This window comes from Salvelinus namaycush, chromosome 34, assembly GCF_016432855.1.
Source record: "Salvelinus namaycush isolate Seneca chromosome 34, SaNama_1.0, whole genome shotgun sequence".
NCBI lineage: Eukaryota > Metazoa > Chordata > Actinopteri > Salmoniformes > Salmonidae > Salvelinus > Salvelinus namaycush.
In genome coordinates, this window is record NC_052340.1 from 12098179 (window position 1) to 12241603 (window position 143425).

A 143425-nucleotide genomic window follows, 5' to 3' on the forward strand; every position below is an offset into this window, starting at 1 on the left:
TGGCAGCAACACATGACAACACAGCATGGTAGCAACACAACATGACAACATGGTAGCAACACAACATGGCAGCAGCAACACATGGTAGCGGCACAAAGCAGGGTACAAACATTATTGGGCACAGACAACAGCACAAAGGGCAAGAAGGTAGAGACAACAATACATCACACAAAGCAGCCACAACTGTCAGTAAGAGTGTCCATGATTGAGTCTTTGAATGAAGAGATTGAGATAAAACTGTCCAGTTTGAGTGTTTGTTGCAGCTCGTTCCAGTCGCTAGCTGCAGCTCGTTCCAGTCGCTAGCTGCAGCGAACTGAAAAGGTGAGCGACCCAGGGATATGTGTGCTTTGGGGACCTTTAACAGAATGTGACTGGCGGAACGGGTGTTGTATGTGGAGGATGAGGGCTGCAGTAGATATAGGGGGGAGTGAAGCCTAACAGGGTTTAATAAATCTTGCGACGGGTATACAGAGATGACCAGTTTACAGAGGATTATAGAGTGCAGTGATGTGTCCTATAAGGAGCATTGGTGGCAAATCTGATGGCCGAATGGTAAAGAACATCTAGCCCCTCGAGAGCACCCTCGCCTGCCTATCTATAAATTATATCTCCGTAATCTAGCATGGGTAGGATGGTCATCTGAATCAGGGTTAGTTTGGCAGCTGGGGTGAAAAGAGGAGCGATTACGATAGAGGAAACCAAGTCTAGATTTAACTTTAGCCTGCAGCTTTGATATGTACTGAGAGAAGGACAATGAAAGAGGAGTGATTACGATAGAGGAAACCAAGTCCAGATTTAACTTTAGCCTGCAGCTTTGATATGTGCTGAGAGAAGGACAGTACACCGTCTAGCCATACTCCCAAGAACTTGTATGAGGTGACTACCTCAAGCTCTAAACCCTCAGAGGTAGTAATAACACCTGTGGGAAGAGGGGCATTCTTCTTACCAAACCACATGACCTTTGTTTTGGAGGTGTTCAGAACAAGGTTAAAGGTAGAGAAAGCTTGTTGGACAAGAAGAAAGCTTTGTTGTAGAGCATTTAACACAAAATCTGGGGCGGGGCCAGCTGAGTATAAGACTGTATCATCTGCATACAAATGGATGAGAGAGCTTCCTACTGCCCGAGCTATGTTGTTGATGTAAATTGAAAAGAGCGTGGGGCCTAGGATCGAGCCTTGGGGTACAGCCTTGGTGACAGGCACTCTTTGAGAGAGGTAGTTAGCAAACCAGACCAGACCCCTCAGAGACACCAATATTCCTTAGCCGGCCCATAAGAATGGAATGGTCTTTCGTATTAAAAGCTTTGGCCAAGTCAATAAAAATAGCATTTCTTAGAATCAAGTGCAATGGTGACATCATTGAGGACCTTTAATAGCAGTAATGTAAAGAATGCCTTTGTGTAAAGTAAGCAATTAAAAGCTCTGTTTCTTTGTTTTAGCAAAGTCAAATAAACTGAACTGAAAGCATGAAACCACATCAACCAAACCACCTCATACCACTTAGACTCTGATCCCCTTAGTATCAACTGGAACAAAGCTTTATCAGTGTCAGAAGTCACTGAACCTTTTACACACACAATGGGCATGACGGATGCTTAAATGTGCAGACCCATAAACCGTAGCATCACACAATAACCTATATCCATATCATAGCACCAAGTAGCCTCTTATCTCCAATGCATTATTCATCCTGCGCTATGCTATGTAACACTACTTTCAAATAGTTCCCTAGGGCAATCCCTGACTTCTCGTCTCGCTCAGAGACGGCCTGGATGATCAGAGAGGAGTTATGGGCTCGAGGGAACTTGTATCTACAGAGTTAGTGTCTCTGCTGTCTGTGCTGTCCCTGTGGAGTTGTATCTCTAACCTTGCTCTCATTACAGTTCACACTCAGCTCTCAGGGCCGCACATCAGAAGAATTCAGATGGTGGGTTTTTAAGTGGTGTGTGTGTGTGTGTGTGTGTGTGTGTGTGTGTGTGTGTGTGTGTGTGTGTGTGTGTGTGTGTGTGTGTGTGTGTGTGTGTGTGTGTGTGTGTGTGTGTGTGTGTGTGTGTGTGTGTGTGTGTGTGTGTGTGTGTGTGTGGGTGGATCTGCAAAACTAGATGGCGTGCAGTTTCATTCCCTTTCACAAATTAAACCGTGAAGTGTTCTTATGGAGACTGTTCAATTATAGTGGAGTCTACAGTATTTTGCTATTTTTTTCAACAAGCTACAGTAGGCCATTTTGAGTGGCAGACAGCTGTGGAGTTAATTAAGTCATTTCATTGAGTTGAACGGTAGACTGGCTCAGCATCGTGCAGTCATTAGCATGCCTCACTGTGGTAATTACAGCTGTCAGCTCCAATCTTGATAGTAGCGTGGTTCAGCAAAACACCAAGCCGAGGTAACGGCGCTAGTATACAGAACTGTGGGACTGAGCGCTCCGTATGAGATACCGACACATCTTATTTGTACTGAATTGAAACATTTAACTGCACAAGACAATTGTAGGACTAGGTGTGTGTGCGTGTCTGCTATGGCCAATTTTCGCGTCATTAATTTAATTTCTATTTTAATTCTTTTAATTGACTGAATTGAAAACAAAATAAACCCCAACTCTGCTATGGACGACAAAACCAACTGGATAAGAGTTGGTTCTATTTAGTCAACTGTCAGAGTAACAGCAGACATGCTGAGAGGGACTTTGGAGACGCAGCCAACCAGATAATTGCTCATTGTTTAGGCCTTTTAAAGATGAAGCTATCCTCGGCAGCGTCATCACCTGTGGGTTAACGCTAACTATTATTTAACCTAAACGGGCTACAATTTGCAGTAAAAGGGGCGATAGACACGTTGAAAATACAGTCTAAACCAATTTGTCACGCCCTGACCTTAGTTATCTATGTTTTCTTTATTATTTTGGTTAGGTCAGGGTGTGACGAGGGTGGGTATGCTTGTTTTGTATTGTCTAGGGTTTTTGTATGTCTAGGGGTGTTGGTAAGTCTAGGCATATGTTTGTCTATGGTGGCCTGAATTGGTTCCCAATCAGAGGCAGCTGTTTATCGTTGTCTCTGATTGGGGATCATATTTAGGTTGCCATTTTCCCTTTTGGTCTTGTGGGTTCTTATTCTATGTTTAGTTGCCTGTCTGCACTAGCCATATCAGCTTCACGGTTCTGTTTGTTCTTTGTTCATTCTTTAAATAAAGAAGAATGTACGCTTATCACGCTCCGCCTTGGTCTCCTCCCTACGACGGCCGTGACACAATTAAAGAAGAAAAAAAAGCATTAACAGTTGGTACTGGATCAAAATCTGAAGAGCGTCTCCTGGTATCCTTGGCAACACACGTTGCAGTGACTATCTCCACATATCAACATCATGTGCTATTTATGCGTCAGCAGCACACACTGAGAAACAAGCAGACTTAATGTTTGTGTGTACTGTATCATGTACAGTGTGAATCCTATCCCCTCTATGTGGCGAGTCAGTACTCTGGGTCCTCAAACAGAAGTTAAGTGGATGCACATGACTGAACTATTATTGCGGCTCACGCGCTATCAATCTTTCAGGTGAGGTGAGAGCCGTCTGTTGGTCCGGCGCTGCCCCAGTGGATCCTGGCAGGTGAGAGCCGTCTGTTGGTCCGGCGCTGCCCCAGTGGATCCTGGGAGAAGAGACGAGGAGAGACGAAGGGGATGTTTGTTTTTCTTCCATGTACCGAGCCGTCTGCACATCTGTCAGACCTGTTTTTCTCCTATACCTGCAACGTATGTGGAAATGTAGATGAGAGAGAAGCCATTGGGAGAATGGGATTGTGGAATAAATGGATTGGAATGAGACAGGGGAGATGTTGCCACACTTTTACATTCTTACTTAGGCTATTCTATCACTCTCTTTCAGTTACTACAATTCTCAATTCTCCATGTTGCCTGTATTCCCCAGTCATACTTTATAAAATCATTCACTCAACACACCACCTGCAGTCCTGCACCCCTCAAATGATTAACCGATCCACCAATTTCCAGGTCCTAAAATGAATCTAGAAGGACTGACCTGCTCTCAGACAGTGAATAATAGCTTACCCTACTGTCATTCTCCAAGTTATTATGGCTGTGGTCTAGTTAGCCGACATTGACAGGAAAGGGTAGAGAAGAAACAGATTCACACAATGTCTAGTGCTATTGCCAAACAACAACTGTGATGATGGAGTATAAATCTTAATTTATTATGGAAAGCCCTAAACGACATAACTTGGCGTCAAATTACAGTAGCTTCTTGAATGCAAAGGTTGTACAGCGTATAATTTAGTGAAATCACCTATGTTGCGCTTCATTATTTTTTTCGGGTACTTTCCTTTTTGTGAGACTTCTTCGAGCGCCCCCCTGCGTTTTGAGAAATATCTACAAGGTAAATAGAACGCAAAAGCGCTACGTTTGTCCCAAACCACTGCCAGTAGTACGTTAACAACATGGCTGCTCCCTTGATGGTAAGTTTATCCTCTGCTTCTCACGTCGCTAACGCTAATAAATACCAATTAAAACCGGTATTTTGCATTAGTGTAGCCTATATTTTTAAGTTGAAGGTAATCTCTGGGTTCAGCGTCCAGAATATAACGTTACACGCAAAAAAGGTGGAGGGATCACATAACGGTGAGTATCTCGATAGTGACGTCTCAGTGCAATATTTTCTATAGTAATATTTTTGTGACAGGAAATATTCTGCAACACCTACATGATAAAATACATACATAAGTACAATGAGCATACATATTTTAGCAGAATTACAAATAGCAGGTTAAATAAAGCAAGGACAACCACCACCAAGCGCTCTGGCTCAACACATGGCACATAGCTATGACTCCAGGTAAATTGTCTTCTCACCTCTGCCTGCTTAAATTTAGTTTTGTAGAGTAAAAGACAAATCAGTGGTGGACCTTTTAAAAAGGTGCTACCTATCACATTTTTCTAGATTATCAATAAAACAGATGTGATATACTTTTGGGGATCAAGTGATATGTTTGGTACTCGTGGGGGGCAAGAACAGTGTGGGCCGTTGATCGCTGAAAAGTAACGAACTAATCAAATCAACAGTGATTTGTTGGAGTGCAAAAGTCTACACATACATGGGGGCCCTCCAAGAACAGAACTGATGAACTGGTCTACGAAGTCAAAATCCAAACTATGCAACATCACACATGGACAAGAGTGGAGGTGCAAACTAAAGCACTCCTTTCACAACTCTTGAGTTTATAGTTACCGCATATTAGCATGGCTAGTAGATTTCCTCTCCTTTGCATTTTCCTCTCTCCTTTCTCACTGTCCATGTTCTGTGTATCTGTCTTGTCAGTTGATGCGGCGAAGCTGTAGGCAGGTGACCCTCTTGGCCGCCGCATCGCGTTACTGGAGCTCTATCCCTGTGGCTCCGCCCTCACTACAGTCCAGGCTCCTCCTCTTCCTCAGCCAGCGTTTCCATGACATTGAGACTATCCTCAGCTGGAGCTCCTGGTTCAAGAACCGAGGTCTACGACAGAAGAATTTGTATGTGTAACAGGAAAACACACCGATTATTCTAGCTACATGCATTTCTATCAGAGCGCCACGGTCTGAAATGAACGTGTAGGTTATCATCAGGTCCCAAATCAGTCCCTCCCCCTTGGCCCTTACTCTTTAATGCAATAAGGCGTTGGTAAGCAAAATGGTAGACGCTCCAACACTGCTTATGCTATCCAGACCCTTTTAGATCTTCATGCAATGAAGGGTTATAGGCTAAGGCGAATGTGTAGGGAGTGAATTGGAACCGGCTGTCCCAACTCCATAAACATTGTTCTCAGCCCAACCCCTGTCTCTTTCCCCTCACAGTTTCTATGGTTACACCCAGCAAAACTATGGGGACAACATTGCAGCTGCTTATTGCATCCTTAGCCTGAAGGGAGGATTCAGGTAACTGTTACGCCATCTTGGGCTGCCCATAACCGCCTGTGCATGCCCCCTTTTTGACGTGTTGGTGAATATTGATGCGCTTTCAGTGTTTTTTTTTTGTCATGCATTTGGATGTTTTTTTTGTTGTATTTGCTGATCACTGTGTCATTCACTTGTTAGTGATGACTAGCCTTTTGACCCTCCAGGTTTGCAGGGCAGTCAGAGTGGTTCCGATCAGACAGAAGAGGGAAGTTCAATTGGGACTTCATGAACCACCGGGACACCTCCATAGAGGAAGTGGATGTCAGCAACACACTCATTAACTACACGGGCCTGGAAAACCTGGGTACATACCACTTTATTCATGTCCGGGGGGTGGGGATTTGTATTCATGTCACATTGCAGGATCAATAAGCAAGTTACCCTTCCTAAATATTAATGGATAACTTAGCATTGTGGTTGATATGTATTTTTATGTATGTACTCTGCCAGTGGTTTTCAACCTGTTTTCCGCAGGGGTTTTTTTAAATTATTTTTTCAACAATCAATAACAGTTGGCACTATTAATGGTATTATATGCAATTTTACATTATTTTTCACAATGCATATTGTTTATACAAATAATAATAGGCCTTTAATCTGTTAGTCACTGATCAAATGTACTCTAAATTTGACTGCCGGGATTTTGTTAAAAAGTTTTGCGACTCTGCGGATGGTGTTCCTCAAACTTTCGGCAGTGATTTGGTGGTCTCCGAAACGGAAAAGGTTGGGAATCACTGCTCAAGGCTGTAAAATGTAACTCCTTTTTCTCTTCTCTTTCTCAGTGAAACAGAGGGGGTTGCGTACTCTCTCTGTGAGTGGCTGCGCTGAGGTGGATGACTGGTTCCTGTCCCGCCTCCATATCTTCCAGGACACCCTGGAGGAGCTGGACATTTCGAACTGTCCCCGAATCTCTGTGGGGGGCCTGGCCGCACTGCAGAAGCTGAGGTACACTGACCAACACGGAAGGAAATGACAAAGACCGAGGCGTTATATCAATTAGTACGTGAGGAACCGAGAAAAGACTATCTCCTTGCTTCGTCCTTAAAATGTATTGGAGGGGAAAAATCCAATGTCCCTCCTTTTGGACCTTCTCCTCTAATGCGTTTTGAGAAGAAGGTGAGGAGAGAGGACACAAGGAATCATGGGGAAATTAATTGAGAAAGAGACAGCATCACTAAAATGTCCATGCATTTCCTCATGGCACTTGCCTTAGATATATTTGCATATGTGTGTATATATAGGGGTCAATGGACTCCATAACTTCACAAATTGATACAAACATCCCTTCTCTTCCTCTTGTGTGTCAGGGGTCTGCGACGGCTGAACGTGTCCTCCCTCCCCAAGCTCCAGAACCCTGGGCTGGTCGCCATCCTGCTGGAGGAGATGCTTCCTCATTGCCATGTTACTGCTGTCGGGTACGACCACAGCCTGATCTACAGCCAAACACAGACAGACGGCTAGACGCCCAGACACAGATAAAGGCCCAGGCTGACGCTGGACGTCAAAATCTGACTAGAGAAGTGGAGAGACACAATCAAAGTTGGGCATGGTGACAAATGCTCTTATTCGCTCTCTTTTTGTTTCTTTAACTAACAGTCACACAGACAGACAGGCAGGGAGGGATGCCCATTTAGTGTGTGATGTAGAGCCTCACTGATTTAAAAAATGATAAATTATCAGACAAGTGCTTTACTTACTTGTAGAGCAACATTGTCGTCCTTAAGCTATCAAAATTATCAGTCTAAAAAATGTTCCTTCAAAATATGTATATATGATGATGGTATGGATTATTATTATTATGCGTTGTATTGGTGATTTAAATAAAATATTTGTAAAGTATGCCTCCTGTTGTACATCTGGATCAATACAGACATTTATGAAGCAGACACAGAAAACCAAATAGACAAGTCATGGTTAGCGTTTTAAAACTGGTGTGAATCTTATTAACTGTGAGGGATGTAAATCCCATAATCCTTTGTGAGATTGAGGAGAGGAGACCTTAAAGCTGCCGTTGAATAGAAGGAATAACGATTCAAGAGGAAAACGGAGAGAATAACATATTTTGTAGACTGAAGAAATGATGTATTAACTACCTTATACTGTTGCAATCATACTGTTCAAAACATTGCTGCCATGACCTCATGCTTAAACTACTTCTGCAGGTACATAACACTATATTGAGTCATAATAATCTACACAGATTATTTTGTTCTTTGCTGCTATCACCACTCAAGATTTACCTCTTTCTACATCAGAAACACCCTGAGCCCTTCTTTGCCCTGGCCAGGGAGGATCAAGCCTATTTTCTGGCTTTTTCTTAACTTCATTTCCTGAATTGTGCAGTTGGTGCCTGTGTATTTTTAGGTATCTCTAACAGCGGTGTTGTTGTATGTTAAGCCCACAGCATGTCACTACTTCATCAAGTTGCTGAAGGTCAAGGGACTACTCAAATGCTGCTACTCACAGGTTCGGGATTCTTTCATATCCTTTATTCTGTGTCTGAGTTAGTCACCCACAGCCTGTATTGAATTGTTACCGGGGTCATCCATTTCGGTTTGTGCAGAATATTCACACCCTGGAACGTGTAGCAGCAGGATTGGAGGGAGAGGACCTGATTGAACCTTCTACACCTCACTGTCAGATTTATGTGCCGGAAAGAGTAGGACTTGGACTGGATGAAAGGTTAGTGTATGTGGTACGGTAATATCTAACTGTGATGGTTTAACAAAACGCTGTTATACCACCTAGGCAGACACTCATTTACATGGATATGCTAATTAAATTGTCATTTAGAAGGAATATGGGTGCTATTAAAATAATTGTTGAATTATGCTATTTTACCTCTGACCTGCAGAGAAAATCTTCTCTGATGACATCCCCAAATGTGACAAGTGCAGTAATCTGGTTAAAGGGAAAGGGGATACCTAGTCAGTTGTACAACTGAATGCATTCAACTGAAATGGGTCTTCCGCATTTAACCCAACCCCTCTGAATCAGAGAGGTGCGGGGGGCTGCCATAATCGACATCCACGTCTTCGGTGTCCGGGGAACATTGGGTTAACTGCCTTGCTCGGGAGCAGAACGACATATTTTTACCTTGTCAGCTCAAGGATTCGATCCAGCAACCTTTCGGTTACTGGGCCAACCGCTAGGCTACCTGCCGCCCCAAACCAGGTGAGTGCCTGCCTTATCATTTCTTTTCACTTCTTATCCATCCTTACTTGAATATGCTCTCTCCATTTTTCAGTTCCTCATAGTTCAAAGTTCTTACGGACCTGTTTATTAAACGTTCTTTGTAAAATACTTGATTTCTCCTTGTTCTCCATTTTCAGATATTGTTTTCTTTGGTGAGAATCTACCAAAGAGGTTCTTCACCTCAATGGCCATGGTGAGTGTGGTTTGGGTGGTGACCTGATAGACTGCATTGAGTTTGTGTGTCTTTGTCTTTTCCATGTATGTGCAGATTTGTGTGTGTACAACCATAATAAAGTGATGAGCCATAATGAAAGGCACAGTACTCAGTACTGATTTCCTGTTTCTTTTCCTCCAGGACTTTCCTCGCTGTGATTTGCTGATTATAATGGGTACCTCCCTGCAGGTTCAGCTCTATGCTGCTCTTGTTGGCAGGTGAGTCTTTCAGGAGACTCTTTTCACAGGATCATGATTATAATGTTATCTGATACACTACTATTGGTATAGTATTGCATTTCAACATGTGTCCTCTTCATCCATGGATTCTAGCATCAACGAGCTCATAAATGGTGTGTGATGGAATATGTGTTTGCACTGTTTCAAACAGCTGCCCCAGACTGCTCATTAACCTGGAGCAAGCAGGCAGTGTGAGTCCTCTGGCCTGTCCCTGTTTGTCTGGATTTGCGTGAGACTTTCCTTCCTCTATCCACCTCTGTATTTTAACTTGTATATCTTTCTGTCTGTGTCTCCCTGTAGGCAGATCCTGTATTAGGGATGATAGGCATTGTCGGAGGGATGGACTTTGACTCAGAGAAAGCATACAGGTGAGAAGCTATCGCTTTCAATTGAACTATGATGATAATGGTTAAGATGGTGTTGGAAGTGTTGCTGATGAATATTCATTAGTTATGATTTGTCAAAACCAAGGAGGAACAGGCCAATCAGAGCTCTGTGGCTGCTGGGAAGGCTAAGGTAGAATAACCAATGAGAGACCGGCCGGCTCCAACCCATCACTAGGCTTCAGTCTGGAAGCAGATTTGCATACAGTAACCAGGACTGTGCTCTACTGTCTGGTTTTGGAGTTTCTCATTTAGTTTGCACTCTACTAACTTCTCTCTCCTCTCCAACCTCTGTTTGATGTAAACCCACCTCCTGACTCCTACTGTGTGTATTGGTCTGTCTTTTGACAGTTCCCACAGATGGAGTTTATAGCAATACACACTAAAACAAGCATACTTTTCCTTCTGAGTGAGAGACCTACAGACACTGAGCTGTCAGCATGCCAACTAGCTCTGTTGAGTCAGTTGATTCATTTAGACGGAAGTGACAAAGTATAGAAGACATGGCAGGGTAACAAAGATGATGAATATCTGATTCATCCACTGATGCAGTGACACAACTACTGTAAATAGAATGAAAAAATATATAATATAGCATTTTATGATCAATTACTATTTACAATCAATTATAATTATGCATTTGTTTTTCATGGCATTGCTTTCTGTTCTTATTGTTTATATCAATTGTTTTAATATAATTATTAAGCGTACCTGTGGCATTTGGTTTCTCTACTTCCTGTGGATGTTGGCGTTGGACGTTTCTATTTCAGCACGAATGATGCAGCAGAAAGTTACCACAGTGGTGTGATATGATGTCGCAGTAAGTCTCTGGTGTTGACCAAATGCAACTCCATGCTTTCTAGAAGATTGTGTGTGATACAACGAGTAAAAACACAAAATAACGTGGCAAGGTCTCCCACTGAAGTTGGTATTTTTCATGCACACACACTACATTAAGCATTGAGCTCATACACAGCTGGTACAACTGATGTTGATTGGTACAACTGATGTTGTCTGTGTTGGGTGCATGGGTTGTTTAATTCTATGTTGAATGTATTGTAACTGTGAGTTGAACAGAAAATACTATTGCACATTTACAGTCCACTTAGAATCCCACCTTTATTGTCATGCAGCTTTTAACTGAATCCATTTTGTCTGTGTTTCCAGCTCTATAAAGTGCAACATTCAGATGTGTCTCTGGGTAAAAGAGAGCGAGATGAGCATTATTCAGGTCTTGAGAGTAAAGGCTAAGCAGACTCATTTCTTTATGTTAGATGTGTTAGCAAGGTTAACCACATGAAGGGGGTGGGAGATGAAGGAGGAGGAGAGAATGAGAAAAAGAAAAATAGAGAACTTGTGGGCAAGTGGAAGTGCAACATCAAATGTCAAGGTGTGTGGTAGAGGCAGGTGATGCATCGACACAAAATATACTTCTGACGGAACAGAGAAAGACTGTTGCCGAGGTACGAAATCTGCAGTAGACAAATGTTTTACCCTGTTATTTTTCACCGATAAGACAAATTGTAGAGCAACATAGTTAGAATGTCAGAGGACAGGTCTGTAGGCACAAGGTTACAACATGAAGAGATCTGTGGAGTTTGTTAGGCTGGCAACATGAAGAGATCTGTGGAGTTTGTTAGGCTGGCAACATGAAGAGATCTGTGGAGTTTGTTAGGCTGGCAACATGAAGAGATCTGTGGAGTTTGTTAGGCTGACGTGGAGATACATAAAGTCACAGCTACTTTGACAAGCAGCCCTAGGGGCCGTTAGCAGTAAGTAACCCTTTTTAATACATCTATCATCTCAAATCAGCCGTAAAGGTTAGTTCACCAACTTTTGGGTAAACTATCCCTTCAAATGTTAGTTGAGGAAGGATATAAACACTATTTTATTCCAGAATAACTTTTTCAAATAGTTTAATGTTCTTTGTTTCATATATTTCATGTTGATATATTGGATTTCATCTTCATCCATATGCAGTTGGCATACACTAAACATTTTGCACAACTATGTTTCTGTGGTGTCCTCTCTAGTCTGGGATGATGAGGGTGTTCGGTAGATCAGGATAAGAAGAATGACTCACAGGTGAGGATCTTTTCTCCACACCATGGATCGTTATTAGAGACCCACTGAGGTTATAGATCTATTTTATATGAGCTCTCTGGTGGTTTCCAGGACACAGATTAAGCATCGTCCTGGACTAACAGGCATTTAAAATTTAACATGCTTTTTAGTCTGGGACTAGACTTAATATGTGTCCGGGAAATCGCCCCTGTATGCTGTAACAGCATATTATGAAGCCTCAAACTACCCTTTTTGTCAATATCTCTAGAGGTGTGAGTGGCACGGTGAGGACAGAGAATGAGGTTACTGATAGAGTTTCGAGGAGGCCCCTGACTCTGCTGGACAGGTTGCGACTGTCAGGACACCTGGGCCACTGTGATAGAGACGAGGCCCATGCTGCCCTCTGGGGCCGGCCTGCTAGGGTGAGTTCCCCCCCGACTAACCTCTGTCTTTACACAGATCACTGTGCCCATCAGTCACTGTCTGTCCCAAATGACACCCTATTACCTTTTATAGTGCATTACTTTTCACCAGGGCCCATAGGCTCTACTACCCATAGGGCTCTGGTCAAAAGTAGTGCACTATGTAGGGAAAAGGGTGTCATTTAGGACAGACCCACTGTGTAGTTCCATGACACTATCTACTGTCTGACCTCATTGTTGACCTCTCTGTATCCAGGCCCTTAGGCCTAGCCTCCAGGTCACCTTGGTACATTAGGTTAGCATTTGGACAGGCTGCGATTTTACAGATGATTTTGGAAGCAGACACTTACAGTATGTCGAGTTACTCTTGTAGTTCCCTTTTCTTTGCATGAAAGGAAATGAATGCAGAAGTGCTGCAGAAGTGCTGGAGAGATACAGATGGACTGAAAGAAAGAGGAGCGGACTGAGTAGTGGCGTAGAAGTTGATCGATGCGGAACATATATTTGGTTTGCTAAAGAACCCCAGCTATCTTAAGGGCCGTGTTTTAACAAGATCAGCCACTGAGACAAGTGAGTACGGTGAGACAATGGTGATCCAGTATCTGGATACAGCATCCTATTACGCTGTAAGAGCTACTGTATGTCAGGGTTTAGGTTGAATTGGTGGTATAAGCACTTTATATTTCAAAAAAGTATTTAGAACCCTTGACTTTTTCTAAATGTTGTTGTGTTACAGCCTGCATTTAAAATGTATTCAATTGAGATTTGTTTTTGTAGGCTGGCCTACACACAATATCCCATAATGTCAAAGTGGAATTGTTTTTCGACATTTTTACAAATGTATTAAAAATGAAACCCTGAAATGTCTTAAGTCAATAGGCATTCAACCACTTTGTTATGGCAAGCCTAAATAAGTTCAGGAGTAAATACTTGCTTAACAAGCCACATAATAAGTTGCATGAACTCACTCTGTGTGCAATAATAGTGTTTAACATGATTTTTGAATGACTGCTTCATCTCTGTACCACACATGTACAATTATCTGTAAGATCCCTCAGTCGAGCAGTGAATTTCAAACACAGAAGGTTTTCCAATGCCTCGCAAAGAAGGGCACCTAGCTAAGCACAGGCAAAATCCTATAGGAAAACCTGGTTCAGTCTGCTTTCCACCAGGCACTGGGAGATTAATTTACCTTTCAGCAGGGCAATTGCCTAAAACACAAGGCCAAATATACACTGGAGTTGCTTACCAAAAAGACAGTAATTGTTCCTGAGTGGTCGAGTTACAGTTTTGACTTAATAAGTCTACTTGAAAATCTATGGCAAGACCTGAACGTGGTTGTCTAGCAATGATCAACAACCAATTTGACAAAGCTTGAACAATTTTGAAAAGAATAATGGGCAAATGTTGCACAATTCAAGTGTGGAAAGCTCTTAGAGACTTACCCAGAAAGACTAACAGTTGTAATAGCTGCCAAAGGTGCTTTTACAAAGTATTGACTCAGGGGTGTGAATACTAATGTAAATTAGATACTTCTATATTTAATTTTCAGTAAAGTTGCAAAATAATTTTTGGACATTTTCACTTTGTCATTATGGCGTATTGTGTGTAGATGGGTGAAGGAAGAAAAACATGTAATCCATTTTGAATTCAGGCTGTAACACAACAGAATGTGGAATAAGTCAAGGGTAGAAATACTTTCTGAAGGCACTGCAAATGATGAAGTGAACAAAGGGGAGTTAAATTCTCTTCCCCAAATTTAGTTGACGATATGCATCGATATTTAGAGAACTTGATATTTAAAATAGCTTGCCTTGCATCAAACTGCTGCTTCCTATAGTTTGTTCTTGACACAAAGTGAACATACCAATGTGTCACTCACTATCACAGTCAGGCATCTGAACACAATGTTCATTAAACCCACTTCTGTAGCCCTATTGCGCGCTCACTTACAGTACCAGTCAAAAGTTTGTACAGACCTACTCATTCAAGTTGTATTTTTATTTTTTACTATTTTCTACATTGTAGAATAATAGTGAAGACATCAAAACTATGAAATAACACATATGGAATCATGTAGTAACCAAAAAGTGTTAAACAAATCAAAGTATATCTTATATTTGAGATTCTTCAAAGTAGCTACCCATTCTCTCAACCAGCTTCATGAAGGCAAGAACAGCTCAAATAAGCAAAGAGCAAAGACAGTCTCACTCTCAAAAAATGTCTTATTTTTTTCAATTCTGTCTGTCTCTCTCTTTCGCTTCTCTCACTCCATATCTCTCTCATGTTGCCAGTGTGTCTGTTCATCCCTCTGTGGCTCTACAGTTTAACAGATCAGCTACAGTCTAGCAGTCTGTCCCAGCTGGGTCCAAGTCTGAATTCACCCTTGTCGTCTCTCCTCTTTCTCACCCACGCTCTCTTCCACTTATCATCTTCCTTTCACTCCTCCTGCACAACTATATCCTTGTCATCCATCCTAGTCACTTCATATCAAACGTTTCGTCCTCTATCTGCTCCTCTTCTTACTCTCCCTCCCTCTACCTGCTCCTACTCTTCTTGACGGCTACCATCTCATCTTCTCTCATTCTGTTTGATCTCCTTCCTCCCTTTCTTTTTGTGTATCTGTTTGTGTGTAGACTCCTGGCTGTGTCCCACCTCTGACCTCCAGCCTGATCACTTGACTCAGAGGGCTCCTGGTACTGCCATGTGCACCATACAGGTAATATTCATAGCTGTATTCATAGCTTCATAACATGTCTATAAAAGTTGGGATCTACACTATATGGTCAAAAGTATGTGGACACCTGCTTGTCGAACATCTCATTCCAAAATCATGGGCTTTAAAATGGAGTTGGTCCCCCCTTTGCTGCAATAACAGCTTCCATTCTTCTGGGAAGGCTTTCCACTAGATATTGGAACATTGCTGCGGGGACTTGCTTCCATTCAGCCACAAGAGCATTAGTGAGGTCGGCACTGATGTTGGGCGATTAGGCCTGGCTTGCAGTTGCCATTCCAATTAATCCTACAGGTGTTCAATGGGGTTGAGGTCAGGGCTCTGTGCAGGCAAGTCAAGTTATTCCACACCGATTTCGACAAACCAGTTCTGTATGGACTTCGCTTTGTTCAGAGTCATTGTCATGCTTGAACAGGAAAGGGCCTTCCCCAAACTGTTGCCTCAAAGTTGGAAGCACAGAATTGTCTAGAATGTCATTGTATGCTGTAGCGTTAAGATTTCCCTTCACTGGAACTAAGGGGCCTAGACCGAACCATGAAAAACAGCCCCAGACCATTATTCTTCCTACACCAAACTTTACAGTTGGCATTATGCATTCGGGCAGGTAGCGTTCTCCTGGTATCCGCCAAACCCAGATTAGTTCGTCAGACTGCCAGATGGTGAAGCGTGATTCATCACTCCAGAGAACGCGTTTCCAGTGCTCCAGAGTCCAACGGCAGCAATCTTTACACCACTCCAGCCGACACTTGGCATTGCGCATGGGGATCTTAGGCGCATGGGGATCCATGGCTGCTCGGCCATGGAAAACCATTTCATGAAGCTCCTGACGAACATTTCTTGTGCTGAAGATGCTTCCAGAGACAGTTTAGAACTGAGTAGTAAGCTTGCAACCGAGGACAGACCATTTTTACGCTCTTCAGCACTCGGCGGTCTCGTTCTGTGAGCTTGTGTGGTCTACCACTTCACGGCTGAGCCGTTGTTGCTCCTAGACATTTCCACTTCACAATAACAGCACTTACAGTTGACCGGGGCAGTTCCAGCAGGTCAGAAATTTTACGAACTGAATTGTTGGAAAGGTGGCATCCTAAGACGGTACCACGTTTTTTAAAATGTATTTTATTTAACCTTTATTTAATTAGGCAAGTCAGTTAAGAACAAATTCGTATTTACAATGATGGCCTAGGAACAGTGGGTTAACTGCCTTGTTCAGGGGCAGAACAACAGATTTTTTACCTTGTCAGCTCGCTGATTCAATCTAGCAACCTTTCGGTTACTGGCCCAATGCTTTAACCACTAGGCTACCTGCTGTTGAAAGTCACTGAGCTCTTCAGTAAGGCCATTCTACTGCCAATGTTTGTCTTTGGAGATTGCATGGCTATGTGCTCGATTTTATACACCTGTCAGCAACGGGTGTGGCTGAAATAGCCGAAACCACTAATTTGAAGGAGTGTCCACATACTTTTGTATATATAGTGTATTCACTGTGTTGCATTCTGCTTTAACATGACATGTCGTTTGAGACCCATTCCACCGGATGTGTTGCCAAGGTTTGACATGTGGTTCACATTGAGAAGCAGAAGTCTGCTCTGGGTGTTCCTGTTGCTTTGTAACAATATCCCAGTCAATTGTCCCTCTCAGCATTATAGATGAGTAGAGGTGTACCTCAGTTCAGACTGACTTCACTCTTCATTCGAAGAGTTGTATCTTACATTTGAATACTGTATGTCCTTTTTCAAATCTATATAGGTTTTAAAGGCCCAGTGCAGTCAAAAGTATGTTTTTCTTGTGTTTTGATATCATACTGTACAACAGCTGAAGAAGCTATCACTGTAAAAGTGTGAAGAAATTATATCAGTAGCTAGGTTTCCATCCAATTAGTAAATATTCTAGAATCAGCATTAAAGAAAATATGTGCATTTTCCCACCAGTGGTTTGTTTCCACCAAACGGACTTGTTGTGAATAGAAATCATGATGAGTTTTCATGTACAGAATAAGTTCAATGTGCTTCCATCTAATTTTCAACTCTACCTACAGTTTTGTCACAAAAACTGTTGTGTTAAATAGCAAGTGTGCCTACTTTGGCCTTGGCCCGTGCGCAATATCCAGCAGCTCACAGACACTGTGCTAGTCTACGTGATGAGATTATTATGGATAAGAGCGAGGATATTTTTATTCTTCAAATGGCAGTAAAGCATCAATCATCATGTCACCAGAATAAGACCCTCAATATTTATTGTGAAGGAGCATCAAGCTCATCACCATTCACTTTCACCACCCTGTGAAATTCATCATAACTTATTTTATCTGTAGCCAGAGTCATAGTGGGAGGACCACATACCGTATCATCGCGTGTCTCCAATACGAGAGACACGCGGTTATACTTCAATACGACGGTTATTATATCAATATTTGCACATAAAGGTGTTTTCACCGCCATTTCTCGCATAAATAATTTTATAGACACAAATAAATTGTGCGATGTCGAAAGAAGAAATTATCTCTGCATTTTAAAAGTTGTACCGAAACTTCCTGTCTCCATCACAGCTGTCGTGATTTTTTTTATACGGTATTACTTTACTCACATAAAAACTGTGGAAGGAAACGTGGTTAATGTTATTTCCTGATAGTTGCTGGCTGAAAGGATGCATGGGTGGAGTTTTGGCTTGCCTGGTGACATCACCAGGCGGTATAAGGTGTAATAGACCAATGACAAAGAGAGTTCTAAACCTTAGGCCCGTCCTCCGCTTTGGTGCCCTTCCCCTTCCACTCAGACCTCTCCCGGACAGTCCTAGTAAAATTCTTGATTAAGAAAGATTATTTTGCTAAAAAGCTATTTTGGTTTATTTTTGACCACTACAGTAAGGTATTTATTTCTTACCCAGAAATTATTTGATGTTGAGATAAAAACAACCTTTAATACTGAAACCATTATATTGTATCAAATCATTCTCCAATGATAATTTAACATTTTCGGGAAGATCCTCATGTGCCTCATGCCTTTTAAATACACAGTCAAGCTCCCTCTCAAGTGTGTCTTCTGTTCAATAGCTGACAGCAGCCAATGGTGCTCTGTCCATCATCAACCCACTCTATCTCCATGAGCATGGCGATGACTGGCTGACGCATCAACCAACCAGCCCACAGCGAGTTAATCTGCCATCCAATTATAGGCGTGAGAGACGACTGAGTACGAGACCTTGGTCAGGGGCGGATCTTCTTACTAAGAGAGCTATCTCATTGGAGCAGGAGCCCTGCAGCTCTAGTCCTGATAATCCAGGTAAAGTGATTTTGCTGGTAAAGGCCCAGTGTGGTCAAAAACATGATTTCTTTAGTTTTATAATTAGTTCCTCACTATGAGGTTGGAATAATACTGTGAAATTGTGAAAATTATGATAATGTCCTTTTAGTGTAAGAGCTGAAATTATTTGATATATAAAAAATATATTTTAAACAACTGCATTGGACCATAAAGGTGTTTTATTATCCATGTCCATCCTGTCTGTGGGAAAATGTCACCGCATTAATCATGCTTCTCTCTGTAGCTAATGAGACATCCTAGAACTCACTAGCCATTATGCCAAAACCAAAATCAACCAACGACTAACTGATACAGTGCATTCGGAAAGTATTCAGACCCCTTGACTTTTTCCACATTTTGTTACGTTACAGCCTTGTTCTAAAATGTATTAAATTGTTTTTATTCCCTCATCAATCTACACACAATACCCCATAATGACAAAGCAAAAACATATTTTCTTTTTAAAGAAATAAAACTGATATCACATTTACATAAGTATTCAGACCCTTTACTCAGAACTTTGTTGAAGCACCTTTGGCAGCGATTACAGCCTCGAGTCTTCTTGGGTATGATGCTACAAGCTTGACACTTGTATTTGGGGAGTTTTTCCCATTGTTCTCTGCAGATCCTCTCAAGCTCTGTCAAGTTGGATGGGGAATGTCACTGCACAGCAATTTTCACGTCTCTCCAGAGATGTTCGATCGGGTTCAAGTCTGGACTCTGGCTGGGCCACTCAAGGACATTCAGAGACTTGTCCCAAAGCCACTCCTGCATTGTCTTGGCTGTGTGCATAGGGTCGTTGTCCTGTTGGAAAGTGAACCTTCACCCCAGTCTGAGGTCCTGAGTGCTCTGGAGTAGGTTTTCATCAAGGATCTCTCTGTACTTTGCTCTGTTCATCTTTGCCTCAAACCTGACTAGTCTCCCAGTCTCTACCGCTGACAAATATCCCCACAGCATGATGCTACCACCACCATGCTTCACTGAAGGGATGGTGCCCTACAGTGACGGTTGGCATTCAGGCCAAAGAGCTCAATCTTGGTTTCATCAGACCAGAGAATCTTGTTTCTCATGGTCTGAGAGTTCTTTAGGTGCCTTTTAGCAAACTCCAAGCGGCTGTCATGTGCCTTTTACTGAGGAATAGCTTCCATCTGGCCACTCTACCATAAAGGCCTAATTGATGGAGTGCTGCAGAGATGGTTGTCTTTCTGGAAGGTTCTCCTATCTCCACAGAGGAACTCTGGAGCTCTGTCAGAGTGACCATCGGGTTGTTGGTCACCTCCCTGACCAAGGTCGGCCAGCTCTAGGAAGAGTCTTGGTGGTTCCAAACGTCTTCCATTTAAGTATGATGGAGGCCACTGCGTTCTTGGGAACCTTCAATGCTGCAGAATTTCTTTGGGTACCCTTCCCCAGATCTGTGCCTCGACACAATCCTGTCTCGGAGCTCTACGAACAAGTCCTTTGCTCTAACATGCACTGTCAACTGTGGGATCTTATATGGACAGGTGTGTGCCTTTCCAAATCATGTCCAATCAATTTAATTTTCCACAGGTAGACTCCAATCAAGTTGTAGAAACATCTCAAGGATGATCAATGGAAACAGGATGCACTTGAGCTCAATTTCAAATATCATAGCAAAGGGTGTGAATACTTATGTAAATATATTTTTTTATATTCATATACATTTGCAAAAATGTCTAAAACCCTGTTTTCGCTTTGTCATTTTGGGGTATTGTGTGTAGATTGAGGAAAAATACATATTTTATCAATTTTAGAATAAGGCTAACTTAACAAAATGTGGAAAAATTAAGGGGTCTGAATATTTTCCGAATGCACTGTATGTTTAGTCTTGTCTACAGGGTCTCCTGTAGTCCAGACTGCCCCGTCTCCCCCCACCCCTACAGGGGGGGTGGTTCTGAGGAGGCCCAGTAGGGATGCTTCCATTGAGTCACTCCACAGAACAGGGAGCCAGGACCGCACTAACACCCTCAGGACCCCCTCAGACCCCAAGCCCCTGCTCAGCCCTGCCCCTCAGTCACCTCAGAGGGTGTCCTGGATTGAGGACAATGTATGGCTCTCCCAACCACCACCCCCCTCCCTCCTCCTCCCTCCCTCCCTGGAGCTAGACTCGCTGTCAATCAACAGCGCCGAGGAGGAGCCGGAGTCGGTCACCAGTCGCTCCCACTCCCCCCACCCCTCGCATCGGTTGACCGACAAGGTGATGCACCGCCTCTCGGCTGTGGGCCTCGCCATTGGTGGGCTGGGGCGTTCACAGAAGAGGCTGACCAAGCGGGTGCAGGAGCTCAGCAAGCGGAGGGACGGAGTGTTTGCTGGGGCAGTGCTGGGATTCGTTGAGATGACCCTAGGGGCTGGGTTTATCCCTGACATGACAGGTGCGGACCTGCTTCAGGAGGTGCGTACGGCTCTCACTGCCCTGAGAGAGACACTGCTGGACTGTCCTGAGATACACATCCTCATAGACAGTATGGCCGACACAACAGACTGGGAGCTGGGTGAGTCCATGCATTAACAAATGAGTGTTAGAAAACATAATATCACTACTATTATACAACAAAAACTGCTTTAGTTCACTATCCACCACAAAGCCAAGACGGACGAATACTCAACTACATAATATTCCAGAATTGGTTTCTAACAGCTCAGTCTCTCCTTATCATCCATTTTCTCCTTCTCTCTGTCCTCTATCTACATTAGATGCCATACTGGAGCTCTCCCTACACAAGGTGGCCCTAAAGCCCGTGAACGCCCACCTGTACACCTGCCTCCAGAGCTGTCGGCACCACGACGGTAGCCTGCGGAAGCTGAGGGAGAACCAGCGGCTCCTGGAGGGCCGGGGGGTGGAGGAGCTGGAAGGGACGCCTGGGGCGGGGGTCCCTGACCCTGTCACCCTGGAGAAGATCCAGCAGAGGTGGTCAGCCATGCACCAGTCCTACTCCCCCAGCAGGAAGGTCCATATCCTGCTCAAGGTCTGCAAGACCATCTACCACAGCATGACGGCCAATGCCAACCCAGGTGGGTGGTGCAGGGTAGACCTCCTCAGCCTCGGTATGTGGAGTAAATGGGGTTGGTTAGGGTTAGTGTATGTTTCTCTCTTTCTTTAGGTATGGTGAAATTCACCATACACTCTATTAAGGATAATGTTTGGAGTTCTTTGACCTTTGACTCCGTCCTCCCCTCTGTCTCAGGTGTGGTGTATGGGGCTGATGACTTCCTGCCCTGTCTGACCTGGGTGCTTCTGCGTGGTGATGTGGTCACTCTGCAGCTGGACACTGACTACATGATGGAGCTACTGGACCCCACACAGCTGCAGGGAGAGGGTACAAATTATACAAACATATCACGCAGACCCACAGAAACATGTACAGCACCTGTGAAAAGTTTGGACACACCTATTCATTCAAGGGTTTTTCTTTATTTTAACTATTTTCTACATTGTAGAATAATAGTGAAGACATCAAAACTATGGAATAAATAACACATATGGAATCATGTAGTAACCAAAAAAGTGTTAAACAAATCAAAATATATTTTAGATTTTATATTCTTCAAAGTAGCTACCCTTTGCCTTGATGACAGCTTTGCACACGCTTGGCATTCTCTCAACCAGCTTCACCTGGAATGCTTTTCCAAACGTCTTGAAGGAGTTCCCACATATGCTGAGCACTTGTTGGCAGCTTTTCCTTCCGTCTGCGGTCCAACTCATCCAAAACCATCTCAATTGGGTTGAGGTCGGGTGATTGCGTAGGCCAGGTCATCTGATGCAGCACTCCATCACTCTCCTTCTTGGTCAAATAGCCCTTACACAGCCTGGAGGTGTGTTGGACCATTGTCCTGTTGAAAAACAAATGATTGTCCCACTAAGTGTAAACCAGATGGGAAGGCGTAACGCTGCAGAATGCTGTGTTAGCCATGCTGGTTAAGTGTGCCTTGAATTCTAAATAAATCACAGACAGTGTCACCAGCAATGCACCATCACACCTCCTCCTTCATGCTTCACGGTGGGAACTACGCATGCAGAGATCATCAGTTCACCGACTCTGCATCTCACAAAGACACAGCGTTTAGAACCAAAAATCTCACATTTGGACTCATCAGACCTAAGGACAGATTTCTACCGGTCTAATGTCCATTGCTCGTGTTTCTTGGCCCAAGCCAGTCTCTTCTTATTGGTGTCCTTTAGTAGTGGTTCCTTTGCAGCAATTCGACCATGACGGCCTGTTTCACGCAGTCACTTCTGAGCAGTTGATGTTGAGTTGTGTCTGTTACTTGAACTCTGTGAAGTATTTAATTGGGGTGCAATTTCTGAGGCTGGTAACTCTAATGAACTTGTCTTCTGCAGCAGAGGTAACTCTGGGTCTTCCTTTCCTGTGGCGGTCCTCATGAGAGGCAGTTTCATCATAGCGCTTGAGGGTTTTTGCGACTGCACTTGAAGAAACTTTGAAACTTCTTGACATTTTCCGGATTGACTGACCTTCATGTTTTAAAGTAATGACGGACTGTCATTTCTCTTAGCTTACTTGAGCTGTTCTGGACATAATATGGTCATCGTCTTTTACCAAATAGGGCCGTCTTCTGTATACCACCCCTACCTTACAACCCCTACAACACAACTGATTGGCTCAAGCGCATTAAGAAGGTAATAAATTCCACAAATTAACTTTTAACAAGGCACACCTGTTAATTGAAATGCATTCCAGGTGACAACCTCATGAAGCTGGTTGAGAGAATGCCAAGAGTATGCAAAGCTGTCATCAAAGCAAAGGGTGTCTACTTTGAAGAATCTCAATTATGAGATTTTATCACTTTTTTGTTTACTACATGTTTCCATATGTGTTATTTCATAGTTTTGATGTCTTCACTATTATTCTATAATGTAGAAAATAGTAAAAAATAAAGAAAAGCCCTTGAATGACTAGGTGTGTCCAAACTTTTGACTGATACTGTATATGTACACGGACACTCACTGGAAATGAGCCCACCTTATACAGTAGTAACCCTCTTTCGATCTCTGTTTCCCTCTATCTACCTCTGTGTCTGTCTCTCTATTCTGCAGGAGGTTACTACTTGACGTCCCTGTACGCCTCTCTCTTCTACATCAGCAGCTTCCGCCCTCGTCTCGCCACGCGCCAGCTTACCACCGAGGCCCAGCCTCGTCTCACCACGCGCCAGCTTACCACCGAGGCCCAACAATCCCTGAGCCAATGGCATCGCAGGCGCACCGTGCACTGCAACCAATCACGACGCAGCACGAAGCGGAGGACCCTCCGGGGACCTGGGCATGGCGAGAAGGGCAAGGAAAACTCCAGTGACGCAGAGCCGGAAACTGGCACAGTTTAACTGATGACCCACCGGCGCCCTCTAGTGTTGTGGCAAAGGCACTGCACATAATCTCAGAGGTTGTGGTAGCGGTGAGGGAGGAGGAGGGCAGCAGAGTGGAGGGTCAAGGACCCCCAGCTGCACAACTCCAGGCCTCACCTCGGAAGGGGAGACAGGACTCAGGTTAGTCTCCGCAGCGTCCATGAGGACCACAGATGCTAACCTCCACAGCGTGGCCTTCGCTCCAGATCAAAACTCCAAACCTACAACCTAATTTTGACCAAAATTAACCAGATAGATTACTGCTGCCAAGTTTTCCTGTTTCCAAGCTATACAGAGGGTGCTCTAGCAAACAAACAGCAGAGACCTGAGGACACCATCCATCCTGGAACTGAGTGAGTAGTGTTTGGTCTGATGCTATTTTGAAAGCCAAGAATAAAAATAAAGTACATTACAATGATATATTTTAATTTATGGAGACTGAATGCTGAGTTAAGGCTGCCAGGCTTGCTAGGACAGACCAGATAAAACTTCAATTAGCACTGAGGTGTGAAGTGAAAGGTGTTGAAGCCTTTGGGACCAACATGTGGCAGGAGTATTTGAAGCCCCATCCTGCTGTTCAAAGATCATCCACTGGGATTTTCTACAAGAAATCTGCCTCCAGAAATAAAAGTTTCTCCCAAGTGGTTGCGACATCTACTCCCGTTGCCTGCTGCACTGCTGCTTGGATTCCACCTGGCGATCTGTTCACCGTCTGCCCTGGTCTGTCTCCCCCTGACTGGTAGAGGTACCCCCACCACACTCCCCCCTCTCTCCTGAGCTTTTGCTCGCCTCCAGCACTCACGCATTATTGGGGTGAGTGACTCTGAACTTACAATGGCTAGCCCCAAGTCGATATATATTTTATTATTTTCTTGTGCATTTTGCTATTTTGCTTTTTGACTCATGACTCCTGCATACTTTGTTGACTACAAACTTTCTTTACCCAACCGTGGGACAGACTATGTTTGTTCCCACACTCGGGACTCTGACTCTCTATTGGTTACACAGACTTTTGGCCTCCCATCCTATTCTAGCCACCTCTCGCCAGCTTTGTGTTCATGTTACCTGAAATTGCTGTACAATATGATCTTGTTGCCATCTGATGCACATTCAGATGTCATAAATCAGCACTGCCGAGCTCTCCCTGTCCTCTGCCGTGCCTTGATTGTATTACTGTTGATGATATCTGGAAATGTGCATGTACACCCTGGCCCATCTACTGTTGCTAGCCCCAATTCTGACTTGTGCTCTGATATCTGCTTCACTGATTTCTGCTCTCGTAAAAACCTGGGTTTTCTGCACTTTAACACTAGAACCTTATTACCTAAAATGGATCAATTGAAAGTGTGGGTTCACAGCTCCAATCCAGATGTGTTGGTCATTACTGAGACGGGGTTAAGGAAGCGTGTTTTGAATACTGATGTTAACCTTTCTGGTTATAAGCTTTTTCGGCAAGACAGATCTTCCAAAGGTGGGGGAGTGGCAATATTTACCGAGAATCACATTCAGTGCTCGGTTGTCTCCACCAAGTCTGTCCCCAAACAATTTGATTTGCTGGTTTTAAGCATTAAACTTTCAAATAGCTCTTAGTTGACTGTTGCTGTGTGCTATCGTCCTCCATCAGCACCGGCCTGTACCCTACCTGCCCTAAGCTCTCTCCTAGCCCTTTACACTAATTTGTCCTGCTTGGTGACCTAAACGTGGACATGCTTAAACCACCTGCCCAAGGACTCCCTAAATCCTTCTCAGATAATTACCAATCCCACAAGGTATGATTCCAAACACCCAGAAAAGGCTACTCTCCTCGATGTTATCTTCACAAATAATCCTGATAGGTATCAGTCTGGTGTTTTCTGTAAAGACCTTAGTGATCACTGTTTTACAGCCTGTGTTCGCATTGGCTGCTCAGTGAAACGACTTGTTCTGATTTGTCATAGACGCTTGCTAAAAAACTTTAATGAGCAAGCCTTCCTTCTTCATGAACTGGCCTCTGTAAAATGGTATAGAATCAGCTCTGTCGAAGATGCTTGGACCTTCTTTTTTGATATTTCAGTGGTATTGTTAACAAACACGCCCCCGTAAAGAAAATGAGAATTAAAAACAGGTTCAGCCCCTGGTTCGGCCGTGATCTGGCAGAGTTACTCCACCTCAAGAATTGGCATTTGGCACACGCGTACTCAGGCTGACTGGCTGTCGTTCAGGAAAATGACAAATAAGTGCACTCGGGCTATCCGGAAGGCCAAAGTTAGTTACTTTAAGGAGCAGTTCTCTCTCTGTGGGTCTAACCCCAAGAAGTTCTGGAAAACTGTTAAAGACCTGGAGAATAAACCCTCCTCCTCACAGCTGCCCATGTCCCTTAATGTTGATGATGTGGTTGTTACTGACAAGAAGCACATGGCTGAGCTCTTTAATCACCACTTTATTAAGTCAGGATTCCTATTTGACTCAGTCATGCCTCCTTGCCCGTCCAACATTTCCTCATCTCCCACCCCTTCTAATGCGACTATCCCAGATGCTTCCCCCTCTTTTTCCCCTGCCCCGCTACAAAGTTTCTCCCTGCAGGCAGTCGCTGAGTCCGAGGTGCTAAAAGGAGCTCCTTAAACTTGACCCCCCAAAAACATCTGGGTCAGACAGTTTAGACACTTTCTACTTTAAGGTTGCTGCCCATATCATCGCCAAGCCTATCTCCAACCTTTTTAACCTGTCTCTCCTTTCTGGGGAGGTTCCCATTGCTTGGAAGGCAGCCACGGTTCATCCTTTATTTAAAGGGGAGATCAAGCTGATCCTAACTGATCCAAAAGTGTCGGAAAAACTTGTCAATAGTCAACTGACTGGCTTTCTTGATGTCCATAGTATTCTCTCAGGTGTGCAATCTGGTTTCCGCTCAGGTTATGGATGTGTCACTGCAACCTTAAAGGTCCTCAATGATGTCACCATTGCCCTTGTTTCTAAGCAATATTGTGCTGCTATTTTTATTATCTTGGCCAAAGCTTTTGAGACGGTAGACCATTCCATTCTTGTAGGCCGGCTAAGGAGTATTGGTGTCTCTGAGGGGTCTTTGGCCTGGTTTGCTAACTACCTCTCTCAAAGAGTGCAGTGTATAAAGTCAGAAAATCTGCTGTCTCAGCCACTGCCTGTCACCAAGGGAGTACCCCAAGGCTCGATCCTAGGTCACACACTCTTATCAATTTACATCAACAACATAGCTCAGGCAGTAGGAAGCTCTCTCATCCATTTATATGCAGATGATACAGTTTTATACTCAGCTGGCCCCTCCCCGGATTTTGTGTTAAATGCTCTACAACAAAGCTTTCTTCTTGTCCAACAAACTTTCTCTTCTGAACAGCTCCAAAACAAAGGTCATGTGGTTTGGTAAGAAGAATGCCCCTCTTCCCACAGGTGTTATTACTACCTCTGAGGGTTTAGAGCTTGAGGTAGTCACCTCATACAAGTTCTTGGGAGTATGGCTAGACGGTGTACTGTCCTTCTCTCAGCACATATCAAAGCTGCAGGCTAAAGTTAAATCTAGACTTGGCTTCCTCTATCGTAATCGGTCCTCTTTCACCTCAGCTGCCAAACTAACCCTGATTCAGATGACCATCCTAACCATGCTAGATTATGGAGACATAATTTATAGATCGGCAGGTAAGGGTGCTCTCGAGCGGCTAGATGTTCTTTACCATTCAGCCATCAGATTTGCCACCAATGCTCCTTATAGGACACATGCACTCTATACTCTTCTGTAAACTGGTCATCTATGTATACCATCGCAAGACCCACTGGTTGATGCTTATTTATAAAACCCTCTTAGGCCTCACTCCCCACTATCTGAGATATCTACTGCAGCCCTCATCCTCTACATACAACACCCGTTCTGCCAGTCACATTCTGTTAAAGGTCCCCAAAGCGCACACATCCCAGGGTCGCTCGTCTTTTCAGTTCGCTGCCGCTAGTGACTGGAACGAGCTGCAACAAACACTCAAACTGGACAGTTTTATCTCAATCTCGTCATTCAAAGACTCCATCATGGAAACTCTTACTGACAGTTGTGGCTGCTTTGTGTGATGTATTGTTGTCTCTACCTTCTTGCTCTTTGTGCTGTTGTCTGTGCCCAATAATGTTTGTACCATGTTTTGTGCTGCTACCATGTTCTTGTTATGTTGCTACCATGCTGTGTTGTCATGTGTTGCTGCCATGCTATGTTGTCTTAGGTCTCTCTTTATGTAGTGTTGTGTTGTCTCGCTTGTTGTGATGTGTATTTTGTCCTATATTTATATTGTATTTATTTGTTTTATTTTTAATCCCAGGCCCCTGTCCCCGCAGGAGGCCTTTTGGTAGGTCGTCATTGTAAATAAGAATTTGTTTTTAACTGACTTGCCTAGTTAAATAAAGGTTAAGAATTGGGGCAAAGCATGGAGGCTTTCAGCAGGCTGGAAATGTATTTTCAACACTGTTGATGTATTTTCCATGTTGACCACTAAGTTGCAGTACCACACCACTTTTGTCCGTTTCCTCTGGGTTGCAATAGTCAAGCATAACAGTAGAGCTTATTAGTGCATAAGGAGTTTGAGAAAGGGAGAGAAATGTGTTGAGATGCCTGAATTAACAGCTATCAGGAAATAACTGTTGATCAGATTGTATTATGTTATGTGTAATATGTACTGTTTTAAACTTAATTTTGTCATTATTTTAATCAACATTATTTTTCATGCTTTAGGATGGTGAAATGTGAAATTATGTTGGCATACTGTAAAAACACCATTCTAGACATCTGCACATTAGAATACTTTGATGCTAAAGAGTGAACAGTGGAGCAGACAGGTCCTTATTACCATACACAGACACATACTGTAATATATACAAGCCCATGTATTACCATACACAGACACATGGTACCTCTACCACACAGGCACATACTGTAATATATACAAGCCCATGTATTACCATACACAGACACATGGTACCTCTACCACACAGGCACATACTGTAATATATACAAGCCCATGTATTACCATACACAGACACATGGTACCTCTACCACATAGACACACATACTGTAATATATACAAGCCCATGTATTACCATACACAGACACATGGTACCTCTACCATACACAGACACATGGTACCTCTACCATACACAGACACATGGTACCTCTACCATACACAGACACATGGTACCTCTACCATACACAGACACATGGTACCTCTACCATACACAGACACATGGTACCTCTACCTCTACCATACACAGCCACATGGTACCTCTACCATACACAGACACATGGTACCTCTACCATACACAGACACATGGTACCTCTACCATACACAGACACATGGTACCTCTACCATACACAGACACATGGTACCTCTACCATACACAGACACATGGTACCTCTACCATACACAGACACATGGTACCTCTACCTCTACCATACACAGACACATGGTACCTCTACCATACACAGACACATGGTACCTCTACCACATAGACACATGGTACCTCTACCACATAGACACATGGTACCTCTATCATACACAGACACATGGTACCTCTACCACACAGACACATGGTACCTCTACCACATAGACACAGACGACACAAACAAGCCCCCGCGCCCACACACACAAACACGGGCATACTGTAATATATACATGCACATGCAATTACTTATACAGAATGCCTCGTATGCAAATGAACGCACACACACACGTGCCCTCCCATACATTCATACATATGAAACCGCCACATTCAGAATTTTAAATGAGCAACCTAATCAAATTTGCCTAATGAGACATCTGGCATTCTGCCTGCTTTTCGATCTTTTAACCAGGTCTAAGAAACATCTGGGCCCTTCATCAGCCCAGTCAAACCTGATGAGAGACTGATGGAGGAACAGTGGCTGAGACTTTACCTACTACACACACATACATACATGATCACGTGATATATTATGCATACATGGGACTATATTACACATTCAGTCCAGCCGTGAATTTGATATATGGCGGGGACGAGCACACAGATGGCAGACGCCTGAGGCTTTTAAAATTAGGACTTCGCTAGCTAGCTGCAGCTAAACATAGAGGCCGTCCTGATGCAGAGTGAGAGAAAGAGAGAGGGGAGAGGGAGAGAGAAAAAGATGGTCACACAAAGATACCCACTCGCACACATACTCACACACACAAAGTACGTACACATCCAAGCACAAGGCAACACCAGAACAATAGACAGTCACACACACATTCTGGAAAAACATGAATATTCACACTAAACAGTATATCACAAACACTTGTTCCTCACACTAAATGTATACCAGTGTGCCTGGTGTGTGTTCTCCCCTCCCCCTTGATTGACAGGCATCTAACAAGCAGCTGTTCTAATGGGCCTGGCAGCCTCTCCTAATAGTGATAAATAGATGAGAGACATTTGTGAATCAGGACCAAACACTTTCAATCAATTATTCACGACATTACTCCAGTTTATGCATCATCAGGCTGCTACACATCCTGGCTGTTCCCAGGCTAGAAACTGTATTTGAACTCTGTGGTAAACGACAGTAGGAGCTACCAACTCTTGTTTTCCCCTCTCTGGCTGACAGATAAAATGGTTCCTTTCTACATCGTCCTGCATGATTTTTAATGAAGGCTTGTGAAAGCGAGCAGAGCATCGACGTTGGATCCTGACCTGTCTGCTCTGACTATGGTCGTTCCATTTGGGACAGCACGTCACCGAGCTGTTCTGTCTGTCTCTGTCTCTCTGGCCTCCACTCTTATTTTGTTTGTCCCTTTTGTCCTATTCTGCTCTTTCACTCGTTGTCACAAACCGCTTCCCCCTGTTGAGGCTTTGTAGTCGGACACTTTTCCTCTAGCTTTCTCTCACTCTTTCTTTCTTTCTCTCCCTCTCCTCCCCCCTGTGTGCAGCTCTCTCCCCCTTGTCTGAACTCTGACAGGTGTGTAATTGAATGATTAATGACCACCAGAGGCCCTCCTCCGCACACACACACACACAAACACACTTGCGCGCACACACATTCAGCATTCCGCATTCCGCTTAAAAACAAACCACACACACAGACATCTAAACAAAATTGAGATTTTTCCTCTTTTCGTGCACCTTTTCATTCATTCAGACCTATTAGCTATAGCATTGATACATATACAGTATGCATATTTTTATTAAAACACACTCAAATACAGAGTTGCTCATATAGGAAGCAATATTGTTTAGCCATTGTATTTCTGTAACACAAATAATCTGTAACACATGTCTGCCAAAATCCTGCTGGGATTCATTATATTTGTACAATGTTCTCACAAATATTGAATACATCTGGTTTACATTAAGGTTAAGTTACTGTTATATTTACAATATAAATATATATTTTTTAAAGCTGTATTCCCCCAAAATGTGTGTTTATAATATTTTCTCCTGCTCTAGCCTTCCAGTTCCTCCAGTTTTGGGTTATTTCATTATTAAGATAGACTTAGTTGCCATAATGACTTCACACTATATGCTTCCCTCACTGAGCTCTGTGGCTGTGCACACTGTTCTCTCTCCCTTCTCTTTCCCAGTATTGGCACATTTATGCAATGCAATTTCCACTAGCTAATGGATTTTGTGTTTGTGTGAGGCTACGGACTCTAGCTATCAAAAGCAATCATAAAGTGAAAACAGTATGAATAGCATCTCACTCCTGCTGTCTGTCTGTTTGTTGTTGGCTCTGAGATCTCCTTCAGACTATCATACAGTCACTTATGTTCTCTATGGGACTATGGTGTTTAAATAATAATTGTAAGTGCTTTTCCAGCTCCAAAGTCACTTGACCTAGTCAAGATAATAAGCAAGAGGAACACGTTCATAAATGAACTCATACATATGTTCAGGAAGCTCGATGTAAACAATGGACCTGCAGTGCAACAAATTATGAACCAACTGTGTGTGTCCACGGATTGGGGACAAAATTTATAGCTGGGACATGACTAGCATGGTATGGGTTACACACAAAAAAAGAGAGAGTGACAAGATGGACAAGGCATATGAGTGTGTGGACAGGAAAATATGTGGTGGGACTTGGAGTCAGCCCTGAGGGTCATAAAGCCAGGCCATTTCCTGTTGACCCTTGTATGAACTCTGACCCCTGCTGCAGGCTGCATCTATCACAGGACAGGGGTGAGGTGGGGATTGAATTGATGGCCGGGTGGAGGAGGAGGGTTTAGGCGAGGCCAAATGCTGTTTGAATTGTGTTTGACATTTAATGAGTAATCACTTTGGCTTGGATTTGAACCTTGTTGCACATGGCCCTGCAGATGGGAGGAGGTATAAAGTGAATGAGGAAGGAATGTGGAAAGACAGAGTGAAAATGAGGAGTAAAAAATTAACAAAGAGCTAAACTAAGGGAGAGAGGTCAGGGAAGATGCTAGGCTAGAAAAATAAGAAAAGAAGGGGGTACAAAACTGCAGCATACATCAATTGAAAATGAGTCAATTAGCATATAGTAACGACATGTGATTGAACCAGGAAGAAAATATTAATATTTTCAAGATGACCTAATACTGATTTGTGTATTTCATCACCGTGTTGACACTTTTTACATCTGACAGCGAATAATTGGAGGGCAAACTCAAAGAAAAAGTCATTCACACACTTTTACAAAAGAAAGGTTTTAATACTATAAGCAAAATCATAACTGTAACATCGTTATCATCAATTATTGTCATCAACATTTGGAAATAAATTATTTTATCAGAGACCCATAAGGGACTGAGGAAGATGCAGCATGTGTAAAGTCCTTTGGTTGTCCTCCTCAAACACAACGGCAGACAACATGGACTGTGAAATGGTATGACAGGATCGTGTGTGTGTTCACTGTTTGGCTTATGATGTGGATCCCACAGTAAACCCTATTATTCATGTCTGACAGGATTTTAAGGAGGTAAGTGATCAACTCATTCCAACGTATTTAAACAAACCAAGGTACGTCCATGAACAAATTGAGAGAGACAAATTGAGCTCATTCATAGTGTACAAGAATCATGCAGAGTGATGCCCTGGAAGATCACTGTTCACAGGACTTTTGTCAGGTCCCACCTCTCTGACACATATAAATACAAAAATAGATCTAAAAAAAGTCAAATGAAATACGGTGGGTGTGTGTGACAGTTGTCGGTGTGGGAAGACTGGGTGTGGCCTGGGGCGTGGAGGAGAGAGGTTAGAGTGTATCGCTGGCGTTCTGTCCAATCACAACGCTTCAAGCCTGGGCTGTGTGAGGTCATAAGAGTTATGGAGGTTAAGGTGACCCAGGCAGATCGGGAGCTGTGTGTCTGACCTGTGTCCTTCCGTCTTTCCGTTTGGTTGGCCAGTAGGCCAGGTGGGAGAGAGAGGCAAGTTGGCTGGTCAGTGGTCCGTGTGGGGTGTTCCTCTATGCTCCTAGAGGGGGCGCTATCTTGGGAGTCAGACAGCTCACTGTCACCACAGAGTATGTAGAGAGGGAATGGGCTGAGGACGCTCGCCTCTTCCACTCTGAAGTGGGTTTGGCTCACACTCAAGGGCTCAGTGTGGTGTGTGTCTTTGTCTACGTCTGAGATGGAATATAAGTATGTTATTGATGGTATAAGAGGGGCCAGCGGTGGTATGTTAAGGGAAGTGTATGCATGTTGCAGACAATGGCTTGAGTGGGTTGAGTGACTGTGGAAGTTAGTGTCTTACGGCGGGAATGTAAACATTTGGACTGCGCCATGCTGTCGTAGTTAGCGTGTGGCGGGTGTGTGAGCCCCCATCTCCCCCAGGATGGCCCCTCTCTCCCCTCTCCTTCACACCCTTCCTTCTCAGTTAGTGGGCGTGTATGTCCAGGCCCTGGCCTATGAGGGGATCTGCGGGGTGGGGGTGGGGCGGCGGGTGCAGCAGCATGGCGGGGTGGGGGCCGGGGTAGGGGTGCAGGGACGGGCCGGCGTGGGGGTAGCCAGACTGGGACAGCAGGGCCCCGGGGTACTCTCCGGGAAGAGACGGCATCCCCTGAAGACCTGTGGAGGGGGAGAGAGTGAGAGAGAGAGACAGAGCGAGAGAGAGAGAGAGGAATTTATATTAGGAGGTACTGTACAACAACATACCACCGAACGTGTCCACCAAATGATTGGTAAAAACACTAGGGTCATGTTCAGTCTGGCACACCATAGCAAAACCTTTTCAAATGAAAAAGAGCATTTCTTATTGGAGTTCTGGTAGTGCCTCCCTGCTTCAGTCCGTTTTCTTCTCTTTGTTGCCTAATGAACATGACCCAGTCGTCCTTATCTCTGTCTCTTACCTGCTGCCCTGAGACCCAGGTGGGCTTGGCCGTCCAGTCCGTAGCCCCCCAGTGCTGCTCCCTCTGGGCTGTAAGGACCACCTTGACCTGGTCAACCAAACACACACCCACATTATTCACCTAACCTGAATGTCCATATCGATCAGCTACACACATATGCATTCAAAATACACACCTATAGCATCAATACAACCTAGGAATTTATAGATACGTCAGTAACAATACATTAGAGGAGGGAATACAGTGGTAATTATTACCTGAGCGATTTGACTGGTCAATCATGGGCTGTACTATTCTCCGTCTTGCATTGATAAACCTGGAGAGGAAGGAGGGGATATGAAAAAGAGAGAGAATAGGAGCAGAGAACACAAAGAGGAGGAGAATTGAATGGAAGGAGAGTCAGTTAATGGAGAAAAGGGCTAACTCTGGGAATATTAACCTTTCACTTTTACAACCACTTAACCCCTTCATGGTTCACCGTCAATCCACATTAGAACAGAGGGAGTATGGATCTCTGGGTGATAATGGATTGATCAGTATTGATGGGGTCAGCGGAGGTCATGCTAAGGTCCGGGCGACAAGGGACACAGTACAGTAGTAAAACACAGAGCTGATCATTGGTTATTGATCAAGGGGGTACTGACCAGTTGTTGACCTGCAGAATGGTCAGGCCTGTGTCCTGTGCCAGCTGCTTCTTCTGCTCCTCTGAGGGGTATGGGTGCTGGGAAGGGACATTCAGAAAAAGGGCGTTATGTATTTGCCAAACTGGTTGAGATTCAGCAAGAGCATGTCTAGCCTTTGCTTTTGGCATAGATTATCATTGCATAAAATCATCAAATGTATAATGTTGGCTCACACATACACCACACATACACCACACATACACCACACACACACCACACATACACCAGACACAAATGGCTCCACAAGTATCTATGTAGAATTAAAAACCCAAAGCATGTCAATAAGGGAGTTCTTCAACCATTAGATGAATACTAATGACTGACATTACATCTGAATTAATCTCTCTCTCTCTCTCACTCTCACTCACTCACACTCACACAGAGTCATAATTAATGAGAATGACTTCAGAGTTTTTCCAATATAACTGCTAATTATCAGAATGACTTCAATTCACCATAAATTGTTCTCTCTCTGTTCAGAACTATTCAATATTGAACCTCTTATTCACGCATTATCTCTGTCATTTCATTCCATTTTCAACTTATTTTTTTGCATTATGTGAACGATATCCCCTTCCTCCTCTCCCTCGTTCCTCTCCTCTCAGCTCCCCTCTGCTTTTCTCTGCTTCTATCTGTCATTCTTCTCTCACTATTCTTTCTACTGTCTCTCTTTTCTCACCGATAAATGCTGGAAGAGCCATGCCCTCATGATGTTGGTTGCCAGTTTGGGGAAAATGCCCCTCTTCTTGTTGTTCCTTCTGTCTCGGTCCGTATCGTCCTCCTCTCCCGTACTGGGGGAGGCCACGCCCCCATCCAAACCATCCCCTGCCAGAGGACAATAGAGATATGGCATTAGCACAGTACGTGTGTGTGTGTGTGTGTGTGTGTGTGTGTGTGTGTGTGTGTGTGTGTGTGTGTGTGTGTGTGTGTGTGTGTGTGTGTGTGTGTGTGTGTGTGTGTGTGTGTGTGTGTGTGTATGTGCGTGCGTGCGTGCGTGCGTGCGTGCGTGCGTGCGTGCGTGCGTGCGTGCGTGCGTGCGTGCGTTAACATGTGCAATTGATGTCAGGTTTATTTGTGTATGTCGATTATGTTGTTAGCATGAGTGTTTGAAAAGACAAGTGTGTGTTTGTGCAGGCGTGTGTATGAGTTAGTGTGTTAGAGGTACCCGTATCGCTGCAGTTGTCTGTGCTGTGTGAAGGCAGGCCACACGACATGCCAGGGGTCCCTAGCGGAGTGGACGCACAGTCATCTGGATCCCGCAACCACGACTGATTCTACAGAGAGCGCGGGAAGGACAGAGAGAGAAACATATTGAGATGAACAGGAACATGAAGACGGTCCGCACTCAGTATTTGTAGTCAAAGAAAGCAACATTTATTCCCTCTTTAGGGACAGGTGTTTTGCCTGACAGGGCTTCATCAGTGTCTTTTTCAGAGACATATTGAGAGAGAGATATAGTGTGAAATCTGCTAGCCAATCGTCATTCAAGTGTCACCTACCTGCTCTGACAGACTAGTGCAGGAGCCAGTGAAATCCTCCACGTCAGACTTGGACCCGCCCTCCCTGTCATCCAGAATCAGGTCTGTGGGCATCTTGCCTTTCAGGCAGGTGATGTAGCGATTGCAGAAGTTATCACACAGGTCATGAACCTGGAGAATAGAAGACGAGGAAGAGGGAGAAGAGGTGGTGTCAGGAAATAGTATAGTACTGTGTGGTTTAGGTGTGTGACGGCTGATCATATCTGGTTTGCCTGCAGTCAGCAGTCACTAGTCTGAATCATAAAGGGTAAGAGGGGAGAGAAACAGAAAGAGAGACAGAGACAGAGACAGAGAGCGAGAGAGACATGTTTTAGATGAGTGAAGAAGCACACCTTTTCCAGCTCCAACAGGTGGAAACGTAGTACCTGGATGGCCTGGATCATCTGAGGAGAAGAACAGATTGGTAGCTATGAACACAAGCTATTCCATATTGTAGCCTATAATATTACTATGACTGAAAAACATGCGTATGAGTTATCCTTAATCGATTTCTAAATTACTGTGTGCCGCTACATGTACGCTATAAACATTTGGTTATTTTTCTGTTAAAGTATGCACGTGTTATTTTCATACCAGGTTGTCCAGTTCAGGATTTGTAGAAAAAATGGGCTTCTCTGAGCGAATCTGAATTACAAAAGGAAAGAAAGATGGATAATGGTTGGAGCTCGGAGCTTACGATTTTCCCTGTACCCTGTAATTACACCTGCAACCCTGTACATGTGACTATTAAACTTCTAATCTAAAAACTAATCTAATCATGAATCCTTGTCACTATGATACATCCCACATACAGTACACAGCTGTTCTCTGATTGGCTCGTAGAGATGTAACTCACCTGTTTGGCGAAGGCTGCAATGTCATCGTTGAAGGAGTCTGAGGAGCATACATCACTGTGATTGGTCAGGCCTTGGAGGTGGGGAGGGACTGAGTGGGATGTGACGTCCCGTGGTGAGCAGGTGGCCAGCTCACACTTCTCAAACACCAGGGCCAGCAATGGAAACAGGGGATGACTGTGCACACAGAACACACACAGAGTTAACATGGGCACACACACACACGCTCTCTCTCGCTGTCCTCACACACATGCATGTACACAATACACACACACACACATCCCAGCAAATGTATATAGGCACAGAGCACACTGACAGTAAATATACATGCATACTGTTAGAATGAAAAAGAAATCTAACAAACACACACACACAAACTGCAGTGAAATAGTTATTTTCTGCTCACCCATAGATCTGGTCCCTGTGGTGTTTGAGGGAATCTGGGACAGTGTGGCCATAGTGAGGGGGGTGCAGTGACCTCATGGCCTCTCCATACCCCCCCACGGGCATGCCCTCTGACCCTGAGTAGTGCACCAGGTCTTCATACTGAGGAACAAGGGGGAGAGACATAACATATTGAACATGTGCGTTGGGGTGTATTTTAATCATCTGCATTTAGTTGTGGAGAGAAGTGGAGAAAGTGTGTGTGTGTGTGTGTGTGTGTGTGTGTGTGTGTGTGTGTGTGTGTGTGTGTGTGTGTGTGTGTGTGTGTGTGTGTGTGTGTGTGTGTGTGTGTGTGTGCGCGCGCAAGAGCAAGAATGAAAGAAAGAGAGAGAGAGAGAAATTAGGAGATGAGGCCCCCTGTGAATATGGAAGCAGATCACTTCGAAGCTGTAGCTAATTTTCTGACTAGAGGCTTCTTGCTGAGCAGTTTTTCAGAGGGAAAAGAGACATCCACACTGGGACAATTGACATGAGATAAACAAACACACACAGATTCATACATAAACATGAGCCTATGCTCTCTATCTCTCACACACTCTGTCAGTCTCATATCTCTCTCTCAACCTCACAGAGCTGATGTGTGTTAAACTGCAGCTGACTTCAGTCTCCAAGGCTTTTCTCCTGTCATCAAAAGCCAGCGGTTTTCTCCTGGATTAAAGTATGGCCAATCATAGTCCCATATGGCTGCGTGATCACAGCGTGCACCTGCTCTGCGGTTTTGTCGGGCCACCTTTTGTTTCATGGATACTCGCTATTAACACAATCACCAATATCAGATTCCGCGCCTTTCTTTACACGAGCTCTCCGATTACAGTGCGACTGTAGCCGCTGTGCGTCAACGGATCAAAGCATTGAAATCAACATGACGAATTCTTCAAATTGTCCCAAAAGGCATGAGGCTGAGCTTCAAATGTGAGAAACACTTACAATGTTCATACGATTAGAATTAACTGCAATCCTCATATTTATCATGATAGCTCAAAGAGAGAGCTTCGTTTTCTATACGTATATATAGGCATAAGCGATATCATTTAATTTTCTCGGCAACTAAATTGAACATGTTTTTTTTTACCACATAGGCTATTACATATATTAGAAATATATTAACGCTGACAATTAACCACAGACCAGTGGATGGATACATAGCATGCGCATCCTTCATATTTTGTTATTGCAGTTGTTTTACTTAATAAATCAGATAGAAGAAACTATTCAAAGTCCTGTTTGAACTTGCAATGTGCAACATATTCAATACATACAAATCACTTTCCACCAGATTGCCTGTTGGCAAAAACAAAGTTTGCAAACATTCGCCTTTAGCCTGTATTTCCAAAGCCATTCAACAGTTTCATTATTCTCAAGTTGAAAATATGTTTTTGTCCAACATTTTCTCAGACAAATGCAATATATTTTATTCGAGTAGCCTATGTTCAAAATAAAAAGCAACAATGGGTAGGCCTACGTAAATGTACATTTGTATCCTACGTTGTCCCAAAATCCCGCTTATTCCAATGAAAAGTGATAGAGTTTGTGACAATAGTTTTCTATTTAGTATACATGTATGCCTAATACACGTAGGTAGTCTATGCAAAAACAGAAAGCTCTACAGGTTTCCAAACGGATCTATTTTCTTTCGGTTGAAGGTAGCCTAAAAGCAATATGCTCGAATGACAGGCAAGTGCCACCAATTGTAAACAGTGGGATAAACTGTATATTTTACAGGACATGGGACAACATATATAATTTATCAAATTCACTTCCCTTTGGTGCATATAACCAGAATTAGGCTAATTATGGATAATTGACTGATACACTTTCTTGACCTGGTTTCAGTGAACTAAAGTTGCCTATGTCTGAATTGTAATCAAATCTGACAAATAAAGTACCTGTTTTGTTAACTTTAATTAGGGTAAATTACGAAATTCTTAACAGGATTAGAATAATATAACGAAAATCAAATGTAAAATGTCAATGAAAAGCGACTGCGTAATTGTCATCTGTAGGCCTAATTACAGTAAACGGAAAAATCCTATCCTGAAAAGCTACTTTGATAAGCACGACCCGAAGCTGTTGACACCAAGGCTATATGACATATCAAAATGTCTTTCCTCACTCAACTGCAAGCCGAACGTGTTATTACAGCACAGATAAGAAATGGCCTAAATTTCATCTGACCTATTACCTTTTTTCCGTTTTAATTAAACATCAAGACAGATACAGAAAAGAGCAACAGTTCATTGCATGGGAGTTTGACAAGTTACTCTAAAATGTGGTAGATATTCAGCAGGTTATTGGTGTGTGTGTGTGTGTGATACAATGTCATGAGTAGCCTACTATGGCAATTATCTTTAGGAATAGGAAAGAGTAGCACAGTGCACATAGCAACGGGATCCGCGAGCCGCCGACACACTATAGCAAAAGAGTTGACCTACTTAACGACTTGGTCTGCCTCACCTGTCTCTCTTTTTCCTCGACCTACTCACCACACCTCATACTGTATATGGACATATCATGTCTTTCCATTTTCACAACCACTTTTATTAGTCCAATAATCGACTATTAATTCCAGCAGGGAACACACAATCTCAGTTTTAAATAGACTGTATTTCAAATATTACACTATACATATTGAAACCCAGATAAACGTTTATGGTTATCAAGAGAGAGTTTTTACACCCTATATAAGAGCTATATAGTCCATAAGACTCCTGAACATCTAATCAAATGGCCACCCAGACTATTTGCATTGCTCCCCTCTTTTACACCGCTGCTACTCTGTTGTTATCATCTATACATAGTCACATTAATAACTCTACCTACATGTACATATTACCTTAACTAACCCGTGCCCCGCACATTGACACTGTACCGGTACCCCCTGTGTATAGTCTCGTTATTGTTATTTAACTGCTGCTCTTTAATTGTTACTTTTATTTCTTATTCTTACTCGTATTTTTTTTAACGGCATTGTTGGTTAGGGGCTCGTAAGTATGCATTTCACTGTAAGGGGAAATGTACCTGTTGTATTCGGCGCATGTGCCTCATACAATTTGATTTGATTTGATGATTTGTTTATAGTGCTAAAGCCCTTGTAAAACAATGAAAATAGTATAATTCTGACAGTTGTTCACTTATACGTGACCCTATATTGAAATATAAAGAAAAGTTAACAGCTAATTTATAAGCAAGATAATATATGAAATGTGTAGGACACTATGTAGACTATATGAAATGTATAGGACACTATGTAGACTATATGAAATGTATAGGACACTAGGTAGACTATATGAAATGTATAGGACACTATGTAGACTCTATGAAATGTATAGGACACTATGTAGACTATATGAAATGTATAGGACACTAGGTAGACTATATGAAATGTATAGGACACTAGGTAGACTATATGAAATGTATAGGACACTATGTAGACTATATGAAATGTATAGGACACTATGTAGACTATATATAATGTATAGGACACTATGTAGACTATGTGAAATGTATAGGACACTAGGTAGACTATATGAAATGTATAGGACACTATGTAGACTATATGAAATGTATAGGACACTATGTAGACTATATGAAATGTATAGGACACTATGTAGACTATATGAAATGTATAGGACACTATGTAGACTATATGAAATGTATAGGACACTATGTAGACTATATGAAATGTATAGGCTATTTCCACATTTCAAACTAGGCTACTTGACATTATATCAACACGACCCTAATTATTTAGGTCAGGTCAGTCTATTTAGGAATATTTAGAGCATGCACAATTATGTCAATAAGGTTATTCCTTAATAACTTGATGTGAACTCCTTGACATATTGCTGCTGCCTTCATTGGCCCTGTATAGCTGGGAGCTGTGGCCTACGCGAGGGAGGACAGGGAGAGAGGCTAGACAGGCAGCGAGGGGCGCTACGTCAACGCGTAAGGACCGAGCAAAGAGGCACAATTCTACATAATAACCAAACTAGCAAGATTATTAACTGGAGAGAATGATACAGACTACCGTGATACTACAAATGATGAGTGAGTGTAAAGGATGCAGTAGAATAGAGTAAACAGCCATCCTACCCTCTTATCCATGCGACACGGAAGCCAATCCTACTCCGGGAAGGATGAGACCAGACCCGCTGTCCAGCGCAGGCGTCCTGCCTCCTGTATCCAGATGATCTGATGAAAATAATGCGCTCTTTAATAAACTAATAGAGGTGGAATTATAACAGTTGAAGCATCAAACACTTAAATCTCATCATTATTTACAAGGGGGTTGGTTAGAAAAAATGAACTGCTGATCCGGAGTGTAGACCATAATTAGGCTACACCAATAGCCTAGGCTACTATGGGCTACAATAGGCTACATATATTTCCGAAGTAAATCGAATCGTTACTTTTATTGCAAGCAAGCAGCTTAATGATCCAAACTTAGAGGTCCACGACCATAAAAGCGATGTGTATTTAATATATATCACTAATAAGAATACATCAACCATTAGGCTGTTACATGCAGGCATCATACAATACACTATTTTAGAAAAATATGATTCCATAAAATATCCCACCGAAACCTAGATTTGACGTATAGGCTATAGTCACTCTCAGGCTGTGCTCGAGATATCCTGCATGGGCTTCGGTTTCGAGAGCGTTGTGGTAGGTCCGCACGTTATATTTTTGGGTCCGGCTCGCAGATGCTTGGCGAGGAGAAATAGCGTCCTTTTTGGCCGTTCTCGCTGTCCATGGACTGTCGCGGCAGGCTGGAAAATGTCACAGCGACTTGAGGGATGTTGCTTTAAACATTGAGAGAGGCAGAGACTATGTGGGGAGAGATGGTGGTCGGGAGTTGTTTGGGGGGTCAAAACACGACGGGGTCTCTCACCCCCACCTTCTTTTCACACACACTCGCGCATTACAAACGCAGGATCCCCTCGTTTATTCCAATGGCACGCACTACACTCACGTAGCATGCATTAGCACAGTTTATTCGCTCCCGTTCACGGTTGCTGAGCCATGACAAGATAATGTCTGATAACTCGAAGATTTGAAGTCGAACACAGCTTTTTCTTCATATTCCATAATCTGCAGGATAGTGCGCGCATTTATTAATGAGCACCATACAACCGTTATTGGTATTGGAAAAAATGTTAATATTGTTTCCAACACTTGCCTCAAGCATCTGGGTATCCCAACTCTCAGTAACTGCATTTGTTGTTTTTAGTAGCATGTCAAATTAAGTAAAATTCACATAAAATGCTGATGATTCTTTCTGATAGGCTATTGACATGTTGGTTATTGGCCGCACAATTCAGAATTCAGATACATTTCTGTATAGCCACGTTCATTCAACAACCCTGGAACAACCCACCACAGTGCATTTTGGTAACATATACAGTAAGTAATTATAGAAGAGGCTATTAAATGTCTCATACATTGGTTCTACGCAAGATATCATATAGTTTTACGCATGATAACATTATTTTAGGATGGCAAATCAGGTCATAAATAATTTTCAATAGGGAAGGCCTATGACAATACATTTATTGGCTACATTTATTGGCTGATAATGACTATAATAGTGTTTTTTTGTTGACTTAATGTAATAAAACCTTTCTTATATGTGTTATTGTTTTTACCATCGAGGACCACTTTTGGAAACAAGCGTTTTAATTAATACTTTCAAGTGATATCCTCTGGGTCCACATTGTACATGTTGTTGTATATGTCTGTTACCCAAAATAAATTCAATTAAATTCTCCATTAAACTGCCCAAATGTCCCCACTTTGCTTGTAACAGCTGGCCATTTTATTGATCTGAAGACGTGTAAAAACCAGGCTACCTTTCGTCTCATTCTAACTGGAGGGAAAACTTTCACAGCTCCGTGGACCTCGTCTTGTGTTGTAAATTACTCTTAAGTAACATAATAATTATTCAAAACGGTTCTCTTTCCCCTCTCACGCGGCGAGGAACCAACAGGAGGCCGAACTTCAATCGGCAGCGCGGTTGCGGCCACATGGGCCGGGGAAAGTCTTCACCGCGGGCGGCGTCGGGCGTGATTTGGTGTGCAACCAGCGAGCGCCGTAACATCAACGAACCTGTGGCCTTTAACACGGCGGGAGGTTAATTCCTATGACGATGATCATAGCCTTTAGACCCCTCTAACATCGAATCCATAGCAGCAATGAAAAATGTGAACGGACAGGAAAATAGACGGTCTAATAGGATATTTCTAATTGATTAACAGGGATACATCCAGTTGCAGTCCTATTCTGATTGTTTAATGTTTGGCTTTTTTCTTTATTTTTTCTTTATGACCTTATCTTTGTCGGTCCAACGTCCAAGCCATTATTGTGCAAGATCCAAACATCTTGATGAGGTTGCTGGTGTTGTAGGGATGCACCACTATCCTTCGGGAAGCACACCCTTGTGCGTCAATGAAGTCCATGTCATCCCAGTTCTGACACCAATGCAGTGACTTTAGAGGTAAAGCCTCGGGACTTAAATGGGGAATCTGCAGTTGAAACAACAACAAAGCGACCACCCTGCCACTGATTTGGTCTACAGCTGAGAAATGGGGCTAAAGAAATGTAGCCACTCTTAATTTCATAGACATAGCTATGGATGCCCATCCATGAGAACTAATGATAGTTTTAGCCATGTTTTGAGGCATACAGTGTTTGTTTACAATTATATTGTTTACAAACAATGGAGTAAAAAATATATAGATATTTGGGGTTCTGTTGTGGTGCAACCGTTGAACTCAGGCCATGAGGCATGTATAAGATATTCTTCAATAGTCAATGGTAGCCTATATATAATTCATTTAAAAATCAAAAAATGGATGTAGCAATTGCAGATTGCCCATTTATACCCTCAACCTAGCATCTCTTAAACCTTGTTCACACTGGCAGTTTGAAGTGACTCAAATCCTATTTTTTTGCATATCTGATTAAATCTGTTATTTTTCCTGCAGTCTGAACAGCCGAAAAGAACATGGATTCTGATATTTCAATACACATAACAAACCACCTTCGTAGGTAGTTTGTAATCAGATACAAATCTGATTCCTGGCCATGTGACTTGTGTCTGAACAGTCAAATCTGATATATTTGCCCTCAAGAGGTTTTTAGACTGTTATCTTGCATATTTTGTTGCTTGCTAGCTACTCTGTTGACCGTTTTGACAAGAACACGTGGTAGCGAACTACCTTGTTAATCGTTTACAAACAAATGAGTTAATGCACTAGAAAGTTAAACAGCTACCTAGCTAGCTAGTTGACTGCTGTGGCTAGCCAAAAACGACTCATTTTGAAAGTTGTATCGTCTTATCCTTTGAGGCTTTAAAAGGTGTTCTTACACTATGATTTTGAACATGCAAAGCAACTGGGAAACGTCCATGGACAGGCATTGTTGTCACCTTAACTTGCTACATAACTTCTGAGTGATAGGAAGCACGAGCACCACCACCAATCAGCCGACACCACTGCGCATACAACCGTCGTTACTATGACAACCAGCGTAGCCATGTCAGCAAATGACTGCTATCTGAACACACACACATCCGATTTGATCACTTGTAACTTGCTGTTTGGACAGTCAGTAGTTCAAAACGGATTTGAAAAACAAAACTGATTTGAGTGTCAAGGCCTGCAGTGTGAACAAAGCTTAAGTCCAACCAACTTATACAATTCAGGCAAGAGGTCAGAATCTTTTGACAAGGATGCTGGTGTACTAAGGACGTCACACTATATACACAATATTTTCAGTGTATGGAGAGGATGTTAGAAGGAATAGTTCTGAGAAGCCTATATGGCAAGGCTGCTGCAGTTGTTTGTCAGGCCCTGTCAGGGTTGGACGGCTGCTGCTGTGCATGTGTGTGTGTGGGGGGGTCAATGTCAAGGTGCTCGTGATTCAAAGCAATGCTTACTGCAGGCATTGCCCAAGGCTAAAGAGCAGAGAGAGGCTGAGCAGGAAACAACAACAGGAGATAATGAAAAAGGTGGACGTGTTTAACTATACGTGTGGGGAGCTAGGGTTAGGTTTAGGGTTAATAGGATTTTGAATGGGACTGAATTGTGTGTCCCCACAAGGTCTGTTATACAAGACTGCGTGTGCATGTGTGTGTGTGTGTGTGTGTGTGTGTGTGTGTGTGTGTGTGTGTGTGTGTGTGTGTGTGTGTGTGTGTGTGTACCGGTTTGCATGTCAATGTGCATCCGTTTGTCTATTTTTGTGATTTGAGAATTGTTTCTTAATCAAATATCGACATGCTCAACATGATCGAATGTCTTTTTAGGGACATTGTGCAAACTCTCCGCCCCTACTGGACCTGTACATCAGCCAGCCCATAGAGAGATATCCTCGTCCACAATCTACTGTGGTGTATTCACTAGGAACCAAACGGAAGCAAACAGGGAGGGACTAACCTGAACTTGTCCAATAAGAAACTCTTGTTTTCGTTGCAAAACCTTTTCTGTTACAAAACATTTCGCTAAAGTCTACTGCAATGTGCACTAATGAATACACTCCTACTGTATCCAAAGGCAGAAACACTCAGCATCTCCTCATTATCAACACTAGGCCTATCTCTAGCTGGACTCTCTCCCTCTACGTTCATGGCAATACAAAACTTCTGTGGTCCATATAGTCATGATTTATACTGCGTAGCCTTCACTTTGAGTGTTTATATAGATATTATCATTGCTTCTAGATCACGTAGATAGCACAGGTGCACATATATACATTAGGAAATATCAGATGTATAGTGATCTAGTCGTTAGTGAACATGACAACATAGACCAGGGATGTGCAACTGGCGGTGGCCCCCCTTTTGTAGGCCCGCAGATTTAGAAGAAATGACTGTTGAGTCAGAATAGTAGAATACACAAGGTGCAATATCGAAATTTGGTTGTGCATCAGCAGTTTTTAAGTAAGTTAGTCTAGCCAGCTATCTTAACTTGTAGTAATCATGGTTGAATTACCGACCGGGGACGCCACCATTGATTTTGTTAGTCACTCTCACTCAGATATCATACTTAAAACGCCAAACCTTTCTCTCCACCCTATGGCAAAATGTGTAGAATTGCAGGAAATTTGTTATAAAAAAGCTAAATCTTCTCTCCGCCCCCTTTTAAAGCAGCAAACTTGCTTTAAAACTGCAAAATGTTCTCTACTTCCAAGTGAAAAATGTGTAGAATTGCTGCAAACTTGCTTTAAAACTGCTACATTTTATCAACTTCCCATGGCAAAATGTGCAGGAATGAACTCTAAAACTTCAAAATGTCTTGTCTGCTGTCAAGAGGGGTGCCGCTAAAATGTTTGCTTAGGGCCCCTAAAACACTAGGGCCGACTCTGACTGCATGTGTGGGTCTGGATGTGCATATTTTTTTTATGTTTTAATTTTTATTTCACCTTTATTTAACCAGGTAGGCCAGTTGACAACATGTCCTCATTTACAACTACGACCTGGCCAAGATAAAGCAAAGCAGTGCGACACAAACAACACAGAGTTACACATGGGATAAACAAATGTACAGTCAATAGCACAATAGAAAAATCAATATAAAGTGTGTGCAAATGTAGTAAGATCATGGAGGTAAGGTAATAAATAGGCCATAGTGGCGAAATAATGACAATTTAGCAATTAAACACTGGAGTGATAGATGTGCAGAAGATGAATGTGCAAGTAGAGATACTGGGGTGCAAAGGAGCAACAAAATAAAAAACAATATGGGGATGAGGTAGTTGGGTAGGCTATTTACAGATGGGCTGTGTACAGGGGCAATGATAAGCTGCTCTGACAGCTGATGCTTGAAGTTAGTGAGGGAAATATAAGACTCCAGCTTCAGCGATGTTTGCAATTCGTTCCAGTCATTGGCAGCAGAGAACTGGAAGGAAAGGCGGCCAAAGGAGGAATTTGCTTTGGGGGTGACCAGTGAAACATACCTGCTGGAGCACGTGCTACGGGTGGGTGCTACTATGGAGACCAGTGAGATGAGATAAGGTAGGGCTTTACCTAGCAAAGACTTATAGATGACCTGGAGCCAGTGGGTTTGGCAACGAATATGAAGCGAGGGCCAGCCAACGAGAATATACAGGTCACAGTGGTGGGTAGTATATGGGGCTTTGGTGACAAAACGGATGGCACTGTGATAGACTACATCCAGTTTGCTGAGTAGAGTGTTGGAGACTATTTTGTAAATGACATCACCGAAGTCAAGGATCGGCAGGAGAGTCCGTTTTACGAGGGTATGTTTGGCAGCATGAGTGCAGGATGCTTTGTTGCGAAATAGGAAGCAGGTTCTTGATTTAATTTTGGATTGGAGATGCTTAATGTGAGTCTGGAAGGAGAGTTTACAGTCTAACCAGACACCTAGGTATTTGTAGTTGTCCACATATGCTAAGTCAGAGCCGTCCAGAGTAGTGATGCTAGACGGGTGGGCAGGTGTGGGCAGCGATCGGTTGAAGAGCATGCATTTAGTTTAACTTGCATTTAAGAGCAGTTTGCAGACCCAGTATGCAGACCCACGAGCCACTGTGGCTCTTCATGATGAGATCAGCTTTTTGGGGGGGCTCCCAGCCCCATCAAAGTTGCCTGTGGAAGAGAGAGCCAATGGGATAAACACTACCGGTTGCCCTTGGTTTGGTAACCTTGGCCACCCAGGCTAGTTGACACGGATGACTCCGCCATAAAGGGAATATGGTTGCCTTGACCCTGGGTTACCCACGGTCCAGAGGGAACATCTGAATGGGGTGACCCGCCAGTCAAGGAGCGGCACTCTCCAAAGGGGAGAAGGGGGTAAGAGAGGGGTAAAAGCACGGAGGGGAGGGGCAGAGTGCTTTTTTATGAGCATGTGCCTCTCCGGTTTCTGGGTTGTCTGGCCGCAAGGACATAAATTCTCTCTCTCTCTCTCTCTCTCTCTCTCTCTCTCTCTCTCTATTTTCATCACCATGTTCTTACAGTACAGTATTGTCTGTGAACTTATTCTCTCTCAGCCTGTCTGCATTTCTGTCTCCACCTGGTTTGACACTGTACTTCATTCACTACACTTAACCCCTCTCTCTCCCACTCAAGCCCTACTCCCCTCCTCTACATCCCTCCATCATTTCATGTTTCTCTTCGTTTTGGAGAAGTCATCACTGCCTTTCGCCATTATCTCATTTTCTCCCCCTGTTTCTCTCCCTAGTTCCCTCTCGCTCTCTCCCTCCCTCCTCCACTCTCCTTATAGATGGAGATTAAGTCTGGGCTGGAGCCCCATCCGTTTCCATGACTGTTTGTTATTAAGGAGATGGATGGAGGCTTGCAGTGCCAGCTCGACGCAGCCGCAATTACAGCAGGTCCAGTGATAGATGGAGGGAGAGCGAGCGAGAGGGAGCGAGGAGATGGAGAGAGGGAGATAGAGAGAAGGACATCTATCACGCCCTTTAATCTACCTGTCACTGCTCAGGGAAGGCTGGGGAAGGAGGCTGGGCCTTGGGTGAGGTGGGTGGAGGGGGAGTGAGGATGGAAGAGATGAGGACTGGCCAATACAGCGCCTTGACTATTGGTTAAAGGTTTCATACCCTTCTTTTGCTCTGTCCTTCCCCCAAACAATTACATGAAAAGACGCCCTCCAGTACTGCAGTAATTAAATGTCCTCATTAACTAATTGATTGTCTTGAGGTTATTGAATTTCGTATTGAATTCCGAGTGTTTGTGTGTGTCTGGCTGCTAAAACAGTGTTGCATCAGATACTGTATGTTGTTATGTGGATGTGTGCTGTTGTCAAAAAATAATTTGTTGAAATGTCCAGGTCAGGAGACGAAGCGTTGAGAACGTCATTTGTTTGGTATGAAGGGAAACATTTTTGCATCGAGATAATTTAATGCACTTTGGAAGTACTGTGCATCTACATGTTTCAAATACCCAGTACACACATGTGCAAAACACACACAAACACACTCACATCACGCCATCACACATTGTGCTATGGCCCGTGGCCTGCACACACCAACACACACACCTGTTGGTATTATCAAAGAAGCGACCACCTTAAGAGAAGTGAACGATAACCCTGCATATATTATGTGTAATTTGACTCGTTTTCCCCCTCAATGTTAGAGAAATATTATGAAAGCTAATCCAAGCCTCTCCTCTCTCTCCCCTCCTCCACATTCTCATCTGTCCAGGATAGTGAGGTATGGGATGGAGGGATTAATTCTCTTACATTGGCCATGGGAATGATAGATGGACAGATGTGGGGAGAAGAAAGAGAGGGGCAAAGGAAAGAAGGGAAGTCAAGAGGTCCATAAATCTGACGGGAACCTGGTCTGCGTCACACATTAAGATCTCCCAGAGCCATGATAACCCAGGCTAGAAATGTAAGTAATGTCAAGAGATGCAATCTGATCTTAACAATAATATCTGAATGGATCTTTGGCGATAGGTCATGATGCAAAGGAAACATTTATTTATTTTGATCAAAGCTCAGGTTTGAGGACGGAGGCCATAGCAGAACCAGCAGGTAGATCATACTGTTTACAGTTGCGCTTAGCCCCGTTACAAGAGTGACTGTTGGTTCCATTGATAGTGGGACACCTCTCTCCTTCCTCCCAAAGTGTGCACTTGTTCACATTCCTTCACTGATTTGAAAGAAAATGACTGGTATATAGAAATATGGTGAAAACTCCCTCTAACCCATGCCTCGACCAATCCGACGCCTTCTAGATTTGTGAGAAGTAGTGAACGTGTGTACACTTCAGGAGATATTATCAGGAAACAGCCATTGTGTAGTTCTACGGGGCAGCGGAGAGGAGACTGGAGGTTCAGTAACAACACAGTCAAGAGAACAGGAACAAAACTGTACACAAAGCAGTCAATTAGAGAGGGCTCTCCCCATTGGCCCTCCTGTGCATTAGGGAGCCCATCGGAAAAGAAGGGAGTGTGTTTGTGTGTATACATTTGTATATATGTGTGTGTGTGTGTGTGTGTGGAGGGGGGGGGGGCTGTCTATCTGTGTTTGTTTGAGAATGTTTTCACAACTGTCAGCATGGAAACAGACCATGGTTTGTTTACTTCTAACAACAGACAAGCTGAACATGGAATCATTGATCAGTTCTTCCTCAAGTGACAGATTCATTTTTCAAGTACCGCACTAGAGAATGCAGTGGAATGCAAACTAGCAAACTAGTAAACGTCCCTTTACGGCTACATACATGGATGTTCCTTTATGCAGCACCAAATGTATGTGAGTTAATGTGTGTGCTGTGTCCCTTTGTTTGTGTCAAAATGCGTGCATGCATGCGTGTGCATGCGTGTGCATGTGCGCGCTCTTATAGGTGGTTGAGCGTGCACTTGTCTATGCACTTGTGTGTATATTATTGTGTGCTTTTTCAATCATCATCTTGAATCAACTGTAAGCGCAGATGTGCTGTGACCTGACTAAGATCAGATAAAGTGCCCCCCCTCCTACCCTCCTCCCCCCAGCTCCATTTGTCACGGGCCAGCTGTCGGGCTGCTGTGATTGGTTGTTGTGGGAGACAGATAGCCGATAGGCTCTGATTAATAGTAGTGGCTCTGGAACTTACTCATTGATCAAGAGAACAGGCGAGGGGGAGGGAGAGGACAGGAGAGGAGGGAGGGAATGAGAGAGGGAGAGAGAGAAAAAGCATTCCCTGTCGCTCTGTCAGTGCTTGCTGATTGCGTTTGTGTGTGTATGTCGGTGTGCATAATAAATACATAACAGATATGGGGTTTGTTGGTCAGAAGGCCTAAAAGCACAGTGTTATCAAATTTGGTGTAGGCCTATACTAGTATAGATGTATAGAATGTGATATAGTAATGTTATTATGTACGAGTATCTCAGAAGGTTATTCTCTCTCTCTCTCTCTTTACATTGCCAAAGCAAATGGAATAGACAATAAACCAAAGGGAAATAAACAAGGGAAACATTAGTAAAAATGACTCACTAAAGTTTTAAAATAATATATTTCAAATGTTATATTATTGGCTATGTACAGTCTCGTAACAATGTGCAAGTAGTTGAAGTATGAACAGATAAATAAACAGATAGGTTGTATTTACAATGTGCTCCTGATTGTCCTTTTCTTGTCCTTTACTGCACAGGGCAGTATTTCACCTAACAGATATGGGAGTTTATCAATGTTTGATTTGTTTTCAAATTCTTTGTGGGTCTCTGATCTGTGGGAAATACGTGATCATCTCTCTCTCTGGTCCAGTGTTGGAGAACATGTGTGCCTTTCATTCAAATAAGAATATATGCATGCCAAATAGTCCTTGTGTGTACTCACTGTGTGTACTCACTCCAGTTCCAACCCGTGAAGTAGTTAAGACCTTATCATTCCACACAACTATAATTCAAACATCCACCAGAGAGACAAGCACAACGGAAATGGTGTGCATGTGTGTGAGTGAATCAAAGCCACACTGTATGTGTTCACATTGAGAGGGTCCATGTGGGTGGGTACTTTGTGCATGGAAGTATAGTACATTTGAGAGTGTGTGTGTGTGTTATTATGTGTGTGTGTCCCCGTAAACTAGAAAATAAACTGTAGTGTATAAACAAATATAGGAGTTGTGTGCATGGGTGCGTGTGTGTTTGAGCTCTCGCTGTAGGGTGGTCAGTGGTGGGAGGTCGTGACCTGGTCGAATCCGGGGGGGTGGAGATCATCAATCAGCGAGGGGCAGGCCTGAGCAGCAGGACCATCACCACCCCTCCACCCCACATGGAAACAGATGGCCTTGGGACAACTGGCTCTTGCTCACCTCTCTCGTAACACACACACACACACACACACACACCTCAATGATGCAGACAAAAAATGACACATACATACACACACACTCTTTTGGATGCACACATGACAGGATCCACACACTTACAGATCAGATACCCACACACTCACAGTGCAAAATAATTAATCACACACAAAGACACACATGGTGCTAAATATCTCAACATATACAGACACATATATTGTTTATGTCAATGTATTCATGAAGACCACACAAACATGCATGTAAACAAACTCAAACACAATAGTGTTTTTATTTGCTGGATATTTGCCATTGACTGGGTATATGTGTATAGCATTAGCGCCCCCTGCTGAGAGTAAAGATTAAAACAATTAAAAAAGGGATATTTTACTCAAAAACTATCTTTGAGTATTTAGCCATTTGAATATAATTTATAATCACCACAGTTTTTGCTCTGTACTGAAAGTGCTCCATCTCGACAACTCGACTGCTGACATGCACATTTTTCTGGGATTGTAGTAACTGGACTAACGAACAAAATGCTAACAACTGTTTTTGGGTTGAAATGAATTTCAAATTTTTTATTATTTGACCATGCTGGTCATTTATGAACATTTGAACATCTTGGCCATGTTCTGTTATAATCTCCACCCGGCACAGCCAGAAGAGGACTGGCCACCCCTCATAGCCTGGTTCCTCTCTAGGTTTCTTCCTAGGTTTTGGCCTTTCTAGGGAGTTTTTCCTAGCCAACGTGCTTCTACACCTGCATTGCTTGCTGTTTGGGGTTTTAGGCTGGGTTTCTGTACAGCACTTCAAGATATTAGCTGATGTACGAAGGGCTATATAAAATAAACTTGATTTGATTTGAAATGAATTTTAGTCAAAGACAAAATCCCACAATCCACAGAAAATAGACACCAGATTATCAGCAAACATTTACTGATGATCATTTTCAAGCTCACAGTATTAAACAAAATTAACTCCTAGGTGGTAAGGGTAGGCAAGAACACATCTACCACGCTGATCCTCAACACGTTCACCCACGACTGCGTGGCCAAGTACGACTCCAACACCATCATTAAGTTTGCTGACGACACAACAGTGGTAGGCCTGATCACCGACAACGATGAGACAGCCTATAGGGAGGTCAGAGACCTGGCAGTGTGGTGCCAGGACAACAACCTCTCCCTAAATGTGAGCAAGACAAAGGAGTTGATCGTGGACTACAGGCCGTCATTTGTTCTTAACTGACTTGCCTAGTTAAATAAAGGTTCAATTTAAACCATTTACATTTAAAAATATAACTATTTGATCTGCACTTTTGAAATGTACAGCGACAGAATTCAGAACATGTGTTCTCCTTGTACACAGTGTTCTCCTTGTACACCAAGTCAGAACCATAGGATAAATAAAGGGGGCATATAAGCAGACATGGAAGCGCTTACAATATTCTATGCTTACATTTCTCAAAAACAGGTTATAGGCTACATGTGCACCACCAAGTCAGAACAGTATGTCAAATTAAGAGGTGAAAATAGACCAAATGATTAGGGTGAGGCACATGGGCTACTAACAGCTTACTACACAACATACACTTAGTATTACTTTCTTAGCTACAGTATACATATCTCCCTGGTATACTACATCATTTATGCAGCAGCATACAAGACATGTTTGAACTCATCTTGTTGTGCTGTGCTCACTTGAACAGAAAGGTGGCGCTGCGATCCTTCGCGGGCAAATTTTGTCATCAAACTTTGTCATCAGTTTGGCATTCTCTGGATTTATGGTGCTTTCAAGACACCTGGGAACTCAGGAAAAAAAGGTTAAATCATGATGATGTCAGGTCTACCCTTAGACTTGGCAGTGACGCAGTGTCCTCAGGAGTGACAGAACACTGAGTCAATCACAGCGCAACGCTCCGTATTTTCTTCTGGCTTGCCACACCACCACAGAAAGCACTGAGCTAGGCTGAAACACCTGCATTTTGGAGCTGCCTTACTCAAGAAAACAAAAAAGTGACCATGTTTGTGTGCTGCTTTATTAACTCAATCATTTATATATATTTTTTATATTGTTAGCAAACTGATATATAACACGTATTAATGCCAAAATAACATGCAAAACAGGCAAGTCCAAAAAAATACAAATACAAATTATTATTATAATTTTTTTGCTAAAAATGTGGGGCTCAAAACACGTGGGGCTCAAAACACGTGGGGCTCAAAACACGTGGGGCTCAAAACACGTGGGGCTCAAAACACGTGGGGCTCTGCCCCACCTGCCCTGAAACTTATATACTGGAGTAAATTCAAGCACACTATAAAAACTTAAGAAAAACACTAAAAACGTTAGAAAAACCACCAGAAGAACGCCACCTTAGAGGACCTGACCCAATGGTCATGTGATCATCATGGGAATAAACATGAGGAGATGGGCTCAGGAAACAGCACCATGTGATTCACTGCCCAAAGTTTGACACACACAAACAAGCACATGCACACACATAAAGTGATTTGCTGTAGGGGCCATAGTTGTGGTTATAGTAATGGTACGGAAATGTGCAATATGAGCACGGAGCTACAGGAAGAGGAGGAGGGGTCACCGCAGTACAACCAGGTCAGATCAGTTTGATTGGCTGAGTGATCAGATGACCTGTCGTTGGGTGCATCAGTCCATAAGCTTCCTGGCAGCTTCCTTCAGCCACTTGGCAACCTTCCTCTCAATGGCCTGACAACCAGAGAGAAAAGACAAATCAGGATGAGGGGAAGAGAAGTTTTAAAATAATATAGACTATGGGGCAGTTTCCTCCACACAGATTAAGATTAGTCCTCGACTCAAAAGCTATTGACCATTGACCATGCTTTTTTGTTTTTGGGAAACCGGCCCAAAGTGTTCAATTGAGACATACTGTACAGTTCTGAAGCATACATTTTCTTCATGTGCCGCCAAAGCTCACAGTCAGTGTCTCTCTCAGTTATATCAATTTAGTGTTGTCTAGCCTGCCGTGTGCGGTACCTTGCGGGCCTGCTTCAGGGCGGGGCGGTCTGCGACGCCATCGGGGTTCATGTCGGCACAGTGGGCGGTGCCCTCGATGAGGATGGTCATGTCTTCGTCCTCCTTGTCCAAGTCCTCTTCCAGGACGCTGAGCTCGTGCCAGGGGTCAATGTCACCTGACAGAGGTCACAGACCAGAGGGACAGGTCATATACTGACTGTCACACAGAGGAGGCTGGTGGGAGGAGCTATAGGAGGGTGGGCTCATTGTGGTTTCCATACGCTTGATGTTTTTGATACCGTTCCATTGATGCCATTCCAGCCATTACATTGAGCCCGTCCTCCTATAGCTCCTCCCACTAACCCCGTCTGCTGTCACACAATCACTCACATAGACACAGCACATTGATTCACTGCCAGTGGGTTTAAATTACACTATGATGTAATGAGAGGTAATGGTTTAAACCTCTATCTATCTATCTAGTGGTTGGGCAAGTAACTGAAAGGTCGCTGGTTCAAATCCCAGATCCGGCAAGGTGGAAAAATCTTCTGTTCTGCCCTTGAACAACAACTGCTCCCCGGGCACCGATGACGTCGATGAAGGCAGCCCCCTGCACCTCTCTGATTCAGAGGGGTTGGGTTTAAAAGCTGAAGACACATTTCAGCTGAATTCATTCAGTTGTGCAGCTGACTAGATATCCCTTATCTACTGTATCTATCTGTGAAGTCTCTGCTCACCGTTGACATAGAGCACCCTGTCGGTGTCGGGGTGGTCTCCTCCATAGTACTTGTTGGTGAAGGCGATGTGTCCGGGCAGACTGTGCTGGGGGATGTTGAACACCTCAGGACACAGGTCAGTCTGAGCCTGTAGGGTCAGCATGCGGGAGAAGGGACAGCTGGCGTCCTCACACGTCTGGACTGTTACAACAAAACAATGATGATGTAAGCCATAGAAATACAATGAATTCCTATTGAATTATGATGTGTAGTTCTATTTCTGTAATGTAAGATACAGCTGAGTGGCTATGGGCATATAGTAATACTGATCATATAATGAGTGATATTGTACCAAAGAGTGGGCGCTTTGTACAGCTAGTGTTAATGCATTGGGCTTATGAATGTGCTGCTTAGGGGGAAATGAACTCTGGACCTGTTTTTTTTCACCCTCCAGTGCTGTGAGCACTCAACTCCCTGACTGAAGCAACTACCTTGGTTATACTAGGGGACTTGAGCTTGGTAAATGTAGCGGGGTTCAAAATTATTGACATCCTTGATAAAGATGAGCAATGAATTATTCAAATACTGAGCTATATTGTATGCTCCAAAAAAATTGGGAAATTATATTATTTTATTTTACACTAAAAGTATTTGGTCCCATATCAAATCATATTTGATTGGTCACATACACATGGTTAGCAGATGTTAATGCGAGTGTAGCGAAATGCTTCTACAGTAATGTGGATGCTCCCAATAACAGGGGAGGTTAGCATGTCTTGGGGGTATGATCTTTGACCCTCTGTATCTTTCTCAATCATCATTATTCACAATTCATTCAGAATTATACCTAATCATGGTAGCATCCACATTACTGTAGATGTGTTTAGAAACATTCTTATTATCTATGCTTATTTATAATAACGTGACTCCAAAATGACACAATATATTATTTACCAGTCATTTCTATAGGGTCGAAATAATCTGAAACACAACCAGAACGAACTGAAAATACATCCAACAAGTTTGTAGAGTCACAAGCTTGCTGTAGGCACTGCGTGCTAGGGATATGAGACCAAATACTAAACTTTTGACTACTTTATTTATAAGAATTTTTAGGGGTGTGGATAATTTGGACCCCTACCTTTTAGAGGTTTAAATCTATTTTTCTGAGCAATTGTTTTAGTATAAAATAATATAATTTCCCATTTTTTTTGCATACAATATACTGTAGCTCAGTATTTGAATTATTTATTTTATACGGTCATTATTGTTCATCTTTATCAAAAGGCATGAATAATTTCAGACCTCACTATTTCTCCTCTAGGACTGACAGTGTTGTGTGGTGGAGCGTTACTCACAGAAGCCGAACTCGGTGCAGGTCTGGTAGTACCACTGTCTCTCTCCATTGTAGGCAGAGTCCAGATTGGTGTCACTCAAGTCCTTGATGGTCTGCTTGTGGGACGCATCCAGACAGGGCTCCTCGCCAGTGGCACGGTCTATCTAATAAACGCACACACACACACACACATAAATATGCATGCACACAAACACAGTAAGTGTTCTGACTGTTCTGCATCAGTCAAGGCAAGGGGATGCACAACTGTAGCTCAATACAGCCCTCTGCTGGTTAATCAAAGAATTGTCACTGTGGGGCTGTGTGTGTCTGTGGAGCTGTGTGTGTGGGGCTGTGTGTGTGTGCGTGTGCGTGTGTGTGTATGTGGGGCCATGTGTGTGTGGGGGGGAAAGGTGGATACCTAGTCAGGTACAACTGAATGTGTGTGTGTGTGTGTGTGTGTGTGTGTGTGAGGCCGTGTGTGTGTGTGTATGTGTGTGCATACATTTGTGTGTGTGTTTGAATATGTACAATACACCTAATACCTGCACCAGTTTGATCAGCCGGTCGTAGGCCTCAGTCTCCGAATCGAAGGTCTCTGTCTCATTGGTCATGATGTCACAGAGCTCCTCAATAGTCAGGATGCCCCCCTCCTCGTTGTATGCCACGGTTCCCATGACGATGTCAGCCAGGCTCTGCATCAGCTCGATCTGGTCCTCCAGATCCTCAGGGGTCTCACAGCACCCAAAGTCCTTCCCAACCTCAGTGGCGTTCCCCGCAAACAGGGCGGCCTCCACGGCAGCAAAGGCCTCTGAGATGTCCCCCACACACTGAAGGAGAGAGCGAGAAAGGGGGGGGGGGGGCAGCGGAGAGAGAGAGACAGTAACAAGGAGACAGAGAGAGTCAAATCACACAGTAGGAGACTCATACAGTCAGACACTCCAACACATGATTTCAAGCGCCCACATCTACTGTAAATGTTCTCAAACCTTATCTGAACCTCCAACGTCCTCATCCGTAAGACTAAGACCCACCACCTAGAAGAGAGCAACACCACGGGTTGTTTCCACCGTTGTCTGTACAGCTGAACATCACATCTACCGTGCTATTAACACTATAAACAGTGCAACAGTTACTAGTATGTCTACTACTACTACTATTACTACTTGTACTAATACTACAAGTAGTACTAATGATGAGATCTTTACTTTGTTGAAGGCGGAGAAGTCCAGTTTGGCTTTGACAGGAGCGGAGGAGGCCACAGCACCATAGACCAGGTGGGGGAACTGAAAGAGCAGGAACAGAGAACATTATTTAGTATTATTACCATGGAATACAGTAGACCAGCATACAGTAACACTGCTGTCCAGTCCTAAGTATAAATAAAGACCTTTCCCCTGAGCCAGGCAGACAAGGCCCCAGCATAGGAACCTCCGAAGCTGATCCAGGTATTTTTGTCGGAGAGGTCAAAGCGATCGCTGATGTATTGATGGAATTCTGCGATGTCAGCGAGACTGGAAACCAAGAGATGGCAGAGAAAATGAAATTGAATCTCTGCCCAATTCAAGCACACACAAATGCGCTCAGCATTTACATTTGGTTGAGTTGTCAAGTTAGTTACTAATGTGAATTCAACATGAAATCCCAAAAAATGTCATTGAGTTTAGGTTCAAAGGTGGGTGAAAAAAATGATAAATTCCCTCACATTGATGACTTTTTGCAAATCCAATCAGTTTTCCACATTGATTCAACGTCAACACATTGACTCCCTCCTCCCACCAGTACTCACGCCTGCTGGCTGGACAGGTCTCCCAGATTCTCAGTCTCCAGGCCGTCTTTGTTGATGCTCTCGCCGTAGAAACGATGCTCCAGGGCCACAAGCAGGGCCCCGTGCTCCTCAGCCATGTCCACATGGTGGCCTACAGATACACACAAAGCAGGAGCAAAGAGGAGAAATAGGGGGAGGTTAAGAGTTGGTAGAGGTATCAACAAGACAAAAACCAAAGAACAGGCACTGACTTGTAACTAAATACAAGTATCATATTCATAACACCTATGTAAGTCTAACATATCGTGTCAATGCATTTCCATTTTCTTTTCATATTACTTAAGAACGTGACGGGGAAGCTTAGTGTTTACCTGCCAGCACATCGAACTCAGAGATGGGGCCCTCCCCTCCGATGAACAGGAACACTGGGCCATGAGGACGCTCCCAATAGGCTTCATTCACTAAAAACCTCTGAGAGAGAGAGAGGGTGAGAGAAAGGGAGAGGAAGCGAGAGAATAAGAGAACAAAACAAACTGCAAATGCTTTCAACAAGTTTGTAATCACAAGCTGTAGTCATTGCATGCTAGGAATGAAACCAAATACTAAACTTTTGAATACTCTAATACACACAAGTGAATTTGTCCTAATACTTTTGATTCCCTAAAATGGGGGGGGGGCTGCTATGTACAAAAAGTGCTGTCACCCTATGGATGAAAATACCCTCAAATTAAAGCTGACAGTCTGCACGTTGACCTCAGTCTTTGTATCATTTAAAATCCAAAGTGCTGGAGAACAGAGCCAAAACAACAAAAAATGTGTCACTGTCCAAATACTTCTGGACCTCACTGTAGGTGCATGTTTCGGTGGTGGGTCACCTGAGGAAAGGTTTCATCGTTTTGACTGTCGAAGTGGTCCAGGGGTTGGTGAATTTTCCCGTCTCTCACTTCGCATATGGGTTTATGCCCGTTGACTGCGCTCATCAGCACATTCTTCTTCGCTTTTTCATACTGAATTTTACGCACGCGCTCCTTAATCTTCCTCAGAACTCGTCCTATGAAATATAAAATGTGATATGACATAGCAAAAGACCAGTGGTGGAAAAAGTACCCAATTGTCATACTTGAGTCAAGTTTAGATACCTTAATAGAAAGTTACTCAAGTAAAAGTCACCCAGTAAAATACTACTTGAGTAAAAGTTAAGTATTTGGTTTTAAATATACTTAAGTATCAAAAGTACATTTAATTGGTAAAATATACTTAAATATAAAAAGTAAAAGTATAAATAATTTCAAATTTCTTATATTAAGCAAATCGGACGGCACCATGTTCTTGTTTTTAAAATGTACGGAATGCCAGGGGCAGACTCCAACATTGAGACATTATTTTCAAAAGATGCATTTGTGTTTAGTGAGTCCGTCAGAGCATAGGCAGTACTGATTACCACGTGTTCTCTTGATAAGCGCGTGAATTTCACACTTTTCTTGTTCTGCTAAGCATTCAAAATATAAGGAGTACTTTGGGTTGTCAGGGAAAATGTACGGAGTAAAAAGTAATTTTTTTTTTTTTAGGAATGTAGTGAAGTAAAAGGCAAAGTTGTCAAAAATATAAATAGTAAAGTACAGATACCCCCCAAAACTACTTAAGTAGTACTTTAAAGCATTTTAACTTAAGTACGTTACACCACTGCAAAAGACGAGAGGGACAGAGAAGGACGGGCAAAGATAGAGATAATACGATTAGATCAATCTTTGTAGTTGCGCGTAAAGACGCATATGGAGCTACATTACGCGCGTAGTTGTTGGTCAAACCACGAGAGCCTCCTGAGACTTGAAAATCAGAATGTGCACATATTCCACTCCATAACAATTACTACAATTATCTTTCACATTTCGTTCTACAAAAATTGGTATCCAAACGTGTCACAGACCTTTTTAGGATTGGATACAATTTTGTATGAATTCCGATGGCTTCAGCACATCGCTTTTGCTCATAAGGTATAACCCTCTGTCACACTCTTATCGGTCTAATTCATATTCGACAGCCAATCCCATGTTAATTTTATTTTCATGGGTTTTATTATAATTCAAACATACTTAAAGTAATAATAAACCATGTAGTCAGGAACAGAATCAACTTTTCCAGATATAGAAGCGGCTCAATTTCTAAGTAGCCAATTTCACATTTTGCATAATTATCTAATTATAGCCTATACATTAGCCAATTTCGTTTCTCTGAACACGACAATTTTATGGATTCACCTCAATATTTAAAACTATAGGCCTATGCATTCAAATTATATTTGACCAAAGTGCATATTATATTAGCCCATAGAGATACAAGGATGCACTATCATGCTAGGTTTAGGACCTCATACTGAAGCGTAAAGAGACCACAACTGATGTATAAAACAATCTTAAAATTATCAACTTTTGTTTCAATACAAGCATCATGAAACCTCTAACACAATTTCATTTAACTTGGTGAAAAACAGTTGTTTTTTAAACCCAGCTTGCTTACCACTTGTTCCATGTGGTTTGTTAATGAAATGACCTCTTCCTAAATATTTGTTCAAATTATTAATTTTGTGTATGGTTTCCTAGAAACAAGGGTTCCTCAACCTACCCCTCTGCCATCTCATGAATTTGATCATTTAAGTCTTAAAAAAAAAAAATGCTCAGGTCAGTATGGATCGTTAACGTACCAGAATAGACGGAGTTGACAAGGAGAAGGAGGATGATACAACGGCTGGGAGACAGAAGCATCTTCAGGCCTCCAACTACGACCTCTGACCGACTGATATAGGTCTACACTATGGTCAGATCACCTTGCCGTCTCAATGCAATGGAGAATCTCTGCTTTTAAGGCTCGACCAAAGTTTTTAGTCCACCCCAGGGCTCCCCTGATGCCCACTGTGCGTATTTATAGTCAACAAGTTGGCAATTGAGCGTAATGAAGACGCGGGAAGTGAGTCTGGGCAATAGGCATATCTCCTCCAACGGTGGCAGTGGTCCAAACTGGAACGCGACGCTATGAGCATTGGCTTGGTGAAAGATTCTTAAGTTTCATATTTAGGTATTGAATTGTATGCCCAAAGCCTAAAACTCAGCACAAACACTTAACATGTAGAAACAGGGCACTTTAGCTCAGTTCATTTTTATGATGCAATCATTTATGTACATTTACAACAGTGTGAGGGTGGTTGGTTGAGTACCAAACCTGAATCCTGCATGCAGAGCCAGCAATAACACATCTTTACAGGAATACCTAGGATAGGATAAAGTAATCCTTCTAACCCCCCCCTCCCCCTTAAAAGAGTTAGATGCACTATTGTAAAGTGGTTGTTCCACTGGATATCATAAGGTGAATGCACCAATTTGTAAGTCGCTCTGGATAAGAGCGTCTGCTAAATGACTTAAATGTAAATGTTAAATGTTTACAGACAGCTCTGGGTGATTTATACTGTAATGAAACAGCAGGGAGCAAGTCTCGAACCCTCGACCTCCTAGCCCGAGGTCCGGCGCGCTATCGACTGTGCCGCAAAAGCATGCTCGAGCAGCAGAGTCGATTTCCGCGCTTATAAACCCAGGGTCGTTACACTACTCCCTCCTTTCAAAGAGCGCGTCCTTGCGACTTTACGTCTTACAGGAACGCGCTCACCGGCCAAGCACACGCACTGTCGTGGATGCGAGGTCCGATCCCACTTCTGACACCAGTGTAATGAAACAGCAGGGAGCAAGTCTCGAACCCTCGACCTCCTAGCCCGAGGTCCGGCGCGCTATCGACTGTGCCGCAAAAGCATGCTCGAGCGGCAGAGTCGATTTCCGCGCTTATAAACCCAGGGTCGTTACAATACAAACAAAAAGGCACCAACACACAAACATATGCAGGCAGGAGGTCATTTTTATATTTGTTTAAATTGATCGTTGAGAATTTTGTTAATGGCGCCCTTTATCTAACTACCCAGAGTCGGATGAACTTCGTGGATACCATTTGCATGTCTCTCTGCTCAGTATGAAGGAAGTTACGAGGTATCTACGCGAGCCAACGCTAACTAGCTTAGCGCAAAGACTGGAAATCTAGCGCTAACGCCCCAAACTACATCTAACTTACATTATACTGGACGCAGAGACATAACAATTGTATACATTAGTTCATTTGACCTTGCCTGAAGACCGAAGGAGAGAGATACTGAACTCTCAGTCTCAGTGAGTAATACATTCAAACCTTTTTTATTTTTACATGTCAGATTTTGGACTTCCAATGATATCTACTTTATAAAATGTGCCCCCTAGTAGGATACAGTTACCCACCCACCTTATCAGAAAACTACACTTGTTTAAGAGGCCCATGGGTATCTTTCTTGGGTTTGTGTTTTTGATAGCCTATGTTGTTGCCACACTGATGTGTGTGGTGTTGTGAGCATCCTTGTAGTATTGAGCCTCACCATGTAGTTCAGGCCCTCTGCCACACTGTGGTCTCTGGAGTAGATCAGGTTGACCTTGGTTCCCTGGACAGCCACAGGGCTGCAGCCTGCTATCTCCCCTGCCATCTCCAGAGCTCCAGCCATCAACGCCTCCTTGTCCGGAAATACACGGCTACACAGGGAAAGAGTGTATGAATACACAAAATCAACACGCATACGCAACAAATACACACGCACACTGTATCCATACCTGACTAATCCACTTTCCTTGGCCTCATCGGCGTACATCTTCCTCGCTGTCAGAGCCAATTCATTCACCAGAATGGAGAAGCAGGAATATTATACAATACTTGGCAGCACTCATTGTTCCTGGGTGTATGTATGCAAGCTAAGGGACTACCACACAGCATTGTGTTGTAATGAAAGCATATCAAATGCTTGCTCTTACCTGTGGCTCCCAATGACTTTAGGTAGGTGCTGCAGAGTGCCAACGTCAGCTGCTAGGCCTATATCCACTTCCTGTAAGAGAGGCAGACCTTTCACATCACTCAGAGATACAATGCAGAATGCACAAGTACATTTTTCTCATCATTCTGCCTATCCTTTACTATGAGAGTCCCCCTGGTGGTTGCTACAGAAAACACATATGAAAACAGCTACCAGTTTGGGCCATTGTAGACGGTACGATTTTGCAGTCCCAGACAAACTGTCCAGGTCGTGGGCAAATTCTTAGGTCGTAAACGATTGTTGAACATCTTGGCTCGTTCGGTGTGACAGGGTCTAGGTCTGCCGATTTAAGTACCACTACGTGCGGTCCAGTGGAGGCTGCTGAGGGGAGGACTGCTCAAAATAATGGCTGAAATGGAGTGAATGGAATGGTATCAAACACACAAAAACATGTTTGATAGTATTCCGTTCACCTCATTCCGGCCATTATGAGCCGTCCTCCCCTCAGTAGCCTCCACTGGTGAAGTCCGACAAAGTTCTGGCAGTGTCAGATTTGTTTTGCCTTTATCATGTAGTGTGGCTGATGTCGATCGTGGTGACTGACCAATAGGAACACTGTCTGAGTGTGCACCCAATAATACGATAGTGAATAGTCAGATGAATATAATAGTTTGATCTAAACGTTTACATGCTGTGCAAGAAGAGCGATTTCCCTAATAATCTGGTTTACATGACATTTGAAATCCGGCTACCTGATGAGATTTTGATAAATGCATTCTACCAGTGACAGTGTTATTTTGGGGAAGCGTATTTAATTCAGAGTTCGGACATATAAAGTCTGCATGTGAAAACTATTTCTAAGACACCTACTTTTCCGCACATAAGCATAGTTAGGCTTGCGCTGTAGGCACATGTGCAGATGAAATACACAGCTGCAGTTTATGTCGGCTGACATAGCCTCGCAAGCCAATCGCAGAATGAAGACAGAACTGAAGCAAATTGTTCAATCTGGCCAGGTTGATATAAAGACTTTAATTTGGTTACATCTCAGTCTGACGTTATAATCGTAAAAGGCTGAATCCGACATACAGTCTGCAAAGGCCTTTAGATGTCCCCTGGACCTTGGTCCTCATGGAGTTGATCATTGGGGATATTTAAGCCCATTTACCTTCACCTGAAACCAGGCATCCTGAGTGCAGAGACGGATATCACAGGCTGTGATCAGATCCACTCCTAACGGAACACACGTTATCACATGACAAGCCTTTACAGTTTTATTGCAGAACACCTTCACGGGAGAAGAGAATCACATTTGGAAAGAATTAATAATATATGAAGGCTTTTGCAAGACTTCACTGTCACAAGCAAATCAATAATACACCACCAAAGCTCACCTCCTCCAACACAAGCGCCCTGCACTGCCACAACCACAGGCTTTGGACACTACAAGAAGAAATGGGATGGTGGAAAAGAGAGAGAATGCATTTGCCTACTTGTCCGCTATCAATCCCTAACATAACGTGCAGGAGTAAGTATTTCACAAGTTCATATAGACCGTTTCAATGACAGTTTCCTGGTACTTGGCGATGATGCGTCGCATGTTCCAGGAAGTCCTGGCCATGTCGTCCCCCTCAGGCTGTAAGACTTCACTGGCCATGTCCATGAAGTCAACGCCTACACACAGTCATAATCCGAAATATTTTTTTTTTTACTGGTATACTGTTATGTTTGGTATATTGCTGTTACATCCTATTGATAAGCATCACCCAGTTCAACATGAGACAATTGTAAGCCTTTGGGAAACATCTTACCAGCTGTGAAAACTTTTCCAGCACCTGAGACGACAACCACCTGGCAATCCGGGTCCCCAGCTATCTGTGTAAAGCACTCCACCATTTCTCTGAGAGAAAATGGGGGTGTACGGTGGAAGAGAAAACACATTTAAGACATATATGATTCAAATAAATTCATGAACACCGTGCTGTAGTGCTGGACTACACAAAAGTACAACTAGAAAAACAGGAACGCTCCAGCTGTGTTCAAGTAGTGATGTTTGGGCCAGGTGTTACCTCCAGAAGGCTTTATTCATGGCATTGCGTTTCTCTGGTCGGTGCAGCTCTACGTGAGTGACAGCTGTGGTAGGTTGACTGACAGACAGGGTGGTAAAAGGAGGAGTGGGGCCTCCAGGAGAAGAAAAGGCCCTTACAGCACTGAGACCAGGTAGCCACAGACTCCTGTCTGATGATCAGCACCCAAATGAGAGGTAGGGAACAGGGTTGATAGAAAATTAAATACAAAGAAAAATTCATTGAATTAGAGCAACATAGTTCCAGTAATAGTTATTTGCACTGTTATGATCTAAGACCTGCTTAACCACCTTGCTATCCAGAATAGTGTTGCATAGTATTCAACTTCCACCTACTTAGCCAAGACGCTAACCAAACAGTTTACATTAGCTGGAGTTTAGTATTAGCTAGCAATTTAGCCAACAGTGTTGACATCTAAGTAATAATCTATAGCCAAATTAGCTACCTACAGTAGCTAGCTAGCGAATCAGGTCCCGGTTTCCAATAAGTATGTTGCCAATGACTTTTCCTAATGTCAGGTGCCTAGCCTTGCTAATTGAATGGATGCGACCTGTGCACAAAACATACATTTAGCTGAAGTTAGCAACGTTTTAGAGCCGACAAAAACCCATGCATCTTAATTAAACACTCAATCCTGTACTTACTTTTCATGAGCGCTGATCAGATAATTCATGGTATTGCCATTTGACTAAATCAACTCGAGTAAGGAAACAAATGAAAGGCGCAGTCGGTCTAACGTGATTTGCCAGTTGTAGTACGGCAGCTAACTGGCTGTCAAGTAAAAAAAGTATTGTTTTTCAAAGCTAGCCTAATGCAAAAATATACAGAAAAGCAGACAATAGTGTGCATTATTACTGTGAACAAAGAACTCATGCTGTAAATGCAACAATCTTAATATCGGTTCCATTAATCTAGCTGGCGTAACACTTGAGTTACGGGATGGAGGAAGGCTAAAAAGGGTTCAATGGGGCAGGATAGATTCGCGGTTCTATTCAATTATGAGCGAAATAATTTAACTGAACAAATACAGGATAACATTAAAATTCTTACAATAGTTGTTAATAGTATAGTTGAATAACCAAATTGTTAACTGGCAACCTGGAATAAAGTTCCTTTATTGAGGGCTCTCAAAAGATACATTACTTGAAATTGATTTTTATTTCTTCCAACAAAATAAAACTATCCTTCCTCCAAAATGCAGACTTGTAGAGGCATGGTACTGAGCAGAAAGAGATTTTTTTTTAAACACATGGAGTAATAAAAGCAAAACAATACTTATACAAAAGCTTTTCCGTATTTCATCCATCCGGAATAAAAACAATTCTCTACTTTACCAGTTCACACAACTCACTTATGAGCTCAATATCAAATAAGGACAAACCGATATGACTGCGGACAAACTCATTAACTGCCTAAAACAGACATGGTCAAAATAGGGTTGAAGACTGTAGGGACGATGGTTTGATGTGGAACATTGTCCATGATTGTGGTGGCTGTTTAGGTTGCATGCTGAGCGGTAGAAAAGCACAGCTTGAGGGTGTATGGGTACGGGCCAGCTGAAGAGACGAAGACAGAAGGTATTAGAAAACAGCAATCACCACCCTACACCATTTGAATAAACAGTGAAATTACTTTTTATACATAGGCCTAGTGCTTAAACACTTACTTGCGTTCTTCATCTGGTAGTGGTTTATCATGGACAAGGCCTCCATGGCGTCGTTGATCGACTCCCACTCCAACAGCCCCGAAGAGCTGCGCTCACCTGGACCTGCACCTAAATAAGACAGCCCAACTCAGTTTAGCACCACTGTCATGCATACCAAATAGTATGTGGTTTCAAAATGACATCTAAAATGTACACTTACTCTTTCCCGAGAAAAGTTTGATGTTTGCAGGGGTTTTGACGCCAACATCTTCACAGATCTGAAAAGAACAAGACAGCGGTCAATTGATGATTTGTTTAGTAGGCACATTGGGTCTTTATTTCACTGCTCCCTACATAAAATGGTTCACCAGCATGCTTTGGGACTCACCTGAGTGAAAATCTCTACGGACGAGTCTGGCTGGGCGTTGAAGAAGTGCAGGACGCTGCTGGGGTGCTGAATGCGGTTCTTGGCAGCCTGTTCTGGGGAGGTGAAGCGGTTGTTGCGGGAGCCGTGGAAGTCCTTAAAGCTGGTGCTGCCGTCCTCCAGCTCGTAAGACTGACCGGGCATGATGGCCTGCTGCTTAGACACACTGTAAAGGGAAAAGAGCATTAGACTGAACTTGTATAAGCCTCACAGAACAGTCACTTATTATGGCAAGAGGCAGCGAATAAGATTAAGCACGAACTTTACATGACAAGGCACTGAATGAACAGGCATTTCAGATATACATCTTACCAGACGTTGAGCTTCTGTCCAAACAGAAAATTGTTGTTGAGGTGAGTGATGGCTCGGTCCACAGCGTAACAGTCTCCCATCTCCACCATGGCTGCTCCTGGCTTACTCTTCATAAACTTCACCTGAGGTAGGGGACCAGATATATGGAGTCACTCAATACCAGCAGGCTCTTGTTGAAATAACTGCAATGGCTTGCCTCCTTTCCTTCCACACTTACCCGCTCCACGTTGCCGTAGAGACAGAAAACGTTGAACACCTTGTCTGCATTCATCTTGGCAGACTCCAGACCGTAGACCATGACTACAGGGGAGTCTGCGTGGGCACTGTACTCGCCGGGGGGTGGAGGGGGAGGGCCGTAGCCAGGTCCCCCGCCGTAGCTGTGTGCCCCCCCTCGTCCCCTCATGGGAGGACCCATGCGACGGCCCTCGCTGTAGTGTGGGGGCGGTGGGGGGCCATAGCCGCTTTCGTCGTATCCATGGTAACCGCCAGCTGGGAACATAAGGGACCACAGACTCAAACCGGAAACACGGCTTGATAGGGACAAAGGGTAGACATTCCAAAGAAGTGGTCAACTTCACCATGACGAAAACATTTGGTTTTGATGAAAGGTTGGCACATTCCATTATCAGGTGAGCTAAGAAAATGTACCACACCACTTCGCTGCCACTGTGGGGTACCCATTTTTAGTCATACATTTTTACCCGCCACCTGCAGGTGAATTTAGTGTGAGGAGAGCACTACAAAGGGCCAGCACGTGTGCGTCCTCCCTGGGCCTAAAGCCTTACCGTACTCTGGAGGGTGGTCTCCCAGCAGAGCCGGCGCTCTCACACGCTTGTTGGGGTTGGCACTCCCATCTTCTGAGGTGATGAAGGCAGGAGGCAGAGGAAGGAAAAAGAGGGGAAGAAGAGCAATAGATCATTTGGAAAGAAACAGGACAACGCAGCGCAGTAGTGGATGTTCACAAGACCTCCACATCTAGAGAAAGCACACGAACCGTAACTACTGAACAAAAACACATCTCCATAGTATATCTACTGCTTCAGTCATGGCATTTTGATGCCAAAGGTTGGATAAGTTTCTATGACAAAATGAATGTTAAATTAACAAACTGTTATTACTACAGCTAAGAATGAATTAACAAATGCTAACAAGTAAACAATCCTGAATGCTAGATAAATCCTCCATTTTAAATGTTTTAGCATATGGTATAAGGGAGAACGAGGTGGGTGAGAATGAATCCAACAGAAGTCTGCAAACACACCTCCAGCATTGCTCCCATTGCCATCAGCTTCTGCATCTGTACAGGTACACATCTCATACACATTAAATTCAGGCCAGATTGAACACATTCACCCACACATGGATAGTTGATAAAAATTCAGAAAAGCATCACTGGTGCACTTGAAAAATTGGACCATTTCAACATTCTACAATTTAAACTATTTTAATACATTCAGTCCAGTACCTCCATACCATAACTAGGATATACAAATAAGAAAACGTCACATTTCAATTCTATCTACAAGTCTCAAAAAATTAAAATACTACATATAGCCCCTTAGTGGAGAACCACCCAAACACCAGCTTTATTCAGACAAGTCATTCAACAGAGGACAAAATGCCCACAGGGAAAGCACTACAAGTCCCCTCCAAGGGGAAATATGGTGTCACTGAGAACGGGGGAGTGGAACACCATATAAAGACAGAAAAATAACAAAAATACCTTCAAGGACGACAATATCACAATATATTTTTGAAGACACCCCGAGTGTAAGAAATGGAACATGTGTTGTGTAACAAACTGGGGATCAGTTTACTTACAGCATGGATATATTGGGGGACAAAGACTGAGGCTGGAGACACTGGCTGTTATTTGGCAGTGGGTCCATTACTTCTTTCCGTGTTCATTTCATCCTTTCACTCCACTCCCCTTTGGATGAACATTTCCACCATAGTCGCATTTCTGCCCCTTTTTTGTGGCAATTTCCATTGTGGTTGGTGGTCCACTCTCCAAGTGTCTTATCGAACACACGCCAATGGCAAGCCGCAAAGCAGCCATTTGGCACATTTCAGACCTGGGTCCTCATTAGGCGCAAATTGCCAGACCTGCGTCACATGGAAGGTGTTACACAGGTACTAAAAAAGGTCAAATTTCCACAAAAGAGCTGCATTCAGAAAAAGATGGAGAAACTAGACAGGGATGCATGTTGCAAGAACAGTAGAGGGAGGAAAGGAGGGGGGAAAGAGAAGAGGCAAAACGGAACACCTGACTCCATGAGGTATGCATATATGGGGAGAAAAATATGGTCTGTCTGAATGTGCGTATGCTTGTTCATGTTTGTAGTGTCTTCATCAGTTGTCTGTTGTATTCCTTCCCATGTGACTGGCTACAGCCTGACAGTGACGGTGCGAATCATCTATGGAGTCAGTGCGGCAACAGGAGTGGAGGGTTTTGAGTAGTGTTTGATATGTTAAACACCAGGAGCAGGGCACAAGAGAGCAAAACCACCTGCACCACCAAAGACAGGCAGGTACAGAGAACAGGACAGGGCTGTGTAGTCTTGAGCAACTGGTTTGTATCAGTATGGTTCATCTGGTTTGTGTTTGTGTGAGCATGCTCGTCACTACGGGTCTCTGGATGTCTTTATAGGGTGGGTCTCCTGTGGATGTGTATCAGGTGATGACTTGCAGGTGAGATCTGGGTGATGGCATGTTCAATGTGTCAGGCATGTCTTGCTGGGGTCTCAAAACTGGGAGGGTGTGGAAAGCACAGCTTAGTGCCAATGTACTAGCAACCAAACCCCCCATGGAAAATGTGTCATGCCATAGAAAAGGTATAGGGGATGTCTTCGTGGCTTTGGAGCTATGCGGTTGCAAGTGGATGTGTCCTTATTGACGTAGGAGCGGTGAGGTTGAGGTGGTGCTGAGAGTAGTGTTGATGGCAACAATGTGTCTCCGATGCATATATGGAAATGTGTTGCTCCAAAGTGTTCCGACGAGAAGCTAGAATGGCTTTTGTTTTGCAGTATGGTCTATGCTTGAAGTAGCCTGAATAGACATACAGATCTATACATTGGCAAGTGCACTGGGAATGAAAGGAGCAATTGGCTGTCACAGTAGACCCAGCTTCACAAGAGACTCAAGTGGGTATCTATGCTCAGACTGTCTAGTCTTACAACTTGATGTATCCATGGGCAGTGCATCAGACTGGTTGCCATGGCAAAAATAATACAGAGCACTCAGTATGTATAAGTATATTTTTTTTTACACAGGCATAACGTCACTGTATCAGACACTGCTGAGAAGCCATCAAGCAGATATATTCAGACAAGAATGGCTCAGTGGTGAGATTTACAAGCAACATTCTAGAATGCTTCCTTCCCTCACAATGAATGAGCAAAAAAACGACTACTTCGCCACGCTTCGGTTGCAAGTCAGTCATCGCCAAACTAGAAAAGATGCATGCCAGAACTCACAGGACCTTGATTTGGTACCCTTAGTGCCCACATACCATTAGATCTGATAGCACTGGGTTAAGGAGGCCACTTTTTAAAATGTATTTTTCATAAATAGATGTACAAGTAAAAGCCTTGAGCAATAACTGTAGTCTCTAGTGAAGAATATCTGACCATTCAGCTGCTCCTTTCATCCCTAGCATGTCTGGCTGTGTGACGGACGGTGTATCATCAGCACTTCAGTTATAATGCCACTGAAATGGAGCCCAATACAAGAGTTAACTGTAATTTGCTAAACCAATATTACAGCTGGTGAGAAAGATACCAATCCAGCCCTGCGACCATTTGAAAGAGTTGGAAATTGAGCTGGTTAAAGGAGCACTTCCTGTGCTCAGTGGCATTACCCCTGAAGGTCTACCATCCAACCCCCCTTCCCTCCCCCACAGTGGCAGTAAGGGTGCTGGTAGTGTCAGCAAGGACCACAGATGGCTGTGTGCGTTACCTTGACCACTCAGGTTGGGGTTGGTGTAGTCCCAAGTGTCCTGGTCATTCTTGAACACATTGAGACGAATTGGCTGTGGGAGAATATACAAATTAATTCTATCAAAGCATTTTTCAAAGTCCATTTCATGCAACACTAGAAGCTCTATGAATGTGCTTGTTCCTCTACCTTGGCATATTCGATCTTCAGGGTGCAGCAGCCAGAGTAGATGTCTGCCCCGTTGAGGGAGGCCTTCGCCCTCTGTGCACTCTGCACCGAATCAAACGTGTTGGGAGTCAAGGAAAGGACATGCAGACTACAGTTCTGAGAACAGCACCTCGCGCAGACACCATAACACGTTCCGGTAATTCCGGAGCTTATTGCTCAAGCCCTTGTTTACAAGTCCTTGTGCCAATACATTTTTTTTATTTTTATAAAGAAATCAGGTAAATAGTCTATCAATCATTACATACAGTATGTGCTACAAACAAATGACATGTTCCAGAATGCAGGTTGCCTGACATGGTATGTAGAGACAGCCAATTTAAAATTCCAGACATTTTAGTTTCACCAAGGATTACCCGAGAACATGCAACTGTTTGACAAAATACGTCATTTTCAACAACAAAAAATTTGCGGCAAAGGATATTCCACCATGGCCTGAACACCATTCTTCCGGAAGATGACAATCCTCTGGACAGGGCCGCAGTTATTGCAGACCGTGTAGAGCACATCCTGTAGACAAGAAATTCACAGAATCAGAAATAATATTGAAGTACACAGCACAACAGAATCAACAGGTTAGGTAGAGGTGGCCAGCACTTTACCGCGGTAACGGGGTAGATTGGGTTCATGATGGTGAGAAGTAGCACATTGTTGACACTTCTAGAATCGTCCGGGTCACCCGGCCGGGAAATCTTCTGGCTGGTGGAGTAGTTGACAAAGGCTGGGTGCCCGGAAATGTAGATCTGGTTGTCATTGGCATACGTCACAGCAGTACACGACCCATTCAGATCCTCGTACTCAACCAGGGCTTGACGCTTCTTGGGCATAACCACCACATAGCTGTAAACAAAACAGTTATATTAATAAAGGACACATAACCAAGTCAAGAGGACACGGTATCTTTACTTGCTTTGCTTACAGACCAGAGGCGACCTAGCCTCCCCTGGAGTGCTTCTGGGTGAGCTGGCTTTTGTTTCAGCACTGCTCCCACCCACCGGATTCTAGCTGCTCATCGGAAACTTCAGCTGAATCAATTGTGTTAGAACACAAGCCTGCAAACCCAGAAGCTCCGCTGAGGTAAAGATAGCGATCACTGATTTAACAGTCACCAACTATAAATGGTTGCATTGTGTGGAGCAAAATTTCGACCGTGAAATGTGTGCATTGTAAGTGAAGTAGCCCGGGTACCAGTCTGCTTCTGCTTGAGCCATTTCCCCGTTGTCGTGAAGAAACATGAAGATATTTTTTAAAGCAGACAGTTACGCAATGTGCACCACCTCTTTAAGGAATACCTAGGATAGGATAAAGTAATCCTTCTAACCCCCCCCCCCCCTTAAAAGAGTTAGATGCACTATTGTAAAGTGGTTGTTCCACTGGATATCATAAGGTGAATGCACCAACTTGTAAGTCGCTCTGGATAAGAGCGTCTGCTAAATGACTTAAATGTAAATGTAAAAATGCATATTCATCACCTAATAGCTCCAAACTCCTGCAGAGCCTCCACAAGGTCAGCCTCTGTAATGCCATCCACCAAGCCCCTCACATGCACAACTGGAGAGGGAAGGGTCTTATGTGGATCATCATAGCCCTCCTGCAAAAAAGAACGGGCCCATTATCTCCATCTCTTCATTCAAAGACTCAAATCATGGACACTTACTGACAGTTGTGGCCGCGTCTCGTTATGCATTGTTGTCTCTGCCTTCTTGCCCTTTGTGCTGTTGACTGTGCCCAATAGTGTTTGTACCGTGTATTATGCTGCTGCCATGTTGTGTTGCTACCATGCTGTGTTCATGTTGCTGCCATGCTGTGTTGTCCTCTTAGGTCTCTATGTAGTGTTGTGGTGTCTTGTCGTGATGTGTGTTTTATCCTATGTTTATTTATTTTATATCCCAGCCCCTGCAGGAGTCCGACATTGTAAATAAGAATTAGTTCTTATTAACTGACTTGCCTAGTTAAATAAAGGCGCAATAAAAAAATTAACTCAAGCAATAAACAAATGTTTCCTGTTTAGCTCATAGAATGCGTTATAAGATGAGGACTCCGATGTATGTAGCTAGCTGACTAAACTCAACTACATGGTAAAATAAATTGAGTTGAGTAGAGACCAGGCTTTGCATAATTCAGCACCGACTACATTGATTCATCCAAGGTCAATACTTAAAAATAAAAAGGCTTACCTGATACCCATGTCCTGTGCTGTTGCATGCTGAAATCCATACTGCTCCAATAAACGTTAACCAAATACAACCACCTACTGTGTCCATGTGTGGATTCATTCTCAGCGAAAGCCGGTGGCTGATTATAATTTTTTTTTTTTTTACGTATGGATTTCGACAAAGGCACGCAACCACAGAGGCTAAACACATTAGTAAAAGTTTTTATTTTATTTTACTTGGCAAGCTAGTTAAGAACAAATTCTTATCTACAATGATGCCTACACCGGCCAAACCTAGACGACGCTGGGCCAATTGTGCGCTGCCCTATGGCCTCCCAATCACCGGACTAGACAGACACGAACTAGGGTGTCTGTAGTGACGTCTCTAGCACTGAGATGCAGTGCCTTAGACCGCTGCACCACTCGGGAGCCCGAGTTGAATCGAATAAGAATTTGTTCATAACTGACTATCCTTGTTAAATTAACTTAGTCAGAGCTGAATTCCACAAAGCCTGCTCTCTGCTAAACTCCGTTGATGGAGTTCAAACGTACTTCACCATGGAGTTTAAATTTGGTCAGGTATTATTGTGTAATTACAATCCATTCTATTTCCAATCTAAACCCGATTTTATTCACCTTGGCGGGAAAGATTAACACTACCAGACGAAATGTCATGTAGTAGGGGTAACTATTCATCTTAAACTGTTGGGAATATTAGTAAGGAAATGCATTTTGTTATCACTAATATTACGAGAACATGGCCCCCGATAAGGTGCATTTTTGAGAATGTTAAAATATTGACTAGGTAAAGTAGCAAACTAATTAGCTCGCTAGCTAGTTTCCGGCTACATAAAAGAGCGAGTCAATAATGCATCTAACTAGGTTTATTTCAATTTAACACACCAACTCCTGTTCGTTGCCTGGCAAAACGACACCGCTAGGCTAGAACAAAGCAATAACGCTACCACTAGCTAGCTACCGTATGATTTGTGGCGTGGCCTGAATTGCACCCTCCCATTCAAACGAAAAAAAGGCCAGTTAACGTTAGACAATTGTTGAAAATACAGAACTAGCTAGCCAGTTAGCTACATTGAGAAAAGTTTACTCCACTGACAATTTAAGCTAAACATAAAAACAGACCGAAAGGTATTTCACAAAAAAAAAAAAAGTTTAACATCGTGGAACAAGGGAAAGCGAGCTAGCTAACGTTGCTGGGTGCAATATATTTTTGAAACGCCGCGTCATGAGTATGTGAGACTGTTATTTAAAGAGTACATTTCAATGCATGTGCTTAAATGCATTTTGTTATATCACAGAAATCAGCATTCATTATTTACCGTTGTCATTCCGTCGTTGGTTTTTAGTCTTTTCGTTGCCCTACCGCCTTCGTAATAACGGCCTGCCATAGCCATGTTGTCCCAGTTAATAAGGTTGGTAGCAGTGACAGTATGAAATGGACCGGAAAGGATTGAAAAAGACGAACATGGACCCGCCTTGAGGAGTCCGCTGCGGTTTCCAATTGGCCCAAAAGGCACGTCAATAACGTCATCACCAATTTAGGACCAGTTAAAATGCACAAAAGACAAGCGCTTCTGAATATCTTATAGTCAGAGCTCAAACCACTAATACTGTATTGATCAGTTATCTGTAAAAATAAAGTTAAGATAATCTTTATTTCTACAATAAATACAATTTCAAATCAGGCGAGTGATCTAGGTGGTTACAGCTTTTTGAGAATGGACTTTAATCGGCAAGGTTGAAAAGAGCCAAGATTACACATACCACACCTAAGGGCTGTTTTTATGTACGACGCATTAGGTGGGGTATAAGTTTGAAAATGAAAACTTATTGACTGCAAACCATTTTTCATGGCAAACATACCATTTAATTTCCTTTTTCACTATAAAACATCTCCATGTAAGACACATTCTGTAGATGTTCCCAATTTTCAAAAGAATAACACTGAATTAATGTGTCGATTTATTCCAAAATCTGCCCGTGTCATAAACCAAGGAAAGCAACATTTAAAGTATTTTACAGCTCTAACGCAATGCCACACTGAATATAGTAGATAAAAAATAATAACAAATACAAAGTTCTGGTTCACAAATCCCACTTCTGAAATTAGCTATTTGAACTGTTTTGACACACACAAAAGCCATTTTAGGAATGAGACATGTAAGGCATGCATGGTTAGATATGAAGCTAATCCTGTAGAGTAATTATACAGCATCAGAAAGGTAGGGGTAGATTCTAATCAATGCAGGGAACAAAGACAAAACAAATAGCTGCAAGGCTAAAGCCAGTTGGTTGGAGGGGGATGGGGACAAGTTTAGTCTTCAAATCAATCTTCGCCTGGGGTGGGGCTCTTTTTCTGGCTTGGAGATCTGGAACGACTGAAACAGACAGCGAAGGGTGTAAGTACAGGGCAGACACAGCATGTCCAATCAACAGGCAACCCGGCACCCATCTTGTCCCAGCATGTCCACTCAATAACTAGCCCAGCAGCCATCTCAGAACCAATCACAGCTCCAACCCTGCTGGCCCATAATCAGTGGTGTAAAATACTTAAGTAGTATTTTTACTTAAGTGGTATCTGTACTTCACTATTTTTATTTTTGACAACTTTCACTTCACTACATTCCTAAATAAAAGTATGTACTTTTTACTGCATTTTACCTGACACCAGAAAGTACTCATTACATTTTGAGTGCTTAGGAGGACAGAAAAATGGTCTAATTCACACACACGTATCAAGAGAACATCCCTGGTCATCCCTACTGCCTCTGATCTGGCAGACTCACTAAACACATGCTTCGTTTGTAAATTATGTCAGTGTTGGAGCATGCCCCTGGCTATCCCGAGTCATTTTCTATTGTCTCTTTACTTTTACTCAAGTACGACAATTGGGTACTTTTTCCACCACTGCCCATAATGCACTCTGTCCCACTACAAACAGTTTTCCTTGGTCAGGACACTTTATAAATACAACACATTACAGCTACATTGGATAGCGCCAACTTCCACTAATTATAACATGTGGGGAGGGGTAGCCTAATTTTGCATAATTAAATCAACAAGTGAAAGTTCCAGAGGTCAAGGAAATGGAAGAGCTGGGTGTTGAGACTGGGATGTTTTAAAGGGGGTTTGAGGTGATAAAACCATCCCTTGCATTTTCACACAATGAAACAAAAGACCAGGGTAGGATCTGAACTACGAATTGCACCCAAAACCCTAAACAAACACTGACCAAATAAAATAAGCTTGCCTTTTGCAAGCACACGTCTTTAGAATCCTACCTCGATATGGTAAACTATCACCTATGTGCAGACACTTATTTAAAACCCAAGGGAACAGTGCAAACATTCAAATAGGTTGACCTAATATACAGTATCAGGACAAGCACCATCATGTTATCTACATTCCCCCTAAAAAAAAATCCTACACTTATCACTACACCCAGGATAATATGTAATGTATCCAAAGATAATATTTAACACCCATATACCCACCCACAGACAGACACACACACACCTGTGGATTTGGACAGTGCATGCTCTGTATAGTTGAATGTTAGTGTACAGCATGTTAGGGAGTATCAGACTATACGTCTGCGTTCTGATCATGAATGACATTGACTCTTGGGTTTTCGTTACCTTTGGAGACAGTGGCAGAAACAACATGTACAGAGTAGCGACGGATTCTAGAACTTGAAGACACACTCGGCGGGTCTTGAAGTCTGATCTCTTGTCAGCTCTCCTTTCTCACCCTCTCAGAAGCTAAGCAAGAGGCCGGACTCTGTAGGAAGGGGGCCTTAACTTGTCGACTGAACCCGGCTCAGCGTTCAAGACTGTAGTGCGTGGGTTCTGGGAGGGAGAGGGGTGGGTGGAACAACTGTGTGTACGCGCGTAGGATGGATGTGTCTCGTCAGAACAACCTCTTTAACCAGCGTGGTGCAAGCTGATTTCTGGTCAGCTCTTTTCACCCTCAGGGAGGACGGTAACACAGCAAGGATGACCCTGGTCAGTGCTTGTGCAGTCAGTCGACTCCCCACACTCTTTAAAAAAAGGCCTGATGCGATTGGTCACTGGAGTCTGATCACGACAGATTTCTCTTTTGAGTTTGAGGTTCTCTCGCCCTCTGAAGCTAATCAAATTGAGGCTGGATCTGAAGGAGAAGAGAAAAGAGAAGAGCCCCGCTCCCCCAGCCCGTCACCCAAACCAGCCTCTCTTTCTCGGAGTACAGGCTCATCAGCTCTGTGTGCGACTCTCTGAAGCTAATCAAGGTCTGGCCTGGTCATTCTAGGAGAGGGACCTCCAAGAGAAAAGAACATTAAAATCAGGTATTTGGAAAATAAAAAGGGGGAGGGGGGTTTGGGGGTGGGGCAGTGTTCCTTACTTTAACTTGGCGTGCGTTAGAGTCCCTGACTATTTCTTTCCCCTCCCCCTCCCTGGCCCCCATCTCCAGCAGCAGCCATCTCTCTGATGAGTTGTCGCTCTGTGCGTTCTGGAAGGTCCACTCCGCAGACTTCGGGTGAAGGCTGGTCTGAGGGGGCAGCTACCCACAACTTACCTGTTCACACCTAGCCCTGTCTAACAGATAGTAATATACCTAAACTTAAGCTGAGTGAATGTGGAGTGTCATCTCTGAAAAATGTGATTTTATGATTAAAAGAGGGGGGGGGGGGGCTTCCAGCACATTTGCAAAACAATATTCCAAATCATCCAAATGCAGTATAATTAGCAGTATTGTACAATATGGGCTACAAGACAAAGCCAATCATTTTAAGTCATGGCATTTACACAGTACAGGAGCAGCTGTGAAGGTATAGGTTGACGAGGCAGAGAGCTTACCTATTCCTCTTATGGCTGGGAGAGCGGCATCTGGAGAGAGCGGGATGCCGAGCGCCCTCTGGCCCAGGACCCTGACCGAGAACGACTGCAACACAAAAAAACATGGGAGCAAAAACACAGGCACCCCAACTTCAGATGGGATCCATAGACAGGACAGCTTTCAAGAGGAAATTATTGTGCAACTGTAATACACAAGTGGCTTACCTCCTAACAGATGTCCTGGACTTGGACCACACAGGGGAGCCGGACCTAATATGGAAGTGAGAAGTGTTTTAAGTGTTTCAAGAAAATTACCTGTTTTGAAGCTAATAGATAAATTAAATGAAAACAATCATATGAATACATTTGCAGGAACAACAGGTTTGCTCAGAATAGAAATGTAGACTATACTTCCTATGAAAATAAGAAAAATGCAAATGCAAAATTAACTGTAGACAATTACCTCTTCCTATGTTTGGGATAAGATGGGGAGCGGTGCCTGCTGCTGTGTTGTGGGAGAGAGATCAGTATCAGCACAGGGAGAGGTTTGAATGACAGTAGCAAAAACCATGTTTACATACCGGTCATTGCTGCGGGAACGTGATCGATAACGGCTGCCACGTGACCTGCCACGTGACCTGGAACGAGACTGTGATCTGGAATACAAGAAACAGGCTGTGATGTCTCTAATACAGGGGTTTTCTGTGAAAGGTGGGTCGCCAGTTATGAGAAGACATCTATAATCACACACTATTTCTACTTAAATTGGATCGGAGGACAGTCAATTTCTCATTTGGGTCTCGAGCTGAAAAAGTTTAAGAACCCCTGCTCGGATATATAACCACAGTAGTGAAATATAAAGAGGACGGCATTGCCCCTCAGCAGTTGAGACGAATCCAACCAGGTCAGCATATTGTCTGTGCTTAATTGTTTCTCAATAACATAGTGACATTTTTCTCAAGCCTAGTAATACTGCGATGTAATAAGAACAATGTTGCATAAAGGGAAAACTTTGCACAATTATGACTGCTACTGGCAGTATAACAGAGGCAGATATTGGGCAAGAAGAATACCTGCTCCGACGACCTCCACCCCTCTTGCTGAAACCGTAGCAGTCGTAGGCATAGTGGCCCCTGTCCCCAGACTGGTAGCAGCGGTCTTGAGGGTCAAAGTGTTGACGGCTGGGGAGGTCATGTTTGGTCTTCCGTGACATGCCAGTGGACAACTCCACATGGATCCGAGAGCCGCACAGCACCCTGAGGTAGGGAGAGAGGGCAGAATATAGTGATAATAGGGCACGAAAGAAAACATGTAATACTGGGCAACATCTGCAAGATTATGGCCTGAATTACAACAATTAATATCCCAAAACTGAACACACACCACTTCAACCAAAATATGTATAAACTGATGTGAAAACATTATGGGCTGTTAAATGTGTAGGTCAATATAAAGTTACTCACTTTCCATCCATGCCTTTAACTGCCTCCTCTGCGTCACGGGCATCCTCATACTCCATAAAGGCGAAACATGCGGGCCTGGCCACCCAAACGCTGCGTAAAGGGCCATAGTAACTGAACGCCCGCTCTAGCTCACTCTTAGCAACACCGTTGACGAAGCCCCCAACATAGACCTTGCGATCAGTGTTAGGTGAAGAGCTGTGAGAAGACGAGTGATTTGACATCTTCCCACCTGAGGAAAGAGGGAGAAACTGTCAACACCCAAAATGAACCAGTTAATTAGCTAAAGTTAGTTAAAATTGAGCTGTGCTTGAGAGTATGAAGCTAACTAGCTACTAATATAAATAGCATAGCTAGCTAACATTAGCTATAAATACAAGCTACCGGGGGCGTAACGTTAGCACAAGGGTAGCAGGCAGGAAAACAACTAGCTAGCCAGGGGTGTATTCATTACGGATACCGTTTACCGTTTAAGAACCAAACGGAAGCTAACAGAGCAAAACAAGAGTTTCTATTGGACAAATTCAGGTAGGTCCATCCCCGTTTCGTTCAGTTTGCTTTCATTTAAAGCAAACTGATTTATCGTTTTGCAACGGAAACGGCGTAATGGATACACCCAAGCTCGCCATTTTAGTGAATAACGGGGTATTAACTATCTCTGACTATGTTTCTTCCTAATTATAGTGTTGCTAGACATTTTATCGCTAGTGACATACTCAGTAAATTAACCAGAGACGATACAGCTAGTAAGATAACGTTGTATCCATTATAAAACTAGCTAGCTACACTAGATTCGATATCAAGTAGTTAAACAATGGCGTCCGCACGTTTACCTTTATCCCCACAGTTCCGCGATTGAGTTATCAGTCTCTGCTCAATTTACAGAAATAAAACATGGGCGAAATGTCTTAAATTATTTCTTATTTTGATTACTTATTTTACAGGATTTCAAATTCTTCACTAGCCAACAAACATATTCACTGTTCTGTCAGACTACCCGTGCAATAATGCACTTGCGCAGTAATGTGGCCCACAACAGTGAGGTCATGTGTTGTTTTTCTGACACAGGTTTGAGAGACGTCTTGAGTTTATACCTAAAATGTTCCAGATATGTATTCGTTTTTAGATATACTGAAAAAATATAAACACAACATGTAAAGTGTTTCATGAGGTGTAATAAAAGATCCCAGAAATATTCCATTCAGTAAACACTTTACAATATGCACAATATTCCATGCACAAAAAATCTTATTTCTCTCAAATTTTGTGCTCACATTTGTTACATCCCTGTTAGTGAGCATTTCTCCCTTGCCAAGATAATTAATCCACCTGACAGGTGTGGCATATCAAGCTGATTAAACAGCATGATCATTACACAGGTACACCTTGTGCTGGGGACAGTAAAAGGCCACTCTAAAATGTGCAGTTTTGTCACACAACACAATGCCACAGATGTCTCAAGTTTTGAGGGAGTGTGCAATTGGCATGCTGACTGCAGGAATGTCCACCAGAGCTGTTGCCAGAGATTTTCATGTTCATTTCTCTACCATAAGCCGCTTCCAACGTCATTTTAGAGAATTTGGCAGTATGTCCAACTGGTCTCACAACTGCAGACCATGTGTAACCACTCTAGCCCAGGACCTACACATCCGGCTTCTTCACATTTTAGAGTGGCCTTTTACTGTCCCCAGCACAAGGTGCACCTGCGTAATGATCATGCTGTTTAATCAGCGTCTTAATCCATCCACCTGATAGGTGTGGCATATCATCTTGGCAAAGGATAAATGCTCACTAACAGGGATGTAAAAAAGTGTGCACAAAATTAGAGAGAAAAAAAGAGAGATTATCAGGTCTGAGACTAGCCACCCGGACAGCTGATGAAACTGTGGGTTTGAACAACAGAAGAATTTCTGTCAGACACCGTCTCAGGGAAGCTCATCAGCGTGCTCTTCATTCTCACCAGGGTTTTAACCTGACTGCAGTTTGGCGTCGTAACCGACTTCAGTGTGTAAACGCTCACCTTCGATGGCCACTGACACGCTGGAGAAGTGTTCATGTGATGAACCCCGATTTCAACTGTACCGGGCAGATGGCAGACAGCATGTATGGCGTTGTGTGGTCGAGCGGTTTGCTGATGTCATCGTTGTCAACAGATTATGGTATGGACAGGCATAAACTACAGACAACAAACACAATTGCATTTTATCGATGGCAATTTGAATGCACAGAGATACTGTGACGAGATCCTGAGGCCCATTGTCGTTCCATTTATTCGCCGCCATAGCCTCAGGTTTCAGCATGATAATTCACGGCCAAATGTCGCAAGGATCGGTACACAATTCCTGGAAGCATACTCATCAGACATGTCACCCATTGAGCATGTTTGGGATGCTCTGGATCAACGTGTATGACGGTGTGTTCCAATTCCTGCCAATACCCAGCACAGACATTGAAGAGTAGTGGGACAACATTCCACAAGCCACAATCAACAGCCTGATGAACTCTATGCAAAGGAGATGTGTCACGCTGCATGAGGCAAATGGTGGTCAAACCAGATACTGACTGGTTTTCTGATCCACGCCCCTACTTCTTTTTTTTAAGGTATCTGTGACCAGATGCATATCTGTATTCCCAGTCATGTGAAATCTATAGATTAGGGCTTAATGAATGGATTTCAATTGACTGATTTCCTTATATGAACTGTAACTCAGTAAAATCTTTGAAATTGTTGCATGTTGCATTTATATTTTTGTTCCGTATATAATGAGAGAAAGTCTTGAACGGCAGCGTACTCAATGATTTGTAATGTAAGTTGTTATCAATGTCGTCTGTGACTTGTTTTCAACTTGTCATGCATAAAATGATTACACAGACACAGTAAGCGTTGAAAATAAATAAACTATATTCAATAAGGTTAACTTGAGTTGATTACATAGTTGTTTTTTCAGAACACATTACACCTCATGCCATAGGTTCTCCAAAACAAGTTTCATTTCTTTTCCTTTGTTTATCCTTTCATAAAAAATGTAATATAATTTATTACAGTATTGAATAAATGTAAATATCACATATCTTCTTTAAGTCAGTCACTATTCCATACAAATGTCAGGCAGAGAGAAAGGTTCACAGATAAAACTGCACAAAGGACACATTGAAGAGCAAGACCTGGGGTGGTTTACCCCAATACAGAAAGTTGAGGGACACGAACACAGACACAGAAATATCAAACTCCAACAAACTGACAACCAAATGATCATGAGACATTCAGACATAGACAGGAAAAGTCAGGCTTTCTTTTCACAGCTTTTATAGGTGGTGAATAAGTAAGTAGACTGTTAACACGTTATCAAAAAATGACAATTCACCTGCTGCTCGACCAAGTCGACATTGCTCAGTTTGTTGCTAGCGTGAGCAGACCACGCAAGCAGCCACACAGCCCAAAAACTATTTTGGGATAACTCAATCCAAATGTAAACCTAGACGTCCATAACAGACCATGCTAACACACAATGTTCATGCACATAGGATGGCATTTACAGCACATAAAACATCTGGGAGTGATATCTCATCTACAGCAATGGCAAAGGCCAGATAGTTAAATAGAAGTCATCAAAACACTTAACATTGTCTGAACATTGTAGACAGTTCTATTCAGGAAAAAGTATGTCATAACCAAGCCAATGACCACTGTAAAGGCCCTGTAAATGTCATCCTATGTATAACAACCCTGAACAAACTGACAAGGTTCATTGGAATGTCCATTACAAATTTGTATGTAAACATGCTAATCTCAAGTGAATTAAATAAATCTGTTGGTTGGCCGAGGGCAACAAACACTGGAGCAAATAAGTGTTTCACTCCCACTGAGTGAGCCGAGTTGACTGCTCATCAAGATGAAAGCAAAGAAGATTCGGCTTTATATTGCACATTGCTACCACTCTCTTTGAAGCATTGTAACGGTTCAAATGGTTTGCTTCAAGGAGCCGATGAACAATAAAATATTATTAATAAATATAAATAACTTAAATAATATGGGCAACAGTAATGTACATGTAGGCTACAAAAACATAGACACTGATTTAGTAGGATAGAAATTAGACATCAGCTTGTGCTACATCAAATGACTAGTTCAAGGGGAAATTTGTCGTCAAATTGGACAATTAGAGAAATATCAAAATGTCTCTTTATTACCTGCAAAAACCATTGGGTCTATGGGGCTTCCAGCATTATCAATATAATCTGAAGAGATAAAAAGTTTCTTTTCAAAAGTTGACAAAGACTGGCAGTGGGGAAACACTGAGGGCCAAGGTAACTGAAATCTTTGTTGATATTATATATGTTATACAAGCAACAATAAACATATTTATACATGACTATTCTCAAAAGAGCCTTTACTATTTGAATCAATAAATCTATAGTTGAGGGGGTCAATTTGTTTACTCACTTAACTTCCAAAATGTCATTACTCTTTAATCCACTGTTTGCATTTGTAATATTTAAATGTTAATCATTCTCACTGGTTGTACTGATTGACAACTCTACAGTTCAACTAGAGTTCCAAGTATCCTGAACTCTAAAATAAGTGGGGAAAACTCCCATACGATATAACATCCGTCTCATAGTATTGTGTAGCATATTAACTCGGAGCCTCACTGCTGTGTCCTATTTTCTCCATATCCACTTCAGAACACCTGGCAATACTGAGATAAACCCACCTCCATTTTGTGTCAGCGTTGTTGTCTTCTGTTATTCTACATGTTTTCTTAGCGACTCAGTAAGTCAGGTGATTGAACCACATGTAAGGACCGTGGACAGTCTTGTAACAGTTCACTACCCCTCCCCCTCTTATCTTATTAATTGCACTTTCATCTCATTGAGATTGGGGCAGGGGTAAAAATATATTATATAGTAGATCTTTCAAGAAGATGTAATTTCAGTTTGTATGTAATCATATTACCTCTGCTACTCTTCTTAACTAAGTAGTAGAGATTGCTCACTGGTTCCACATATTGCACACTAATCAATTTGGTTTCTGATGCCCACTCAAAGCATACACAAGACAAATAAAATTTGACTAAATATTAAGTACTAGACTTTAAGGCATTAAATGGGTATGATGCAGAATTACAGTAGCGACGATCAGTAGTTACTGAATAACAGTCTGTAGCTGATGAGAATTCACAGTTTGAAATGTAATCTATCCCAGACTCACTGTTACGCAAACGGGGAGGTTTGGATTTCAAAAGGTAAAAAACCAGAAGAATAGGAGCATTTGAACCAACACTGTTGGACAAATTGATGTACTATAAGCCTCACTCCAAAATAAGATAATTTATATGCCATGGTCTTAAGTACTGATGGTGGGCCAGTGTTGCTGTATTTGGGGGCAATTAGCTGGGGTTGGGTTGAGCTGATCTCAGAGTAGCCTTTACTGTAAACAGGTGAGGAGCAGAGGCAGTCTGCATGCTCTTCACAGGTCTGGCTGCAGTCTGGACCTTCTGCTTTATGTGCACTATTCTCACATAAAAGACACAAACACTATTCTCTTGTCACCACCCATGCATTATAATTGTTTTGTCCATGCCGGTGCTGGGCTGTCACTATTATTCTGTCAAGTCATGCATCTCTACCCAGTATTCCACAGCAGAGGGTTACAGCCCTCCATACCTAGAAGGTGCTCCGCTATAGTATCACAAGTATCACAAACGAACCACGTGTTTTTTTTCTTCACAAATATTGACAGATTTCGATTTCGACAACAATATAAACATCTCGGTACAGAACTCTTTTGGTCCTGAAGTCCTACACAGGTGGCCAATATCCTCACATAGGATATATTTTGGACCAAACAAACACTACCCTCAACCTCACCACCCTCTGCTTTTACCTTTACATCCACCAAAGTACAAGGAATAGTTACTGTCCACTGAGCAAGCGTGGAGCCAAAGGGATACAGTATATAGATGTAAAGGTTTGACTTTATACCTGTATTCAGGTAAAGGATTGTTTTTGAAAAGTATACGTTAGATAGCGATACACTCTCTCTTGTAGTAGCATTCTACATTCTAGGAGATTGTGTCGCTTTGTGCTGTGCTTCCGTGGATAGTAACTCACCCTTGGACAGTAACATCAAATAATATTTACACCATCAATGTGCCTGCATTGCTAAATCATCATTTCACTCATTGTGGTTGCGAAAGGTCATAAAAATGTACAATGTCTCAAACATGATGGTGATGGAGGACTCTACTGTCTGCTGGAGTGGAATGCAGATCTATGATCTCCACTGTAATATCTGAAGTCCAGTGAGATGTGAACAGTAAGAGCCTCAAGAGCTGGATGTGAGACTTTCGTTATTCAGAGTCGTGCCTCCAGAAACTCTGTCTTCCCTTCATTCAGAAGTCCACAGATGAGGCAAATTTATATTTAATCCCTCTGGATCGTTAAAGTTCGATGGATGGGGATTGTGGTTATGAGAAAGGATATCTCATCTCGGAGCCATAATTTACACAAGCTACCTGCAAAAGTCATTTTCCTGTGAAGTAAGAGAGTGGTGACTAGTTTCTGAACCCCATGCATTATATCTATTATTGGCCACCCTACCCCATCCCACCATATCTGTAGAGAAGCCCCTCTAACAAATACATATACACTCCTCTTGTATTTACACCAACACAGAATTGAGAACTTGTTTCAATGTCATGCGTAATTCCCACCTCCCCTGTATGGAAAACCATACAGTAACTGCAACTTGGGGCTTTCAGTTTTGTTGTTGTTTTATCTCCCATTGCTAAATGTAAACATCCTACTCATTAATCAACCATTTTCATGGTGCTCTGTCATAGCGACTGAAGAGGGACCCATTCCACTACTACGCAGTGGTGTAAAGTAACTTTGTAAAAAATACTTTGAAGTACTACTAGTTTTTGGGGTATCTGTACATTACTATTCATATTTTTTGACAACTTTTACTTGTACTCCATAACATTCCTAAAAACAAATTGACTTTTTACTCCCATACATTTTCTCTGACACCCAAAAGCAGGACAGCAATATGGTCCAATTCATGCACCTATCAATATAATGCGTTATCATCTCTACTGGCTCTGATCTGGCGGACTCACTAAACACAAATACTACGTTTTTTAAATGATGTCGGAGTTTTGGAGTGTGCCCCTGGCTGTCCGAAAATAAAAAATAAATAAAAAGAAAATTGTGCGGTCTGGTTTGCTTTATACGGAATTTGATGTATAGCATTTACTTTCGCTTTTTATTTTTACTCAAGTCTGACAATTGAGTACATTTTGCACCACTGTACTTAAGTACATTTAAAACCAGATACTTTTAGAACAAGTAGTATTTTACTGGGTGACTTTTACTCAAGTAATTTTCTATTAAGGTATCTTTACTTTTACTCACGTATGACAGTTGAGTACTTTTTCCACCACAGCTTCTACGTGTGTGGATTCTGTCTTTGAAAAGGAAACCCCCAGTGAAAGGGTGAAGGGGTACTGCTTTAAGGCCACACAGACATGGATTGAGTCGAGTGGATTGAGTCTGGTTCGCCTTCCCTGAAACACCCTGCAAAACACACGGCACTCTACCCTGCTTCAATTAAAGCAGTCTAGCTGGACCCAAAACCATGTTACGCAGCCAGCTGGAATGAATAGAAAGCCACTGCAACACTTAGTTTCTACACACCTGTCTGTCTCTTTCTCTCCTTCACTCTCCCTCTTTTACCACATGCTGGTTTACATTCTGAACATGCTTCCTTTGAAATCTCTCCTGTCTTACTTCCTTCGTCACTTCCTTGACCAATACTTTCTTTTCTCTCCTTCTCTTCCTCGTTTGTCCAGTGAGTGTGTATAACATTTGAGTGTGCAATAGGAGGTTAATGTTAACTGGGCGTCATCCAGGCTCCAGGCCACACGCAACCTGTGTGGTGCCCTTGTTACAGTGTTGTATGTGTGTGTTGGTCTTGGTGAGAGACCACGTGTGCATTTGTTTGTGCATGCATGTAGTTATATGTACAGTTCATGTTTCAGTATGTGTCTGTATGTGTTTTGTATGTAAGTGTGTGTGTATGTGTATATCGGGTATGTCTACAGATCCCTTAGGTATTAGCGATCCAGTGATATTGACCAGGTCCCAACCTTTGGCCTGGGCCTTGTCCTGTAGTAGATGTGTGTATTATAATAACTATAATGTATATCAGTGTTTTGACTAGTAGCCCTGTCTCTGCTCTCATGTGTCCTCTAAAAGCCCTCTATGTGGCAGTAGGCCTCCAGGCTGGAGAAGAGGACGTAGAGGAACCAGAGGCCCAGGAAGAGGAGGCTGGTGATGATGCGTGCTGTCCGCGGCCCGCCCAGCTCCCCCCCGATAGAGGGCCGCCGGCGGAACAGCAGCACACCCATGCAGATGAAGGCGAAGCTGGTGAAGAGGGTGACGGAGAAGGCCAGGGAGCCAGGGTCCACGCGGAACTCCTTGCCCTGCACGTTCCAGTAGACGGCCGCCACTGACCACGCCACCCCGATGCCCAGGAACACGTTGACCGCGTTGCTGCCAGTCACGTTGCCCACCGACGCATCAGCGTGCTGGTCCTGCGTGGCCGCCACCTTGCTGGCAAACGTGTCTGAGGAGGGAGAGAAGGGAGGGAGGGAGGGAGAGAAGGAGAGAGAGAGAGAGAGAGAGAAAGAGATAGGTGAAGTACCTGTCATCACAGCTGGTGAAGAGGCTGAGGGAGTAGGCCAGGGAGCCCGGGTCATGCTGTTGTCATTCCTTGTAGTCACACCACACACACACACAAGGATTTCACTAACTGGACAAGCTGCAAAGCAGGAATTTCTGCTATTTCACTCTGAGTAATCGTATACATTTTTTTACCTTAACCCTATTACTGGCAACCTTGTACCGAACCCCTCATTAAATGAGGAATGGTTGTGGTATTTAAATGACATTAGGAGATACAGTTGAAGTCTGAAGTTTACATACACCTTAGCCAAATACATTTAAACTCAGTTGTTCACAATTCCTGACATTTAATCCTAGTAACAATTCCCTGTCTTAGGTCAGTTAGGATCACCACTTTATTTTAAGAATGTGAAATGTCAGAATAATAGAAGAGAGAATTATTTATTTCTGTCATCACATTCCCAGTGGGTCAGAAGTTTACATACAGTCAATTAGTATTTGGTAGCACTGCCTTAAAATTGTTGAACTTTGGTCCCACAATAAGTTGGGTGAAATTTTGTTTCATTCCTCCTGACAGAGCTGGTGAAACTGAGTCAGGTTTGTAGGCCTCCTTGCTAGCACACACTTTTTCAGTTCTGCCCACAAACCTTCTATAGGATTGAGGTCAGGGCTTTGTGATGGCCACTCCAATACCTTGACTTTGTTGTCCTTAAGCAACTTTGGAAGTATGCTTGGGGTCATTGTCCATTTGGAAGACCCATTTGTGACCAAGCTTTAACTTCCTGACTGACGTCTTGAGATGTTGCCTCAATATGTCCACATATTTTTCCTCCCCCATGATGCCGTCTATTTGTGAAGTGCACCAGTCCGTCCTGCAGCAAAGCACCCCCACAACATGATGCTGCCACCCCCGTGCTTCACGGTTGGGATGGTGTTCTTCGGCTTGCAAGCCTCTCCCTTTTTCCTCCAAACATAACGATGGTCATAATGGACAAACACTTCTATTTTTGTTTCATCAGACCAGAGGACATTTCTCCAAAAAGTACGATCTTTGTCCCCATGTGCAGTTGCAAACCGTAGTCTGGCTTTTTTAATGGCGGTTTTGGAGCAGTAGCTTCTTCCTTGCTGAGCGGCCTTTCAGGTTATGTTGATATAGGACTCATTTTACTGTGGATATAGATGCTTTTGTACCCGTTTCCTCCAGCATCTTCACAAGGTCCTTTGCTGTTGTTCTGGGATTGATTTGCACTTTTCGCACCAAAGTACGTTCATCTCTAGGAGACAGAACACGTCTCCTTCTTGAGCGGTATGACGGCTGCGTGGTCCCATGGTGTTTATACTTGCGTACTTTTGTTTGAACAGATGAATGTGGTACCTTCAGGCGTTTGGAAATTGCTCCCAAGGATGAACCAGACTTGTGAAGGTCTACAATTCTTTTATGAGATCTTGGCTGATTTCTTTCGATTTTCCCATGATGTCAAGCAAAGAGGCACTGAGTTTGAAGGTAGGTCTTGAAATACATCCACAGGTACACCTCCAATTGACTCAAATTATGTCAATTAGCCCATCAGAAGCTTCTAAAGCCATAACATCATTTTCTGGAATTTTCAAAGCTGTTTAAAGGCACAGTCAACTTAGTGTATGTAAACTTCTGACCCACTGGAATTGTGATACAGTGAATTATAAGTTAAATAATCTGTCTGTAAACAATTGTTGGGAAAATGACTTGTGTCATGCACACAGTAGATGTCCTAACCGACTTGCCAAAACTATACTTTGTTAACAAGAAATTTGTGGAGTGGTTGAAAAACGAGTTAATGACTCCAACCTAAGTGTATGTAAACTTCCGACTTCAACTGTACATCTCTGTTACTATCTGTGGCCTGGTCAAACCCAGTGCATAAGTCATCCAGATAGGACACCTTAGAGCTAGGAGGTCTATATACACATCCTACCAATATGGCTGCCTGGTGAGGCAGAGGTACTTGAGCCCATAGTGCCTCTATTTCACATACATACTTCAACTGTACATACATAATCTCTCACCAGGAATGGAGGTGCCAAGAGCCACAAACACCACGGCAGTGACAGTGTCCCTGAGGCCCACAGTGCAGCCAAAGTGGGAGGCCAGGTCCCCGATGATGGCAGTCAAGATGCCGATGACCGAGATGGACACGAAGAAGCAGGCCCAGCCATTCCAGTACTCGGTGGGCGGAACGAAGGCGAAAAGAACCTTCCAGAACACCGTCAGAAAGTGCATGACGTAGTCGTAGCAGGATGGCAGACGCTCCTCACGCCCCTCCTCGTCATCATCATCACCATCACCTGGGAGGTGGATACAGTAAAACATAAGAGACTTATGCACGCGCTCACACCAGTGGTGGTTGGTGCCATTTAAGATGAGGGAGGACAATACTCTTTTTTATAAGCATGGCCTTATTTCTATTACAGCATATTGGATGACTGTCATTCATATTCCATTCACCCAGATCAATGTAAAATCGATACGTTTAGACTACTATATGCCTATACCCATCATGAGGTTGCTACAACCTAGCCTTTGAATGAAAGTTTACAACGTAGGTGCACAGGTCGAGAGAAAATGATGATTAATCAAAGTGACAGACAGAGACACATTCAATAACGTCTTGCACACTCTTGCCTGCTTCTAGCTGATCTAGGGTGTAATCATTAGTCCAACAGTTGCAAACGACAGCTGTTTGTGACCAGGCGAAAAAACATTTCCAAGCCAAACCTTCATATCATAACCCCTAACCGCTACACACAGCCGTTGTCATCAAATTAGCTAACGTCATAGTCAACTTAGCTACTAGAACTAACGAGTTAGTAAACCCGCTACAATCATGCAGTACAGTGTACAGTCAGCAATCAGTTTAGCAGTTACACCGGCGGGCCCCGGTGGCAATGAATTAATAAAACCAAAAGCTTACCTTGATTTGGAAGAGTTCCAGTGTTGGATACCCATCTACCTAACATAGCATCCCTCTTTGTTTGAGTAGGCTAAACTAGCTTTCTGCATTCGCTATCTAAGTAAAACTGGGGGAAAATGACAATCTCTCGCTCGCCCTTCATTTTGGAAGAAATTAATTTGTTCAAAACTGTTCTACGATTGTCTTTCTCTCTGAGTCAACTACACACCACATTTTATGCAGTGCTAGCTAGCTGTAGCTCATGCTTTCAGTACTATATTCATTATTTGATCCTTTGATTGGGTGGACAACATGTCAGTTCATGCTGATAGGTTGGAGGACGTCCTCTGGAAGTTGTCATAATTACTGCATATGTCTTTGGAAGGGGGTGAGAACCATGAACCTCCTAGGTTTTGTATCGAAGTCAATAGGAGGACGGGAACTAGATGTCCTCCGGCTACACCATGGTGCTACTCCAGAGTGCTGTTGAGGTTACTGTAGACCTTCACTGCAAAACAGTGTGTTTTAATAAATTATTTAGTATAGATTTATCTTAAAAGAATAACTTCACTGAGGATGGTCCTCCCCTACCCCCTCTGAGGAGCCTTCACTGGCGCACACGCGCACACACACACACCCCTGTGTTTTACTTGGTGAATTGTTATATGCATGTTTATCTGTAATGACTATAACAGTCCACCAGGGGGAGCTTTTACACCAGACACACAGTCAGACATCTCTCCCATTACCTCAACACTGTGGAAGACAGCTTTGCTTCCTAAAGTTAATATTACACTTTATAATAGATATTACCAACATAAATATCACAGAAACCTTTTTATATGAAGTCTGCGGGTTTGCAATTATCACCTTTCAAACAAGTTGTTTCCTGTTATAATGAGGATCTGAAAATAAGGGACTGTGTCCTCACTTGTTTCCCCTTGACATTTCAAACTTAACGAGCAAGCTAACACTCACTCCCTGAATGAAATGCTTGGGCAGCTCTTTGGAAGAACAATAAAGGACTCCAAATATTTTATGTAATTATGGCTCTGGACAAAAAGCACTCAGATCACTATTCAAAGCATGAGCAAGAAATTACATTCATAAAGCAGCTGTAAAGTCCTTCATTATGGCTCCAATCCAGGCTTGGGCAATGGCCGGCACGGGGCCGTATGCAACCCGTGACCTGATTCAATACGGCCCGTGGAATCATGCTCAGATCACATAAAGAATTTGCGATAGTAAAGTTTTGAAAAATGTATTTGTTATTCAAATTAAAAGCCCAATGAATATTCACTTTTGTGTAATAATTGTGCGATTTAAAAAAAAGTCACCTTTATTTAACTAGGCAAGTCAGTTAAGAAAGAACAAATTCTTATTTACAATGACGGCCTACCCGGGGCAAACCCAGACGACGCTGGGCCAATTGTGTGCCGCCCTATGGGACTCCCAATCACGGCCGGATGTGATGCAACCTGGGTTCTAACCAGGTACCGCAGTGACGCATCTTGCACTGAGATGCGCTTAGACCGCTGCGCCACTCGGGAAGGCACATATAAATAACTGCTCGAGGAAAGACAGTGAGTGACAGCTGACACGCACTTCGTCACAGTTACAAATAGTAGCTAGCTAGAAATTGCGCAAAAATTAGTTTTTCAAAGATTTCAAAGAAAAGGAAAGTAGACAATGAATGTAGGATGTTCCAGCAAATATGTATTTATTGAGGTATCAGGGAAAGCTGTGTGCTTAGTGTGCAAAGAGAGCATCACTGTCTTGAAAGACTACAACTTGTTCCGACACTTCCAGACGAAGCATGTAGAGAAATATAGGAATATGTCTTCTGAGCAGAGGGCAAAGGCATTGAAAGAGTTGCTTTCTCAGTTGCAAAAGCAGCAAGGACTTTCACCAAACTTCAATCAGCAAACAACGGAATTGTGAGGGTCAGCTTTGTACTGTCCCACGAAACTGCTATACATAGCAAGCCATTCGCTGAGGGCAAATTCATTAAAGAATGTTTATTGACTCTGCAGCAATACTTAGCCCCGACAAGAAAGAGCTGTTTGAAAATGTTTCCCTGTTAAGACGAACAGTGACACGGCGTGTTGAGGCCATCGCAGAGAATATGGAACAACAGTTGAAAGACAAGGTAAAGCATTTCACCTATTTCTCCTTTGCCCTGGATGAGAGCAGTGATGTACGTGACACGGCGCAGTTGATATTCTTACGAGGCATAACCCCGGACTTTGAAATTACAGGAGGAGCTTTCTTCAGTGCAGTTAATGAAGAGCACAACCACAGGGAAATATTTATTGGAGGTTAATAAGTGTGTGGCAAAGCTGGGACTGAGTTTTGAAAAGTTATCCAGTGTGACCATTGATGGGTGCCCAAACCTGACAGGAAAAAACATTGGCCTTTTGAAAAGGATACAAGATCAAGTAGCTGAGCTGAACCCAGAACAGAAAAATATTTTCCTGCATTGCATTATTCATCAGGAGGTGATCTATAAATGTGTTCTGAAAATGAGCCATGTTGTGGATACAGTCACTACAGTGGTAAACTTCATAAAAGCTAAATCTTTAAACCACAGGCAGTTTGTCTCACTGTTGGAAGAGACAGAGTCGGATCATGCATATCTCCCCTACCACACAAACGTGAGATGGCTGAGTTTGGGAAGGTGCTTAAAAGGGTGTGGGACCTGAAGTCAGAGATTGCTGAGTTTTTGCAAATAAATGTTAAATATGTGGATTCCCCTCAACTGCAAGATAAAGAATGGTTGGCTGATTTTGCCTTCACCGTGGACATCATGGCCCTCATGAATGAACTGAATTCCAAACTACAAGGGAAGGGCCTTTTTGCACATCAGATGTACAGCCTTGTCAAAGCCTTCAAGGGAAAATTACTCCTCCTGACCCGCCAAGTAGAAGCCAACAATCTCACCCACCTTCCAACACTACTAGTCTGTTCCCTATCAGATGACCAGCGGGAGAAGTATACATCCACCTTCCAACACTACTAGTCTGTTCGCTATCAGATGACCAGCGGGAGAAGTATACATCCACCTTCCAACACTACTAGTCTGTTCGCTATCAGATGACCAGCGGGAGAAGTATACATCCACCTTCCAACACTACTAGTCTGTTCGCTATCAGATGACCAGCGGGAGAAGTATACATCACCTTCCAACACTACTAGTCTGTTCCCTATCAGATGACCAGCGGGAGAAGTATACATCCACCTTCCAACACTACTAGTCTGTTCGCTATCAGATGACCAGCGGGAGAAGTATACATCCACCTTCCAACACTACTAGTCTGTTCGCTATCAGATGACCAGCGGGAGAAGTATACATCCACCTTCCAACACTACTAGTCTGTTCGCTATCAGATGACCAGCGGGAGAAGTATACATCCACCTTCCAACACTACTAGTCTGTTCCCTATCAGATGACCAGCGGGAGAAGTATACATCCACCTTCCAACACTACTAGTCTGTTCGCTATCAGATGACCAGCGGGAGAAGTATACATCCACCTTCCAACACTACTAGTCTGTTCGCTATCAGATGACCAGCGGGAGAAGTATACATCGGTGCTGCGTGGTTTGAACGGTGAGTTTTCTTGTCGTTTTGAGGATTTCAAAGTGTTGGAAAATGACATGCTGTTGGTTTCACCTTCAATGTGGATAACGCTCCCACTGACCTGCTGTTGGTTTCCTCTCCTTTCACCTTCAATGTGGATAACGCTCCCACTGACCTGCTGTTGGTTTCCTCTCCTTTCACCTTCAATGTGGATAACGCTCCCACTGACCTGCTGTTGGTTTCCTCTCCTTTCACCTTCAATGTGGATAACGCTCCCACTGACCTGCTGTTGGTTTCCTCTCCTTTCACCTTCAATGTGGATAACGCTCCCACTGACCTGCAACTTGAGCTTATCAATCTTCAGGCTGATGCAGTGTTTGGAGAACTATTCAAAACAATGTCACTGATGAGGTTCTATGCATCTCTCGATGAACAAAACTTTCCAAAGATTAGGAGTCATGCTCAGAAGATGTTTGTACTGTTTGGGTCAACCTATGTATGTGAACAGACATTTTCAGTGATGAAATATAACAAGGCACAGATCATCTCTTACGGACTCTGACCTCTCAGCAATCCTGCGCATAGCGACGTCAGAAACGTCTTCACTGCTCTAGTCAATGCCCATCAGAGACTTCACTCCTCACACTGATTGAGTAGTTTAAATGTAATGTTGAGCACTCTCTCCTTCTTGAGTTTTTGTGCATACCCGTTAAGAGTTAAGTCCGTGGTGCTGAATGCACAGTGTACTTTTCCCTCCGTGTAGTTCATTGGAAGTTTTAATAATGAAGATACCTACCAAAAGGAGAACATGGATGTGGTTTACTTCTGTGCATGTTAAAAAAGTTAAGTAGCTTATCAGGATGTGATTTACAGTCGATATATCTGTCAAAACGACATATAATCCTGAAATATGATTCTGGCCCGCGATGGGAATAATATATTCTAATGTGGCCCTCCATGGAAAATATTTGCCCAGGCCTGCTCTAGTCAGTGTGTGGGTGTGTATAATACAATGTCAACAGTGAGACTCACGTTATTCATCTTTCTCTCACTCAATAGAAATCACACACAAGCACAAATACCAAAAGCTGACCTGCGCTGACAGTCACAGCTTCCACGAACTGCTCCCTCCAGGAGTGAGTGCCAATCACAAGGGCCAAGTTGGTCTTCTTAATGAGCTTGTCAACGGTGCTCTGCCAATCACAAACAAAGAGCGCATAGTCAACATCCTATTATAGAGAAGAAGGCAAACTCATGTGCATGACCGGAACACTAATGGAGAATACCTAGAAGAGTTTGAGGAAGTGGCATCGTTACCATGAGAAGTGCAGTAATATTTCATATTTTATTAGGATCCCATTAGCTGTTGCGATAGCAGCAGCTACTCTTTCTGGGGTCCATTTCTGGGGTAATATGATTTCAGAATAGCAGTATTTGTTTTCACAGCAAACACACACACACACACACACACACACACACACACACACACACACAAACGCTGTGTTTATAAGGACACTCCCCCCAATCACAGCAAACCACATGCTGAGTACTGGGATCCACTCAGACACTGAAGAAAAGCATCATATCCAGAACTCAAGTACTACTGCACCAAACTGTAACTTCCTCCTACTCAATCAAACCAATAAAAACATTCTATGAAGCACCCTAGCCAAACCTGACTGGATAGGAGGTTTCATTGGATAGAAAGGTCTCACCAATGTGGGTAAGCCTCTGTAAGACTGGGGACTACAGGCGATGGACATCAGCCTTTAGAAAACTGGGACATCCTGTCCTATTCAATAATGAGTATGGTTACATGGATAGTTAGATTAATATAATAGTTTGATCAAAACGTTTACATGCTTTGCAAGAAGAACGATTTTCGGAATAATCCTGTTTACATGAAATCAGGCTACTGACGGGAAAAATAATTGCCGAAAATCGCCATTCAAAATAAATGTTGTACCACAGAAGCCAGGTTAATTTTGCGAAGCCTATTTGATTCTGAGTTCGGACATATAAAGTTTGTATGTGAAAACTAATTCTAAGATGCACACTTTCAGTTTTTCCGAACTCACTTCACTCGCGCATAAGAGGGAAGCTTTGGCTGCCGGTGCTGGCATATGCATAGATCAAACGCACCGCTGGAACAATGTTAAACTTACATGTCCGAATCATTTGAAAGATTGCTCAGAAAACCAGATGTTTTAACCGGCGTATGTTTACTACGATTTAACCTTACGCTGATTTAAGATCAGCAGAGTAAAATGTTCACATGACTATTGCCATTGTCGGCCTACTGCCATAATCAGTTTAATATTGAATTATTAGAGTATGTTTACATCAGTGGAGGCTGGTGGGAGGAGCTATAGGAGGACGGGCTCATTTTAATGGCTGGAATGGAATCAATGGATCGGTATCATACAGAGCAAACATATGGAAACCACACGTTTGATTGCGTTCCATTGATTCCATTCCAGCCATTACAATGAGCCCGTCCTCCTATAACTCCTCCCACCAGCCTCCACTGATGTAAACGTATTCTATGACTGCCAGGATATAGGAGCTGCCTGGGAATACAGTATGTGATGCTCAGCGGTAGTAGTTTTTACTTGTTGATGTGGAAACTTCACCTGTGTAAACATTTCTCACTGGTCTTTTTTTGCGTACACCGTCCACCCATCCATAGAGCTAACAATGCTATTAAATTATGTGACATTGATCTAGGATTTCATAAAGCCAAGTGCCAGTCATTGAAATTACTTGAGAGTTCAATTACCTGTTGTGTTTGTTTTGTGCTGCTACAAATCATGAGTGACAAGCGCAATCTTATTATGTATAATAAATTAATCAAGTCAAGAAGAGGCACACGGCCTGATTGGATTAAATCCCTAGGCATGTTGCTATAGGACTTAAATGAGCTAGCTGTTGTCCGTCACAACCGTTGGTTCACTTGACGAAAATATTGATTAATCAATTAGCTTAAACACCAACCCTTCTGAGGACCGACACTGGGCACAGTTGAGGGTCGTTCCACCTCAAAAAATCCAATGCCCAAATCATCCTAAAGTATCTACAAATGGATTGTGTTAGTCAATGATGTTACTTATAGATGATTTGGATATGAAGCGTAAAAATGCTAATGTAGGTACGATTGACTTTCATTGGATTTCTTGAAGTGGAACGATCCTCAACTGTGCTCAGTGTCTGTCCTCAGATGGGTTGGTGTTAAACCACTGTGTGGCTCTGTATGTGATCTTGGATCAGGTTTGCCTAGTAGATAACAATGAATAAGATTATATGGAACTGATCGTAGATCAGCACGCCAACCATGTGATGCTCGATACATTTACTGAGCGCTGATGTGGCCAATCGAGTGAAGCAGGGGAGAAGAGGGGCTATATACCTTGAACTCATAAGACTCCTCAATGACCACCTCCAGCCGGCTGTGCTCCCCCAAGATGGGCTTTCCCATCTCTGCAATGCGCCTCGCCTCCTCCTCCTCTGCACTCATCTGGCCATCAGGATCCTCTAAGAGATAGAAGACAGGAGGGATGAGATCGATAGAAAATTGAAGGGAATGGGAGAGGAGAGAGAGGGGGGGGGGGGAGGAGAGAGAGGGGGGGGTGAGGGAAGAGAGAGAGAAATTGTAACTCAAACATGCCAACATGCCTCACAAACAGATCTTTCAAGGCCAGTGTCCTATGAATAATTGAGTTTGAGTCAGCATTATTTCCTCCTCATACAGTATATAACTCATGTGCATTAGCCCATGTATGTGGAGACGTGGGGGAGGGCGAGAAGGAGAGATGAGAGGTTGATGGTGAATGTGTGGGTGCGATGGGGAAGCAAGAGTGAAAAAGAGAGGAGATAAGGAGAGATTAGTGGGGTATATTCATGAGAAGATGAAAGTAGGACAGTCTGGGAGACGTAGCAACAAAAAGATAGCCAGACATTTTGTTGGAGAAAGAAATTGTGGAAGAAACAGACGGAAGGTGAGTTGAAATGAGGGTAGATTTATGCTGACTTGAGGTGGGCAAAGACCAATGTCCCAAAGTGTGATTTAGTGACTGTTAATAAAATTGAGCTGGACCAATAGGGTCATCAGAAAGCCCCATCTAAAATAACACCTCAAATACACTATAAACAGCTGGGCAAAACCCATTCTCCCTGCTTCCATTTAGCATCATAATCCCTATCTACTTATAGCGTATAATTACTCATCCTCTCATTGGAGGGACGACAAAGACGGTGAGCCGCGAAGATGCACGGGAAGCTTTGTTTGTGTGTCGTCGTGGCGAGTGGGCAGATATTATTCTTCTTAGTTCCTCTCCTCTGCCTTCAAAGCACAAGCTGTAATTATGAAAGGACTAGAGAGCTGCCAGGCACCACATGGCAACTGTCCCACTGTATTCCCTCAACGCTCCAGCTCCTTCACCGTGTTGCTCTAACAGGGTTACACCAGATACTAAATACTAATACTAAATACACTCTAATGATGATGAAGTATACTGCTGGTCTGCGGTTACTGTGGGTAAATTACAGCACCATCATCTTAGGGCCCATATTCACAAAGCAGCTCAGGGTAGGAATGCTGATTTAGGATCAGATCCTCCCATCTCTTGTCCATCTCATTTTCATTATGATCTAAAATGCAAAACTGATGCTAGATCAGCGCTCCTACTCTGAGACGCTTTATGAATATTGCCCCTGATTGGGTAAGGCTCTTCAACCTCTTTAAGATGTGCATTAGAATAAAGAGTGGCATGGGAAACTGTTAGACTACTGTAGAAGGACAGTACTCTAATATTTATCCAAGAGAAGCCAGTTGTGCGATATATACGCATATAATATTTATCCAGGGATGGATACAAATCGATGTGAGAGTGATGCATTTTATGGAGCGAGCATGTCCTTATCATGGATTTATACTGTAAATAGACTTCCATCAATAAATTATGCCACAGTGGCCAAGGCCACACTGGGTGCTAATCCCTAAGTGGCTAACCGCAACAGAGGTGTGAACAAAATAAAGGTTCTTAAAAATGTTCTTCCTCAGCTTTTAAGGTTCCTTGGAGAACTCTTGCCCGATAACGAACCTTTGAGTTAATTGTGGGCTTCTTGACATGGCATCTACGGTTCTTCAGAATTCTAAAAGGCTCTTGAAATGTATGGAAGCCTGCAGATGTGTCCCTTTCATAGCACACAGCAAATTGGCCAGTGTTAACTAGTGTTGATTAAAGAGTTAAATTAACACTCAGTGGTGTAAAATAACCCCAGAGTTAGTGTTAATAACCAGAGTTGAACCAAAACCACACCCTTTATTATCATATTTCCCAGCATGCTCTATTGCAAGTAGAGTTTTAGAATTGTTTGTTTAAATCTCTATGTTTTGCATGTATATTGATGAATTAATTTAAAGGTAGACTCAGCGATATGACGTAGATGCAGAAAGTAAACAGCATAGTGGGTCAATTTCCGCAACAACTAAGAGCTTGAAGCTCAACTTATGCACTGTTTTGGTCGTAAGAGCATGAAGCGAACCCGTGCACAGATACTGTGCGACTCATCTCAACTCAATATCTGCTGTGCTGCTTGTGTGCTGAGTCTACCTTTAATATTATGCTACTCAAATATAAATAACATACATTTTTCTAAACTAATCCAATCTGTTACTTGGATTTATTGCACCCGATACTGAAATGGTTGTTTAAGTTAGTCTCACATCTCAGTCTTCCCAACACTGGCAGTCATTCTGAATGCAGGTTGAGTGAATACAATTCCAAATGTTGGATATCCCCAATCTGGCTGAATTCCAATAGGAATTGCACATCTCTTTGTAAACTAGCATAATGTGATTGCAGGCAGGATTAGGGTAAAACTAAGCCCTCAGAAGAAGGCTTCATGAAATATGTATTGTATTGTCTTGTCTTAAAGAATGACATTTTAATAACATATTCACTTAGGATCTCACTTGGTGAAGGCCACAGGACTGAAAATAGATGAATTCAACAACCGTGTCTCTGTCACTAGCAAACACAGTCATGGGTGGTACTGGTAACTTTAATGTTCACTTGAAAAAGGCACCCTGGGAAATACGCAAGTAAGGCTTAAAACTCTACAGCAGGGCTATTCAATTCTGCTCCTGGAGGCCCAAAACATTTCCGGTTTTGGATTTTTTTGTTATGGTTCTTCAAAGAGCCATCCCATGTATGGTTCTTCATAGACCCTTAAATTGATGTTGTTATATAGTGTACCAACTCATGTGAAATGTTTGTTGTTGTTTTTATGGATGATTCTAATCCAAAACCAATTTCCCCCTTGGGCCTTTAGGGATAATAAAAAGTTCTATGTCTGCTGTTTCTAGGCTGGTTGTGTGAGGCAAGTTGCTGATGGTCTTACCTTGGCTGAGCAGAAGGGCTGGAAGAAAGAAGAAAGAACAGTCAGTACAGCAGTCCAAACTCCAGACAAGTCAAAGTGCACATCATTACACTTCCCTGGCCTTGTGAGATTTTCCCAACTAAGAGCTCTGATGTCACGACAGCTATTGTGAACTCTCCTCTAAGTGCCTCAGTTCAGTAAAAACATTTTCTCTCTCTCTCTCTCTCTCTCTCTCAGCACAGCACACATACACACAAACTACAAGTACACACACCTGAGATTCCCCTCTTCAGCCAGCGTGGTTCCTCTAGTACGATGAAGAAGTTCTCCTTTTTCTCATACTCCTCATCGTCAATGATCCTCACCTGCAGGGTCTGACTGCACACACACACACACACACACACACACACACACACACACACACACACACACACACACACACACACACACACACACACACACACACACACACACACACAGTATCAGAGGTCATTAATCAACAAATAGATTAGACTGTCTTCTTTAACTTTATTCAACAGTTAAAGGGATCAGTGGAAGGATGTAGTCCCAGGGGTTAGTCAGGGATTTTGTTGTACTTTACAGAGAGAGCTCACCTCACACACACACACAATCTTGTCCTTAATGTAGAGCCTCAAGGCTCTCGTTCCTCCCAGTTATCCATGAGCTAACCATGCGCCACGTACAGCCATCAAGCAACAGGCAGGGAGGGGAGCCGCACAAAGCCAGACAAACGATGGCTTCCTCCCCGGTGCCACCCCAGACAAATTAACAGGCACAGCTTGCACTTAAATCACAACAGAGGACCCGCATCAATATTTAATCACTCCACGGCTGAATAATTCAGATGCAGACATGCACACCAGCCAGTGAGGGGACGCCCAGGGGTCTGCAACACAGAGGGGCGTCACCCCTGCTGTATATCATCCCCTGTGACCCAATCCTCATCCACTGCTCCATCCCTCAGCCACTGCTCCATCCCTCATCCACTGCTCCATCCCTCATCCACTGCTCCATCCCTCATCCACTGCTCCATCCCTCATCCACTGCTCCATCCCTCATCCACTGCTCCATCCCTCATCCACTGCTCCTTCCATCCTGTGATTCTACCTACTGTAGGTCCTTTACTGTACTACCTACTGTAGGTCCTTTACTGTACTACCTACTGTAGGTTATTTACTGTACCTACTACTGGACAACCTTAGCCTCTCTTGATCTAACCCATAGGTTCCACCGTACCCCCCCCCGAGCCATTTTGCTACAGCAGGAAAACAATCCTGCAGCAACAGGAACATTAATATGTGGATTATAATCAAATGAACATCTTTGTAGTTACTGATCAATATTTCTTGGGGAAAAATCTAGTCTGAAATTTCTAAGTGGAAATTACAAACTTCAGAAGCAGAAAATATGGAGGGTGGATGTCCATCCATCAGTACTCACGTTGTCTGGTCATTGGAGAACTCCAGCTCTCCCTGGGTGTCCTCGTAGTCCACGCCGCCCCCCTTCGCCGTGCCCTCCTCCGTGTGATAGGGCAGGATCACCGTGCCGCGGGCGCCCGAGTTCCGCACCACTGAGATCTCCATGGTGCCAACGCTCTCGCTGATGCGCACCAGCCGATTACGGAATGTGAAGAATCCAGCATGGTCGTCGTCCAGGATGGTCACCGTGGCGACCAGTGGCTCCACCAGGCGACCCTTGGGTCTCGCACCTGGCTCATCACTCTCGAACATCCCCTCGGCGTCACCGATGCGCAAGTTGAGCAGCCGCACGAAAAAGTGCTCGTCCTCCTCGAAGATGTCATCATCGATGATGCCGACCTGGGAAAGGTGTAGGATGGAGGGAGGAGGGGTGATGAAAAATGTATTTTGATTTTATTTTATTAGGATCTCTTTTAGTCCTCATTTGGACTAATCTTCCAAGAGTCCTTAAACATTAAAATACAATTTATAATACGATCACATTTTCACACATAAACACACTGTTACAAACAGACATAATACACTGACATATTGACCAGATAAATACTCTAACAGTCTGAAAATAAAGATTGATTCTTCATCTACCATAGTCCTGCACAACTTTCCTATGTATTATATTTAAATGGTTTTAAAGTATTGTTTGAATTTACAGTTGAAGTCGGAAGTTTACATACACCTTAGCCAAATACATTTAATCCTAGTAAAAATTCCCTGTCTTAGGTCAGTTAGGATCACCACTTTATTTTAAGAATGTGAAATGTCAGAATAATAGTAGAGAGAATGATTTATTTCAGCTTTTATTTCTTTCATCACATTCCCAGTGGGTCAGAAGTTTACATACACTCAATTAGTATTTGGTAGCATTGCCATTAAATTGTTGAACTTGGGTCAAGCGTTTCGGGTAGTCTTCCACAAGCTTCCCACAATAAGTTGGGTGAATTTTGGCCCATTCCTCCTGACAGAGCTGGTGTAACTGAGTCAGGTTTGTAGGCCTCCTTGCTCACACACGCTTTTTCAGTTCTGCCCACAGATTTTCTATTTCAGTTGAGTTGACAAAGTCTCGGACAGTGTCCTCACAGCTTCTGCTGTTGTCATTCTCCGGTATCCCTGAAAATATTAGATTGTCCCGCATTGATCGACACCGTAAATCAAGCAAGGTTTATTTACGTTGTTTGTTCTCCCTTTGCACCACCTCCACCTTGCCATGAATAGAGTCTACAGTACTTTTCAGCTCCTTGTTCTCTTTCCTTAGATCATCAATCTGATATTGGCTGAATTTTAGACTGGCACATAATGCATTGATGTCCTCTCGTAATATATCCAAGATATCAAGTTTGGCAAGCCTTTCATTGATGGATTTGAACAAGTCAACATCCATATCAGTAAAGCTCTCACCACTCACGCCCTCTTACTAGGGGATGGTTTGGTTCCATCGTTGATACCTATTGGCCAACTTGGCTTAGGTTTGTTTTGTTGATTGGGTTGGTTGGTTGTCCTTAACAACGCTTGAATCCTCAGAAACCAGCGACATGTTTCTTTGAGTTCGTAAGTATCTCTCGTTAATAAATCGTTCAAACTCTTCAATGGATTCTGAATCATCCAGCGTGTTTGCAGGCAGAGTAAAACTAAAATAACAAAACAACGGATGTATCTTTCCGGACCTGTACAGGCCGTCGGTAGATACACGCAATACATATATTTTTTTACATATATATTTTTTAAACTATTGTGTACTCACTCGTGGTTGGAGGAAGTGCTAGTCTTAAAAAGGATGAGAGAAACACTGTTGTTTGAAGACAGAATGTGACAGCTGTTATAGACCACAAACGCTTGAGAGACACGCATCAAATCAACCGCACTGATGGTCAAAGATATGGGACACTAAGGGATTGATTGTTGTAGTCACTCATTCATGTCTAATGGTTGACTAGCTACTGTTATGAAATAACACAATTGAGTTGTTTCCTAACTCGCTCTCTCTCTCTTCACATTCCTTGTTTTCTCCCTTTCCTCAACACCCCTCCTGCTATCCAGAAATACACATTCTCTTTGTCCTCTGTCTAAGCGTGAACATGAAATGACATGAAAACTACGACAAGTTCAAAGAGAGAAACATCATCTCCAAGGACAAAATACTTCAAAGCCCACTTCCTCCTTTTTTTACCGTCTCTCCCCTCTCCCACTCAGATGAAGTCGTATTCACTGTCAGTCAGGACCATGAGGCAGACTTTAATGTGCTCTAGCTTCCGGAAGACTCTCCAGTTCTACTGGCTCCTCTAAGACAATATGAGACAGTTGATCAGGGACAGAGAGGACTCTGGCAGGCGCTAATTCAGAGGGTAATCGGTTTCTACGGCTGTTTTCTGCTCCTTCCATTACGTGACGTCTTGATCTGCCCACGACAAGCAGGTCTAACGACCTAGCTGGGGATCTGCTAGGCAGCACAGTGGTGCAATGCTTCTTAGTATAATTGATTATAACTGTACTTTACTGTTTCCTTTCCTTCCCTTCCACTGACCCCTCACCTTGATCTCCTTGCGGGTCTCTCCGGGTTTGAACACCAGCGTTCCCTCGCTGTACTCGTAGTCAGACCCGGCGTTGGCCGAGCCGTCCTCGGTCCGGTAGTCCACGTAGAAGGTGCTCTCCCCCAGGCCCCCTTGACACACCACAGCCAGCCTCAGTACGCCGCAGTTCTCCATACACTGGCTGTGGGTGCTCTCGAACGCCAGGCGGCTGCACTCAGCCAGGTCGTCGTCCTCGCAGACCACTTCCTCGTCCACGGCGGCGGCGCGGCGGGAGTGGTCGGCGGCGTGCCTCTTGAGCACGTTGCCGGCGCCGGTCATCATGCGCGTAGCCTGGATGCGGTAGAAGGCGCGGCTCTTCTGCTGATGGAGGAGGGCGTAGTAGTTGGCTAGATCTACCAGCTGATCCAGCTCCTTGTCCGGAAACTTCTGTTTCAGCTGCTTCAGAATGCGGATCACCTGGGGGCAGAGGAACAGAGGGTGAAAAAGAGGGACACAGACACACACACACAGCCTCGACATAGAGAGAAGGTTTGTAACTCTTGTAGGTTCAGAACGTTTATAGCTCTTAATAGTCTCCTTTGCGTGAGTGTGTTTGTATGTGTGGTTGAGGTGGGTGTTCATTAATTGGCTGAGTGGGTGTATCCTCTTCATCTCTCCATCTCTCTCTAGCCCTATCTATTCCTGAGAGGGGCTATGTGGGTGTACATTAATGGGATGAGTATATCCTCTATAACTCTTCATCCCTCTCTCTCTCCCTCCCTCCCTCTCGTACCTGTGTATCTCTCTCTCTCTCCCCCTCCCTACTGTACACCTCTCTCCCCCCCTCCCTACTGTACACCTTTCTCGCCCCCCCTCCCTACTGTACACCTCTCTCTCTCTCTCCCCCTCCCTACTGTACACCTCTCTCTCTCTCTCCCCCTCCCTACTGTACACCTCTCTCTCTCTCCCCCTCCCTACTGTACACCTCTCTCTCTCTCTCTCTCCCTACTGTACACCTCTCTCTCTCTCCCCCTCCCTACTGTACACCTCTCTCTCTCTCTCCCCCTCCCTACTGTACACCTCTCTCTCTCTCTCCCCCTCCCTACTGTACACCTCTCTCTCTCTCTCCCCCTCCCTACTGTACACCTCTCTCTCTCTCCCTCCCTACTGTACACCTCTCTCTCTCTCTCCCCCTCCCTACTGTACACCTCCCCCCCCCCCCCTCCCTACTGTACACCTCTCTCTCTCTCCCCCTCCCTACTGTACACCTCTCTCCCTCTCCCCCTCCCTACTGTACACCTCTCTCTCTCTCCCCCTCCCTACTGTACACCTCACCCCCCCCCCCTCCCTACAACTCTCTCTCTCCCCCCCCTACTGTACACCTCTCGCTCCCCCCCTCCCTACTGTACACCTCTCTCTCTCTCCCTACTGTACACCTCTCTCTCTCTCCCTACTGTACACCTCTCTCTCTCCCCCCACTGTACACCTCTCTCTCTCTCCCCACTGTACACCTCTCTCTCTCTCCCCCTCCCCACTGTACACCTCTCTCTCTCTCCCCCTCCCCACTGTACACCTCTCTCTCTCTCTCCCTCTCCCCACTGTACACCTCTCTCTCTCTCCCCCTCCCCACTGTACACCTCTCTCTCTCTCCCCCTACTGTACACCTCTCTCTCTCTCCCCCTACTGTACACCTCTCTCTCTCTCCCTACTGTACACCTCTCTCTCCCTCCCCACTGTACACCTCTCTCTCCCTCCCCACTGTACACCTCTCTCTCTCTCTCCCCCTCCCTACTGTACACCTCTCTCTCTCTCCCCCTCCCTACTGTACACCTCTCTCTCTCCCCCTCCCTACTGTACAACTCTCTCTCTCCCCCTCCCCACTGTACACCTCTCTCTCTCTCCCCCCTCCCTACTGTACACCTCTCTCTCTCTCCCTACTGTACACCTCTCTCTCCCTCCCTACTGTACACCTCTCTCTCCCTCCCCACTGTACACCTCTCTCTCCCTCCCCACTGTACACCTCTCTCTCTCTCTCCCCCTCCCTACTGTACACCTCTCTCTCTCTCCCCCTCCCTACTGTACACCTCTCTCTCTCCCCCTCCCTACTGTACACCTCTCTCTCTCCCCCTCCCTACTGTACACCTCTCTCTCTCTCCCTCCCTACTGTACACCTCTCCCTCCCCCTCCCTACTGTACACCTCTCTCTCCCTCCCCCTCCCTACTGTACACCTCTCTCTCCCCCTCCCTCCCTACTGTACACCTCTCTCTCCCCCTCCCTCCCTACTGTACACCTCTCTCTCCCCCTCCCTACTGTACACCTCTCTCCCCCTCCCTACTGTACACCTCTCTCCCCCTCCCTACTGTACACCTCTCTCCCCCTCCCTACTGTACACCTCTCTCCCCCTCCCTACTGTACACCTCTCTCCCCCTCCCTACTGTACACCTCTCTCCCCCTCCCTACTGTACACCTCTCTCCCCCTCCCTACTGTACACCTCTCTCCCCCTCCCTACTGTACACCTCTCTCCCCCTCCCTACTGTACACCTCTCTCCCCCTCCCTACTGTACACCTCTCTCCCCCTCCCTACTGTACACCTCTCCCCCCCCTCCTGTACACCTCTCTCCCTCCCTACTGTACACCTCTCTCCCTCCCTACTGTACACCTCTCTCCCTCCCTACTGTACACCTCTCTCCCTCTCCCTACTGTACACCTCTCTCCCTCTCCCTACTGTACACCTCTCTCCCTCTCCCTACTGTACACCTCTCTCCCTCTCCCTACTGTACACCTCTCTCCCTCTCCCTACTGTACACCTCTCTCCCTCTCCCTACTGTACACCTCTCTCCCTCTCCCTACTGTACACCTCTCTCCCTCTCCCTACTGTACACCTCTCTCCCTCTCCCTACTGTACACCTCTCTCCCTCTCCCTACTGTACACCTCTCTCCCTCTCCCTACTGTACACCTCTCTCCCTCTCCCTACTGTACACCTCTCTCCCTCTCCCTACTGTACACCTCTCTCCCTCTCCCTACTGTACACCTCTCTCCCTCTCCCTACTGTACACCTCTCTCCCTCTCCCTACTGTACACCTCTCTCCCTCTCCCTACTGTACACCTCTCTCCCTCTCCCTACTGTACACCTCTCTCCCTCTCCCTACTGTACACCTCTCTCCCTCTCCCTACTGTACACCTCTCTCCCTCTCCCTACTGTACACCTCTCTCCCTCTCCCTACTGTACACCTCTCTCCCTCTCCCTACTGTACACCTCTCTCCCTCTCCCTACTGTACACCTCTCTCCCTCTCCCTACTGTACACCTCTCTCCCTCTCCCTACTGTACACCTCTCTCCCTCTCCCTACTGTACACCTCTCTCCCTCTCCCTACTGTACACCTCTCTCCCTCTCCCTACTGTACACCTCTCTCCCTCTCCCTACTGTACACCTCTCTCCCTCTCCCTACTGTACACCTCTCTCCCTCTCCCTACTGTACACCTCTCTCCCTCTCCCTACTGTACACCTCTCTCCCTCTCCCTACTGTACACCTCTCTCCCTCTCCCTACTGTACACCTCTCTCCCTCTCCCTACTGTACACCTCTCTCCCTCTCCCTACTGTACACCTCTCTCCCTCTCCCTACTGTACACCTCTCTCCCTCTCCCTACTGTACACCTCTCCCTCTCCCTACTGTACACCTCTCCCTCTCCCTACTGTACACCTCTCTCCCTCTCCCTACTGTACACCTCTCTCCCTCTCCCTACTGTACACCTCTCTCCCTCTCCCTACTGTACACCTCTCTCTCTCTCCCTACTGTACACCTCTCTCTCTCTCCCTACTGTACACCTCTCTCTCTCTCCCTACTGTACACCTCTCTCTCTCTCCCTACTGTACACCTCTCTCTCTCTCCCTACTGTACACCTCTCTCTCTCTCCCTACTGTACACCTCTCTCTCTCCCTACTGTACACCTCTCTCTCTCCCTACTGTACACCTCTCCCCCCTCCCTACTGTACACCTCTCTCTCTCCCCCCTCCCTACTGTACACCTCTCTCTCTCCCCCCTCCCTACTGTACACCTCTCTCTCTCCCCCCTCCCTACTGTACACCTCTCTCCCCCTCCCTACTGTACACCTCTCTCCCCCTCCCTACTGTACACCTCTCTCCCCCCTCCCTACTGTACACCTCTCTCTCTCCCCCCTCCCTACTGTACACCTCTCTCTCTCCCCCCTCCCTACTGTACACCTCTCTCCCTCCCCTCCCTACACCTCTCTCTCTCCCCCCCTCCCTACACCTCTCTCTCTCCCCCCCCCCCCCTCCCTACCGTACACCTCTCTCTCTCCCCCCCCCTCTCTCTCTCCCCCCTCCCTACTGTACACCTCTCTCCCCCCCCTCCCTACACCTCTCTCTCTCCCCCCCTCCCTACACCTCTCTCTCTCCCCCCCTCCCTACACCTCTCTCTCTCCCCCCCCTCCCTACCGTACACCTCTCTCTCTCCCCCCTCCCTACTGTACACCTCTCCCCCCCTCCCTACTGTACACCTCTCTCCCCCCCCTCCCTACACCTCTCTCTCTCTCCCCCTCCCTACACCTCTCTCTCTCTCCCCCTCCCTACACCTCTCTCTCTCCCCCCCCTCCCTACCGTACACCTCTCTCTCTCCCCCTCCCTACTGTACACCTCTCTCTCTTTAATCCCTCTAACAGCAGAACTCTCTCACCTCCTTGCGGCTCTCGTCCAGCTCCTTGGTATTCTCTACGGTCACCATGGTGCTGTTGGAGTTGGGTAGGTAGGCCACGGTGCCCGCCGCATTGTTGGCCCCATCCTGGCAGTTCTCACTGGGCATCATTCCCACCGCCCCTCCCCTAGGTGGGAACTTTCCGTCCATAATCATCTCGAAGCCTTTCGGGGTTGTGTCCCCCTCCGTCTCCACGACGATGCCGTGCTTGTCGGCGCGGTAACGCTTGGCCATGTACTTGTAGAAGAGCAGGCGTCGGTCGGCGATCCAGGCCAGGATCACACACACTGGGAAGTAGAGCAGGGTGACCAGAGCCTCCCACACCTACACACACACACGGGACCATTACAAGACATACATCCAAACTGAAAGGGGATTCATTGTTTTATACACACACACACACACACACACACACACAAAAGTGTACCTCCACTACTCCGGGTGAGATGACAGAGAGGATGAGGAAGAGCCAGATATAGGCGAAGATACTCCAGAAGGCTGTGATGAAGAACACACGCAGGTGTTTGATCTTCCTGGTCTCTCCTTCAGGGATGACCCACACACAGATGGCGATGATCACAAACATGTTGAAGGCGGCGCTGCCCACAATGGTACCAGGGCCCAGCTCACCCGCCTCAAACCCATGCCCACACACCTAACACCGGGAGACAGAGGAGAGAAAAACTTTGAGACCTTTTAGTGCAGTATATATCAAAAAGGCCATGTACAAATTGTACGTAAATGTTATATTTGTAAGATTTGACAATAAGTTTAAAGTAGATATCCATTTCATTGTGTCATTTTCAGCTTCATTCCAGGATAATAACCTGCTGCTGATATGTCGCTGGGGGGGGGGGGGGGGTGTTCATGATGTGACACCCACTTATGAGTTGTGGTCGGGCGAGTCTTTATGATGTGAAACCAACCTCTATGACAGACAGCAGGATCTCTGGGGCGGAGGAGCCTAGAGCCATCAGAGTCAGGTTGGACACAGTCTCGTTCCAGATACGTACAGTAGCCACAGACGTCTCTCCGCTTGGCATGGTGATGGTCACCTCCTTCTCCTACAGGACAGACAGAGAGGGGTCACACACACTGGTCATCACTGTATTCCCCCCATCACACTCCAGTATCTCGCCACCAGACTCATACATATCTTCATCTCATTTAGACAGTTACTGTAAAAAACAACTGCTCATAGGCCTGAGATGGTGAGTAGTGGGAGCCTACAGATTTCCTTCTTCTCCACATATAAGCATGACGGATGGTATTTTCAGTATCCTACCATGAGGGAGGACGTGTCCCTGACTGCCGTGTCCCTGACACATGGTTAATAGATGTTAATGCGAGTGTAGCGAAATGCTTGTGCTTCTAGTTCCGACAATGCAGTAATATCTAACGAGTAATCTAACCTAACAATTTCACAACAATTACCTTATACACACACAAGTGTAAAGGAATTAATAAGAATATGTACATAAAAAAATATATTAATGAGTGATGGTATAGAACGGCATAGGCAAGATGCAGTGGATGGTATAGAGTACAGTATATACATATGATATGAGTAATGTAGGGTATGTAAACATTATATAAAGTGGCATTGTTTAAAGTGGCTAGTGATACATTACATCAAGATTGCAAGATGCAGTAGATGGTACAGAGTACAGTATATACATATGAGATGAGTAATGTAGGGTATGTAAACATTATATGAAGTGGCATTGTTTAAAGTGGCTAGTGATACACTTATTACATACATTTTTCCAGTGGCTGGAGTTGAGTCAGTATGTTGGCAGCCACTCAATGTTAGTGATGGCTGTTTAACAGTCTGATGGCCTTGAGATAGAAGCTGTTTTTCAGTCTCTCGGTCCCCGCTTTGATGCACCTGTACTGACCTCGCCTTCTGGATGATAGCGGGGTGAACAGGCAGTGGCTCGGGTGGTTGTTGTCCTTGAGGATATTTTTGGCCTTCCTGTGACATCGGGTTGTGTAGGTGTCCTGGAGGGCAGGTAGTTTGCCCCCGGTGATGTGTTGTGCAGACCTCACTACCCTCTGGAGAGCCTTGCGGTTGAGGGCGGAGCAGTTGCCGTACCAGGCGGTGATACAGCCCGACAGGATGCTCTCGATTGTACATCTGTAAAAGTTTGTGAGTGTTTTTGGTGACAAGACAAATTTCTTCAGCCTTCTTCACCACGCTGTCTGTGTGGTTGGACCATTTCAGTTTGTCCGTGATGTGTACGCCGAGGAACTTAAAACTTTCTACCCTCTCCACTACTGTCCCGTCGATGGGGATAAGGGGGTGCTCCCTCTGCTGTTTCCTGAAGTCCACGATTATCTCCTTAGTTTTGTTGACATTGAGTGTGGGGTTATTTTCCTGACACCACACTTGGAGGGCCGTCACCTCCTCCATGTAGGCCGTCTCGTCGTTGTTGGTAATCAAGCCTACCACTGTAGTGTCGTCTGCAAACTTAATGATTGAGTTGGAGGCGTACATGGCCACGCAGTCGTGGGTGAACAGGGAGTACAGGAGAGGGCTGAGAACGCACCCTTGTGGGGCCCCAGTGTTGAGGATCAGCGGGGTGGAGATGTTACCTACCCTAGTGATCTAGTGAATGGAGAAGTGATGGATGACGGGCTATGGAGACTTAAGTATCAGGTTTTATTAGTTGTATGCATGGGATACACATGGTATACACTGTCCTATGAAATTCTGACTTGCAGGTTCCTTTACATTTACAGTGACTTGAGATGTAGGGTTGGTTCATTTTACTGAAGTGGGTTAAATCAGGGTCACACAGAGTGTTTCTTGGTAGTCTTAAACAAATCTACTTGAAACAAAAGTATACACCTCACACACATGGTTATGTGCTTAAAAAACAGAAGACACCTGTTCCATGTCAGATACAGAGTTGAAATGTATTACTGAGAGGGCCTGTGCTCCTTGCCAGAGAGAGCCAGGCCTGTGCTCCTTGCCAGAGAGAGCCAGGCCTGTGCTCCTTGCCAGAGAGAGCCAGACCTGTGCTCCTTGCCAGAGAGAGCCAGACCTGTGCTCCTTGCCAGAGAGAGCCAGACCTGTGCTCCTTGCCAGAGAGAGCCAGACCTGTGCTCCTTGCCAGAGAGAGCCAGACCTGTGCTCCTTGCCAGAGAGAGCCAGACCTGTGCTCCTTGCCAGAGAGAGCCAGACCTGTGCTCCTTGCCGCCAGCATAAGATCCAGACAATCTCATAGTGTGCTTAGGCTTGCACAACCTCAGGACATACACTGGAAAATCCTCCCTGTTATAATACAATATAATACACTCCAATTAGGCCACTGGGGTGGCCTGAATCCTTCATAATGGATGCACTTCTGGTAATTACTATCCTAGTAGATGCTTGCATTATGAACTTATGAAAACAATTGTGTGTAATTTGCTCGGTCAGAGAGAAAATTGTAAAAGGGAGAAATCTATGCTATTCCAATCATGAACAATGATGTTGAACGCATGGTTGGCTATAAAGAGGACAATATTACAAACAGATACAGTTGAAGTCGGAAGTTTACATACACCTTAGCCAAATACATCTAAACTCAGTTGTTCACAAATCCTGACATTTAGTCCTAGTAACAATTCCCTGTTTTAGGTCAGTTAGGATCATCACTTTATTTTAAGAATGTGAAATGTAGAGAGAATGATTTATTTCAGCTTTTATTTCTTTCATCACATTCCCAGTGGGTCAGAAGTTTACATACACTCAATTAGTATTTGGTAGCATTGCCTTTAAATTGTTGAACTTGGGTCAAACGTTTCGGGTAGTCTTCCACAAGCTTCCCACAATAAGTTGGGTGAATTTTGGCCCATTCCTCCTGACAGAGCTGGTGTAACTGAGTCAGGTTTGTAGGCCTCCTTGCTCACACACGCTTTTTCAGTTCTGCCCACAGATTTTCTACAGGATTGAGGTCAGGGCTTTGTGATGGCCACTCCAATACCTCGACTTTCTTGTCCTTAAGCCATTTTGCCACAACTTTGGAAATATGCTTGGGGTCATTGTCCATTTGGAAGACACATTTGCGACCAAGCTTTAAGTTCCTGACTGATGTCTTGAGATGTTGCCTCAATATATCCACATCATTTTCCTACCTCATGATGCCATCTATTTTGTGAAGTGCACCAGTCCCTCCTGCAGCAAAGCACCCCCACAACATGATGCTGCCACCCCTTGCTTCACGGTTGGGATGGTGTTCTTCGGCTTGCAAGCCTCTCCCTTTTTCCTCCAAACATAACGATGGTCATTATGGCCAAACAGTTCTATATCTTTGTTTCATCAGACCAGAGGACATTTCTCCAAAAAGTACAATCTTTGACCCCATGTGCAGTTGCAAACCGTAGTCTGGCTTTTTTATGGCGGTTTTGGAGCAGTGGCTTCTTCCTTGCTGAGCGGCCTTTCAGGTTATGTCGATATAGGACTCGTTTTACTGTGGATATAGATACTTTTGTACCCGTTTCCTCCAGCATCTTCACAAGGTCCTTGTGACAACGCTGTTGTTGCGTACTATTGTTTGTACAGATGAACGTAGTACCTTCAGGCGTTTGGAAATTGCTCCCAAGGATGAACCAGACTTGTGGAGGTCTACAATTATTTTATGAGGTCTTGGCTGATTTCTTTTGATTTTCCCATGATGTCAAGCAAAGAGGCACTGAGTTTAAAGGTAGGCCTTGAAATACATCCACCAGTACACCTCCAATTGACTCAAATGATGTCAATTAGCCCATCAGAAGCTTCTAAAGCCATAAAATAATTTTCTGGAATTTTCAAAGCTGTTTAAAGGCACAGTCAACTTAGTGTATGTAAACTTCTGACCCACTGGAATTGTGATACAGTGAATTATAAGTGAAATAATCTGTCTGTAAACAATTGTTGGGAAAATGACTTGTGTCACGCACAAAGTAGATGTCCTAACCGACTTGCCAAAACTATAGTTTAACAAGAAATTTGTGGAGTGGTTGAAAAACGAGTTTTAATGACTCCAACCTAAGTGTATGTAAACTTCCGACTTCAACTGTAACTAATAAATTCACAATGGTGTTCGATGGCCCAACAATGAACTGAAATGGATTAATGACTTATGAAAAAAATATTTTTCAGCCCGGGTAATTGATTATTGAATCGATTCCAGGGCTAGAATCTATTTCAGTTTGTTGAAAACACCATCTCTTGTCAGCAGAGAAATACAATTTATAACAATGTCAAAGAGTCTGGACCAATTATCTGAAGCTTTAAATCAGATGGAACCAATAATTCAATACACTAAGTCTCATATTATTTTCCAATCGTTTGGTTCTGAACAGAACCACCATATTTTTCATCTCGCTCCACTGTTCCGACCAGCTAAATAAAGTTCTGAACCGGTTCGAACTTAAAAAACGACCTGTTTATATCGCTCCTTTCTGTTCCTTTTTTAACTAGCATTGAAAATCTATTATTCTCTAATAAAAAAACTCCCCCTATCTTCTTAAAAAAATGAACAATACAAAACATACAAACGACATCACACAACCCTCAACTACATAACACACACCCAGAACCACCTGATCACATCCCCAGCCCCCGCATCACTCTCCGCCACATGGCCTCAAACTGCACCATGTTGTTTCTCTCCGTCGTCCACACGCTCTCTCCCTATCTTCTGAATCACGCTTGTAACGTCGGTAGGCTACAGTAGCCTATGCTTCGGAGGGGGAAGCGCAGGTAGCTTACACCCACACACACTGGCAAAGATTTTCAGCTTGCAGGCAGACACTGGACACAGTTTCTGAGTGACAGAGTGAGTGCTTTGCATAGCTGCTTTGTTGCGTCTTTTTGTGGGACTAGAAAAACAGAACATAAAATAACTCTATTAATTAACCAGTTCCCATGCTTTTAAAATAATGGTTCTGCTGCGGAACTGTATCACTTTCATTCCCGGTTCTGTTTCTTGAAAATGTTCATTTTTTTCCGGTTTCCGGTTCGGTTCTCTGAACCGGTTCCAACCCAAGGGTAGAATCTATTTCAGTTTATTGAGTCAGCAGAGAAATATTGAAATATTGGAATTCCATATGGCCCCAAAGTCAGTCACTACAAGAAATGTGAAAACCCAAACATCCAAATAACACGTTCATTTGAGCTGTCTGTGGTAACACCGAGAAGTAAGGCGGCATTCTTGGAGATAAAAACTGTTATGTCTATCACCCCTGCGGAGGCGAGTTTTACAATGCCTTTATTATAGAGTGTTTCGATGTTCACTGTGTTTGAGTGACAGTTAATGTAGTCTAGGGAGAGGTGAGAGAGGAGAGCCAACCACTGGGTCTAAGAGTGGGAAAGCTCTCTCTGGAAAAATATCATCTCTTCATTCTATTTCTATGCCATTTTCATTATGTGGTGAATGAGACGACATCCCTAGTACAATGCTTTAACAACTATCATATGGATCAATCTGTCACACAGCACCAACCTGTGAGGTTATGACCTCGATAGAGGCCATGAAGCGGTCTGCGATGATGGACACTCCCAGGAACATGTACATGAGGCAGGTGAAGTAGACCACAGCCCTGGCCACCTGGTCGCCCAGCCCGGGGCTCAGGGGCTTCCACACAGGCAGCATGGTGCCCGGCCTGCACACCACCGGCTGCGAGCACTTTGAACTGCCGCCCAGCCCCGTACTGCTGTTGCTCCAAAACTCCGGAGACATGGAGGGATAGGACATGGTGGAGATGGAGCGGTTCTCTTCCTCTCCTCCTCCTCGTAGAGACTCCAGGATGCAGGGCGAAGGAAGGGGGAGGAGGAGAAAGAGAAGGAAGGGGAGAGAGGCAGAGAGAGAGGTGGAGAGGAGTGCCATGGCGGAGAATGCCGGGGGAAGAGATGGATGAGGCGGACGAAGAGAGAGACGGGGAGAAGATGCCGGGCGTGGCTGGGAGGGGTAGGACTAGCTCACCTAGGAGGAGAGAGAGATGGATAGAACAGTAGAGAGAAGAGAGAGAGAACAATACTTGATTAGATGTTGGGTGGAGCCAGCAGCAAACATACACCAGCCTTTCATTGGCCTGTATGGAGTACGAGATAAATAAACCCTCTGCCTCAAAATATAATAGCTAAATAAAAAATTTCCACATTTGATAACTGAATCATGAGCTATTATTGAAGGTTTCCAACTGCAATATGAGAACAAAAATGTCAACATGCACTTGAATAGTAAATGTTAACGTCATGCCCCTGAATCATGAATATAAACCTTTCACGGCTATTCAACTTGGAGGCGCCCACATTGGCGTACATGCTCTCTGCTTTCTATTGACAGGAGAGAGAGAGAGAGAGAAAGAAAGAGAGAGTGAGATGGAGAGAGAGAGAGAAAGAGAGAGAGAGAAAGAGAGAAAGAGAAAGAGAGAGAGTGGGAGAGAGAGAGAGAGAGAGAGAGAGAGAGATGGAGAGAGAGAGAGAGACAGCGTGAGAGAAACAGAGATGGAGAGAGACAGAGAGAGAAAGATGGGGGGGAGCTGTCTGAATAGAACACATGGCTCTGAATAGGCTCATTAAAGCCCAAAGCGGAGGGAGAATGTTGGCCCTGGAGAGAGAGAGAGAGAACGAGAGAGAAGCCTGGGGTTTGGATGGGAGAGATAGTTCATGGTGGTTTCTGTGATGACAGTGACAGCGTTGTTCCAACTGGCTTTGTGACAATGTACCAGGCTTCCACAAAGACCTGTTCCCTCGGTCGAGAACACAATGACCCTGAGAGCCCGAACACTGAGCAGCAAGACACTCAGAAACTCTAACACACTCTCTCTCTCACTGTAAAAGTGGGTCAGGGTCCATGGCTGACTGGCAGTGTGTTTTTGAAGCAGTATGTACACAAAGTTAGTTGGTTTGCTTGTTTATTCTACCAGGTTGAGTCCCAAATGGCATCCTATTTCTTATATAGTGTACTACTTTTGATCAGGGACCTCAGGGAATAGGGTGCCATTTCATTTGGGATAAAGGCCTAGTGAGTATAACTGTTGAACATATACATACAACTTTAGGCCTGTACACACACTCACGTATCCAGTTTGTGAGGGCATTTATGTGTATACAGTGCCTGCTATTCAACCATTCTTTCACCAGGTGTTATTTACAGTACATTGTATCTGTATTGTGTTCCTGCTCTCTGGGTTTGATTGTGGACACATACAGTGTGTGTAGTTTCTGGGTGCAGTGTGTGTAGTTTCTGGGTGAAGTGTGTGAGCACCATCTGCAAGGGAGAATGTGTAGAGCAGAGAGCTAGTTAAGCAGATTACAGGCACAATGTGAGACCTACTGAGGGTAGCCTGGGGTGTAGACGTCTGTTCACACACACACGACCTCTCTCTTTATCTTTCTCTCGCTCTCGTTATCTCTCTCTTTCTCTCACACTCTCTTTTTCTCTCTCTATCGCCTTCTTTATCTCTGTCTCTCACGTTGTCAGTCCAGCTTTAACATTAGAGCAGCTGAAGGCCCTTGAAAGCATATCCATCTCAATACACTTGTCTATATACAGTATTACTCACCATGCACCAGGCAACGATGAGTAGGATTGAGTATCCCTATGTCAAGAATGTTATATTGAGAGGCTACCCACAAAACCAACATCTGATGCTTTTGCAATAGGAATACCTCAGGTTATACACAATGCATTGCTGCTACTGCAGAGTTTCAGGTTAGACTCAGTCTGGGCTTCCATGTAATTGGTCTTAACAACAATATAAGATATTTCCCATCCGTGCGCGCGTACACATACACATTCACTTAAAACACACACTCGCACGCACACACACACAATTTTGTCCCAAACACACACACACACCTCCAGTGTGCAGTCGTGTTCTGTCTCTCTGTCCCCTCAGACAGACAGTCCAGTCTGGCTCGGTGTGTTTGCTTAGAGATGAATGTCTAATGATGGAGAGCTAATGTAGTTCCATTTCCATACTGCACTCTACCAGACTGCACCTCCAGCACCACACCTGAATACCAAGCAGGAGAATAGAGGGGGGCACTGGGGGAAGAAGGGTAGGATGGCTGCTTACACTGGGTCTGCACTGTTCAGAGAGCAGCACTCTTGATGTCTCTCAAATGGCACCCTATTTTATATAAAGTCCACTACTTTTGACCAGGGCCCATAGGGCTCTGGTGAAAAGAAGTGCACTATATAGGGAATATGCTGCCATTTAGGATGCATTCTCTATTTCAAATGTATAGTGTTTGTGTTGTGTTCCTCTGTGACCTGTCAGCCAGAGCCATTCCGAGGCTGGGGGACGAGATGGAGGGATGCTGCAGGACAAAAAGAGAAAAAAGGAATCTGAAGAGATGTTTAAATGGGATATGTGATGAAGAGGATGGTTGAGGAGGGGGGAGGTGTCCATGAGAGGAGGGTTGCTGATACTCCGCATGATGGACAAGGAGAAGCGTAAAATTAATGTAGAGAGAGTGAACACGGAGAGAGAGGGAGAGACAGAAGAGCAGAGCGAGAGAGGACAAGAAAGAGGATGAGAGGAAGGGAGTGAGAAAAACGGAGAGAGAGATGAGAAAGAAAGAGTAAAAATGAAAGAGAGTGGGGTAGTCATGTCATGATGAGTGTGTTAATAGATATTCTCAGCACGGCCAGAGTGTTTCCATGGCGACCTGGTGAACATTTGGGAGAGTGATCTATCACAGATGGAACAGGAGAGAGAAGAAGAAAGGAAGGAGAGAGAGGAGATGAAGGAGAGAGAGAAGAGAGGAAGGAGAGAGAGAAGAAGAGAGGAAGGAGAGAGAGAAGAAGAAGAGAGGAGGAAACAGAGAGTATACTGCCTTCCATGGATGTGCCCACTAGTGTCCTGTGGGGCTGGGTATTGTGGGGAAGGGCTCTCCAAGCAGCCTGTTTGGCTAGGCTGGGACTGGTGGCGACTGGGGGCCTGGGGTATGTATAGCTGCCTCAGCAAAACTGCTGAACCGCACTCACATACCACAGCTAAATCACAATGACCACAGGCTGACCGTTGCCATACACACACACGCATGAACACACACACACACACACAAATTGACATTGGCCATTGACAATGAACATTGAATCCAGATGTAGCCAGGTGGTAAAAGCACATAGCTGTATTCATTTGTATCCGCTTAATAGCACTGTCCCTTTAAGAGAGCTGTAAATAATGTGTGCAAGCGTTTATGGGATTGCGCCTCCACAATGTGTAAGAGTGAGAGAAAGCAATTACACTGGAGAGCTGTTGTAATCCATCATGTGACTGGAGAGGAAAATGGAGGAAGTGGATGAACAGTTGGAATCAAGCAGCGCGTCGAGCAAAGTTGGAGAATGTTCTGAACGGGACTACAGCCGTATCAAAAACTGGAACATAGAGGAAATAGTCTCAAATTGGAGTGGAGGATACTTGTATGAATGATAATGTATCGCTTCTGGTTGGGATCCGTTTGTTGAGTAATGATGCATATGTGGGAGAACCATTTCAGGTGTGGAAAATGGTGAAGTATGAGCTGGGAAAAGTGGAGTCTGTCAGAGTGACCAGGAGTGGTCTTATTTTGATCCATTGTATTTCTGAAGACCAGAGGAAGATAGCAGAATCCGGGACAACAGAAGTGTTGAACTTCGGAGTAGAGCACCAATCAAAGGAGTCATGGATGCTCAGGTTGAATCCCTGAAGAGAATTCCTGGTGTGATTGGTGGCCGGCATCTGACCCACTGGGTGAATGGAGAAAAATAAGAACGTTTGTCGGTCCTGTTGTTTTTTGATAAAGAGGAAATACCTACGCATGTGAAGCTTGGTTAAGATACGCTGTAAGAGCTTCCGTAAAAACACCACCGCAGTGTAAGGATTTTAAAGGATTTGGCCATGTTTCAAGTGTGTGCAGATAAACAGAGTATACTGAAGAACGGTGTGTAGAAGGATGGCGGTGTTGCAAATGTGGTGAGGATCATTATCCTGAGTTCCTGGAGTGCCCTGTAAAGGTGAAGGAGATTGAGGTGGCAAAAGTTAGAGCAGTCAATCGAATCTCCTATGCGGAAGCGATTAAAATAATTGAGAAAATAAGTGATGCTAGTGAAGAGATGGTAGTGGATGCACCACAGCCTGTAGTAAATGTTTTCTGCCAGGCAAAATATACCCTGTGTGTTAAAAAGATAGATTTTATGGCGTTCATTGCCACAATTATAAACTGTACGGCACAAGTCTCAAAGAAATCTAAGAAACTGGACATTATTGTGGCTGAAAAGTTTTTGGGACTTAAGGATTTTACATCTGAAGACTTGTAAGGGGCACTGGCGCCAGAAGACTTGCCCTCCCAGGTTCCCCTTGAGCCTGTGTAGGGATCAGATCTGTTTATTTCATTTTTTTAAATAAAGGTTTTGATTTCGTTTATTTTTCTGGTTTTGTTTGGTTCTAACTAAACCGAGTAAAAACTTGCGGACGACTAGTAAAGCTCAAACCAAGTTTATTCACCCACTGGGTCACACAGCTGCATAAGACAAAGACATATTTACACAAGCACATCTGTTTATAACTTCCTCCTATGCTGTGTCTCCCCCTTACACATCAGGACAGCCAATACATATCTGTTGCTAGGCAGGAAGTTAAGTGATACAGGTAATAAACTGTTCCTTCTCCCTTCATGTGACCTAACCTGACCTCGGCCCACAATCCTCACTAATCCACCCTTATCAGTGACCGCAACCATGTGATTGAATTTTCCCTTACTCAGTAATATTCCAAGCCCCTGGCTCATATCCAACCTCCATTGACCCCACCATATACATTCCTCCTACAGATAACCATTCATTTCTGGTGTAGCAAATTACAACCCAACAGCTGAAACCAGACTGTGGTCCTTCTCCTCTCCATAGGAGACCTAATATCTAACAATAACATATTCTGACAGGATGTAAACTCTGCATTCCCCTCTCTCCCTCAGTAACATGAATAAGGATATTTCAAGTTAGAACCATCAGTAGTTTAGTAGTTGTTTTGGTATTTTGTTCCTTTTTTAGGAATCCTGTTTCCATCCTGCACAGTAGGGGGCGGAATGCACATCAAATTGTGCGATATACCATAGAAGAAGAATCCATCGTGGGTCCAACGTTAAATAAAACGTTTTATTTTACACTCGTACCGGAATATATCATATTTTGCATAATCTGCAGCGTTTTGTAATATTTATGCCAGATGGTCATGTTAGCCTGTTGATACTTTCAGATTGACATGGGGATGTTAGCTTCTTGCTAGCTGAATACCAGTGTTCTCAGAACCATGTTGTGGAGTTGTTAACATTATTTGAAGCGCGAGTAATTATCAGAATGACATTATATTTCATATAAAGCTTTAGGTGTTCTATTTTGTTTCATTTTTTAATTGTAATGTATATGTTGATATGTCATTTCCCCCAGTGCAGTATGGGTAAGATGAGGATCTACTGTTTCATGCGGGGTTATGGTTTCACGTGGACAGTGTGTTTGTGTGTTTGTGTGTATTCATATTGTTTTATGACAAAATGTATTTTGGGTTTTCATGCAAGATGTCATTTTGTTGATGGACATCTTGCACTCAGACATTTGACGTTAGAAAGTCCATTCTAACTGTGAACGTTGTGGTCTTTGTATTTTCTTTGGCTCTGCTTTTTAAAAAATAGAAAGCAGAGCCACTGCTTCTCCCGAGCCCGTTGGGGAGTTGCAGCGATGAGATCGTAATTACGAAATTGGGGAGAAAAAGGGAGTAAAAATGACAACAGAAAAGAAAACAGTTTATGCATTTCACTTTGTACAGATTGTTTTTATGGACTTTACTAACAGGTGACGGCACTTTACTTTATGGTGACTTCACCATGCAGTGATTTCCCTCCCACATTATATTATTTTAAATGTAAGCTTCGACAGAATAAACAACCCCAAATTAGTTTGTGTCCTGTGCTGGGTTTGCTTTCGCCAGGCTACACAGAGACGCATAAGAAGAAGTGAATTCGGACAGACTTGATTGAATTAGAATGAAAATGTATAATTGAAGTAATATGGATGATTAGGATAAGTCATTGGTCTGGACTGGGATGACCCTAGGAAAGGGAAGTCCATATTTAGGCATAGACTGAAAGAGAAACCACTCTGGTTATGCTTGCATGCACCAGGCAGCAGCCTGAGATTGTGCACACCCACGGACACACAGAGTTAGAGTATGTGCCCAGCCTTGGGTCAATGGTACCCGATTATAGTCGGGCGATAGATAGTGTCAGCTATATAAAAAAAAAGGTCTATAAAGGAGTTAGCGACTATAGCATGTGTATGGGGGGTGGGGGGGTCCTGAGCTTAGATGGGGTACAGAGAAATGGATGTTGTTGTAAGAATGTATAAGGTTGCTTCATTTAAGGTTGGGTAAGAATATGCATGTTATGGAAGGAATGTATTTGAACTAACTTGAACAAATACGAGCTCTGACTTCGCTGATAGCTCCGGTACTGAGGAAAAGTATACATACTATGCCTGTGATATGTGGTTGTCCCACCCAGCTATCTGAAGATGAATGCACTGTAAGTCGCTCTGGATAAGAGTGTCTGCTAAAAGATTCAAATGTACAAATGTAAATGAAGCTGTAAGGTATATAAGGACCTTTAGATCACTCTGTACCGTATGCTCATTCCTGCCTTGGTCACTGGACCTGTTGTCTGCTGAAGCATTGCTGTGGCTTTTTAGTTAGAGATTATTATTATTATTATTATAATACTTTGTTTTTACTGTTAAGTTTGAAGGTAAGATCTAAAAGGATTCTTTAAGGTTACCTTACTGATAGATCTGCGTTCTGGATGAAGACTTTTCTTTCACCATTTAAAAACTATTTATATTGTAATAGAAGCCAGACCACATTTTCTTGTTATCAAAAGCTGTGCTTCTCATACAATTACAATAGACCTAAAGCTGTGCATTGGTAGCCTAACTTGGATAAGGGGGCTGAACGTATCTTGATTTATCTGCTTATCATATTGCTTGTGATGATAATAATAATAATAATAATAATAATAATAATAATAATAATAATAATAGGGGACTATTCTACCTGTTTACCTTATTATTTTAAAACCCTGTGTCTTGAAAAGAGTCATACAAATGCATGTTGGTAAACTCAGGGAGAGTTTTATAAGTGAAAAAGCCCTTATACGCTTGGTTGAGTTCAGTCTCTATCCGAGTTAGCCTTTCTGAAAGGTTGAGCAGCCATTACCGGCCTGGCAGGTGTCAGACACGGAATCGCTAGCTGCAGTTGAATTAGGCAAGTAGTTTGAGTTGAGTTGCATACCTGAAGGAGCGGTAGCGTAGCTTTGTCAACACACAAGCTTCGACTTCCAAACTTTGCGTCAAACTCAGGGAGACCTGTTCTGCTAGACTATGCTGTCCAGGCCACTTTAGTCAGTGTGACAGACGTGAAAGCACAAAGAGATAGAAACACATCTATCCTCCTCCTATCTAGCGTACAGTGACTGTGAGTTCCTCTTCTATCTCTAGTGATATAGCCAAGCCACTGACATATTTCTTTGTTGGACATTTTTAGAAAATCTATTTTCAAATGATCAAGTAGCTGTAAAGTAAAAACAGATCATGCATATTCATGCATCATTATCCAACTCATCTGACACACAGTATCCAGGAAATAATGACTATACGTTCCAAACAGCACCCTATTCCCTATGTAGTGCACTACTTTTGACCAGGACCCAGGGCACTCTAGTCAAAGGTATTGCTCTATAGAGAGTAGGGTGCCACTTGAGACTACAGTAAGCTTCATTATTAACAGGATGTATGTACACATGTATTTAACCAAAGGGCAGGTCTGGCGCATTTCTCCCCCGCTCCTCCTCTTCCTGGGACTACTTCAGGCTTGCTGGTGCTGGCAAAACCCCAACAGGATACACAAGACCGTGTCCATTTTGGCTCAGCACAGAGCCCTGCCTGACTGATGGGAGGGTGGATGCCTCTGTAACCAATTGCATGACTATACACTGTGATGGGCGATAATGTATGTTTAATACGATGCTGTACATCAATACATCATATTACGTTTAGTTATGTCATGCTCGAAGCAATAATATTAGCTCATATTCAAGTTAACGGGATATGGATGTTGAGGCCATGCGGTCAGGAGTAACCTGTAACTCTGTAATTCTATTCTCATTAGCAAGGTTCAAATAATGTGTGATGCCTCTTGAATGCAGGTGACTAGTGGCAGGCCATCTTGCCTCCTAAGACATTCTAAACAGGAAATCGATCCTAGATATCAATAACAACAGAGTGAATGAGAGGCTCTCACTGAGGAATCCATTACCACTATGCTGCCTACCAGAAACACCTTTGCTTGGCTTACTTTTCAAAGGAAAAGTACTTGGAGGAAAAAAGCTCATCTCAAAGAGCATTCCACTGACGACACAGAGATCCCTGTGGAGCACTCCTACCATTGAACAAGCTTCCAACCCCCCCCCCCCCCCAGGTGGAGATGCCCGCCAAACAGCCTTCCAAAGAGAGCGCCTCGTCCCCAGGGTGCTTCACTAATCTATTTCTGTTGTCCGTGGCCCTTTTTTGTCTGCTGAGCTGAGCTGGTTTAGACTCTACCCACCCAGAAACAAGTCTCTGTTGACAGCTCTGTCTATGCCAGGTGCCCTTCAGACGTCCTTACCAAACCCTCATGCCATCCCTCACCTGCTTTTTGTGGGGCATCTAATTTTCTAATGGACCATTTGTTCTCTCTGGGAAAAAAACACAAAAGAAGATTAAAGAGGTTGATTGATGAGAGTTTGATTCCTTAATCAAACCAGATCAGAAGTGCAAAGCACTCCGTTTGATAAGTGTCTATCTGATTAGGGTCCTTTCACTCATTTTCCTAATTGGGATCTGTCTGCTTTCGCAGAGGCTTGAAATGTCATCATCAATCAAAGCTGATTGCTCAGAAGAATCAAAGGGGAAAGTCAAAGCTGATCTCAATTCTTTATTAATGCAGCATTTCTACTGTTATATCTGTCTGCCAGAGACTATGCAGCCAGAGACTACCAGAGACTATGCAGCCAGAGACTACCAGAGACTATGCAGCCAGAGACTACCAGAGACTATGCAGCCAGAGACTGCCAGAGACTATGCAGCCAGAGACTGCCAGAGACTATGCAGCCAGAGACTACCAGAGACTATGCAGCCAGAGACTACCAGAGACTATGCAGTACTAATGATACAGCTTGCGTTCTCTATCTTTGAAGAATCCACACTGTCCTTATAGCACCTTTATGTGTGACAAAGGAGGCTGATGGGAGGTGCTTAAAGGAGGACGGGCTCATTGTAATGGCTGGAATGGAATCAATGGAATGGTACCAAACATATCAAACACATGGAAACAAAAAGTTTGACTGCATTCCACTTTTATTAATTTTTTTATTTAACTAGGCAAGTCAGTTAAGAACATTAAGAACAAATACTTATTTACAATGATTTATCCATTGATTCTATTCAAACCATTACAATGAGCCAGAGCTCCTGTAGCTTCTCCCACCAGCCTCCTCTGGTGTGTCAGTCCATTACAAAATGTCACCTGTTAGTGGGCAACACAGAGGCATCTGGGTAAGCAGCAGGGGAGGGGGGGGGGGGAGGCGGTGAGCGTGATGGTGAGGGAACAGTGTCAGATGTGGATGATGGTATCCCTCCCCCCCGTGGTCGGGACCCTCAGCGAGGAGAGGGAAATGGCCCGAGATGAGTAACGGACGCACCCGTCTCCTCCAATTAACACACGCCTGTCTGAACACAATCCTCACCCTGCTTAGTCAGAATAGGTGGAGGGAGGGAGATGGACAGAGTGGGAAAGAGAGAGGGAGGGAGAGATATAGGAAGAGAGGTTGAGGGAGGGGAGAGAGGGTAGAGATGGAGAGAGAGGGGGTGAGAGGGTAGAGATGGAGAGAGAGAGGGGGAAGGAGGGGTGAGGGGGAAGTTGAAGTGGGGGAGGAGAGAGAGCGGAAGAGGGAGGCAAAGCGAGGGAGGGAAGGGAGGAAGGTACATTGGAGATAGACAAAGGTCAATAGAAATGGAGAGACAGAAAGGTACAGAGATAGATGACAGCCAGGAAGAACAAGGAGCTGGATAAACATATCAGATGAGAGAAAGAGAGGTAGCGAGGTAGCAAGAGATAAATGTCTCCTCCTACACAGTTTCTACTGTTCTGCGGTTCTACACTCTTAGAAAAAAGGGTTCCAAAAGGATTATTCAGCTGTCCCCATAGGAGAACCCTTTATGGTTCCATGTAGAACCCTCTGTGGAAAGGGTTATACCTGGAACCAAAAAGGGTTCTTCAAAGGGTTCTCCTATGGGGACAGCAAATAACCCTTTTTGATTGTAGATAGCACAATTCTTTCTAAGATTGTACTTTACAGACTAGTTAGACTAATGTAACCTCAGACACCTCATCAGTGTTCCCCTCATCTCGTCAAGGCCTTGTCACAACCATAAACACACCACTCATCTCAGCACAGGAGTGGGGGCATCAGCTGTCACGCTCAACCAATTCATCTTCATCACGTCAACCCCATTACTGGTGACATGAAATGGTTAATCATTGTCCATGACAGATTGGGTCTATTTGTCACCAGTGCCCATGAATATTAATAATGTGAACTAAATGCCAAATAAAGCCCCAACTACGGTTCATATGGAACAAATACCCTTAATAGTCATACAGCTGTTACTGTGATTGATGCTGTTGGCTCAAATCTCCCCTCAAGTACTGTACAGTACAGGATCCTTGGAATTTCAACAGACTCACATCTTTCTCAGAGTCAACCTGACGTTGTATCTCCTGTGTACATAGAGACGTTCGCCAAGGATGCAAATTGAGAGCATCCTGTTGGGCTGTATCACCGCCTGGTACGGCAACTGCACCGCCCACAACCGCAGGTCTCTCCAGAGGGTAGTGCGGTCTGCACAGTGCATCACCGGGGGCAAACTACCTGCCCTCCAGGACACCTACAACACCCGATGTCACAGGAAGAACCAAAAAGATCATCAAGGACAATAACCACCAGAGCCACTGCCTGTTCACCCCACTACTATCCAGAAGGCGAGGTCAGTACAGGTGCATCAAAGCGGGGACCGAGAGACTGAAAAACAGTTTCTATCTCAAGGCCATCAGACTGTTAAACAGCCATCACTAACACAGAGAGGCTGCTGCCAACATACTGACTTTAAATCATTGGCCACTTTAATAAATGGATCACTAGTCACTTTAATAATGTTTACATATCCTACATTACTCATCTCATATGTATATACTGTTCTATACCATCTACTGCATCTTGCCTATGCCGTTCTGTCATCGCGCATTCATATATTTATATGTACATATTCTCATTCACCCATATAGATTGGTGTGTATTAGGTAGTTGTTGTGGAATTGTTAGATTACTTGAACCAGAAGCACAAGCATTTCTCTACACTTGCATTAACATCTGCTAACCATGTCTATGTGACCAATAACATTTGATTTGATTTGATTATTTGGAAACTGCATGACCTTAATCTTAATTTAGTGTGTGTGTGTGTGTGTGTGTGTGGGGAGGGGGGAGGTGTGTGTGTGTGCTTTATATGCTGTTGTGAGGCAGCTGGTTGTTGTTGCCGAAGTACTGTGTGTGTTGCCTCTTGAGAGAGAAAGAGAGAGAGCGAGGGGAGAGAGAAATGTGGGGTAGCCCAGGGAATGCTGTGTTTTTCAACTGGTGTTATATCTCTTAAAACACACACAAACAGTCTAATGCACTCACACACTTTCTAACACATTCACAAAAGCAAGCACACAGAGAACACACACACACACACACAGCAAACAGAAAACAGCGAGGCCAGGCTGAACATGGCAATTACCGTGTGAAGAGGCACAGCGTGTTCATCCTCTCTTACCTGTCAAACAAACAGGACTGATTGGTTCGTTCCAAATGCAAACACCCAATGATCTACAGAACCCTGCCTGACGGAGCACTGTCTGAGATCCATCCTCCAGACAGGAAGTACTTCACGGCTGATGGCAGGTCCATTACCCAGGGGCTGGAGGTTAATGTCATGGTGTTACGTTCCCCAGTTTCTGTGTTGTAGTTTCTGTGTTGTATTTGAGTGTGTGTGTTTCAGGAGATGGCTTCCTGAAGTACTCCCCAACCAGCTGATTGGTCGACCCCAGGCTAATTGATGATTGGAGCTGACCCCGCCCCCTCGTCAAGATACAGCTGTTTCTAATCACCATTGCCACCTGGAAGATATAAAAGCCAGTGTTCTGTTCTCTGTTCAGAAGAGAGATGAGGAGAAAGATTAGAGATTAGAGAGAGATTGTTGTAGGCTAGAGATTGAATATTTTGGAGAGATCATGAGAAGAGATTAGAGAGAGAGTTTGAATATTTTGGAGAGATCATTAGAGAGGATAGGCAGGGTGAGATCATTGAAGGCTGAGGAATGCAGAGAGTTTGATTGAAAGAGAGATATTTGCTGAGAGAGGAGGCTGATGGCTTTGGAGTAATTTACTGTGTTCGTTGTTGCTGGGAGTGGTTGGTATATTCTGTGAGTTTGTTGCTCAGTCAGACAGAGCCTCATTGATGTCCTGTGTTTCTGAGTGTTTGTAAAATTGTTAATAATTATTCTGTTTCATTTGTTCCCAGGGGGGAAGGGGAAGGCACTTTGGTAGTGCTTAGGCAAGAGGCCCGCGGGCATACATATACCCGTAGTATATTTACTGTCTAGGCACACTAGGTAAGACCTGGGCGGACCACCCCCTGTATTTTGGTTAGGGCACCAGGTGGTGCTAAGTTAGGTAAGTTAAGTGGGTAGGCAGGTTAGATAGGAGAGGGGGAACTTTGATATTTACTTTCTTTGCTTTGGTTCCGTCCAGCCCCTTTTCCCCATATTACCGTGTAAGAAAATAAATCCTAGTAACGGTAAATTCTGCCTTTGTCGTCCTTTCTCGCACCTACGGTCCATACCTCTTTCGCTTCATGGAGAGTTGAGTTGCAGCAGGGAGTTGCGTTCCCTCTTTTTAGAGGCGTGCGTAACATAATGGGGGCTCATCCGGGATTCCATTAAACCCACCGGACCCTGCTGCACTGAGCTCTCTGTGGTTAGTGATTGAGGTGTGATGGTAGGTTGTGAGTTTGGATGACTTGTTTAGTTTGTGTGTTCAGTATATTGCTGTGTACAAGATGGCTGCCTCAGCCATCTCCAAGTTTTTTGAAGCGCCCTCTATTGATTGTTTGTTGAGGTTTCGAAAAGTAGACCTTTTAGCTATAGCTGACCATTATGGATTCATTATCCCTGAGAAAGCCCTGAAGGCTGAGCTTTGTGCTAGTCAGGGAGGGATTAGTAAGAGAAAGAATTCTCTCATTGCAAGGAGAGGAGACGGGTAGACCTTCCGATGCCAAGTCGGAGGACAGGGCGGAGGAAGGGTTTGCTCGTACCCCCTTTGCATTGCCTAGATATGATCCTTTATCTTCTACTTCAGGTCGTTCAGACGGGACCGCTAGGCTGAAGGTGAGGCTGGCCCGGTTAGAAATGGAGCAAAAAGATAAGGAGAGACAGATGCATTTTGATCTTGAAATTAGGAAAATAGAAGCCGACAAGGAGGTGAGGATCTGACAACTGGAGCTAGAAGCTGGCTCCGGTACGACTCCAAAAGCTGCTCATCATCAAGCCCACTTTGATGTAAGTAAAAATATTGCTTTAGTCCCACCATTCCGAGAGTCGGAAGTTGATTCCTATTTCTCTGCGTTTGAGCGTGTGGCCGCTGCGCTACATTGGCCACTTGAGGTTTGGCCGCTCCTGTTACAATGTAAATTGTCTGGGAAAGCCCAGGAAGTAGTAGCTGCTCTCTCGCTGGAAGACAGTTTACATTACGAAGCAGTTAAAACTACCGTGTTGCGGGCGTATGAGTTGGTGCCTGACGCTTATAGACAGCGCTTCAGGAACCACAAGAAACCCTCTCACTGTACTTTTGTTGAGTTTGCTAGGGACAAAGAGTCTCTGTTTAATCGATGGTGTTCAGCCAGCAAAGCTAACACCTTTGCTGATATTCGGGGGGTTGATGCTGTTGGAGGATTTTAAAAGCAACCTCCTTGATAGAATTGTAGTTCATTTAAATGAACAGAAAGTGGTGACATTAGCCCAGGCAGCAGTGTTGGCAGATGAGTACGCTTTGACACACAAGACTGTCTTTGGTGCACCTCGTTTTGACGGTAGACTGATTACGTCATCAGTGCCTCGTTCAGGTCGCTTTCCTCTGACAAGCCTTTTCATGAGATCCGTGAATGTTTTTACTGTCACCAAAAGGGTCACGTGATTGCGGACTGCCCAGTTTTGAAAAATAATATTACCGTGTAAGAAAATAAATCCTAGTAACGGTAAATTCTGCCTTTGTCGTCCTTTCTCGCACCTACGGTCCATACCTCTTTCGCTTCACGGAGAGTTGAGTTGCAGCAGGGAGTTGCGTTCCCTCTTTTTAGAGGCGTGCGTAACACATGGTAACATCACTTCCTGATCTTGGTCTCCGAGGTACATGTCACAGACACTGAAGAGAGTAGGGGGTTGTCAAAATGACTATACAGTAAACACCAGATAAGGAATAATCAGATTAGGGAGAAAAGTTTGGAGTGTGTTAGTCTGGCTAACGCCTAACTCAAAGTCCTCCTGACTTCAGAGTCTGGAAAGGCTATGTTGATGTTGTCGGCATGATGCGTCGATAATGGAGCCGTGCTTTTTGATTGGTTCTCCTCTGTCTTTTAATTCTCACTCAAACCACACACAGCCTCAGAGCGCCGCCCCCTTCCATTACAACTGTTGGATTTTCAAATTCAAACGCGAGGTCTCAGCCCGCCACAAAAGACAAAAAGGTTTGAGAGAACCAATCAAAGCTCAACCAGAAATAAGCACAACTCTGCGCAAATACTGCATTTACAATGGCCTCCTGCCCAGACCAGTGTCTAACAGCTCTCCCAGGCTAGGAGTGGGTAGGGACAGTATGTGTTCAGTACTGAGACACATGGGGACTAAATAGAGGACTTGCTGATAATACTGTATGACAGCGGTATTCAACTCTTACCCTATGAGGTCCGGAGCCTGCTGGTTTTCTGTTCTACCTGATCATTAATTACACAGGTCTAAATCAGTCCCTGATTAGAGGGGAACAATGAACAAATGCAGTGTTCCACCAGAGTTGAGTTGAAGGGCTGTATGGTGTATTGAAGGGGTGTTATTGCATTAGGCTCTACAGCATATTATAAACTCGGTGGTTCGAGCCCGGAATACTGATTGGCTGACAGCCGTGGTATATTAGACCGTATACCACGGGTATGACAAAACAGATTTTTACTGCTCTAATTACATTGGTAACCAGCTTAAGAACAGTCCTTAGCCGTGGTATATTGGCCATATACCACAAACCCCTCAGGCCTTATTGCTTAAATAGCCTATAGGCTACAGTTGTACTGAACTGTACTGAGTATTTCTAGTTCATTTTGAATTGCATTGTCATATTATGAATGGTGAATAACATGTCAAATACTACTACCTTTAGGCAATACTGTATTGTATTGAATGGTAATGTATACAGTAGATGAAGAATCTCTCTAACTCAGTCCTGATCACTCACTCTCTCTCTCATACACAAACCCAACACACACAGAGATGTGTGCATGCATGTGCACACACTGACCCTCTCCAGACGACAAGAGCAATGGTATAGTCTATGTGTAACTGCAGTGTGTGCGGTAGTATTCTGTCACATGCCCTGGAGTGGAGTACGGATCCTTCTGTTTCTATCTGTTCCTCGTTAGACCTAATCAGTGGAACCCAGATCACATGCCCTGGAGTGGAGTACGGATCCTTCTGTTTCTATCTGTTCCTCGTTAGACCTACTCAGTGGAACCCAGATCACATGCCCTGGAGTGGAGTACGGCTCCTTCTGTTTCTATCTGTTCCTCGTTAGACCTAATCAGTGGAACCCAGATCACATGCCCTGGAGTGGAGTACGGCTCCTTCTGTTTCTATCTGTTCCTCGTTAGACCTAATCAGTGGAACCCAGATCACATGAAGTAAGATCATGTTGAATGAAGTCACATGATAAAACACAACCGAACTCCCTTGGCACTCGGGGACAATAATTGTCTTTATTGGAACTTGCATCTGAAAAGGTGCAGAACGCTGGGACAGAGAACCACTCAGGCCCTCTCAGCATATTTCATCAAGCAGAAGGGCTCTGAGGGAACTTCAGCGTTGAGATTTAGGATGAACTACGTCATCAGTGAATATTCTGTAATCAAACGTGTCTGAAGAAGTCTGCACCAAAATACCACTCTCAATAGATCTGGAAGTCTATACAGAGGCGGAGGTCTGCGTCTGAGGAGCTAGGCAGACAATATTTTCAGAATAAAACAGTTTGCATTTGAAAGCTTCACTTTATTATCAGAAATAGCAAGTTCATGCAAAATAATAGCTGAACTCTTCAACTTTCATGACTGAGTGTGTTTGTGTGTGTGTTTGTTCAGTGTCAATGCTAATAAGTGCAGGCAGGCTGTGTGCTGCTCCCCGCTGTCACAGAGCGGTGCCTGGCGCCGGCTATTGTGTTGGATTCTATAGAGGCCAGATGTGCTCTGTTCTGTCACGGCAGGAGATAAAGGTTGTGCCTTCCTCCTCCATCTCCTACCCCCTTGCATTCTGTCAGATAAGCCGGCGGGCATTGAAGATCCTCCGGAAAAAAAGTCAATTTGATGTAAACATCTCCGGTAGGGAAATGCACATATTGTTTATAATATTCACATTAAAATATGTCGCCTATTGGATGGAAACCTAGTTATTTAGTTGGTTTTTACTGATATGACAATGTTCAAACTTACTAAAGAAAGTATAGAAGTGTTGCTGAAAATGTTGGAATACTGGAGCGTGACTAGCTAGTGGTTGATTAGACAGCCTAGAAAGTGTCAGTTACCAGAGCTACAGACAAACCAGCATAGAGACGATGGGAGACTCAAAGCGACGAAGCCCAACCTCATTGGCCAAGAAGAGGAATTGATTTGTCTCAGCAGCCAATCAATCCAAGTGCGGTAACTCAAAGGAGCAACATGATTGGTTGGTCCGGTCCCATCTATCTACCCACAGGAAGGATTGATTTAGCTTAATTAAACTTCAATCACCTCCCTCAAGTAATCCTGCCTGCTCCCCAAGCTCTCACACATTCAAGCAAGCACACCAAGAGACACCCCCACAGAAGAGGGCTCTCTGCAGATCTAAGATGGCTTCTTCTCCACTGGTGGAAAAACAAACCGCCCGTATCACACTGGCTGATCCGCCCGTATCACACTGGCTGATCCGCCCGTATCACACTGGCTGATCCGCCCGTATCACACTGGCTGATATGCTCTTGGAAAGAACAGCTTAGTGGCTCGCCCTTTAAAAGGTCAATCATTTGCTATTATGGAATTTTAAGGATCATGAATACATTACAGAGCTCACACACACACATGCGCACACCACAAACACATGCGCACACCACATACACACCACAACCACATATACACATAAGATAATGCACTGCTGTCACCATTAAATCTACCCAGCAGTAGCTCCGAGTAGCTGACTGAAAATACAACTTTTGGACTTAATTTATGAATAATCCTTTTTTATATTTTATCTCAGTCAGGTTAAATATCAGCATACTGTAGGCTAAGATTCTTCTAAACATCTAATTACAAAGTCAAGCACCCTAAATCTGAGTAATATAATAAAACTAATATACAAGTTTCTTTTCCCAGACCAATCAAATTAGATTATGACTAGATATGATTGGATTTGCCCCTCTGTTGGAGTGGGCCCTTATTTCCTCCATCTTGTGTTTACAGTGTAAGCCCCAGCCAACCAGCCTTCTCTCTCCTGATTGGGCGTTGGGGAATACGGTGCTGAGGCTGACTGGCTCCATCTACCCTATGTTGCCTGGCCTACTGCTGTGGTGGTCACACCATTCTGAAGCCCCCCTCTCCTGGGTTCTATACAACACGGAGGATACGTCCCAAATGGCACCATATTTCCTACTTAGTGCACTACTTTTGAGCAACCCTATGGACCCCACTCAAAAGTAGTGCACTGCATAAGGAATAGGGTTAATTTGGGACACAGACTGAATGTAATAGGAGTAGTCAGGTGCATCTGTCTTGGCTAGCATTATTTTATTTCTCTACCCCTCTTTTACGATATTCCCCTCTCCCTCACTGTCATTTCTCCCCTACTCAATCTCCTTTTCCTCCCCTGTCTTAATCTTTCTCTCTCCTCTTGACTTCTCTACTTTTTGTTTTATTTAGTTCAGATTATCTCCTCCCTCTCTCTCTTCCCCCATCACTCTCTCTCTCTTCCCCCATCACTCTCTCTCTCTTCCCCCCCCTCTCTCTCTCTCTATCCGACTCTCTCTATCTCCCCTCTCTCTCTAGCTCCCCCTCTCGCACTCTCTTTACCCCCCCTCTCGCACTCTCTTTACCCCCCCTCTCGCTCTCTCTTTACCCCCCCTCTCGCTCTCTCTTTACCCCCCCTCTCGCTCTCTCTTTACCCCCCCTCTCGCTCTCTCTTTACCCCCCCTCTCGCTCTCTCTTTACCCCCCCTCTCGCTCTCTCTTTACCCCCCCTCTCGCTCTCTCTTTACCCCCCCTCTCGCTCTCTCTTTACCCCCCCTCTCGCTCTCTCTTTACCCCCCCTCTCGCTCTCTCTTTATCCCCCCTCTCGCTCTCTCTTTATCCCCCCTCTCGCTCTCTCTTTATCCCCCCTCTCGCTCTCTCTTTATCCCCCCTCTCGCTCTCTCTTTATCCCCCCTCTCGCTCTCTCTTTATCCCCCCTCTCGCTCTCTCTTTATCCCCCCTCTCGCTCTCTCTTTATCCCCCCTCTCGCTCTCTCTTTATCCCCCCTCTCGCTCTCTCTCTATCCCCCCATCAGTCTCACTCGCTCTCCCCCATCTCTCTCTCTATGCCCCCCATCTCTCTCTATCCTCTCCCCCCCATCTCTCCCTATCCTTTCACCCCATCTCTCTCTCTATGCCCCCCATCTCTCTCCCCCATCTCTCTCCCCCATCTCTCTCTCTGTCCTCTCTGTCCTCTCTCCCACCTCTCTCTCTGTCCTCTCTCTCTGTCCTCTCTCCCACCTCTCTGTCCTCTCTCCCTGTCCTCTCTCCCTCTCCCTGTCCTCTCTCCCTCTCCCTGTCCTCTCTCCCTCTCCCTGTCCTCTCTCCCTCTCCCTGTCCTCTCTCCCATCTCTCTCTCTGTCCTCTCTCTCTCTCTCTGTCCTCTCTCCCATCTCTCTCTCTGTCCTCTCTCCCATCTCTCTCTCCCACCTCTCTGTCCTCCCTGTCCTCTCTCCCACCTCTCTGTCCTCTCTCCCCTCTCTCTCTCTGTCCTCTCTCCCCTCTCTCTCTCTGTCCTCTCTCCCCTCTCTCTCTCTGTCCTCTCTCCCCTCTCTCTCTCTGCCCTCTCTCCCCTCTCTCTCTCTGCCCTCTCTCCCCTCTCTCTCTCTGCCCTCTCTCCCCTCTCTCTCTCTGCCCTCTCTCCCCTCTCTCTCTCTGCCCTCTCTCCCCTCTCTCTCCCTGTCCTCTCTCCCATCTCTCTCCCTGTCCTCTCTCCCATCTCTCTCCCTGTCCTCTCTCCCATCTCTCTCTCTGTCCTCTCTCCCATCTCTCTCTCTGTCCTCTCGCCCCTCTCTCTCTCTGTCCTCTCTCCCATCTCTCTCTCTGTCCTCTCTCCCATCTCTCTCTCCCACCTCTCTGTCCTCCCTGTCCTCTCTCTCTCTGTCCTCTCTCCCCTCTCTCTCTCTGTCCTCTCTCCCCTCTCTCTCTCTGTCCTCTCTCCCCTCTCTCTCTCTGCCCTCTCTCCCCTCTCTCTCTCTGCCCTCTCTCCCCTCTCTCTCTCTGCCCTCTCTCCCCTCTCTCTCTCTGCCCTCTCTCCCCTCTCTCTCTCTGCCCTCTCTCCCCTCTCTCTCTCTGTCCTCTCTCCCCTCTCTCTCTCTGTCCTCTCTCCCCTCTCTCTCTCTGTCCTCTCTCCCCTCTCTCTCTCTGTCCTCTCTCCCCTCTCTCTCTCTGTCCTCTCTCCCCTCTCTCTCTCTGTCCTCTCTCCCCTCTCTCTCTCTGTCCTCTCTCCCCTCTCTCTCTCTGTCCTCTCTCCCCTCTCTCTCTCTCTGTCCTCTCTCCCCTCTCTCTCTCTCTGTCCTCTCTCCCCTCTCTCTCTCTCTGTCCTCTCTCCCCTCTCTCTCTCTCTGTCCTCTCTCCCCTCTCTCTCTCTCTGTCCTCTCTCCCCTCTCTCTCTCTCTGTCCTCTCTCCCCTCTCTCTCTCTCTGTCCTCTCTCCCCTCTCTCTCTCTCTGTCCTCTCTCCCCTCTCTCTCTCTCTGTCCTCTCTCCCCTCTCTCTCTCTCTGTCCTCTCTCCCCTCTCTCTCTCTCTGTCCTCTCTCCCCTCTCTCTCTCTCTGTCCTCTCTCCCCTCTCTCTCTCTCTGTCCTCTCTCCCCTCTCTCTCTCTCTGTCCTCTCTCCCCTCTCTCTCTCTCTGTCCTCTCTCCCCTCTCTCTCTCTCTGTCCTCTCTCCCCTCTCTCTCTCTCTGTCCTCTCTCCCCTCTCTCTCTCTCTGTCCTCTCTCCCCTCTCTCTCTCTCTGTCCTCTCTCCCCTCTCTCTCTCTCTGTCCTCTCTCCCCTCTCTCTCTCTCTGTCCTCTCTCCCCTCTCTCTCTCTCTGTCCTCTCTCCCCTCTCTCTCTCTCTGTCCTCTCTCCCCTCTCTCTCTCTCTGTCCTCTCTCCCCTCTCTCTCTCTCTGTCCTCTCTCCCCTCTCTCTCTCTGTCCTCTCTCCCCTCTCTCTCTCTGTCCTCTCTCCCCTCTCTCTCTCTGTCCTCTTCTCTCCCCTCTCTCTCTCTGTCCTCTTCTCTCTCTGTCCTCTTCCCTCTCTGTCCTCTCCCCATCTCTCTCTCTGTCCTCTCTCCCATCTCTCTCCCATCTCTCTCTCTGTCCTCTCTCCTCTCTCTCTCTGTCCTCTCTCCCCTCTCTCTCTCTGTCCTCTCTCCCCTCTCTCTCTCTGTCCTCTCCCCCCTCTCTCTCTCTGTCCTCTCTCCCATCTCTCTCTCTGTCCTCTCTCCCATCTCTCTCTCTGTCCTCTCTCCCATCTCTCTCTCTGTCCTCTCTCCCATCTCTCTCTCTGTCCTCTCTCCCATCTCTCTCTCTGTCCTCTCTCCCATCTCTCTCTCTGTCCTCTCTCCCATCTCTCTCTCTGTCCTCTCTCCCATCTCTCTCCTCTCTCCCATCTCTCTCTCTCAATCTATAGCCCCCTCACCATCTACCTATCCCCCCTCACTCTCTCTACCTATCCCCCCTTCACTCACTATCCCCCATCACTCTCAATCCCTTCATCTCTCTATCCCCCCATCACTCACTCTATCCCCCCATCTCTCCCCCCTATCCCTCTCTCTATCCCCCATCTCTCTCTCCCCCCCCATCCATCTCTCTCTCATATATTACCACCTCAGCTCGTGTCACGGCTCCCTCGCTCTCCTTAAGTGCCACCATAAATATATCTATGTCAAATCTCCCTGATGAGGTTCATTCAAATACACATACAGTTCTCGGAGCCGGCGAGACCAAATTGCTAGACGCCACAGCCCCCTTTCTCATCAGCCTGCTCCGCCTTCCTCCAACACCATTCCATTACGCTCTACATCAATGACATCGGGTGGAAATGAATGTTGGTGAGAGCTGCAGGGGAGAGAGGGGAAGGTAAGCTAAAGGGGGAGGTAATTGACTTGTGTGCAATTTTCAAATGGATGTACATGGCAACTGCCCACTGTCAACAGTAAAGATGGTATACATAGAAGTCAGGGAAAACACACATACTGTATAGCACATATGGTATACACACACACCCAGACAATCATACTTACACACACACACACACACACACACAAAAAGCATACACTGATACACACACTTACTCACTCACACACACACTCATACTTACTCACACACGACACTCATACTTACACACACACACACACACACACACTCTCATACTTACTCGCACACTCTCATACTTGCTCACACTCTCATACTTACCCCCCCTTCATACTTACTCACTCACACACACTCGGTGCACAGACGTACAGTAATGACTTCCCTACAGCACCCATTCATCACAGCTTTGTGAGGTAGCCAAGGGATATGGCTAATGAGCAAGTGAGTCTTTACCCAGCATGCTTCACAGCAGCCTTACCTCCACATCTTGGCCCTATGCCTTTTTGAAGTGTCACCTTCTCTCAGCACCAGTCTGATTAAAACTGTGGAAAAGTTCAATCATTAAATTCCTATGATTCTAAAGCAATTTGTCTAGTTCAGTCCTTGAGCTGCTGTTGTCTGTTGATGTTCTGTATTATGCCACGTTTTATGTTTTGTGTGGACCCAAGGAAGAGTACCTGCTGCTTCAGCAACAGGTAATGGGGATCCTAATAAAATACTAATGCTAAAAGCTAGACCCATTTTTCTAACCTTATCATATGAAGGTAGGTGTTCGTAGCAACCACAATCCTATACAGTGCTATTCAAACACACATAACAGAAGGGGCTTTTTCCTTCTCCGGGAAGGACCCATCTGAATCAAAGACAAGGATCCAGCTCATGTAGACTACCAGGAGAGAGACAGACTTTAACCAGGAGAGATGCATGCAGCCAGGAAGACACAAATGAATAGTAACTGATGAAAGCCCAGATATATACTTATTACGCTGTTCTGACCCAGCTTTACTAACATCACAGTAATACAGACACAGTACATCTCTCTCTCCCCTCTCTGCCTCTCTCTCCATCAGTGGGAAGCAATTGCTGATGGGATGTCACAGGAACAGCTCAAAAGGCCCATGTGTTCTCTATCCAGACCTGTCCCTAATGACAGGCCCTGGCATGGAACAGCAGACCACATCACAGCATCTCTTTAGTCGGTAAGTCTGTTTCAACAGGCGCCACCAGTCATGTTGCTCAAACAGAGAGACAGCAAATTATGGCCAGTGATCAGAATACATTTCTTTTTTTAAAGAGTCCCAAGTAGTATCTGTCATAGGATAACAGTAAGATAACAGTTGAAACAGGAAAAGATTTGGGGATTCAGTGTTACTTCATGTTGTCATAGTAGCTTGTTAACCAAGACTGTTAGCATCACAGCCTGCGTCAGCTGGATTTTATTGTCATGAGATTTTACATACAGTAGAGACTAAACAAATTGTTTGAAGAGCTCAGAAAACCTGGTCTCTGATAATCAAATTAAGAACCATGCTTTTCCCTCCAGTCTCACACATGTCCTCAATCACGGAGCGAAAGGTCTCGGCCAATACTCACACGTCTTTATTACAAAACATGAATCTATTGGTCGAGCACAAGCTCGAAGCCAAATACTCCCACTCTCGCAAACAAACAAATTATGGTCTATCTCTTTAAACAAGACAAACACATGTCCTTGGATAAATTAATTGTATTACACGTTCCAATCAGTGTGGGTGGCAGTTACTAGGAAACCAAGGTATTTTCTGTTTAGTGTTACGGAGGAAAGTCTTCAACCGGTACAAATCCATTAAAAGCACATTTCAATAGGTGATTTTATATAATATGAAAAACAGCATCATCATCAAAGTTTCTATCAAAAAGTCATAAAGGTGAAGGGAGCGACCTGCTCAAAAGAAAGCAAATTCTCTAAAAGACTTTCCAGACAGTTACACAGTTCAACCAGGACAGTGCGACAAGGGAATACAGGTTTCATTTTCTACAACTATTCCATTTTACATCTGCCTACAAAATCTAGAGCTCTGCTCTAGGCAGCTGTTCCACTGGATTCACCAATCCACCAATTCCATAATGATGTCACATAATAAATCAACTGGGGGCCTCGTTGTTGCTGGCGAGATTCCAAGCCGCTGTCATTTCCTATTTCCATCTCTTTCATTCGCTCATTCTTTTTGTCTTGCCCACTTGACCAACCCCTCTCTCCCTCTCTGGCTCGCTCACTCGTTCTACCGTCCTCTTTGCTTCTTGTTTTCCTCTCCTTTCATCCCCTCTTTCTCTAACAATGTCAGTATCATGTCTTCGCTCTCTTCAGACAACAGCTTCTCTCTCTCCCTCATCATTGCTGTCCCTATCTTTGTCAACTTGGAATCTATATATTTTTATTCTAATTTCTTTTGTACGTGTCAACCCCCTCCCTCTATCTTTCTCTCCTCCTCCCTGTTCCTCTATTGCTCACTCTTCCTTTAGCTTCCTGTCACGTTCCTGACCTGTTTTCCCTTGTTTTTGTATTTGTTTAGTATGGTCAGGGCGTGAGTTGGGGTGGGCATTCTATGTTATGTGTTTCTATGTTGGGTTAATTGTATTTGCCTGATATGGTTCTCAATCAGGGGCAGGTGTTTTACGTTTCCTCTGATTGAGAACCATATTAAGGTAGGCTGTTCACACCATTTGTTTGTGGGTGATTGTCTTCCGTGTCAGTGTTTGTACCACACGGGACTGTTTCGTTTGTCTAGTCTGTTCCTGTTCGTGCGTTCTTCGTTTTATGTAAGTTCTCATGTTCAGGTCGGTCTACGTCGTTTTTGTTATTTTGTAATTTATTCAAGTGTACTTCGTGTTTTCGTCTTGTCTAATAAATTCATCATGTATTCATCACCCGCTGCATTTTGGACTTAGTTACACTTCCATTCGCTCATTTCCACTGACTATCACTGAACAGCCCTACTCTCCCTCCCCCTCTATGCTCTCTCACCTCCCCCTCGCTCTGTATTAAAGGGGGATGAAGGCGGGTGTGCGTGGAGGGAATGCCAGGTGAGGCAGATCAATGGAGCCCAGAGCAGAGAGCTGTGTTTCTCCCGCTCCTCGTCTCGCTCTCCCTCCCTCCCGGGGTCAGGAAGCC

The 143425-nt window shown here is 44.2% G+C and overlaps 7 protein-coding genes and 1 pseudogene across 18 annotated transcripts; 2 read left to right on the forward strand and 6 right to left on the reverse strand.

Moving 5' to 3' along the window:
- Positions 1-4419: 4419 nt before the first annotated feature.
- On the forward strand, positions 4420-7775 carry LOC120028647 (distal membrane-arm assembly complex protein 2-like). Its single transcript, XM_038973857.1, has 6 exons — positions 4420-4460; positions 5321-5511; positions 5833-5913; positions 6099-6238; positions 6717-6879; positions 7242-7775. Exons 1-6 carry the CDS (start codon positions 4443-4445, stop codon positions 7393-7395), a joined length of 747 nt encoding a protein of 248 aa, XP_038829785.1. The 5' UTR covers positions 4420-4442; the 3' UTR covers positions 7396-7775.
- A 300-nt stretch (positions 7776-8075) lies between these two features.
- LOC120029174 (ras and Rab interactor 2-like) lies at positions 8076-24699 on the forward strand. The gene is given in 17 exon segments (XM_038974471.1): positions 8076-8096; positions 8190-8243; positions 8332-8400; positions 8498-8571; positions 8573-8616; positions 8789-8844; positions 9263-9322; positions 9485-9562; positions 9723-9773; positions 9883-9950; positions 12298-12451; positions 15120-15170; positions 18235-18463; positions 20329-20994; positions 21197-21514; positions 21688-21819; positions 23556-24699. Coding segments are annotated over 17 exon segments (2409 nt in total). The 3' UTR covers positions 23840-24699.
- Positions 24700-33691: 8992 nt separating this feature from the next.
- On the reverse strand, positions 33692-41765 carry LOC120029003 (homeobox protein meis3-like). The gene is made up of 12 exons (XM_038974289.1): positions 41754-41765; positions 37624-37763; positions 37220-37394; positions 36958-37008; positions 36717-36767; positions 36346-36495; positions 36012-36120; positions 35526-35671; positions 34808-34884; positions 34421-34479; positions 34164-34250; positions 33692-33882 (listed from the first exon to the last, which is right to left on the reverse strand). Exons 1-12 carry the CDS (start codon positions 41763-41765, stop codon positions 33692-33694), a joined length of 1248 nt encoding a protein of 415 aa, XP_038830217.1.
- A 12841-nt stretch (positions 41766-54606) lies between these two features.
- LOC120029175 (thymus-specific serine protease-like) lies at positions 54607-62001 on the reverse strand. The gene is made up of 12 exons (XM_038974472.1): positions 61941-62001; positions 60115-60290; positions 59611-59710; positions 59261-59390; positions 58862-58985; positions 58680-58757; positions 58461-58508; positions 58017-58301; positions 57497-57638; positions 56160-56339; positions 55444-55598; positions 54607-55155 (listed from the first exon to the last, which is right to left on the reverse strand). The coding sequence occupies exons 1-12, from the start codon at positions 61999-62001 to the stop codon at positions 55096-55098; spliced, it is 1539 nt and encodes a 512-aa protein (XP_038830400.1). The 3' UTR covers positions 54607-55095.
- Positions 62002-63340: 1339 nt separating this feature from the next.
- Positions 63341-66847, reverse strand: LOC120029177 (annotated as a pseudogene).
- Positions 66848-67294: 447 nt separating this feature from the next.
- LOC120028565 (heterogeneous nuclear ribonucleoprotein L-like) lies at positions 67295-76342 on the reverse strand. 3 transcript variants are annotated; one of them, XM_038973757.1, is made up of 14 exons: positions 76231-76342; positions 74211-74329; positions 73341-73578; positions 73163-73248; positions 72703-72799; positions 72535-72607; positions 69839-69874; positions 69363-69434; positions 68795-69066; positions 68578-68699; positions 68230-68431; positions 68062-68119; positions 67863-67970; positions 67295-67752 (listed from the first exon to the last, which is right to left on the reverse strand). In XM_038973757.1, exons 1-14 carry the CDS (start codon positions 76303-76305, stop codon positions 67694-67696), a joined length of 1617 nt encoding a protein of 538 aa, XP_038829685.1. In that variant the 5' UTR covers positions 76306-76342; the 3' UTR covers positions 67295-67693. The 3 variants fall into 3 exon arrangements, with proteins under 3 accessions (XP_038829685.1, XP_038829686.1, XP_038829687.1); XM_038973758.1 differs by lacking the exon at positions 69839-69874; XM_038973759.1 differs by lacking the exons at positions 69363-69434; positions 69839-69874.
- Positions 76343-76606: 264 nt separating this feature from the next.
- Positions 76607-82222, reverse strand: LOC120028674 (serine/arginine-rich splicing factor 7-like). 3 transcript variants are annotated; one of them, XR_005473503.1, is made up of 9 exons: positions 82019-82222; positions 81189-81417; positions 80799-80981; positions 80307-80381; positions 80189-80230; positions 79951-79995; positions 79747-79831; positions 78550-79207; positions 76607-77289 (listed from the first exon to the last, which is right to left on the reverse strand). XR_005473503.1 is itself a non-coding variant. In XM_038973887.1 (8 exons), exons 2-7 carry the CDS (start codon positions 81407-81409, stop codon positions 79756-79758), a joined length of 639 nt encoding a protein of 212 aa, XP_038829815.1. In that variant the 5' UTR covers positions 81410-81417; positions 82019-82222; the 3' UTR covers positions 76607-77289; positions 79747-79755. The 3 variants fall into 3 exon arrangements, 2 of the variants coding, with proteins under 2 accessions (XP_038829815.1, XP_038829814.1); XM_038973887.1 differs by lacking the exon at positions 78550-79207 and having other exon boundaries at positions 80189-80227; XM_038973886.1 differs by lacking the exon at positions 78550-79207 and having other exon boundaries at positions 82019-82221.
- A 6347-nt stretch (positions 82223-88569) lies between these two features.
- Positions 88570-118228, reverse strand: slc8a2b (solute carrier family 8 member 2b). Of its 8 annotated transcripts, none has more exons than XM_038974318.1 (13): positions 117959-118228; positions 112412-112549; positions 111913-112140; positions 111603-111809; positions 111468-111491; positions 106791-107246; positions 104228-104604; positions 103041-103144; positions 102788-102805; positions 99792-99916; positions 97479-97578; positions 91923-92201; positions 88570-89817 (listed from the first exon to the last, which is right to left on the reverse strand). In XM_038974318.1, exons 1-13 carry the CDS (start codon positions 118208-118210, stop codon positions 89441-89443), a joined length of 2685 nt encoding a protein of 894 aa, XP_038830246.1. In that variant the 5' UTR covers positions 118211-118228; the 3' UTR covers positions 88570-89440. The 8 variants fall into 8 exon arrangements, with proteins under 8 accessions (XP_038830246.1, XP_038830247.1, XP_038830244.1 ...); XM_038974319.1 differs by lacking the exon at positions 102788-102805 and adding an exon at positions 101871-101879 and having other exon boundaries at positions 99792-99914; positions 103039-103144; XM_038974316.1 differs by having other exon boundaries at positions 111468-111502; positions 111587-111809.
- Between the last annotated feature and the right edge of the window lie 25197 nt (positions 118229-143425).

What these genes read in the sequence shown, in the direction of transcription:
- slc8a2b (XM_038974313.1), bottom strand. Translation starts at nt 118,210, where the DNA reads ATGTCCTATCCCTCCATGTCTCCGGAGTTTTGGAGCAACAGCAGTACG. An exon ending in TTCTCCAATGACCAGACAAC is followed by an intron (nt 103,145 to 104,227) that starts GTGAGTACTGAT and finishes GTGTGTGTGCAG; the next exon opens with TCAGACCCTGCAGGTGAGGA. An exon ending in AGGAGTCTTATGAGTTCAAG is followed by an intron (nt 97,579 to 99,791) that starts GTATATAGCCCC and finishes TGTGATTGGCAG; the next exon opens with AGCACCGTTGACAAGCTCAT.
- LOC120028565 (XM_038973757.1), bottom strand. Translation starts at nt 76,305, where the DNA reads ATGGCTATGGCAGGCCGTTATTACGAAGGCGGTAGGGCAACGAAAAGA. An exon ending in CCCCAACCTGAGTGGTCAAG is followed by an intron (nt 69,875 to 72,534) that starts GTAACGCACACA and finishes GTACCTGTACAG; the next exon opens with ATGCAGAAGCTGATGGCAAT. An exon ending in CAATGGGAGCAATGCTGGAG is followed by an intron (nt 69,435 to 69,838) that starts GTGTGTTTGCAG and finishes TCATCACCTCAG; the next exon opens with AAGATGGGAGTGCCAACCCC.
- LOC120028674 (XM_038973886.1), bottom strand. Translation starts at nt 81,409, where the DNA reads ATGTCAAATCACTCGTCTTCTCACAGCTCTTCACCTAACACTGATCGC. An exon ending in CGTTCCCGCAGCAATGACCG is followed by an intron (nt 80,231 to 80,306) that starts GTATGTAAACAT and finishes CCCACAACACAG; the next exon opens with CAGCAGGCACCGCTCCCCAT. An exon ending in TCCAGGACATCTGTTAGGAG is followed by an intron (nt 79,832 to 79,950) that starts GTAAGCCACTTG and finishes TTTGTGTTGCAG; the next exon opens with TCGTTCTCGGTCAGGGTCCT.
- LOC120029175 (XM_038974472.1), bottom strand. Translation starts at nt 62,001, where the DNA reads ATGCTTCTGTCTCCCAGCCGTTGTATCATCCTCCTTCTCCTTGTCAAC. An exon ending in CTGCCTGGCTCAGGGGAAAG is followed by an intron (nt 58,758 to 58,861) that starts GTCTTTATTTAT and finishes CTGCTCTTTCAG; the next exon opens with TTCCCCCACCTGGTCTATGG. An exon ending in CTGCACCGAGTTCGGCTTCT is followed by an intron (nt 56,340 to 57,496) that starts GTGAGTAACGCT and finishes TTGTTGTAACAG; the next exon opens with TCCAGACGTGTGAGGACGCC.
- LOC120028647 (XM_038973857.1), top strand. An exon ending in AGCCTGAAGGGAGGATTCAG is followed by an intron (nt 5,914 to 6,098) that starts GTAACTGTTACG and finishes TTGACCCTCCAG; the next exon opens with GTTTGCAGGGCAGTCAGAGT. An exon ending in CACGGGCCTGGAAAACCTGG is followed by an intron (nt 6,239 to 6,716) that starts GTACATACCACT and finishes TCTCTTTCTCAG; the next exon opens with TGAAACAGAGGGGGTTGCGT.
- LOC120029003 (XM_038974289.1), bottom strand. An exon ending in CACAGGGACCAGATCTATGG is followed by an intron (nt 37,395 to 37,623) that starts GTGAGCAGAAAA and finishes CTGTGTGCACAG; the next exon opens with TCATCCCCTGTTTCCATTGC. An exon ending in ATCCTGAACTGGACAACCTG is followed by an intron (nt 36,768 to 36,957) that starts GTATGAAAATAA and finishes TCTTCTCCTCAG; the next exon opens with ATGATCCAGGCCATCCAGGT.